Genomic DNA, 123,733 nt, shown 5'->3' on the forward strand with positions numbered 1-123,733 from the left:
CCAAGCCCTGCCCTTGGGGTTCCCAGCCTGAGGAGGCCTCGAGCCCCAGTTGGAAGCCCCATCCAGGTGGTGTGAGATGTTTAACACATGTCCTTTAAAAAATTGCTCTGCCTGTCCCGTTGTAAAGAGTAGTGTTTAAGACGCGAGGCCTTGACGGCCGGGCTGGGTGCTGGGAGATCCAGGCTGCACCACTCAGGACCCCTGACGATGGCCATCACCCCGAAGGCAGGGAAGGGCCACGGAGAATGAATGAAACCAAATCAAGAGACAAGAGCTGAGCCCAACAGGCTCTCCTCCCTGCATGGGTGCACAGGCCCAGCCACAGCCTCCTCTCCTTGTGTCTGGTACTGAGACTTTCACTTGAGTTAGTTCCTGTCACAGCCAAAAGGGTCCTGAGCACCATATTGGCACAACACTGAACTTGTGCATGGACGCATGGATAGGCAGTGTCCCTGCAAGTCCTCTGGCCTGATGTCTCAGCCCAGGACTGCTCTTCCCCACCCTGGTGCCCTAAGGAGTCCATTTCTTTTCTTTTTTTTCTTTTCTGTGGCAGAGACAAAGAAAGGGACAGAGACAGACAGGAAGGGAGAGATGAGAAACATCAATTCTTCGTTGCAGTTCCTTAGTTGTTCATTGATTGATTTCTCATATGTGCCTTGACCAAGAGACAAGGGGGGCTACAGCAGAACGAGTGACCCCTTGCTCGAGCTAGCGACCTTGGGCTCAAGCTGGTGAGCCTTGCTCAAACCCGATAAGCCCGTGCTCAAGCTGGCGACCTCAGGGTCTCGAACCTGGGTCCTCCGCATCCAAGTCCGATGCTCTATCGACTGTGCCACCAATTGGTCAGGCCTAAGGAGTCCATTTCTGCAACTCTCTCAGAGGTACCTTAGGGTCATGGGGAAGCTTGAGGTCCCTTCTGGACCATGATGCCCCACCCAAGTTTCTTGTCATTGATGTTACTGCCTTCTGCCCTCCCCAGGTCGCCCTTACGGGTACTTACTCCTGCCTGCCTCCTCCTCTTTGAAGGGACTGCACCTTCCCTGCTCTCCCGCAGGCCTTCAGGCAGGGAGTGACCTACCCTGATCCCATGAACCCTTGGCTTTCTCCTTCAGTTCTTTTACCCCAACCAGTGTGGCTCCTATTACCTGTCATCTGCCAGTGTCGTTGGCCCCTATTTCTCTGACTTGGTTTTCACTGACCCCATCAGGCAAACCCCAGTCATATACAGTCCTGCCCATCTGTCTCCTCTGGCTCTGCACCACCTACAGTACAGATGGCCATGGTGACAGCATGGCCCCAGCCATGGATGGATGACTCCCACGGCTCAGCCTGCTAATGTCTGGTCAGCTCTCTTCCATTCTGCAGTCTCCTCAAATCTTTACCTTCACCTCCTGTATCTCAGAGATGGCCCCACTGCCTTCCTTCACAGGGAACACAAAAGCCATCTGATGAGAGACAGTTGTATCACCAAACCCCAATCCCACCAAACCTCTCTCAGCCCCCACCACTTTCCACAGCTACCAGAGGCTCTGCTTCTGCCACCTCCTCCCACCTCTTTTTTTTTTTCCTCTTCTTTACCAAGAGAGAGGAAGGAAGATAGAGGGACGGTCTTCTGCATGTGTCCCGACCAGGATCCACCGGCAATCCTCATCTTGGGCCAATGCTCTGCCCATCTGGGGCCATGCTCACAGCCAAGCTATTTTTAGAGCCTGAGGTAGAGGCTCCACAAGCCCTCCTCAGAGCCTGGGGTTGATGCATTTGAACCAATCAAGCCATGGCTGCCAGAGAAGAGAGAGTGAGAAAAGGGGGAGGGGTAGAGAAGCAGATGGTCGCTTCTCCTGTGTGCCCTGACCAGGAATTGAACCCGGGACATCCACACACTGGGCTGACACTCTACCATTGAGCCACCCAGCCAGTGCCTCCTCCCCACCTCTTGCTGTCGCTCCCCATGCCACATTTTCAATCTTTCCTCCTTTAGCGATCCTTGCCATCAGGGTTAAACTCACTCTGTCTCACCTTAAGACACTCCACAAAACTGCCCTCAAAGCTGTTAGCCCAACCAGTTGCCACCCTGGCTTTTCTTGCCCCACATGAATTTTTCTAAAGCACCACTTGCCTGCTATGGCCCAGTTCCCACTCTCCAGGGGAAGTTCCATGGATGAGCAGCTCCCAGCAGCCAGCCCATCACCCCAAGAAACAGCTCCTCCAACTAAGGATGAGGGGAACCTCTGTGTTCCCCCTTGGAGGGCACACAACACTACAGACAAACGCCATGTTGTGCAGGGGCTTTGGGTTCAGAAAGGGGTTTATAATCCAGTCAGCAAAATAAGCAGCCTGAAGCCAGAGGACATACTGTCCATGGGCTTTCAGAGAGATGGGACCTTGGACCCAAGGTGCAACAAGTGTCCTGATGGGAAGAATGCAGTGAACCCCTGACCCACAAATCTTACTGAGACTTACCTACCCCTTGTGGAGACAGAGAATTTTGCTCTGTTTTCCTTCTTTGGTGGGGTGAGTAATATGATCACATATGTGTTTTGGAAGGAAGGTTCTTGCAGCACTGTGGAAGACAGATGGAGGCGAGAAGTAGGGGGCTGCTGATAAGAAGCTACAGACTCATCCTCCCCAGGTCCTCTGCGTCCCCTTACCTACCTGTTCCTTTACAGCTGGCATGCTGCGTTCTGTGCTCTCTATAGGCAATGCTCATGTGCTCTAGCCTCCCAGAGCCTCACCATCTCCAAAACTCCCCAAACTGTGTTTCCCTGTCTGCCTCCTCTTCAGCCCCAGGCCCATGAGGCTGGAGGCCAGCCAGACACCTCTGCCGAGAAGGCCCCAGGCAGCTAACCTACCATTCTCTCCAATGACTCTCTACCCAGCTCAGTTTCTCTCTGACCTATCCATTCTGTCCCCATGGCACCCCTCCCCCAGCACCCCATCCCCATATCTACCTCACTGCTGAACTCTGCCGCTCTAATATAAATGTTACCATATCACTCTCCCTGCTTCCCACACTGGGGGACACCTGCTGATGCTTCCTTACCTTCCTCAGGTGTAAACCAAACTCTCTGATACGGCACACATTCAACACTTGTGGATTTGTTCATCCAATGAATGTTTATTTAGCTCCCATGGTGTGCACGGCAGGAGGGATGGAGAGTGACCAGGTCATGCATGATGAGCCTGACAGAAGGAGGAAGACTGCGGCAGGGTCAGATGGAGGACGAATGAGGAAAGACAGAGGGATGCAGAGATGCTCGATCATCCAAGAAAGGGGCGATGGGCCATTGACCCCCTCTCAGAGTGACAAAGAAGAAAAAAACCACTGACACTAAGTCCATTATGGGTTGGCGGTCAGTTGGCCCAAGCTTAGTGGAAACAATCTGGCACTATTTATACAAACACAGGCTCACCCTCAGCTAGAATTTCCACTTCCAGTGAAATATCTTATAGAGACACATCTGTGAGCTCACAACACAGGGGTTCTTCTTGTGTTGCTCATTAATAAACAGTCGGTTAAGTAAGTCACAGAACACCTACATATTGGAATAGGGCCAACTGTAAGAAAGTTGGGAGGGCTCCATGTTCACACATATTTTCAACTATATGTGCATATGCGTGTATATTACACACACAAGATGCTTAGTGTACAAAAGAAAGTCAGGAATGGGGCATCCACTCAAATGCTGCACAGCAGGTGGCAGTGGTGGTGGGGGGGATGCAGTGTCTCACTTTTTACTTGTTTAAATTTCTTTAAGCCTGACTAGGTGGTGGCACAGTGGATAGAGCATCGGAATGGGACACAGAGGACCCAGGTTTGAAACCACAAGGTTGCTGGCTTGAGCACGGGCTCATCCAGCTTGAGCATGGGCTTGCAGCTTGAGTGAGGGGTTGCTAGCTTGAGCATGGGATCATAGGCATGACCCTATGGTCGCTGGCTTGAGCAAGGGGTCACTCACTCTGCTGTAGCCCCCAGGTCAAGGTACATATGAGAAAGCAATCAATGAACAACTAAGGTGCCACAACCAAAAATTGGTTCTTCTCATTTCTCTCCCTTCCTGTCTGTCTGTCCCTATCTATTCCTCTCTCTGACTCTCTCTCTGTCTCTGTAAAAAAAAAAAAAAGAATTTTTTTTTGTGTGTAACAGAGACAGAGAGAAGGACAGATAGGGACAGACAGACAGGAAGGGAGAGAGATGAGAAGCATCAGTCATCAGTTTTTCGTTGTGACACTTTAGTTGTTCTTTATTGCCTTCTCATATGTGCCTTGACCGTGGGACTACAACTGATGGAGTAACCCCTTGCTCGAGCCAGTGACCTTGGGCTCAAGCTAGTGAGCTTTTTTGCTCAAACCAGATGAGCCCACGCTCAAGCTGGCGACCTCGGGGTCTCAAACCTGGGTCCTTTGCATCCCAGTCCAACGCTCTATCCACTGTTCCACCGCCTGGTCAGGCCAAAAAAAAAATTCTTAAAAAAAACAACCAAAAAACTTTTTCAATTTTATTTACTGACTCAAGAGAGAGAGAGGAAAAGAGAGAGAGAATCTACTTATTTATGCATTCACCAACCCTGACCAGGATCGAACCCACAAACCTGAAGCATGGGCACCACACTCTAATCAACTGAGCTACCTGGCAAGGGCTGTTTAAATTTCTTTAGCATTTCAGTAATGAGGGGGGAAGGATACAGACTTTTAGAAATACAGCTGCTAAGGGATCTTGAGCGGTCTTGACATTGTCTCTGTGAGGAACTGAATATCTAGCCTACTGTGTTCTTCAGCAGAGATGCTGGCCAGACCCCCAGGGTCACTCTTCCTCTGCCCAGACGTTTGGAGGCGGGACAACCCCAGGAGGAGAGGTGGTGGGTGGGAACCAGCTTTGTGGACCGTGCTCCCCCCAACCCCAACACCTGCTCCTTCTGCCTAGGAGGTTCAGTCCCCACCAGGCTCCAGGAAAGTGTTTCCCACCCGAGGGATGGGGTTCCTCTGTCCGCAGCACCGTTGGATTCAGTGCGTCAGGCCAGACCTTGCCTGAGCTCACACTGCCATCCCGCAGGCTCAGCTGGACTGGGGAACTAGAGGGAGAGCTAAATGTCGGCCTGAGGAGGGCGCCCCGCCCAGCCTCGTACCTGGCCCGCCTCCTCCTGAAAAGACTATTTAGTTCTGGAGGTGCGGTCAGCCCCAAGCAGGACTCCTGACACCCACTCACCGCCGGACGCAGGTGCCAGCCTGCCTGCCCACGCAGAGGGCTCCGCAAGGAAGGTGGCTCCAGGCCACGGTGCCCCCCACACCCGCATCTGCCGGCTCGCCGCTCGCCAGCCCCGTAGCCATGGCCTGGCTCCTGCCAGTCACCCTCAGTTGCATCAGCTTCCTCTACCTGCAGCTCCCAGGCACACTGTCCTGCCAAGGTGGGAGCCAGCATCCTGCCCGGCCCAGGTGAGTGAGGCTCAGACCAGCCTGTTTCCTGTCCGAAGGCACACAAACCAGAATGTTTGGGGAGACCCCCCTTTGCTCCCTACCCCTCTCTAGGTTCCCACCCTCGCATTGGGGAAGATTCCCCTGCTCCTTGGGCTTACCACCTAAATCAAGGGCCAGCCCCTATGCCTTCAGCAACCCCTGAGCCGTGCAAGAGTCCCTTCCCTCTTTGCCTCCCCTTTTGGGGGCACTCCTCCTCCTCCATTGGCAGACTAGCCCCCTCAACAGAGAGGTCAGCTAGAACACCAGGAGCTGGAGGGGTCTCAGACCTGCTCAGCTCTCCCCACTCCCCTGGAAGGACTGAGGGGGAGTCCACTGGGCCCTGAGCATAGTGACCCACAGAAGCTAGGTGTGACCTTTGCCCAGAGAGGAACAAATGAGTGGGACATGTAACCTGGGTTACTGAGGTGGCTGAGTCGCCAAGACCCAAGCCCTGAACTTCAAAGGGATTTGGGGTTTCCCCTGGCAGTGCTCTACGAGGAAAGTGGGGGTCCCTTAAAGGCTGGGTCATCAAGTTTTCTTCCTCCACCTCCCCCTACAGAGAGCCTCTAGCCTGGACCCCTTTCAGCAGCCGGCAGTCCCAGTACCCTTCACCCTGGCTTGTGATCTGGAAGCCACGCCATGCCCTCCAGCCACAGAAGAGTGCCAACCTGCCCCCTGCTATGGGTCAGCCTCTCTGGAGTGGTCCCCGCCGACACATGGGCACACCAAGGCCCAGAGCCCAGTTTCTGCGGGTGGGCTGTGTGCTGGGCACCTGCCGAGTACAGAACCTCAGCCACCGCCTATGGCAGCTTGTTGCATCGGCCGGCCCACGGGACTCAGCCCCCATTGACCCCAGCAGTCCCCACAGTTATGGCTAGGGTGGGGTAGGCCATACGCCTGCCCGTCCCAGCCAGATGCGGCACCCCAACCCCAGAACTGCAGCTGAGCCCCAGCTCTGGCCTAGCCCCACCAGGGCTTCTGCAGGAGACCCACCCACACACCCACTAGGTACTGCAGCAAGCAACCTAGATGGCTTTGGACATATAAACCCATGAACACGTATAGCCCCAGGCAAGTCTGCAGGCAGAGTTGATATGCCCAGGAGATCTGTACACACCAGGAGTGCGCACACTCAGGGGCCAGGTATGAAGTAGAGGGGGACGGCAGCAGCACATGCTATAAAGGCTTCTGAGGGAAGCAGTCTGTTCAAGGATGTGGAACAGAAGTCAGTCCTAAACACACAGTGCCACCTGTGGGCAAGCAGGAGATGGGCCGAGTTGGACCACATGAGCCTTTCCCTGCTGGGGCCACTGACAGATGAAACTTGGCTTTAGGCATGCATGATTGGCTGGCCCCAGGTCCTCCTCCTCTTGCCCTTGAGACTAGGAGGGCAGCAGGGAGTACTCCCACTGTGGTTCCCAGGGCTGGGTGAGGGGGACAGCTACGCTGGAAACAGCATCCCTCCAGCTGCCCACTCTGGAGCCTGAGCCCACCATCTCAGAGCACATTCTGCCTGGACCCCTGCCCCCTCATTTGCAGCTCAAGAGGAGGGGTTTAAGAGACACATGGAGTGTTCTGGGGCCATGCAGAGCAGAACACCCCTTCCCGCTCCCCAGGACCAGGCAAGCCAGCTTGCAGACACCAGCTCTTAGCCCAAATGGCTCAATGAAATCCAAACCACCGCCACCTCCAGGGCCTGCAGATGGCCAACCAAGAGTAGGGGCTCCACAGGCAACACAGGCTCCCTAACCTTGCCTCATGTGGGGATGCAGTGGGACCAGATGTGGGATAGCAGGAGGCTGGAGCAGGCGTGTTGGGAAACTGAGGTGGGACTAGTGCACAGCCAGCGTGCATAGAGCTCTTGAGTGTGTTCCTCGTGCGGGGCCCGTAGACGCTATGACTCTGGAGCCTGTAGGTAGTCCCAAAGTCCTGACACTCACGCCCTGGGCATGGCCCAGGGTTCAGAGAGGTGTTTCTTTTATTTAGCAAATACTCATACACTTAATTTGTCAGTATTTGCCTGTGTCACCCTATCACTCACCCTGTAAGAGGGGCACAATCATCATCTCTAGGAGCACAATTGCAGCCACAGAGGTCAGGGAAAAACCTATAGTCAGCGCAGTGCCTACCCACAAAGTCCAACCTCAGGGTCAAGGGCAGGCCTGCCCCCCAACCTTCAAGGGTAGGAGGCTCCTGGAAGCACCTGTCTGGACCCCACCCTGTGTTTGTTTCGCCATCTCAGGTATCATCTGGTCCTCTAAGGCAGTGGTCCCCAAACCCTGGGCCGTGGACTGGTACCGGTCCGTTGGCCATTTGGTACTGGTCTGCAGAGAAAGAATAAATAACTTACATTATTTCCGTTTTATTTATATTTAAGGCTGAACGATGTTTTATTTATTTATTTTTTAATTTTTTAATTTTTTTTCTGAAGCTGGAAACAGGGAGAGACAGTCAGACAGACTCCCGCATGCGTCCGACCGGGATCCACCCGGCACGCCCACCAGGGGCGATGCTCTGCCCACCAGGGGGCGATGCTCTGCCCCTCCGGGTGTCGCTCTGTTGCGACCAGAGCCACTCTAGCGCCTGGGGCAGAGGCCAAGGAGCCATCCCCAGCGCCTGGGCCATCTTTGCTCCAATGGAGCCTTGGCTGCAGGAGGGGAAGAGAGAGACAGAGAGGAAGGAGAGGTGGGGGTGGAGAAGCAAATGGGTGCTTCTATGTGCCCTGGCCGGGAATCGCACCCGGGTCCCCCGCACGCCAGGCAGACGCTCTACCGCTGAGCCAACCGGCCAGGGCCCGATGTTTTATTTTTTTTAAATGACCAGATTCCCTCTGTTACATCCGTCTAAGACTCACTCTTGACGCTTGTCTCATAAGTTCGACAATTATATTTTAAAATACCACAGTTTTTATGCCAGTCGCATAATTTTATTTTGTGCATTTATCCATCCCACCCAAAAGGCCAGTCCGTGAAAATATTTTCTGACATTAAACCGGTCCGTGGCCCAAAAAAGGTTGGGGACCTCCCTCCACCAGGCCCTGTGGGAATAGTTCCGGCTGCTCCCTGGTCTAGTGGAGATCTCTGTGCACAGGGAGACAAACTGAGGACTGCAGGGTCCCCAGGGAAAGGAGCTTAGAGTCCAAGGCCCCACACCCACAGAGATGTTGGTGTGGCTGGGGAAGGTTGCCCAAAGCCAGCAAAGTAAAGCTGAAACTTGCGGACGGGCCTCAGAGCCATGTGCTTTTGGTCACTGAGGGGTGTCAGCAGAGGCAGGCAGACAGGAAGGGCAGTGAGGAGAAGGGACTGGGAAATGAGGAAGAGGGGTCTAGAAGGGCCAAGATGGGGCAAAGTCCTGGGCATGCCTGTGTTCTGGTTCTGCACAAAGGATGTTCCCTCTGCCAGGGACATGGCCCTGGAGTGCACCCTCCTGCTGTAACACAGGCTGCCGGGCCCCTGGGACTGCACCTTGGTACCCTCACCAGGACACTCCCCTAGCCTTGGGCTGCTTTTCTTTGAGGCAGGTTGGACTGTTGACCTTACTGCATTGCTGTGCCATGTCACAAATCACCTGCCAGGAGGTCACTTGCCCTGGTCAAAACATCACACCCTGTGTCCAATGGCCCCTGAGCTCCAGGCCATGCCCAGGCCACCTACCTGATTCCCCCTTGGAGGTCCGAGGGCAGCACACAAGTTCCCCCAGCTCCCACCCCAATGCCTCCTCACAGCACCAGCTTTGGCCAAACCTCTTGTTAACTTAAAAAGAATTAAAGGCCTTTCAAAGTGAGAGACAACAAATATTTATTTGAGATTAAAAAAATAGCTATTCCTGCCTGACCAGGCGGTGGTACAGTGGATGGAGCGTTGGACTGGGATGCAGAGGACCCGGGTTCGAGACCCTGAGGTCGCCAGCTTGAGTGCGGGCTCATCTGGTTTGAGCAAAAAGCTCACCAGCTTGAACTCAAGGTCGCTGACTCCAGCAAGGGGTTGCTTGGTCTGCTGAAAGCCCGCGGTCAAGGCACATGTGAGAGGGCAATCAATGAACAACTAAGGTGTTGCAACACGCAATGAAAGGCTGATGATTGATGCTTCTCATCTCTCTCCGTTCCTGTCTATCCCTCTCTCTGACTCACTCTCTGTCTCTGTAAAAAATAAATAAAAATTAAAAAAAAAAAAAAAGCTATTCCTGAACTACTGGATTTAGGCAGAAGCCCAAACAGTGTTCCAATTAGGTGACAAAGGCAGGGGTATTTATGGGAAGGGGAAGAGGACAGTGACATCCATAGTAGAAGGCATTGCTATCAGTGCAGGTAACATGGCATAGTGATGCTAATTCTAAGCAATGTTTTTAATTTTCAGCCCAGTAATTATCACTTCAGTAGTTAACATATTTATGTTCTTGTTGTCTTTGCAGAGTTTTTTGGGACACAAGGTTGCTTTAGGGCCAGTCCCAGGGTTATTTTGCCAAGTTTTAACATCCAGAGATTTGAGGCATAGGATAGGCAAGGCAGCTCCTCTGGGAGGCATTATTATGTTTTTGTTTACATTGTGCCACTTAAAAAAATTTTTTTTTAATTCATTTAAGAGAGGGGGGGTAGGGACAGGAAGCATCAACTCCCATATGTGCCTCGACTGGGCAAGCCCAGGGTTTCAAACTGGTGACCTCAGTGTTCCAGGTCTATGCTTTATCCATTGCGTCACCACAGGTCAGGCACATTGTTCCCCTTTTGCCCTGGCCGGTTGGCTCAGTGGTAGAGCGTTGGCCTGGCGTGCAGGAGTCCTGGGTTTGATTTCCGGCCAGGGCACACAGGAGAAGCGCCCATCTGCTTCTCCACCCCTCCCCCTCTCCTTCCTCTCTGTCTCTCTCTTCCCCTCCCACGCCAAGGCTCCACTGGAGCAAAAGTTGGCCCGGGCGCTGAGGATAGCTCCATGGCCTCTGCCTCAGGCGCTAGAATGACCCTGGTTGCAACAAAGCAACGTCCCAGATGGGCAGAGCATCGCTCCCTGGTGGGCATGCCGGGTGGATCCCGGTCATGCACATGCGGGAGTCTGTCTGACTGCCTCCCCGTTTCCAACTTCAAAAAAATACAAAAGAGAGAGAGAGAGAGAGAAGAGGGTTTGGGCAGGAAGCATCAACTCCCATATGTGCCTCGACTGGGCAAGCCCAGGGTTTCAAACTGGTGACCTCAGCATTCCAGGTCCATGCTTTATCCATTGCGTTACCACAGGTCAGGCACATTGTTCCCCTTTTAATGAAGGTCTTTCTTTGAAAGCAGCATTGACCACTTATTAAAGTATCACTAGTTCTCCATTGTCAGGTGGCTCATTTTGGGCATGTCACCCCCATGTCTGTCCATCGTCTCCAGGAAGGCTCATTCCCAGCAGCTCATATCCCACATGAAAGGGAACGTGGATTTTCGGGAGTCTTAGGCCACATGTGAGCAACAAGAGCACTAGAACAGAGGAAGGCTTTGCTGTCATGTTTCTTTAAGAGCAAACATCTGTAGTTTCTGGAGGTTCCTCGTGTGAAGTCTCAGAGGCCTCAGTGATCATCTCAAAACTGAGCCACCGTCATCAGAGTGATGTCTTCACAACATCAAACTGTGCAAAACAAAGATTTGTGAACCAAGCGTTTCTATAATAATAAAATGTTAAGTTCAACTAGAAGTCTAGATCTGAGCCAGGGGCAATACCTAAAGGCATGTCGGCTAAGATATTAGAGAAATTTGAGGTGTTAGTGGGCCCTGAATTTAACTATTTGGCCTGTGCCCAGATTATATCTCATTTGATGCTTATTTTACCAGAAGTGTTTTATCAAGTACAACAGGAGGTTTTAATGACAGGGCAATCCTACCTTGCTTAGCTAGGGTATAGTCAAGAGCAAATCCATTCTCTAATAGAAGTTGTGTAAGGGAACTTAGGAATTTTTTTTTTCTGGTTGGCTATTACTGTGGTGGTCATTGCAATACTTGTCTAAAGAAAAGCATCTTTCTGTATCTGGTACCTTCACTGGGGCTGATGTTGCCAAGCATTGAACATCTTTGACCACTTGTATGACCAGTTGCATGTTCTGACCTGGGAAGTAGGCTTAAAGATGATGTCCAATGTTATTTTTCCAGATAGAAATTAAGGGGGAAAAGAAAACAACTATTACAGGAAGCACTTGGTCTTTTTTGTGTGTGTCTGTGAAAAAGGAAGGAATTTCACAAGTAAGGGGGGAAAAAGAAGAAAAGGAAGGTATAGATTACACAGGTCTGGTCTGGAATTTTGGGTCAGCTGTCTACAACAGGTGTTGTCTGCTTCACTTCCTAGTAATTTTAAATTTCATATCCCCTGTTGGTTAAGCAGTTCAGTTAGCTACAAGAGCGTTCTTTAAATTGGAAACATGAATCCAGTAGTCAACACCTTTATATTTGGTCATATGTGGATTAGTGAAGAGTATCTGAAATTCTGGAGGGATCAGATAGGAAGTGAAAGAGAAATGGTTTAATTTTTTTTGAGAGGAAAGGAGAGAGATGAGAAACATCAACTCATAGTTGTGGCACCTTAGTTGTTCATTAATTGCTTCTCATACGTGCCTTGACTGGGGGGCTCAAGCTGGGACAGTGACCCCTTGCTCAAGCCAGCAACTTTGGGCTTCAAGCCAGCAACCATGGGATCATTTCAATGATCCCACGCTTAAGACGAATGAGCCCACTGCTCTGCCAGTAACTTCAGGGTTTCAAACCTGGGACCTCAGAGTCCGAGGTCAATGATCTATGCATGGCACCACCACCAGTCAGGCTAAGGTTTAATTTTTTTTACAAAGGTATAATTAATTTATTAAATGCTGTAGGTCATAGGTAACTGGGGGGGGGGCGGGCAAGGATCAAAATCTAGTAATATTTTATATAAAGAATCACAAAATTGTAATCATCATTATTATTTCATTTAGTCCATGCTATTAATTCTTGTTGATCTTGATCTTTTTTTTGTTAACAGTTTTATGATCCAGATTTTTCTCAGAGTTCTCTAAATCTTTACTCGGGTCAGTGTTACACTTTTATTATTATTATTTTAAGATTTTATTTATTGACTTTTAGAGAGAGGAGAGGAGAAAGAGACAGAGAGAGGAAGGGAGCAAGAAGTATTAACTCATAGTTGTTTCACTTCAGTTGTTCATTGATTGCTCTTCATATGATGGGCAAGCCTGGGGGTTTCAAACGAGCAACAGCAGCAGTGTTCCAAGCTGATGCTCTATCCACTGCACCACCACAGATCAGGCTGTGTTAGGCTTTTATTTATTTATTTATTTATTTTTTTACAGAGACAGAGAGAGAGTCAGAGAGAGGGATAGACAGGGACAGACAGGAACAGAGAGAGATGAGAAGCATCAAACATTAGTTTTTCATTGCGCGTTGCAACACCATAGTTGTTCATTGATAGCTTTCTCACATATGCCTTGACCGTGGGCCTTCAGCAGACTGAGCAACCACTTGCTGGAGCCAGCGACCTTGGGTCCAAGCTGGTGAGCCTTGCTCAAACCAGATGAGCCTGCACTCAAGCTGGTGACCTTGGGGTCTCTCGAACCTGGGTCCTTCCGCATCCCAGGCTAATGCTCTATCCACTGCGCCACCGTCTGGTCAGGCTGTGTTAGGCTTTTAAAGTTATCAGAAACCTAGAGTACTAGTCAGGGTTTTGTTTGTTTTTTATGAATCTCTGAAGATGAAACACATTGGTAAAAACATTTTTGTCACGGTATCAGAGTGAAACAATAACTGTCTGCAAATGAGAAGACTTAAAAATGGCCGTGGTTAGAAATCTGGTGGGCGTTCTCATATATGTATATACATATAAATGAGGTAATTGACTTAGCTATCCATCCCTAACTTAGTTTGACTGTATATAAAATTTTTTTTCTCAAAAAAAAAAAAATCTTCCACAAACTTTCTGCAATTTCCCTAAACCTCCTGCAATATACATATATACCTTTCAGTTTTTGTCCTATTATTTTCTTTCTTATTATGAAATATTTTGGAGAAGGAAAAAAAATTCTTTTTCTTTTTTTACCAGAAAAAAACACCCCATGTCCTTTATATCCAATGAATACATTCTATTTTTCTTCCCACAACAAAATTGCATGTCCACACCTCATATCTTCTACTGAAAACATACATTCTATTTTTCATATACAGTTATGTTGTTTCATCCTTATTAGTCTTTACTAGTTTTTTGTTTTTTTTTAAATCATAGCCCTTTTGCCCTGGCCAGATAGCTCTGTTGGTTAGAGCATCAGTCTGAAGCACAGAGGTTGCTGGTTTGGTCCCTGGTCAGGGCACATGCAGGAACAGATCCATGTTCCACTTTCTCTCTCTCCCTTCCTCTCTGGCTAAAAATCAATCAATAAAATTAAAAAAAATCATAGCCCTTTTACAAATTAATTTTGGCAAGTGAACTTTTACAGAGTCTGCATTTTAAAAAGACCTCATTCTTTAGTCTCTGTGGGTAGTGTTTTGGTTAGTTGCTGGGTGTTTCTATTTCAAAGACATAGTAAGAGTCACCACTTTCAGAGACAAAGGCTAACTTTTTAATATTATACCAGGACATGTTAGAATTTTAGAAATTTTTTATAAGTTTTGGAGCATTTATATTAATAAAATATCTACATAAATGTAATTAAAGGTTTTATATCATTTATTTGATAATGTCTCCCATGCAATTTTTTTCAAATGTTTATTTTATTGATTTGAGAGGGAGAGGAAGTGAGGGGGAGAGAGAGAGAGATTGAGCTGCTCCATATGTGCCCTGACGGGGGCAGGGGGAAGGGGGTCAAACCAGCAACCTCTGCGCTTTGGGAGCTGTCCAGCCAGGGCTCCCATACAATTTAACATACCATGTAAATCTATTTAAATAGTTTAATATTTCTCTCTTATAAAGAGAGAGCATAAATGTTTTGAGGTGTTTAAGGGGCTCTCTGGAATACCTCAAAGTTATTCTTAGGTCAGTAAGACATAATTTAGAATCAGGTATTGGACCGTGGCCAGATGGATAGCTCAGTTGGTTAGAGCAGTGGTCCCCAACCTTTTTTGGGCCATGGACCGGTTTAATGTCAGAAAATATTTTCACAGACCAGTCTTTAGGGTGGGACGGATAAATGTATCACGTGACCAAGACAAGCGTCAAGAGTGAGTCTTAGACGGATGTAATAGAGGAAATCTGGTCATTTTTAAAAAATAAAACATCGTTCAGACTTAAATATAAATAAAATGGAAATAATGTAAGTTATTTATTCTTTTTCTGCGGACCGGTACCAAATGGCCCACGGACTGGTACCAGTCCGCGGCCCGGGGGTTGGGGACCACCGGGTTAGAGCATCGTCTGGAAGTACAGAGGTTGCCAATTCACTCCCAGGTTAGGGCACTTACAGGAACAAATCTATGTTTCTCTCTCTCTTTCTCTCTCTCTATCTCTCTAAAATCAATAAAATAAACAAAAAATGAATCTGGTATTGGGAAGTTTATTAACTATATCAAAATTTTTAAAACATTTGGTCAGATAGAATTATAAATCATTGTGGAACAATACTCAATGAGATAATGTTTAATTTTCTATTCAACCAAATTAAATTAAAAATTTCAAAGGCAAATACACAATGTTACATAGTTGTAAGCAAAATTTTTTAAAAAATTTCTTTTTAATTTTATTTATTAATTTCAAGGAGAGGAGAGAGAGAGAGAGAAAAAGGTGGGGAAAAAAATGTAGTACAGGTATTAAGAAGCCAAAAGTAGGTAAACTTAAATTTACTTAGTAATGAATGTTTCAGTATTTTATCTTATTTGGAAATTACCTATTTAATCATTTTTATTTTTTAATTTAACTTAGTAAAACCTTAAGGTTTCACCTGACCAGGCGGTGGCACAGTGGATAGAGCGTCGGACTGGGATGTGGAGGACCCAGGTTCAAGACTCCGAGGTCGCCAGCTTGAGCACGGGCTCATCTGGTTTGAGCAAAGCTCACCAGCTTGGACCTAAGGTCGCTGGCTCGAGCAAGGGGTTACTTGGTCTGCTGAAGGCCCGCGGTCAAGGCACATATGAGAAAGCAATCAGTGAACAACTAAGGTGTTGCAACGAAAAACTGATGATTGATGCTTCTCATCTCTCTCTATTCCTGTCTGTCTGTTCCTATCTATCCCTCTCTCTGATTCTCTCTCTGTCTCTGTAAAAAAACAACAACAAACCCCTAAGTTTTCAACTTACCAAAAATTTTGAAAAACTATTTTAAGTACACATATAATAAAACAATTCTGAAGAGTTCATCAAAAAAATCTTTTATTTACATCTATTTAACTTATTAATTATTAATATAGGCTGGAACAAAAGTAGGTTTATAGTTGTGAGTATGCAAAACACAGTTTATTCTTCTATCACTATTTATTTATTATTGTATTATTTTCCATACAAACAAAAAAGTAAACCTACTCTTGCCCCACCCTGTAATTATATTGAGATTACTCATGAAAATTTTATGAGACATTACACAGAGCCAATTATTATCCCGAGTATATTCCTGTTGACAAACCCTGCAAAAGAGATAACATGAGGCCCTGGCCGGTTGGCTCAGCGGTAGAGCGTCGGCCTGGCGTGCGGGGGACCCGGCTTCGATTCCCGGCCACGGCACATAGGAGAAGCGCCCATTTGCTTCTCCACCCCCCCCCTCCTTCCTCTCTGTCTCTCTCTTCCCCTCCCGCAGCCAAGGCTCCATTGGAGCAAAGATGGCCCCGGCGCTGGGGATGGCTCCTTGGCCTCTGCCCCAGGCGCTAGAGTGGCTCTGGTCGCGGCAGAGCATCGCCCCTGTTCAGCGTGCCGGGTGGATCCCGGTCGGGCGCATGCGGGAGTCTGTCTGACTGTCTCTCCCCGTTTCCAGGTTCGGAAAAATACAAAAAAAAAAAAAAAAAAAAAGAGATAACATGAACTTATTTTTTGTAAACCCAGATAAAGTAAAAATATATTAAATGTTAATATCTCTGAAGTCACATCTGTTTTATTAAACTAAATTTAAATCAGCTTTAATATTAAATATTTTCCTAGATCATGTTATCCTGAAAAGCATTTTGGTTAGTTTCTGTTATCGTTCTTAATTTATTTAAGCATTTAATATTTTTTTCTTCTTTTTCCAAGTGAGAGAAGGGAAGATAGAAAGACTCCCACATGTACCCCAACCAGGATCCACCCAGCAGTCCCCATCTGGAGTTGATGTTCTGCCCATCTGGGGCTATGTTCACAACTGAGATATTTTTAGCACCTGAGGCATGGGCTCCACGGAGCCATCCTCGGCACCCAGGGCCAACGCACTCAAACAAATTGAGTCATGGCTGCGGGAGTGGAAGGCGGGGGCACAGGGAAGCAAATGGTCGCTTCTCCTGTGTGCCCTGATCAGGAATTGAATCCAGGACATCCACAGGCCAGGCTGAATAAGAGAGAGGCTTGAGCCTGACCTGTGGTGGCGCAGTGGATAAAGCGTCGACCTGGAAATGCTGAGGTTGCTGGTTCGAAACCCTGGGCTTGCCTGGTCAAGGCACATATGGGAGTTGATGCTTCCAGCTCCTCCCCCCTTCTCTCCTCTTTCTCTCTCTCTCTCTCTCTCTCTCTCTCTCTCTCTCTGTCTTTCTCCTCTCTAAAATGAATAAATAAAATAAAAACCGACGTGGTGTCATTGTTAAAAAAAAAAAGAGAGAGAGAGATAGGCTTGAACTTTAGAGGACTTCACAGTCAAGGAGAGGGCAGTCCATGGAAGCAGTGAGCACAACAGAGGCTCTATAGCTACCATGCCTGGTTCAGGGACACCAATCCACGAAAGTGAAGCCACTTTATTTTTTTTAATTGATTGATTTTTAGAGAGACAGAGAAAGAAAGGAAAAGGGAGGGAGGGAGAGAGAGAGAGAGAAACATTCATTTGTTGTTCCACTTAGTTATGCATTCATTGGCTGCTTCCTGATGTGCCCTGACTGGGTATCGAACCCACAACCTTGGAGTTTCGAGGTGATACTCTAACTGATTGAGGGCTGATGAGGCCACTTTAGATCCCACTCCTGACACCAGATATGTTAACCTAAAGTTAAAAGGCCTTCTAAGTGAGAGACAATATGCATTTATTTGAGATCAAAGAATAGCTTTTTGGGAACCACTGATTCAGGCAAACGCTCAAATAATGTTCCAGTTAGGAGACAAAGACAAAGGGTATTTATTTATGAGAAAGGGAAGGGAACAATTATATCAACAGAAGGAAGGCATTGCTGTTGGTGCAGGTAATGTAACAGCAATGCAAATTCTAAACAATGTTTTTAATTTTTAGTCTGGTAGTTGTCGTCCAGTAATCATAATATTTGCTTTCTTACTATCTTTGCAAACAGTCCTTTGGGAAACAAGGTTGCTCAGGCCGGATACTAAGGTTATTTTGCCCAGTGTTAACATCTTAAAGGTTTGAGGCATAAGATGGGCAAGGCAGTTCCTCTGGGATGGCAGCTCCTGTTCTGTTGTAAAGTGGCTCCATTTACGTTATTGTTTACACTCCTCGCGTCCTCTCCTTATCCTACCTCCATCATCCAAATCTCCTAGACCAGCCATTTGCCCCTTCTCCTGACCCAAGTCATCACCTGCTTTTGGGGTGATAGCTCCAACCTCCCCTCTGGATCCCCCTCTCCACTTGTCTGGCAAATGGAGGAAACATAGGAAATAAAACATGCCTTTCTACCCTCTGTGGGGCTGACATTCTAGTGGGAGGGCACAAAGGAAAACAAAACTGAAAGGTGAAACAAGCAAATGATGAAACCACATGTGGGAAGTTCAAGGTGCTGTGGGACAAGACAGCGGCTGTGAGCCCTGAAGGCAAGTTATCCTTTGCCATTTTAAATGGGGGCCCCTAGTGCCCCCACTTATTTTCAGGTTGGGCAGAGGGAGCCCAAGGAAGTAAGAGTACCTTTCACAGGCTGCTTGCTTCATGGTGAAGCCTGGAGGGTGTGCTCCAACCCACCTGCCCACCAGCCCATGAGGTGTGGCCTCTGCGGGTATGAGACAATGATGCATGTTGCTCTGTGCCTGGCTCTTCTTTGGAGAATGCCAGTCCCAGGTAGGTGTGCTTGTCAGTTCAGACCCTGCTGTGTCTACAGTACCCAGACCCAGCTCATACATGGCCAGTGCTGCTTGCTTTCATCTCTGCCCAGACTGGAAATGGAGCCTGACCAAAACCCACCTTGACCAAACTTCAGTCAGGATCCTCAGAGCCCTCTGCTCCTTGTGGCCTCGCCCAGTGTTAGCAGAGTCCCCACCCTTGAGATCTCATCACCCTGTCTTGCCTTCAGCAAGAATCTTGTCAAGTCAGTTTAGCAAGTACCCCTCTACTCTTGATGTCTCCTCTTGGGTCTCTTCCTTCACACTGACTCCCCCTGCCCCCCAAGAGAGATTGTCCCATGACATGACTGCTGCCTGATCCGTGAACGGGACTCAGGCCAGAGCGGGAGAGTGATTACTGCCAACCCCGCATAGAGACTGCTCAGGACTGGTGTTCATTCTGACAGAAGTCAGCACCCCTCCCCTGCCTCCTGCTGTGTGCTCGTTCCTGGAACACGCAGTTGTCTTGACCTGGTCAAGCGTGTAGCGTATAGAGTAATTTCTGTACCTGGGAGCATTCCTGTTCTAGTACCCGTGACTACCCTCTTTGCCCTGTGTAATTCTCTGGCCCCTGCCCAGTGGTGTAGGGATCTGTTTGGTCTTGCAGCACCTACAACATGTTTTCCATGTAAAATTCCCTTAATAAACTCTGTGAATTACCGACTAGAGTGGCAGCCTCTTTCTTTGTTTTTCCCCTGCCTTCCATGTGCAGAGGTAGATTTCCAGTTTGGGACTTTCCCTGAGTCTGCGTGTACCGACACCCTGCCCTCCGCTCCGCTCCAGGCTGTCTGTGCTGTACTCGGGTGGAGCTCAGTCTTCCCCCGCTACAACAGTCTTCAGTAAGGTCTTCCATCCCATTCTAACAAGTGTTAGAGTAACTTTTTCTGAAACAAGCCCCTGCTCAGAACCCCAGGTACCTGAGGGAATGGGGTAGCATATGGGTTCTGCCACCTGTCAGGAGGGGCCTCCGGTGTGGCAGTGTTTAAAACCTGTGGGACAAAGAGGCCGGACAGCTAAGCAGGCCAGTTGTTGCGAAGGGAGTCTGAACTCAGGGAGAAGGGGCTGGGGCTGCTCCTGTGCTGACACATTAACTTGCTGCAACCACGAGGTAGGTAGATGGTGATTCATTACCAAGGCCCAGGTCAAGAGGCTGGGTGGTGTCCGGCCACTTATGTAACCTGTGGGCATATATAGGGGCACATGGCCTGTGGGAGCCTGGCCCACCTGCCAGCTCTGGCCCTCTCAGGATGAAGGTGTCTGTGGTGAGTTTCCCAGACCTTGCACAGACTGGCCCTGCTGACTACTCACCAGTCACTGGCTGTCCTTCATGGAAGGTGGTAGCAGCCCCCTTCCCCACTGGTTCCCACCAGCCTGCTCCTTCCGCCAGCCTGCTGACTGGGCAAAGGTCAGCAACCCAACACCTAGGCTCCCACTACACCCAGGTCTTGGGAAGGTGATGTGTGTAGGGTCTGAGCTCCCTGGAAGCAGGCACCTGGCTGACATTCACTCTGCAGACTAGGATTTACCAAGGCCACCGGCTGGTGCAGGAGCCAGAGGCGGGTGTGCTTCAGAGGGGCTATGCTGCTCTGGAATGAAGAATGGCCTCAGCTGCTGAGCCCCTTAGTCTCGTGCCCTCAGAGGAGTGTTCCCACTTCCTCACAGAGCTGGCATCATGTAAATCAGGGGTAGTCAACCTTTTTATACCTACCGCCCACTTTTGTATCTCTGTTAGTAGTAAAATTTTCTTTCTAACTGCCCACCGGTTCCACAGTAATGGTGATTTATAAAGTAGGGAAGTAACTTTACTTTGTAAAATTTATAAAGCAGAGTTACAGCAAGTTAAAGCATATAATAATAATTACTTACCAAGTACTTTATGTCGAATTTTCGCTAAGTTTGGCAGAATAAATCTTTATAAAACAACTTACTATAGTTAAATCTATCTTTTTATTTATACTTTGGTTGCTCCGCTACCGCCCACCATGAAAGCTGGAACGCCCACTAGTGGGCGGTAAGGACCAGATTGACTACCACTGATGTAAATGGTTCAATCCCCACCCAACCAGGGCCCAGACCCTTCCCTGGTCTACAGGCCTGAGGCGGACCCAGAGGAAGCCAAGGACAACGGTGGATTCCGGAACTATACCGTGAGGACCCTGCCCTGCTCCAACCCACATTCCTTGGCCCCCCTAAGTTCCTCCCACCCCACCCCACCACCCAAATCCTACCCTGGCCCCTGCTGCAACCCACATTCCTGGCCCACCATGTCCACCCTACCTGCCCAAGCTCCACATCTTGCTCTGCCCCACACCACTCAGTCCCTCCCGAGGGAGGGCAACACTATCCTTGGCACAGGTCCAGTGCTGGCCCTTGGGGAAGCCCCCATTGGCACCTGTGAGGTCAGCTCTGGAGAGAGAGGAGGCAGTGGACCGCCTGGGTAGGAAGCACAGGGGTTGTCAGCCACCTGGCTGATCCTCTGGCTTACAGTCCGGCCCCCTCCTGGATCGCGTCTTCGCCACCTACAAGCTCATGCACACTCATCAGACAGTAGACTTCGTCAGGAAGAAGGTACTTGGCTGATTACTTTGTGGCAACTCGGGGGGGGGGGGCTGCATCCCCCAATCTCAAGTGCAGAGTGGATGGAAAGGGACTGGGCCCTGATCCGGCCTGTGGTCCTGCTGACCTTGCCTTTCCTGGCCCAGCACACCCAGTTCAGGGGCTTCTCCTATAAGAAAATGACTGTCTTGGAGGCTGTGGACATGCTGGATGGGCTGGTAGATGAGTCGGACCCAGATGTGGACTTCCCCAACTCCTTTCATGCCTTCCAGACTGCAGAGGGCATACGGAAGGCCCACCCTGACAAGGGTGTGCCCCAACCCTGCCCCCTTCCTGGCTGTGGTGGGAGTGGTGCTGCCTCCAGGGCAGGGATGGGGGGGCAGAAAGGCTGCGCTTTCACAGCAGGCCCTGCCCAGACCCTGCCCAAGCCTGTTCCTCCCCTGCCCTGGCCCCGGCACCCCCCACCAGCCCGACTTGTTCCTCTCCTTCCCAGACTGGTTCCACCTCGTAGGGCTCCTGCACGACCTGGGGAAGATCCTGGCTCTGGCGGGAGAGCCCCAGGTGAGGGCAAGGATGGACAGGTGTTGACAGGGAGGGGCCAGGAGAACCTTAGCTCTGGGCTTGGGGCACCCATCTGATGAAGCAAGCCAGTCACGCTCACCCAGAGCTGCCTGTCCCTCCCCAGTGGGCAGTCGTTGGAGACACCTTTCCAGTTGGCTGCCGTCCCCAGGCCTCTGTGGTTTTCTGTGACTCCACCTTCCAGGACAACCCCGACCTCCAAAATCCTCAGTACAGGTGCCCCTCTACTACTGTTGGTCAGTCCTGTCCCCAGGGTGCTTCTTCACCCCTCACCCTCCATCTCACCCTGCAGCACGGAGCTCGGCATGTACCAGCCACACTGTGGGCTTGAGAACGTCCTCATGTCCTGGGGCCATGATGGTGAGGCTGGTTAGAGGCTGGCAGCAGGGACAGTCGCCCATGGTAGGGGCCACCCCTCTGGGTGCCTGGTGATGATCCCCTGTCTCCCACAGAGTACATGTACCAGATGATGAAGTTCAACAAATTCTCTCTGCCTCCGGAGGTAGGTTTCAGGGAGGAGCCATGCTGGGAGTCAAGCCCAGCCTGGCCCATGCTGGGTGTGGCACCTTCCTGTCCCTAGGCCTTCTACATGATCCGATTTCACTCCTTCTATCCATGGCACACGGGTGGAGACTACCAGCAGCTGTGCAGTGAGCAGGACATGGCCATGCTGCCCTGGGTGCAGGAGTTCAAGTACAGCCATCCCCATGGAGATTGGGAGGGGATGGAGAAGGGGACTGGGGGCTTCTCTATGAGTCATTGTCCCTTCGTTGCTGCAGCAAGTTTGACCTGTACACCAAGTGTCCCGACCTGCCAGACGTGGACAAGCTGCGACCCTACTACCAGGGGCTCATTGACAAGTACTGTCCTGGTGTCCTGAGCTGGTGACCAGACCGGCCTGTCCACTTGGCGTAGGCCTGGATGGGTGCCCCTGAGTGACAGCCACTGTCAGGCACAGTAACAATCCACTCCAGCCTCTCTGGGGGACTCCAAATGCCCACCTGTGGTCCGTGCTCCTCACCCTCATGGCCTTCCGAAGGTGACAATAAAGACCTCGAAGCAGCTCGAGTCTGTCACTGAGCCGCGGCGTGTTGTGGTTGCAGGGCAGTCTATGTGCAGGGAGGCAAGACTATGGCCTTCTGGATGTGTGTCCTGCTGTGCCTGTCGCCATAAACATCTTGCTTATCCTTCCAGCTCTAGCATCAGAAGCTGGGGTCACTCTGGTCACTCCTTTTTCTCAAAATATTCACCAAGTACTCTGGGCTCAGTTTCCTTAAAAAAATAAACAAAAAACAAACAAAACACCCCCCCACCTCATAGCTAAAAGAATGCACCACAGAAATGTACAACAAAGGTCCAGAGTAATTACTGTGAACATGACCCATGAACAGACAGACACCCCAGGTGCAGCTCCCATGTCTTCTCAGCCAATCACCTCCTTTCATGTGGTTTCATCCCTTGCATGTGCCCCCAATGCCATGACTTAGCTGGCTTCCTCTCTAAATCCTAGCAGTTTATTTATTTAAAGAAAGTGGCTTTTTTGTCTCAGAGAATTCCTCCTGTTGGGATTTGCTGATGAAGCCCCATGGTATCTATTAATATTTCCTTGGTATTTTCCGCTAATAAATAAAGTTAGAGATCTGATCAGATTCAGGTATGTCCTGTTGGGGGCAAGAACACTTCAGAGGTGGTGGTGTATTCTTTGTTGGAGGCACAGGCTGTATTCAGTTTCTTCTAAGAACGTCCTTAACCCATTGGAAGGCTGGATAGCAATGTTTGGTTGCATTGTGTCCTCACACATCCTGCAGTATCCAGAAGCTCTTCCTACTGCTAATTGATTACCGTTTGTGTCGGGAAGGCAAGCACATGCTTGCCTTTCTCTTAGTTTACCAGTTTGTACCATCCTTCAATGGCAATCAAGCCATCTGTTTTTCTGTTGAGAACATACAGATTTCAACTGACAAGGGGGTTGCGCAGTGGATAGAGCATTAGCCTGGGAAACTGAGGACCCAGGTTAGAAACCTCATGGTTGCCAGCTTGAGCACAGGGTCACTGGCTTGAGCGTGGGACCATAGACATGACCCCATGGTCGCTGGCTTGAAGCCCAAGGTTGCTGGCTAGGGGTCACTTGGCTCAGCTGGAGCCTCCCAGTCAAGCCACATATGAGAAAGCAATCAATGAACAACTAAGGAGCTGCAACTATGTGTTGATGCTTCTCATGCCCCTCCCTTCCTGTCTGTTTGTCCCTCTCTGTCTAAAAAACAAACAGAGCCCTGGCCGGTTGGCTCAGAGGTAGAGCGTCGGCCTAGCGTGCGGAGGACCCGGGTTCGATTCCCGGCCAGGGCACATAGGAGAAGCGCCCATTTGCTTCTCCACCCCTCCGCCGCGCTTTCCTCTCTGTCTCTCTCTTCCCCTCCCGCAGCCAAGGCTCCATTGGAGCAAAGATGGCCCGGGCGCTGGACATGGCTCTGTGGCCTCTGCCTCAGGCGCTAGAGTGGCTCTGGTCGCAATATGGCGACGCCCAGGATGGGCAGAGCATCGCCCCCTGGGGGGCAGAGCACCGCCCCTGGTGGGCGTGCCGGGTGGATCCCGGTCGGGCGCATGCGGGAGTCTGTCTGACTGTCTCGCCCTGTTTCCAGCTTCAGAAAAAAGAAAAAAAAAAAAAAAAAAAAAAAAAAAAAAAAAAAAAAAAAAAAACAGAAAATCCCTCCACCCCCAAAATACAGATTTCAGCATGTTTATACTTCAGTTCATTGAAGTCTTATCCGTACTGGTGCTCAGACTCATTCTTGCCAGTCCCATGACACAACCGCATTGGCCTCTGGGGATGTCTTGCTGTCTGCTGTGACAAAACATCCAGACTGTTAGTTTCCTGTGTCTGACACAAGTTATCACAAACTTGTTGGCTTGAAACAACTGACATTTATTCTCTCAAGTTCTGAAATCCAGAACTCTGAGATCAAGGTGTTGGCAGGGCCTACTCCCCGCAGAGGTTCCCGGGAGACTCCTTGCTGTTTCCAGCTTCAGGTGGCTGCTGGCATCCCCAGCCCTGGCTGATATCTCTGCTCCACTTCCACATGGCTTCTCTGTGTCTGTCTCCCTCTGTCTCTCTCTTATAAAGCTACTTCTTATAAAGATACTTATTACATTCAGGCCCCCCACCTCCGCAATAATCTAGGATGCTCTCAAGATCTTTAAATTAATCTTATCTGCAATATGCTTTTATCAAATAAGGTCACGCTCACAAATTCCAACGGTTTGATATAGATATGTTTGGTGTATGCGTGTGATTTAGGGGGGGGGGGCAGCATTTATCAGCTTACCACAGAGGCTGCCCCAGACCTGGAATTTCTCTAAGGAGCCCTGGTTTCTTTGAGTGGAAAATGGTATTTCAAATCCACATGTTGGGGGCTGAAGACTCAATCACCTCTCTCTTTCTTTCTCCCTTTCTTTTTTCATAAGAGGAAGTTTATTTAGAAAGTTTCAGAGGTAGTAAAAGTAAGCCAGCTGGGCTGTGTGGACTCAGGAAACAGGTTACAGAAGCAGAAGAAGGGCCCTTGGAGCTTAGGAGAGAGGGGCAAAGGTAATGCATCCGGGGGAAGAAGAGGGAGACAGGAAAGGTGTGGGTGTGCTCCCGAGAGGGAGAGTCTGCCTCAATCACCTCTTGAACGTCCACCTTCTTTCTGATCCCTGGTTGTGGCCATCAAAGGCAGTGCTGATCATTGCCTTCCCTGCCCTGCTCAGGCTGCTGCATGTCCAAGTCCTCCTGTCCTGCCCAAACCCTACCCTGGTCTTCCCTGTGTACCCCAGTGCCTGGCATCGGGAGAGAACGGGCTCAAGTATGTTTTGGAGACTTTGCCCAAGCTTGTCTCGTCTCATATGCTTCCTTTCAGAAAACTCCTACCTGCTCTGGGCTCTTTCACACGGTTGCTGGGCAGCCTCTCCAGGGCTGGGCTGCTGTCCTTCTGGGCCTCCTCCTCCCAGCCTATGAAATTGGGCAGGGAAGGTGCACCAGTGTCAGGGAATACCTCCCTGGAGCTGCTCCATGGGGATTGTAAGGTGCTGGGGAGGCAGAAAGGAGGGATCGGAGCCTCAACTGGACTTGGGCAACGGAGCCATTTAGGGCATGTCTTAGGATAGACGGGCCTCTGCCTTCCTGAGATCAGGGAGAAGGCAGGTCTCAGAGGAGGCTAGGGTGGGGAAGAGAAGAATACGCCCCAGAGTTGCAGGAGGGGAGGGAGAGGGTGCTCCACAGGCTGCCTTTTGGGTCCAAAGTTGCCACCCTGATGCCATCCCTGGGGAACCTCCCCAGTGCAGAGCAAGAGTAGCTGCCTTGGCCCCTGTCCCTGGGCCCCCAGAGCCTCTTTGTGCCCCTTGCAGACCTAAGCTGGCCATCAACAAAAAGGCTCAGGTTGAGGGGGAGGGCAGTGGAGGCCAGGGCCCCATATTTCTGCCCACTCAGGAAACTATCCAGCCTCACTGGGGGCCTGTGGGCACTGGGGCAGCTGAGGAACCCACAGAGGGAGGGCTTGGCTCTCCTTCTAGCATGCGCTGCCATTCTACCTCCCTGAACCCGCTGCCTCCCTGCTCGCGGTCCCTCCTCCAGCTCTTCCTATTCAACTCCGGCAGAAGCCCCTGGGATCCACCTATTCCCACGGCCATACTGTAGCAGAAAAAATGACATCCAAATGGAGGATAACAGACATCCAAACAACTTATTAGAGGAAGAGGATTTATTAGTAGCCGTCAGAGCACATGAGACTAGTAACACTAAAGCAGGAGCTCCCCGAAGTTAGATTTCTTACATCTTACATACCTTTTACAGTGTCTATGCAAGGGGTGCGTGACAAGTGCCTGATTCTTTGACTTCTTTGTCTGCAGACCTACATGACTTTTGTGTCTTTGGGAGGGGAGGGGGTAAGAGGGGAGGGTTGGACTGTCTGTTCTTGCCTATTCACATATCCTATTTTCCTTGCTGGTTCTACAAGTTTATTTCATGGAGCTGATAAAGGGGCTACAGCTGTAGTTTGTTACTTTTCAAACTTAGCCCTTTCCTTTCCTCCCTCAGTTCAAAACCCTGAGGTCACTGGCTTGAGCACAGGATCACAGACATTGCAGACCCTCTTTCCTGCATTCTTCTGGTTTCTCCCCTCTCTATTCAGCACCCTTCTAATCAGTAACATCTCTCTTTAAATGAACCAGTTTACACTGAGAAAGTGGGTTGCAAGTGATAGACTTATAGAAATCTAGAATTTGTTTCCAGGTCTGTTTCAGCTGAAAGTTGGGAACACCCCACTGATAGTGGAAGCCTGGCAGTCCATGCGCTGCAGGAGCAGAACAGCTAATTACGGCCTTTGCCAGCCTGGATGGAAGAGCCTATTGAAGGTGTTAAGATTCATAGCCTGACCAGGCGGTGGCGCAGTGGATAGAGCGTTGTACTGGGATGTTGAAGGACCCAGGTTCGAGACCCGAGGTCACCAGCTTGAGCATGGGCTCATCTGGCTTGAGCAAAAACTCACCAGCTTGGACCCAGTGTCGCTGGCTCCAGCAAGGGGTTACTCAGTCTGCTGAAGGCCCGCAGTCAAGGCACATATGAGAAAGCAATCAATGAACAACTAAGAAGTCGCAACACGCAACGAAAAACTAATGATTGATGCTTCTCATCTGTCTCCATTCCTGTCTGTCTGTCCCTGTCTATCCCTCTGACTCTCTCTCTGTCTCTGTAAAAAAAATAAATAAAAAAAAAAAAAAAAAAAAAAGATTCATAAACAGAAACCTCAGTTAGACGAGTTGGGGGGCCTGTTGGGGAGCCCTTGTGCTCACCCCTCATCTACTCTGAGGCTCCAGCAGAGAGGAGGAAGATCTTCTCCTGCCTGGCCATCACTCAGCCAGTGAAAGACTGTTGCAGCCCAGCCAATGAAAAGCCACGACCCTTCCAACTCCAGGTTTTCTCCAATGGCCCCTCTGTTTTCTTTTTTTTTTTTTAATTTTTATTTATTTATTTTTAGAGAGGAGAGAGAGAGGGAGACAGAGAGGAGAGAGAGACAGGGGGGAGGAGCTGAAAGCATCAACTCCCATATGTGCCTTGACCAGGCAAGCCCAGGGTTTCGAACCGGCGACCTCAGCATTTCCAGGTCGACACTTTATCCACTGAGCCACCACAGGTCAGGCAGCCCCTCTGTTTTCAACAGCTCTTCTGACTTCATCATTTTTCCTTCCTTTGGTCTGGGGACTTTTTCTTGGTTTGCTACTAAGTTGTGTTCCAGAATTGCAATTCTTTGTCCTCCCCACCCTACCTCAAAGAAACTGATTTTTCTGCAGGTCAACAAAAGCCAGGCTGTGGGGACTATGAGCAGGTAATAGAGGAAGGGTGGCTACTTCTAAAGGTATAAATGGCCCAAGAAAATAAAATCCCTAAATTTCAGCCCATGCTTAAGACTGATTGTGCTATAGGCCCTGGCCAGTTGGCTCAGTAGTAGAGTGTCTGCCTGGGTTATGAATGTCCCGTGTTTGATTTCCTGTCAGGGCACACAGGAGAAGTGACCATCTGCTTCTCCACCCCTCCCCCCTCTCTTCTCTCTCTCTCTCTGTCTCTCTCTGTCTCTCTCTTTCTCTCTCGCAGCCATGGCTCAGTTGGAGCAAGTTGGCCCTGGGAACTGGGAATGGCTCCATGGCCTCCTCTCAGGCACTAAAAATGGCTCAGTTGCCAAGCAGTGGAGCAACAGACCCAGATGGGCAGAGCATCCCCTGGTAGTGGGCTTGCTGGGTGTCTCTCTGCCTCCCCCTTCTCACTTAAGGAAAAAAGAAAAGGATTGATTGACTGTGCTAAAATAGCAGATCTTAGAGTCTGCAGCTGCTTAGATGTGTCTGAAATCTTTTCAGGAGTCTGGAAGTCAATGCTATTTTAGTACACTGAGATGTTATTGCTCTTTTCACTGAGTTGACATTCCCAGTGATGACATAAATGCAATAGTGGGTAAAAGGGCTGCCGACCTGCACCAGCGGAGATGGGGACCTGCCACAAACCAGCGCAGCTAGTAATTCCAGGTCCTGAGTGGGAACGGCACAGAATTAAGAAAATAGGCTTGAAGAGAAATAAGACGGACTCAGGAGGACTCTCTGCAATGCAGAAGATAGCTTGCAAAACGGCGAGTCTCCACCCTTCTCTACCGCTTTATTTATAAGGCAAAGTGAAATCATTAGCAAATCAAAGAGGTCATTAAAACAAAGTCACATTTCCAAGGCAACCCAAGAATTCTCCCAAGTGCAGAAAACCCTCCACCCTGCATAATGTCTTAACTTCACAAAACAGAAAATAAAAAGAAAACTGCCTTTAGTTTCTCCAAGGGATGTGGAGGATAAGATGAGTACAAACAATCCAGCATCACAGCTAACACGGAGGTGTGGAGAAAAACTTAGCCTTTAGCAACTTAACCAAGCAAGTGAGGTGGAGGGGTTGGGATGAGTACAAATACTCAGCTTCAATGCCAATATGGAGGAGTAGGGGGGAGAACTTAGCCTTTTGCTAAGCCTCGAACTACGAGAGCTTTGCTACTGGTAATCTCCCACAGGGACCCCAAAGTGCTAGTCCTAACTGTGTCCCTTAAGGCCACACACTCCCACCTGAAAAAAGGTCCATTACTCAAGAATGTCTTTGATGAAGTAGTAAAAAGTTATTGCTAATTCCCCATTCTTAAGGATGGGTCTTTCTAATCTTCTATGTCACACAATGAGAAGAACACTTCTGCTGAGTATTAAACATGACAGTTGCCTTAAGGGAAAGCCCTAGAGTGATTGAGTTTCCAGTTCAATCTGTCAGTTTTACCTGAAAGGACCAACAGACAAACAGTGGTCATTAAGTCTTGGGTGTTTAGCAGGCATTTTCTTAAACATTAACAAAGGGAGACTGTGACTTCCAGGAAAACAATGACAGTATTGTTGCTCACAATAAAATTTAACTTTTGGCCCTGGCCGGTTGGCTCAGCGGTAGAGCGTCGGCCTGGCGTGCGGGGGACCCGGGTTCGATTCCCGGCCAGGGCACATAGGAGAGGCGCCCATTTGCTTCTCCAACACCCCCCTCCTTCCTCTCTGTCTCTCTCTTCCTCTCCAGCAGCCAAGGCTCCATCGGAGCAAAGATGGCCCGGGCGCTGGGGATGGCTCCTTGGCCCCTGCCCCAGGCGCTAGAGTGGCTCTGGTCTCTGCAGAGCGACACCCCGGAGGGGCAGAGCATCGCCCCCTGGTGGGCAGAGCATCGCCCCTGGTGGGCGTGCCAGGTGGATCACGGTCGGGCGCATGCGGGAGTCTGTCTGACTGTCTCTCCCTGTTTCCAGCTTCAGAAAAAATACAAAAAAAAAAAAAAATTTAACTTTTAAGTAAAAATTAGGCTTTGGGAAAACCTGTGTGTAGTGTAAACCCTGATAGTTGGGTTTTATAGTGCAAGGTTAAGATCAGATTGCAGAACCTTCTGTTGTAAACAGGCTTCAGAGGAGGCATCTAAGATAGACACAGTGCCAGCCACAGGACCAGATAAAAAGCAAAGCCAGCCCTGGCTGGTTGGCTCAGCGGTAGAGGACTGGCCCAGCATGTGGAAGTCCTGTGTTCGATTCCCCGCCAGGGCACACAGGAGAAGCACCCATCTGCTTCTCCACCCTTCCCCCTCTCCATTCTCTCTATCGCTCTCTTCTCCTCTGCAGCCAGGGCTCCATTGGAGCAAAGCTGGCCCGGGCGCTGAGGATAGCTCCATGGCTTCCACCTCAGGCTCTAGAATGCCTCCAGTTGCAGTGGAGCAACGCCCCAGATGGGCTGAGCATCGCCCCCTGGTGGGCATGCCGGGTGGATCCCGGTCGGGCGCATGCGGGAGTCTGTCTGCCGTCCTGCACTTCTCACTTTGCAAAAATACAAAAACAAACAAACAAACAAACAAACAAAAAAAAGTAAAGCCAAATCCCCCCAAATGAGGCTCCTTTGTTTTAAGAGATATTGGTCGATTTTTTTTTTTTTGGTTGATTTTGATAACTAACCATTTTAGCTAGCATCACAGCTAACATGGAGGTGTGGAGAAAAACTTAGCCTTGCTAACCTGTGGTTGTTGCAGAAACAGGCACGACCTTGTCTTTTTTTTCTCTTCCTGAACTTTGAATACTCCTCTTATGCTTTAAATTCACCCAAGAGCAAGCCCACGAAACCCTAGGACCAGAGGAGGATTTAACAGCGGGCACACCGGGCACGTTGCCATGGGCCCCGACTTCTGAAGGGCCCTGCAAAACCCTAACTTTGCACTTTTTCTATATTGGTTTCATATGTGAAATTTTAACATTAATAGTACATGCTTTTTATTTATTGAAAAATATGGTTACTATGTATTTTTATTTTCCCTGTCTCTCTTTTTCTTAAGGGGTCCAATATTTTCTTCTGCGCCTGGGGTCTCAACTGACCTTAATCCACCTCTGCCTAGGACCCACCTCAACAGCAGTAAAAGCAGCCCCTAGCCCTGTGTGCTCTCTCTAACCTTGCTGTGTGCCTACCACCTGGCATGCTCTGTACACTGCAGGGTCAGTAAGTAATAAACCTTTTTTATTTCTCTCAAAGTTTCCTGATGGTTATTGATGAAGGGCTGTGATCATAATAGCAACCACAAAGATCCATCAGTGATAACTTTGGTTTGGGAAGGGGAGATGTCCTTACGAAACTCGCATGGCTGGGCCCAACTGAGTGCTCCCCCAGGCGTTTCTGGCTGATGGTGTTACTATTGATAGCCTGAGACCAGCAGGTGTGTTCACTACTCTGAACTTGACAGCTTAGCTTACTCATACTTAAAGATTTTTCTGATAAGACTAAAGTGATTTTTTTGGAGATTGTACAATTGAGGGTGTCAGTGGAGAAAACGCCATGTGTTGCGCCTATAGTACAGCATCTGGGAGCCAACTGGTGCAACATTATTCACCATAGCCAAAAGCCATGAACAACCCAAAGGTTGTCAATGCATAAACAAAATGTGGTATAACATACAATGGAATGTTGCTCAGCCATGCAAAGAAATGAAGTTTTGAGACATGGTACTTTGTGAAAGTATCTTGGAAACACTACGCTAAGTGGAAGAAGCCAGATACAAAAGAGGTAGTTGTGGGATTCCACTTACATAGTGTCCAGAATATGTAACTCTCTATATAGAGAAACTACATTGGTGGTTGCCTAGGGTGTGGGGTGAGGAGGGTTGCATGACGCCAGCGAAGATGAATGGGGTTTCTTGAGGTGATGACTACTCTGTGACTCTACCAAAAGCCACTGAATTGTGCACTGTTAAGTGGGTGAATTATATGGTATGTGAATCATATCACAAGAGAGCCATAACAGAAGAAACAAAAACCCTAGGCCCTGGCCGGTTGGCTCAGTGGTAGAGCGTTGGCCTGGTGTGCAGGAGTCCAGGGTTTGATTCCCAGCTAGGGCACACAGGAGAAGCGCCCATCTGCTTCTCCACCCCTCCCCCTCTCCTTCCTCTCTGTTTCTTTCTTCCCCTCCCGTAGCCAAGGCTCCACTGGAACAAAGTTTGCCCGAGTGCTGAGGTTGGCTCTGTGGCCTCTGCCTCAGGTGCTAGAATGGTTCTGACTGCGCTAGAGTGGCTCTGGTCGCAACAGAGCGACACCCGGAGGGGCAGAGCATCGCCCCCTGGTGGGCAGAGCATCGTCCCTGGTGGGCATGCCGGGTGGATCCCGGTCGGGCGCATGTGGGAGTCTGTGTGACTGTCTCTCCCCGTTTCCAGCTTCAGAAAAATACAAAAAAACAAAACAAAACTAGATAGAAGGTGATGGAGGACAATCTGACTTTAGGTGATGGGTATGCAGTAGAATTGAATGACAAGATAACCTGGACATGTTTTCTTTGAATATATGTACCCTGATTTATTGATGTCACCCTATTAAAATAAAAACTTATTTATAAAAAACCCCAAAAAAACAAAAACCCCAAAGAGAGATTCATAAACTAAGTTTAAAAGCCTAAGAAAAAGAACAAAGATTTTGAATTTTGAGTATATTACAGTCTTAAAGCAAAAGTCAATTTATAGATCATTTAACCCGTGTATCAAAGCACTTCTGAAGCCATCTGAAAGCTCAGGTCACAGGTCCACTTGAGTCATGAGTGGCTGTGGGCACAGGCTGAGCATGGAGCGCCGTTCTTCTGGGTTGGTCAGAGGGGGATCAGTGACATGGAGGAGCTGGGCACATCAGACCTGTCTGCAGTTCTGTGGGTGAGCATGAAGGGTGGGGGGTGAGGGGCAGAGGGAAGGCTAAGCTTCAAGTGCCCACAAAGGGCAATGACCTGATTGACAACGGAACCCCAATGTAAACCTGAACGGTGGTCCCTTCTACCTTGATCCAGGCCCTGGCTCCTCTTTCTCTCCCTGCCCACACACTATCCTGCCCCTTCAGTGGTCTCTCAGGTCTCCCCTCTGCTGAACAGTGTTCCACTGCCACCTGCGGTATCCCTGTCCACCACTCCATCTCTCCTTCACTCCTGGACCAAGCAACGTCCAGTGCTCTGATCCTTTGTTTTTTTCCCTGAGATGAGAAGGTTGGAGCAGGAGAAAAGGAAGAAGCTGGGGTCTGGTGAATTCTCTGGCCTTCACATGGTTCCAGGCCCCATATTCCATGACTGGCCTTGAAGCCTTGATATATCGACCTGACAGGTCCTCCAGGCTCTTCCCGACTGAGGCTCAGGGTCTTGGGCAGTGCCAGGCCAAGCCCTTGTGTCCATTTTATAGGGGAACATTGAGGATGGGAGAGCAAAGACACCCAAGAAGCCATATCAGTGACAGCTGGACAGGACTTGGGCTGTGTCTACTGCCTGAGGCACCATCCTCAGACATCCCCAGTGGGAAGGAAACATCAGGCACATGTCAAGCAAAAAGAAGCCTTTATTGGCTCATGAATCAGAATGACGGGATAGGCTGGCCTGGAGATGACGTGTCAGGGCTCTTTCCTCTTGTGCAGGTGCTGGGGTCATGACATCAGATTCAGGCTCTTACAGCCTTGGACCCTGCACAGTCCTGATTACAACCTCCTGGGAAGGGCCCTGAGCTGGTTCAACACCCGCCTCCTGGGCCACTGTCCAGGCCAAAGGGTGCCCTGGAGAGGGATATGGTTGGCATGGGGGACAAGTGGGCCCTTGAAGCAACAGGGCAGCCAAAGCCTGCCCCCAAGGGCAGCACCCCAACCTGCGTCTGCCAGGATAGTTGACTAAGGCACGGTGGCTGGGCCATGTCCTGCTCCAGAAGGCCAGAGCTGTGCTGGGGACCCTGACCCTCTCCAGACATGTAGCCGAGAGAATGCAGCTACTTTTTCCTCCGGGTGGTCTGGGAGCCGCTGTTGCAACTGTTGGGGGCTGGAGCAGCCTGGTTAGTGGCAGCTCCCAGGTCCTTCTTGGGTGCTAGCCTATGCTTCTCCTCCCTGGGGTGAAGGGAGGACTGGGAGGAACGGGGCCCCAGCAGGGCCTGTATGACCCTAATGGCCCCCACTGCCAGGATGAGTCCCCAAAGCAGGGGAGGGGCCTCCAGGGGAGACAGGTGTTTCCGTACCCAGTGGAGGGCCTGGGCAAGGGTGTTGTTGGAGCTGCGTGCCCGAGGTGGGCTCTTGTCCTGTGAGGGCAGGATTGAGGAGGGTCAATGGAGGTCGCACATGTTGGCAAAGCTTCCCTTTGCCATTTCCCCCAGCCTGGCTAGTGCCCTCCTACCTGAAGACCAAACTGCCTGAGCAGTGTGTCCAGCTTTGGGTCCCCCAAGGACACGGGGGGGAAGAATTCCTCCACCCACTGGCGACGCCACCACTGGCTGCAACAGGACCAGGAGTTCAGTAGGTGCCAAGCTCACAGCCCCCAGCCTCCCTCTTGGTACCTTAGCTTTACCTCTGCTCCCCAGGCTGTGAGAACCAGTACTTGTAGCGCTGGGCCCGCACATAGGTGGGCGGTTGCTTGTGGAAGGGGTACCTGGCCACATCGTTCTGGATGAGACGGATCACTGAAGGAGAGGGGGCTCAGCTCGCTGCTCCCTCAGCCCTGCCCACAAGCCCCACACCTGTGCCCCCCAGCCTCACCTGGCTCCTTGCCCTGCAGCAGACAGAGCACCAGGCTCGTGAACCAAGGGCTGTGCGTGTGCGGTCCTAGAGCTGCAAACCACATCTGCCAATCAAGGCGCGGCTGGTGGGGCACTACGATTGGGGGTGACCGGCTCACATTCCCGGGCTTGTACATGAATTCAATCTCCTGTGTGTAGAACCAATCTGGGTTCTAGTGGGCAGCTAGCCCCAGGTTCTCCCCTTCCTCCCTCTAACCCTAGCCCATGGGTTCTTGCCCACTGTGGAGCCCGTTAAGGGATTTGGTGGGGTCCGAGGAACACTCACCGTCCAGTGGTGCCCATCATAACTGCCCTCCAGCACCACCTCAGGCCGCCCACCCAGACCAGTCATCCGTCTGAAGAGGCCATAGGAGTTGGCCAGCTGTAGGTGCTCCACGGCGCCAAACAGGCGGTGGGCCCCAGTCCAGAGGCGCCCATGGGTGGAAGGCTCCATGTAGGAGTATGGCACCTGGAGGCAGGTGGGCAGAGGCTCAGTGCTGTTCCTCCCAATCCCCTCTCCTGGTCCCCTGTGAAGTGCTACTCACCAGGCTAACCAGAAACATGGCCACAGTGGCAGTGCCAAAGATGGACAGCTGGATTGCGGCACAAAGCTTCCGTAGCCACCCTCGCACTTGGGTCCACCTGAGGGGCAGGGAACCAAGTGCAGTCAGCCCTGCTCTGCACAGCTCTACAGCTCCCCCCCAAAACCTCTGCATATACCTCCAGAGGGCGGCCAGCAGTTCCCAGGTGAGGGATGCACCCCCTAGCCACATGGTGGGCAGAGTCACCATCTCCAGCCACTGGGAGAACTGGTGGAAGGTGAAAGCTGTGGAAGGAAGGGGTTTGAGGAGGGGCGGTCCAGTCCAGTGCCTGACCTCTGGTACCCAGCTGGCACTCACTGGTTCTGGAGTGGATGGTGTGCTTCTCCCAGTCAACCTCCAGGCCAAAATAGTGCACGGTGCCGTAGGCCAACAGCCCGTACACAGTCAGCTCCAGCAACAGAGACAGCAGGGCTAGCAGGGCCTTGGGCCAGGCTACAGGGAAAAATAGTCATGGTAGTCATGGTCATCTGGGAACAGGACTAGAGGGTGGGTAGCCAGGGTGGTGTGGGAATGAGATGCCCTAGCGGCAGCAGCGGTGAGGACAGCTGGCTGTCAGGACAGGTGACACTCACAGGCAGGTATCTTTTTGTGATGGTTATTCCCAGACTCGGCAGCTAGGTGCTTGTCATCCAGAAGGGCGGTGGTGAGCACCAGGGTGAGCAGGTTGAAGAAGTTATAGTTACCAGTGATGATAATCAGGACTTGCAGCAAGACCTGAGGGAGTGCCTGCACTCAGAGCCCTGGACAGCAGCCCCCTGCCTGGGCCCTTCAGAGCCTACACCCCATGCCTAGGTCTCTCCTGCAAGCCTCCTGCCCCCTCTTCAGCATCCTCTGGCCTGTTCTGTCCCTACCCTTCTACCCTCTGCTCATACCTCCCATGGCTCCCCAACACCACCTGGAGAAAACCCAAGCTCGGCACACCTTATGCCCCTGCTGACCTGAGCCTGACATCCTCCAGAGAGGCTGTGCCCTGCACCCCCCCACCCCAGGCACACTTTCACACCTTGAGCTAACCAAACCCTCTGCCCACAAGACCATCTGACTACTGGCAGGAGTTAGCCTGTCCCCAGTGGGATCCACTGAGTAGTAAGGAAGAAGGCCATGTTCTGCCTGTCTCTTGATGGCTGATGCCCCACTCACTTGCGAGTAGAAGGCAGCCAGCCGTAGGCGGCGAGCAGGGGCGAAGAATAGTGGGGGCACTGCGATCTCGATGAGGAAGGTGGCCACCACACTGAGCTTGTGCAGCCAGACAGGCAGGTGGTGGGCAAACCAGGAAGCAGGCGTGGGCAGGCACTGAGTCTCGTAGTGGTAGGTGAGGGCTGCAGGTGACAGTAAGTGGTCAGGACTGGGAAGAGCCCAAAAGACTGCCCCATGTTCAGGCTGGGACCCTTACCAGTGAGGCCCCACCACGCTGGGCAACGGCTGGTCAGCTTGACCACACCCGAGGCGAACATGAGGCGAAACAGCAGCCAGCGCACGAGCCAGAAGGGGAGGCCTTCGTGGGGCAAGGTCCCTGCCAGCCCGCCCTGGGGGGGCTGCTTATGGTGGGGGGGCTGTCTCAGGGGGGCCACCAGCACAGCTAGGAAGCCAGCCTCCAGCAGCAGGGAATCCCTACGGGAGAACGAAGAGCACAAAAGGCCCCCTCCCCATCAAGGCTGCTTCCCTCAGAGGGTCCTCCTGGGAGAGCCAAAAACACCCCACCCTACTCCACCTCACCACCTCCTGAAGCCACACACCCAAAAGTCACTCACCACTGGAAATAAAGAAACACCTGGCCCACCTGCAGGGAGAAGGGCTGTCAGGGAGGAGGGTGTGTATGTCTGGGGAGGTAGAAAAGACAGAGACAGAGGTGGGGTGGAGGGTGGACGGGGCTGAAGTGAGTTAGTGACAAGGCTCCCAGTGCTGGTGGTGGGGCAGCAGGCAGCCCCACTTGCCTGGCAGGCCGATAGGTAGGCGGCCCAGAGCAGCAGGTAAATGAGGAGGTGGCGAAGCTGGCGCAGCAGCAGGGCACCCAGAGCTAGCAGGGTGCCTAGCAGGCTCAGCAGCTCCAAGCACTGAGCTGTGTCCAGCCCAAGTCGTGGCGCCTCCCACAGCAATGTTGGGGTCTCCCACAGCTGCTGCCAGGGCCCCTTGCCCTGTGGCCGCAGTGTCCTCCGTGCAGGTAAGATGCCCTCGGGGCCATACAGGCCTGTGGGAGGGGTAGGTTAGGATCAGGTCCTGGATACTCCCCTGGGAGATGACTACCCGCCCCTGACATCCAGGGCCTGCATACTGCCTCCTCAGGTCAAGACCTGCAGCCCTTCCCTCCCAACCTGGGTCAGGACCCCCACCCACACCCCCAGACTCCCCAGGCCAGGGTCTCCCAGTTCTGGGCCCACCTCTTTCTGAGCTCTGCTCCCCGCCCCAGCTCAGAACCCGAACCCTACGGGAAACGGACTATTGCAAGCCTTCCTACACCTCAAACCCTGCAGCCCGCAGGACACGAACCGCAGCCCCCTACCCCACACATCGAGGCCTGGACCTCACTCCACCCCAAGACAACAGAGTGTCTGGTGGGGAGATGAGAGGGCACCAGGCGCGGGTTAGGGGTGTCCCGCGCTCAGCGCCCTCACCCGGGATCTGTATGTACAGGGAAGCGAAGGCGAACAAGAAGACGGCGGCCACACCCTGGAGGAAGAGCTGCCGCGGCAGCCAGGAGCCCGCCATGTCCGCTACGCGGCCGGCTGGACTGGAGCCCGCGGGGTCTCCCCGGCCCCGCCCCACTGGCGCCAACTGCAAACCCGCCTCAGCCTGTCCCCGCCCCACGCCAACAAGGCCCCGCCTCTGAGCCTGTCCCGCCTCCGGCACGCGTCAGGCACACCGCGCCCGGGTTCCCTTTGGCCGGCCGCGTACGTCATCGATGTGCGTGCGGCGTCGCGCGCTGCGTATTTGCCGGGCGGGAACAGTAAGATGGCGCCAGAGCTGGTGGCGGGCTGAGCACACTGGCCCCCCTCGAAGCCAGCCCCGCGGTTCCCGGGCCGCCCCGGCCCCTCCCGGGCATGGAGGACGTGGAGGCGCGCTTTGCCCACCTCCTGCAGCCCATCCGCGACCTCACCAAGAACTGGGAGGTGGACGTGGCGGCCCAGCTGGGTGAATATCTGGAGGAGGTGAGGGCGGCCCGGGGGAGTGGCGCCGGGCGGGCGGAGTGCTGGGTCGGGGGCTGCTGGGCGTCCTCGCCGTCTCCGGGTCTGTACATCCGGGACTCTGGCCGTGCTAGTCCACGAGCTCGTTTCTTGTTTCCCTGTTACCTCACTCATTGCCTCCCAGAACCCTTTCTTGTTAATTAGTCTGGGCTGTCATTACAGGTCGCTCGCTACCTATTCGCGAGCTGTGAAGTTGGCTTAGTAAGTGGTGATCGCTACTAGTATTTTTTTCTAATGTAATATAGTTTATGTGCATGTTTGGGTGTTTGAGAGACCTGGATCACGATGTAGGGATTTCTTTCTTTAAAAAAAAATTATTGATTTTAAAGGGGGGAGGAGAAGCCCCTCGACTTGGTCCACCCATCCATGCCCTCATTCATTGATTCTTGTATGTGCCCCGATCCGGGATCCAACCCATAACCGTGGCACATCGGGATCAGTCTCCAGTCAACCGAGCTATTCAGCCAGGGCTTGCTCTTTCTTTATTTTTCCTAAATTTATTTTGGATTATAATAAAAAATGTTTATTGTATTGATTTGAGAGAGAGGGGAAGGGAGAGAGGGAGAGAGAGGAACATTGACCTGCTCCTGTATGTGCCCTGACCCAGGATCAAACCAGCAACTTCTGCGTTTGGGGACAATGCTCTAACCAAATGAGCTATCCTTTTTTTTTTTTTGTATTTTTCTGAAGCTGGAAATGGGGAGAGACAGTCAGACAGACTCCCGCATGCGCCCGACCAGGATCCAGCCGGCACGCCCACCAGGGGCGAAGCTCTGCCCACCAGGGGGCGATGCTCTGCCCCTCCGGGGCGTCGCTCTGTTGCGACCAGAGCCACTCTAGCGCCTGGGGCAGAGGCCAAGGAGCCATCCCCAGCGCCCGGGCCATCTTTGCTCCAATGGAGCCTTGGCTGCGGGAAGGGAAGAGAGAGACAGAGAGGAAGGGGGGGGGGGTGGCGAAGCAAATGGGCGCTTCTCCTATGTGCCCTGGCCGGGAATCGAACCCAGGTCCCCCACACGCCAGGCCGACGCTCTACCGCTGAGCCAACCGACCAGGGCCTGAGCTATCCTTTTTTAAAAACAACAACAACAACAACTACAATTGACATACAATATTATATTAGTTAAAGGTGTACAGTTTACGGAGTTGTCTGCTCCATTTCTGTACTTCAGAGACTCTACAGTCATAGGCTGCTCTTACCTTGATTAGTAATGGCCTCCGTCCTATCACATCCAGGGAATACTAGAAGTGTCATCTTATTTAATTCAGCAGCATTTGTTGGGTGGACCACTCCTTTTTGGTGTTCTGATTTCATGGCTTACTTTTTTTTTTCCTATCCAACCTTTCCGTGGCTAGCTCCTTAGGTGGATCCTGAGCCTTCTCCTTTACATATTTCCCCTAAACAGTCTCATTTATTTCCACAGTTTCAAATATCAGCTGTGTAAGGACGGCTCCCAGGTTTATATTTCCATTCCACATATTTCCTCTGAATTTATTTTGTGGAGCTGCTCACTTGACATTTTACTTAGATGTCACAAATCATCTCAGCTTTAATCTACTTAGAGTGGAGATTTTGCCTGACCAATTGGGGGCACAGTGGATAGAGCGTGGGACTGGGACACAGAGGACCCAGATTTGAGGCCTCGAGGTCACTGGCTCACTGGGCTTGAGTGCAGGCTCACCAGTTTGAGCGCAAGGTTGCTGGCTTGAGCGTGGGATCATAGACATGACTCCAACCAAGGTTGCTAGCTTGAACAAGGGGTCATTCGCTCTGCTGTAGCTCCCCAGTCAAGGCACATATGAGAAAGCAATCAATGAACAACTAAGGTGTCGCAACGTGTTTATCTCATTTCTCTTGCCCTTCCTGTCTTTCTGTCCCTCTGTCTCTCTCTCTCTGCCTCTCTCTGTCTCTGTAAAAAATAATAATAATAGTAAAGTGGAGCTCAGTGTTTTCCTGCACAAATCCCAGTCTTCCTAATCTTGGTAATGGCACTGCTGTTTAATCAAAGGTGAAAGCGAGGAGCTGTTCTAGTGAAACCCCACACTCCACATCCAGTCCACACATGAATTGTCAGTTACACCACCAGCATTTCACTTGAATTCATCTATTCTTTTTTTTTTTTTTATGTGGTGCTGGCCACCATCTGGCTCAGATTCATGTAAAACTTCCCTCCTTCCTGGGCTCCCTACTGCTGTTTTTGGCCCCATCCAGTTCATTCTTCTTCCAGTAAAGTGTGACTCTTACAATTTTTTTTTTTTTTTTTTTTTTGTATTTTTCTGAAGCTGGAAACGGGGAGAGACAGTCAGACAGACTCCCGCATGCGCCCGACCGGGATCCACCCTGGTGGGCGAGGCTCTGCCCACCAGGGGGCGATGCTCTGCCTCTCCGGGGCATCGCTCTGCCACGACCAGAGCCACTCCAGTGCCTGGGGCAGCGGCCAAGGAGCCATCCCCAGCGCCCGGGCCATCTTTGCTCCAATGGAGCCTTGGCTGTGGGAGGGGAAGAGAGAGACAGAGAGGAAGGAGGGGGTGGGGGTGGCGAAGCAAATGGGCGCTTCTCCTATGTGCCCTGGCCGGGAATCGAACCCGGGTCCCTCGCATGCCAGGCCTACGCTTTACCGCTGAGCCAACCGGCCAGGGCTGCTCTTACAAATTTAAACCAGGCTGCAGCTCTGCCCTGCCGAAAACCTGTCAGTGGGTTTCCATTGCTCTTAGAATAAAATCCAAACTTCATCCTCTGAGTCTGGTCCTGCTTACTGTTTTTGCTGTCACTGGGCTCTTTACTTGTTTTTTTGAGCCTTTCAACCTATAAGACCCAGGCTAATTCTTTGGCCGAGACTGTTTATATTTTCTGTTTCTACTGAGACATATTCTTCACCCAGTTTTTTCTTTCTTTTTTATGACCAATTACTTCTTATCCTTTATGTCTCAGTTTAAACGTGAGCTATAATAAAATAGTTCTGTCATAGTATGCTAGGTACTTTAGAAAGTTTATCACAAACTATTAACTTGTTTATGGTCTGTTTCTACCCTAGAATGTAAATCCTTTGAGGGCAAGGAATATGTTTACACTCTCTTTTGCTTAACAGAATGTCCAGCTCTTAGTAGGTAAATGTTTTTTAAATGAACACTTGATAGGAAAGCGAACCTATGCTTGGACACATACTCTGCTGAGAAAATGCAGAGAACTGTGCTGGGTGGGGCAACTGTGGGTTTAGGTTTCAAGAACGGTATTTGGGGTTGCCTGGTGAACCTGTTTCCTGCTTCATAGGTGTGCTCTTCCAAACCTTCTCTGCACGTTCAGCCCCCGCCCCTGAAGTCCTGATCTAGGTTTGTCTTTCTTCTTTTCCACACAGTTACCAGAATGTTTTAAACTGATCTTAGCATGTTGCTATTTTCTTTTATCCATTTATTTATTCATTGTTGAGTGTCTGTTGTGTGCTAAGACCCTGTTAAACCTTGAGTAAATAATGGCAAGCAAACAGTAATCCCTGCCTCACTCTTCCTTTTTTTTTCTTTTCTTTTTTTTTGTATTTTTCCAAAGTGAGAAGCGGGGTGGGGGGTTGGGTGGGACAGACAGACTCCCGCATGCACCCGAACTGGATCCACCCGGTATGCCCACCATGGGCGATGCTCGGCCTAACTGGGGCGTTGTTCTGCTGCAACTGGAGCCATTCTAGTGACTGAGGCAGAGGCCATGGAGCCATCCTCAGCGCCTGGGCCCACTTTGCTCCAATGGAGCCTTGGCTGCAGGAGGAGAAGAGAGAGATAGAAAGGAGAAGGGGAAGGGTGGAGAAGCAGGATGGGTGCTTCTCCTGTGTGCCCTGGCCAGGAATCGAAGCCGGGACTTCCATACGTTGGGCCAATGCTCTACTGCTAAGCCAACTGGCCAGGGCCTCACTCTTTTTTTTTTCTTTTAACTTTTTTTTTCTATTGATTTGAGAGAGTGGAAGGAGAGGGAAAGAAGTGGGGAGGGAGAGGGAGAGAAGGGGGGGAGAGAAAAGTATCAACTTGTTCCATTTAGTTGTGCACTCATTGTATGTTTTTTTTTTTTTTAAGATTCTGTTTATTGATTTTTTTTTTACAGAGAGAAGTGGGGGGAGCAAGAAGTATCCACTCATATACAGTAGTTGTTCATTGATTGCCTTAATCAGGCAAGTCCAGGGTTTCACACTGGCAACCTCAGCATTCTAGGTTGATGCTTTATCCACTGTGCCACCACAGGGCAGGCCCTGCTTCACTCTTGTGGGAGATGGATCCTAAGGCAGGAAATACAGGAGTTGTAATAAAGAGCAAGCATTCAGTATAAGCCCTGTTTTGTGTGCTTTATATGTGTAAACTCATTTAATCCTCACAGAAGCCCTATTGATATAGTTATCAGTTATCCAGAAAGGTTAAGTGCACAAAGTCCTAGCTAGTAGGTAGTAGAATAAGCCCACCCTCTTCATCACTGTATGTGTCTGTGCAATCAGACTGATGAAAAAAGGCCAAAGATTCCCCGGAGAGTGTGGGGAACCTCAGTTTGTTCGAGATGAAGTGAGTTGAAGAATGATCTAGGTACAAGAAACTGTTGGTTCAATGGAGGACCTGGAAGTAAGTCTTGTGACTGCTGTGCAGCATGAAGGGAATTGGGGGGCCCTGGGGAAGGAAACTGGTCAGCGTGGAGGGCTCTGTTTAGGATTTTGCATTTTTTCCTAAGTGTGGCTGAAAGTCATTTAGGGTTAAGTACAGTGATATAGTCTAACTTATGTCTTAAGATAAGCACTGGCTGATATGTGAAGAGTAGACTGGAGGGAAGTAAAGGGCTGGAAGAACGGCAGGAGGTGAGGCTGGCAGAGCAAGAGTGGTGGTCACTGTGGGCAGGAACAGACAGGTCAGGTGGAGCATTGAAGTGGGCATGGGTTGAATGGGGAAGATGAGAGAAAGGGCAGGGAGCTAAGATCTTGGATGTCTGGGTGGGTGATTTGGGGAGGGGATCTCTAGAGTTTAATGTGGACCTGTTTTGATGTGAATTTTGAGTAAGCCATCTAAATGGTATTTGAAGAAGGCAATTGGATGTATAGGTTGGGGCTTAGAAGGGAAGTCCAACCTGGGATCATACATTTGGAAGTCATAAGAACAGAGTGTAAGGTCCTGGGAACAGGCGACCAGCCGAGTCTAGGGTGTTACTGGAGACGGGCCACCACTACAGCTCAGGGTCTGGGTGGCCTGGCTGCCCTCTCCTCCTTGTTCCCTTCTTTCAGTCATACGTCAGTTTGCTCTGCACTTTCTGGCTGTCTGTTTGGTCCCATTTCCTCTCCTTTTCCCCCTGACCTGATCAGTTCCCTCTGTTTTTCAGGAACTTGTAGAAGTGACCCCTTAGTGGAGTCCTCCTAGACTCCCCCATTTTAGTGCCACCACAGGGCTTAATATATTGCCTCACTCCCCAGTACACCCTGTGCTGTGAACATGTTTGCATAATGCTCATTTTTTCTAAATAGCTGAATCCTGTTAGCAGGCTGCCTTTGTGTGGTGGTTGCCTTTCCTGAAAAGCCATTCCCTTCATCTGGGAAATTGGACCACAAAAGACATCAGCCTGTCTTTTCAGCTTAGCTCTGATGTCAACACTTTGTTCATCAAACATTTATTGGGCACCAGCGTCAGGCACTGAGCTAAAGGCTGAAATTTCCATGATGCTGCTCACAGTGCACTGAGGGAGAGACTCGTGGCATGACCAGACATCCTAACAGGGTGGCAAGAAGCTTAAGGGCAACTGCAGAAGAGTTCACACTGGGCCCAGCCGGGGTGGATGTTCCAGGCAAAGAGCTTGACAAACACGTAAGGGTTTCAAAGTGCTATTGGCTGAGGACTGCAAGGGAGGGTCCAGGCTGCGGGAAGATCCTCAGTGCAGTATGGAGATGAAAAGTCTAGGAACATTTGGAAGTTTCAACGGAGATACCTAGTGGGCAGGTACAAACACATCCTGTAGCTTAGAAGAGGCACTGGTCTGCATGGGTTTGGGACTTGTTCGCATATGGTCAGGGGACACTGACACTTAAGAGGTGATAGGAGCTGGTGGTGTTCAGGGGTCACAGAGGAAAGAGCAGGACTCACTTGGAAGTGTTTCCTTGGTTTTCTGCTCAAGAGATCTAGACCCCAGCGTTTTGTCTCTGTCCTTCCCCGCTGAGGTCCCCCTTCCTCTCTTAGAGTGCGGGTCTTCCTGCTAGTCTCTCTAGGTTGGCCCTGAAGTGGATGGGCATGGCATGGCGCCCCTTTAGCTGGGGTGTGGCAGGTGGGTGGCAGGTAGGTGAATGGGGGAGAAATGTGCACATGCTCAGCTTCCCACAGACCCTGTCTTGTGTCTTGCAGCTGGAACAGATCTGCATTTCTTTTGATGAAGGAAAAACCACGATGAACTTTGTGGAGGCAGCGCTGCTGATCCAGGGCTCTGCCTGTGTCTACAGTAAGAAGGTCGGTGCACCTGGCCCCTGGCCTAAATGTTTCAGTGTCTGGCAGGACCAGAGTCCTCTGTGCTGCTGGAGCAGGTGGTAGGCTCGTCCTGTCTCTGAGCTGCCTTGCCAGCCTCTTCCATCTCCTTCCTAGATTCCTTGCCACTTTTTTTTTTTAAAAGATTTTATTTTAGAGAGAAGAGAGTAAGAGAGAAAGTGGGGAGGAGTGGGAAAGATAAATTTGTAGTAGTTGCTTCTTGTATGTGCCTTGACCAGGCAAGCCTGGGCCTTTGAACTAGTGACCTCAGCATTTCAGGTTGAAGCCTGTCTGCTGTGCTACCACAGGTCAGCTCCTTGCCCCTATTAAGAAATTATTTATTTTTAGAGAGAAAGGGGCGGAGGAGAGAGAGAGAGAAAAAAAACATTCACTTGTTGTTCCATTTATCTGTGTATTCATTGGTTGATTCTTGAATTTTCTCTGACTAGGGATTGAATCTACAACCTTGGCGTATTGGGTCAGTGCTCTAACCAGCTGAGCTCTTTTTTTTTTCTTTCTTTTTTTAAGAGAGAGGAAGGGAGAGAGATGAGAAGCATCAGCTTGTAGTTGTGGCACCTTAGTTTTTCATTAATTGCTTCTCATACATGCCTTGTTGGGGTCAGGGGGCTCTCCAGCTGAGCCAGTGACCCCTTGCTCAAGGCAGTGTTGTTGGGCTCAAGCTGGATGAGTCTGCAGTCAAACCAAGCGACCTTGGGGTTTTGAACTTGGGACCTCAGTGTTCCAGGTTGACGCTTTATCTACTGCACCACCACCAGTCAAGCCCCTTGCCACTAAAAAAAAATTTTTTTTGGATTGATTTTTGGAGAGATAGAGAGGAAAGAAGGGAAGGAAAGAGAGAGACAGAGAGAGAGAGAGAGAGAGAAGCATTCGTTTGTTCCACTTAGTTGTACATTCATTGGTTGCTTCTTGTATGTGCCCTGACAGGGATCGAACCCACAACCTTGGTGTTATGGGACGGTGCTGTAACTGACTGAACTAACTGGCCAGGGGGCCCCTTGCTACTTTTTAATACTGAACAAAATATTTGGATTTAAAATTGCTGGGCCTGCTTCTGAACATCTGGCAATATATAGGAGAGCCCTGGGCTACAAAGAATTATCCAGCCCACAATGTCTGGTGCCCAAGCTGAGAACCTGTTACACAGTAAGAGAAGAAAGGCAGTAGGGTGGGAGTACTCAGGGAAACCAGTGTTCAGAGAGTGCCCACAAGAAGAAGTCAGAGATAGATAATTGAGAAAATGTCCTGGCAGGGAGGTCAGAGAAGTAGAGAATTTACAGCAGGAGCAAAAAAAGAACCAAAAATGTTGAGCTCAGTGAGTTGGACCCGTTCACTAAAGATTTTCAAGTATCTACTGGGTCTGCAGTTAGGAGGTCACTGGGGATTTAGTGAGAGGCCAGCCAACCATATGTGGTAGGGAATATGGAGGCATGAGAAAAGTGCTCAAGGTAGGGTAGTAAGACACTTTATTGAAGAGAAGAGGAAAGAGACTGGGCAGCAACTGAAGCCGTGGTTCTCAACCCAGGCTACAATGAGGTAGTTACTGGTTCCTGGACCTTACCCAGGCTGACTAAATTGAAACTGGGGGGTGGTAGTATAGTCATCAGGATTTCTTAAAACATCCTCAGTGACTGTGGGGATTGAAGACATGGAGCTAAACGGTAGAAGGGCAGCTGGGACGTGGGGGCAGGGGGAGAAGGGAACAGGGAGGAAAATGGGTGAACAGAATCCCAGAAGAAGTAATGAGTTCTGCATCAGGGATGGCCTGCGCCTCATCCCTGGAGACCTGAGGGAGATGTAAATATTGATGCAGGAAATTGGGTGCAGGGATTTGGGGAGTTAATACATAAGGCCCCAATTTCCGTAACAGAGAAGATAAGTCAGCTACTGAGTGCCAGCTACTGGACAGGACATTTGGAGTGAACTTTGGTGAAAGTTAAGTATTTGCTGAGAGGAATGCAAAATAAAAGGTGAACAAGATGCCTGGCCAGGCGGTGGCGCAGTGGATAGAGCGTTGGACTGGGATGCAGAGGACCCAGGTTCGAGACTCCGAGGTCGCTAGCTTGAGTGCAGGCTCATCTGGCTTGAGCAGAAAAAGAAAAAGCTCACCAGCTTGGACCCAAGGTCGCTGGCTTGAGCAAGGGGTTACACGGTCTGCTGAGGGCCTGCTGTCAAGGCACATATGAGAAAGCAATCAATGAACAATTGAGGTGTCGCAATGAAAAACTGATGATTGATGCTTCTCATATCTCTCCGTTCCTGTCTGCCTGTCCCTCTCTCTGACTCTCTCTGTCCCTGTTTAAAAAAAAAAAAAAAAAAAAAAAAAAGATGAACAGAAAGCACTGGTGGTTTAATGGAGATTAAATACACCTGCTGTTTCAGGGGCACTAGTCCCTGGGGGGGGGTGGGCAAGGGAAGTAGACAACAGCACTGATCCAGAGTTAGCGGTTTAGTGGGTGGGAGGTAGCAGTTGGAAGAACTGGGAGGCGCTCTGTGCTGGGGTCCAAAGCAGACAGAGAAGGGACAGTAATCTGTTTGCAGTTTAGCTGGCATGAGACATGGCAGATGTGTTTCTGGGCACCGCAGGGTGTTAAGGCAGTCTAAGATTTTATTGGTTTTTGTCCCAGGAAATCCCATCAATCAAATTCCTGTGGCCTGTGTTTGTCCTGAGAAGGAATGTCTGCAACTCATTTTGAAAGCACAAAACAAGGTGAAGCGATAGACAGGTAGAAGGGCAGATACGTGATAAGGCAAGTGTGGCAGGAAGTTCAGGGAATGAAGCTGAGCTGTGGGGGCTGCAGGCTCTAGATCAACAGCGCCATGAGGCTCTCTGAGTGCTGGGAATGGTCTGCATCTGTGCTGGCCGATGGGGGAACTGCTGGCTGCATGTGGCTGCATGTGGCTGCAGAGCCCTCAAACTGACTAGTGTGGCTGAGGAATTTTGAATTTTGAGTTTTATTAATTTTTAATTAACTTAAAATTGCTATAGCCACATGTGGCTAGTGGCTGCTGTATTAGGTAGTACAATACTAGGTTCACAGACCCGGGCGCCAGCCCTGGGCCCACCACTGCTTCAGGTTACTATATTTCTGAGTCTGAGTTCATTCTTCTATAAGTTGAGAACAGAAACAGCACCTGATTGACAGATTGAGGTGAGACATGAAGCACAGTCCCATGTGTGTAGCAAACATGTAGAAAAGTTAACGTGTATTATTCCTAATAAGTGAGATCCATGTCATCAGGAGACACCACCATGTCTGGTGTCCCATGCATGAAAGAAAAGGTGGGCTGAGCAGAAAGGGCCGTGTGTGCTCTTGGGTGCTGTTGCCCAGAGGCAGCATGTGTGCACACCTTGCTGGCGAGTGCTTTGTGGTCAGCATCTGCAAAATCCCGACCCTCACTCTTAAGTATGGAGCCCCATGGATTGTGGCTGGAGTGGGGCTGGGTGCCAGAGACTTGGGCTCTGGGAGGTCGGGTGAGGCAGCAATGGGCTAAGGCCAAGGGTGGAAAAGAAGCCATTGAGGGGGGCTGGGTGGGAGCAGTGTAGACTGCACACGGCTGGTGTGCTGGGCTGCCTGAGGCTTGTGATGGGATGCTACAGCCTTGAGAAGGCCACACCTGCTGCTCTGTTCAGTGTGGGGCAGAGGAGGGAGCCTTAGCTGTTAGAGTAATAATGTTCAACCAGAAAAGTACTTTTAGTGGATACATTAGCAGGACTTGTGCTTGAGGTTTGGAGGGAATAGTGTGCATGGATGTCTGGGTTGGAAGGCTCTGGGGTGGGCCCTGGAGCATCACGAGTGGGCTCCTTTCTGCATTCTTACCTCCTGCTTCCGGCCTCCAGGTTGAATACCTCTACTCACTGGTCTACCAGGCCCTTGATTTCATCTCTGGCAAGAGGTGAGTCCTGGAGGTTCAAACCAGGGAGGCGGAGGCCTGTGTGTGCCCTGCATGTGGTGCGGGAAGCCCCTGCAGCCTCTGGACACCTACACATTGATTCTCTCTCAGGCGGGCCAGGCAGCTCTTGGTGCAGGAAGACGGGACCAGTGTGGACACCAGCTCCAGGTCTTCCCGGCAGGTGGAGGATGAGGTGAGGTTTCCTTGGTGCATGGCTATGTCTGCTCTGCTTTCTGGGGACTGCTGCTGAGCCCATGGTCTCCCCACAGTTCCTGTCGCTAGATGACCTGCCCGACACCCGTGCTAATGTGGACCTGAGAAATGAGCAGGTCCCCAGTGTGAGTACCCCTCCCCCATAGGTGGGGGCTAAATGTAGCTGATTGGGGTATTGGATGGTGTGGTCATCCCATATGGCTTCCCACCTGGAGCCCATGGGACCCATGGCTTACTTACTCTTGGCCCCTGTGCAGGAGGTCGTTATCATTCCCCTCCTGCCCATGGCCCTGGTCGCCCTGGATGAGATGGAGAAGAACAGTAACCCCCTGTACAGGTTTGCACCTATGCCTGGGCCTGGTGTGGGGAGGGGGGCTGCTGGGGAGGGTCTCTGTAGCAGCTGTGTTTTTTGTTAGCACAGCTGTCAGGGGGAGGTCCTGGCCAGCCGGAAGGATTTTAGGATGAATACGTGCACCCCTCACCCCAGAGGAGCCTTCATGTTGGAGCCAGTGGGCTTATCCCCCGTGGAGACAGAGACAGAACTGCCGAGGAAGGGTAAGGGCTTGATGAGGGGCCTGATGGTAAGGAAGGGTCTGGGGCTGCTTGTTGGGTAGCCTGTGTTCACCAGCTCTGCTTCCCGGAGCTCCTCCCTCCTTGGTCACCTGCTCCACAGACCAGCCTGCTGGAGATGGTCCTGCTGCCCCATCTCCTGTCTTTGTCCACAGCTGGCTCAGTCCAAGGTTCCTGAGTCCTGTCCCAGGGTTCTGCTCTTCTCAGAATTGGTTCCTCTGGGCCCCAGGGAGGGGCATTCTATGGGAGGGCTGGGGTGACCGGTCTAACCTCCATCTCTGCCAGAGACTGAGAGGGCTGAGGAGCAGCCAAGGGAAGTCTCTGTGAGCAGGAGTCCAGTCCCTGTGCCCAGCATCTCCCAGGAGCCAGGTGAGAAGTGGTCAATCCTGATGGACCTGCAGGTTGGGCTAGGGATGGGACTCTGTGCTCAGCTGACCGAGCCAGCTGGCCCCTTGATGCCTGTGCTGGGGGAGGTGTGAGCAGCAGTGATGCCCTGGATCTGTCCCTGTGTGCCCAGGCCCAGGGCTTTCTCCTCACACTTGGCCTGCTGCCCTGTTTGCTTATTCCCCGGCCTCCTCTGTGGGTAGTTACAGATGGAGCATTTAAAGAGGAAAGTAGCTAAGAAATAAAATGGATGAAGTCAAGACAGGGGATGGCCTCTCAGGCCGAGGGTCAGCCCCCACCTGCTTTCTGGTTTTGGGCTTCTTGGAGCTGATAGGTCTCTTGCTCCTCTGCCTAGGCACCTCTCCAGAAGGCCCGATACCCGCAGGCGAGGGTGAGGATGAGGATGCGGAGGGGGTGGCAGAGCCCCTCGAGGCCATGGCCTGTGAGGTCCCTCTGGAGCCCCAGGAGCCCAGGAGCCTGCAGAAGGTGGGACTCACATTGAGGCCTGCAAAGCTCGAGTATCAGCAGGGCAAGCCCGAGGTTTGGGGCGGCCATGCTTACACAGGGAAGGCAGTCCCATGGTCTATGCTCCCCACCTCTGGTACTTGCCCACGAGGGCAGTGGGTGTGTCCTGTACCCAGTCCTCTGGGGCAGTGGCTTCCATATCCCTTCCCTCTCCCAGTAGAGCAGCTACTGCTCCTCAGAGGAGTGGGCTGGTGTCCAAGAGCCTGAGTCCTGTGGTACCCACAAAACCACCCAGGATGGCAGCTGGTCTCTAAAGCTGACTCTTCTGAGGCCAGGCTGGCAGGAGGCGGTATGCCTTGCAGGCCTTTGCTGCCTCCCTCAACCCTAAAGAGTGTGCTCTGTGCTCCAGCCCTAGAGCTGAGAAAATCTTTATCTTCAGGGTGGGACAAAAGGTTTTACAATTGAAACAGAGTTTATTCTTGTATTACTATTTTTTAAATTATTGTGTTATTTTCCATACAAACACCTGTATACCTCCTTCTGCTTCACTCATTGTTACAAGGCAGTCCTGACACATAATGGAAACAATGTTAGCTGTATAGATACTTTTTGTTTTTTTTGCATTTTTCCGAAGTTGGAAACAGGGAGGCAGTCAGACAGACTCCCGCATGCGCCTGACCAGGATCCACCTGGCATGCCCACCAGGGGGCGATGCTCTGCCCCTCTGGGGCGTCGCTCTGTCTCATCCAGAGCCACTCTAGCGCCTGAGGTAGAGGCCACAGATCCATTCTCAGTGCCCAGGCCATCTTTGCTCCAGTGGAGCCTTGGCTGCAGGAGGGGAAGAGAGAGACAGAGAGGAAGGAGGGGGAAGGGGTGGAGAAGCAGATGGGCGCTTCTCCTGTGTGCCCTGGCTGGGAATTGAACCCGGGACTCCTGCATGCCAGGCCGACGCTCTACCACTGAGCCAACCGGCCAGAGCCTGTATAGATACTTATCAACAACTTAAGTTGTTTTTTTGTTTGTTTGTTTTTTTGTATTTTTCTGAAGCTGGAAACGGGGAGAGACAGTCAGACTCCCGCATGCGCCCGACCGGGATCTACCTGGCACGCCCACCAGGGGGCGACGCTCTGCCCACCAGGGGGCGATGCTCTGCCCCTCCAGGGCGTCGCTCTGTTGCGACCAGAGCCACTCCAGCGCCTGGGGCAGAGGCCAAGGAGCCATCCCCAGCGCCCGGGCCATCCTTGCTCCAATGGAGCCTCGCTGGGGGAGGGGAAGAGAGAGACAGAGAGGAAGGAGAGGGGGAGGGGCGGAGAAGCAGATGGGCGCCTCTCCTGTGTGCCCTGGCCGGGAATCGAACCCGGGACTTCTGCACGCCAGGCCGATGCTCCACCACTGAGCCAACCGGCCAGGGCCTGTTGTTGTTTTTTGTTTTTCCCTATGACCACTAGTTTACTAGTTTGTGTTCTCCTGAAGTTTTTCCTAGTGGTTTTACTCTTTAGCCCTTGAAGTATTTGGCATTGCTGCCCCAAAGAGGGTCCCTGCAGGATATTTGCCCCCAGAGCAGAGAAGGGGGCATCTCTATGGGTTTCTTTGCAGGACACTGCTGAGCCTAGGAGGTTTGAGCTGCAGGAGCGGCTGGAGACCAGGGAGCCTGTGTTGCAGCATAAGGTGAGGTTGTGGGACTCAGACTCCTGACCCCACTGAAAGGGAGAGTGTGTGCCTGATGCTCTTCCACCCACACTTTCACTCCTGTCTGCCCAAGCCCCTTCCATCCTCGGATCCTGGATTGAGTGTGGACAGTCTTTCCCTGGCTATCATTGCACTCATTGTTGGGCTTTGGGGTGGGGGGTGGAGGGTGTGTGTCTCCTACTCTCTTCAACTCTTTTTGTACTTTGTGTTTAGGAGACCCCAGACCCTTGGCAGAGCCTGGACCCTTTCAATTCTCTGGACTCGAAGCCCTTCAAGAAAGGTAATTGGGCCCTGGCCGATTGGCTCAGTGGTAGAGCGTCGGCCTGGCGTGCAGGGGTCCCGGGTTCGATTCCCGGCCAGGGCACACAGGAGAAGCACCCATTTGCTTCTCTACCCCTCCCCCTCTCCTTCCTCTCTGTCTCTCCCTTCCCCTCCCGCAGCCAAGGCTCCATTGGAGCAAAGATGGCCCGGGTGCTGGGGATGGCTCCTTGGCCTCTGCCCCAGGCGCTAGAGTGGCTCTGGTTGCGGCAGAGCATCGCCCCCTGGTGGGCGTGCCGGGTGGATCCTGGTCAGGCGCATGCGAGAGTCTGTCTGACTGTCTCTCCCAGTTTCTAACTTCAGAAAAATACAAAAAAAAAAAAAAAAAAAAAAAAGGTAATTGGGTTGAGGGTTACTTCCATCAGGTGTTCGTAGCTGGGTTTCCTAGGGCACAGGTGGTGGATGGGTTGTGCCCTGTACCCATGGGGAGCTTGGTGGGGGCTGTGCTCCCTTGTGTGATGTCTCCTAGGAGGTGTGGGTGCTATGATATTCTCTGGGGCCCGCAGTGGTGCTCTGAGAGCGAGTCTGTTTGCCTCTAGGTAAACCCTACTCCATTCCTGCCTGCGGCGAGGAGGCTCCAGGACAAAAGCGCAAGAGGAAGGGTGTGGCCAAGCTGCAGGACTTCCACCAGTGGTACCTGGCCACCTGTGAGTGGTGTGGTGGAACTGGGCTGGGCCAGGGAAAGCAGGTCAAGTGGGGCAGGAGGGGTCTCGACCTGGCTCCTGATGATCCGGTTGTCTTGCAGATGCTGACCACACTGACAGCAGGAGGCCCCGGAGAAGGGGCCCGTCCTTTGAAGGTGAGGCTGGCGCCCTGCATGGGCTTCTCTGAGGGATAATGGTGCCATGCTCAGCCCATCTCCCCTCCACTCAACACCCAAGGCCCTGGGTTGAGTAGGCAGGATGTCGGAACCCCCTCATGAAGTGTTTGTGTGCAGACATGGAGGTTTTGTACTGGAAACATGTGAAGGAGCAGCTGGAGACCCTCAGGACACTGCAGAGGAGGCAGGCAAGTACCGGCCACTGGGGACACGCAGGCCCTGGTGGTGGGAGACAGCAGTGGCCTCACAGATTCTCTGCACAGGTGACTAAGCGGTGGCTGCCAAGGGCTGAGGAGGGGCTGTGGCCTGTGGAGGAGGACCGCCTAGAGGACTCCCTGGAGGAACTGGGGGCAGCAGGTGGGTGCCTGCAGGGGGAGTGTGGGGGTAGCTGGGGGGGGGGAATTCATGACAGGCTGCCCCCTGATCTGCCTCTTGTTGGGGCTACCCCATATCCCAGCAGATGACTTTCTAGAGCCGGAAGAGTATGTAGACCCTGAGGGAGCAAAGCCTGGGGAAGCTGCAGCTCTGGGTAGGTCTAGGAATGGCTGTTGGTCTGGGGGCCATTCCCTTGAGGATGGGAGGGAGGAGAGGGTGTGTTCCACAGCTCACAGCTGCCCCTTTTCTAGAGGCAGAGGTCATGCCAGCGTCTCTGAGCTATGAGGAGCTGGTCCGAAGGAATGTGGTAGGCCCTGGTTGACGTGGGTGGGGAGCTGGGTGAGGGGACCGACAGGAAGTAGTAGCCCCTGGTCCTCCCCTAGGAGCTCTTCATCACCACGTCTCAGAAGTTCGTCCAGGAGACAGAGCTGAGCCAGCGCATCAGGGACTGGGAGGATAGCATCCAGCCCCTGCTCCAAGAGCAGGTGAGATGGGCTGGGCCAGCTTGTGCTCAGGGACTGGAGCCTCCCTGCTGCTTGCAGGGTTTGCCTCAGAACTTGACTCTTCCCCATTGCAGGAGCAGCATGTGCCTTTTGACATCCACACTTATGGGGACCAGATGGTCTCTAGGTTCAGCCAGCTCAACCAGTGGTGTCCCTTTGCGAAGCTGGTGGCTGGCCAGCCTGCCTTTGAGGTGTGTCGTGCCATGCTGGCCTCCTTACAACTGGTGAGTGGCCCTGGGGGTGTGGGACGGAAGTGGTCCCTGAGCTCTGTTGACACACTATCCTTACAGGCCAATGACAACACGGTAGAGATCACTCAGCAGCCGGGGCTAGAGACAGCTGTGGACACCATGTCCTTAAGACTGCTCACGCACCAACGGGCGCACAAGCGTTTCCAGACCTATGCCGCCCCCTCTATGGCCCAGCCCTGAGTGACAAGCGCTAGGACTGGGGGTGGGCCTGGGAGCCTCGTTCCTGAAGGATATTAGAGGTACATCTGCTCACTCCACACCTGCTCTCTGGCTGGGCCAGCCTAATAAAGTGGTGTTGCCATCCCACCTATCCCTTATAAAGGTTCCTGCTCTGTGTAGAAAAGACAGCTGCCCATCTTCAGCACCTAGCCAGCTGCCAGGTACTGGGTCCCTTTCTTGCTGTGGTCTCCAAAGGCAGCTGGTACAGCACACACACACACACACAGAGCTCCACCACACCCTTTAATGACTCAGTTCAGTGTAGGACACTGCGGAAGGTAGCCATGTGGTGCCGAATGCTGTTGACAATCTGTTCAGCTGACCTAGTCCGGCCATAGTAGTCTGTGAAGAGGCCATCGGGGCTGAGCAGGTAGATGGCAATGGAGTGGTCCACAATGTAATCTTGGTCTTCATCCTTGGGGCCGGCACTGTAGTACACACGGTAGCTACGGCTAACCTGGGCAACCTGCTCAGCAGAGCCAGTTAGGCCCAGCAGCCGTGGGTGGAAGTCCTGCACGTAGCGGGCCATGGCTGTGACATCATCCCGCTCGGGGTCCACAGTGATGAAGATGGGCTGTACCGGGGGCAGGCCTGGCTCAGCCTCTAGCTGCCGCACTACCTGTACCAGTTTTTCCAGCTCATCAGGGCAGATGTCGGGACAGTGAGTGAAGCCAAAGTACATCAGCACCCACTGGCCCTGGAAGTCAGCTTTGCAGCGAGCCTGTCCATGGTGATCCAGCAGGCTGAAGTCACCCTGGCCCACAGAGGCCTGGCGCAGGGCCTCAGTCCGCTGTTGCTGCTGTCGTTGTTCCTTCTCTGCCCTCATGGCCAGCCAGGCCCCACCCAATGCAGCCCCAAACAATGTCGTGACCAGCAGCCTAGTTCGCAGCCCAGGACCCCGGGGCTGGCCCTGCCTGCCTGTCTCTGCAGGGCCCTGCCTTGACAAGAGGCGGCACTTCACGTGGAGGGCCTCACCTCCAGGGGTCCTAAGGAGATCTGGAAGCTTGAGCTGAGAGAACCTGTGCAAAGCCTTGGGCGTCTGAGCCAGCAGCAGCACAGGCCTGATGATCCTGGAAAAGAGCAAGAGCCAGGAGTCAGAAGGTGCCTTGGCCTCCTAGGGCATCTCCCTTCACTCTGGAGAGACTGCCTGCCATCTGAAGGACCAATCCCACACTTAGGCTCACAGCTGTCCCTAACTGGTTACCCAGTGCTCAGCTGAGCTCTGAATGGGTTCACCTCTGAAGCCTTAACCTTCAGCTTAGGTGTCAAGTGTCGAAGCTTTTTGCTCCTGTCCTTTAGCCAAGAACTTCATTCTATCTCATCCCATCCTAGCCTTACAGCTCCAGATAGCCCAGCACTCACCTGTGTTTCAGCATCTGAGCTGACAATTTCAAGTGCACGGCTTGCCTGGATTCCTGAGCACGCGTATCTGTTTGCAATAAATCCCCATTCAGTAAGGAGGCTGGTGAGTCTGGCGTCAACCTTAAAGACTGACTCCTTTGCCCTTTTTCAGTCCACCAGCCTTGCATTTCAGGGATGACTTCAATCGTGGTCTTGCCCCATTTTCCACCTTCGGCAGAAACTGGGTCACTCGTACCAGTCTGCCCACAGTGCAATTAATTGCCCACCCGTGTCGCACCATCCCTCAGCCCTCCCTCGTGGAACCTTCTTTCCCGTACTCACCCGAGGGGAGATGTAAGGTTTCCACTTGCCACAAACCACACCCTCTTCACATCCCAAGTTTCCTACAGCAGCTCTAGTGGCTCACAATCCACGCCCTGCCGTTGCTTAGTGACTTCCGTGCCGTTCGTTCTACAGGGATTTTTGGAGGTTTGTTAGCAGGATATCCGAGAACCCCCAGTGAAGCGGCTGCCGTCCACCCCTTGTCCCCAGGTTCCTGGGCTTGGGCTCTGGCTGGGTGACCTTGGGCACGTCTCGTAGCCTCTTTGTACCTGCTTTTTATAAGATAAGGTCTAAGCGGCACACGAGATGCGTCTGGCAAGCTAAGGCACGTGTAGATAGATGCCTCTCGGCCCCTCTGGGAGCCCTCCAGGGCAGCCTCTGGAAACGTCGCTGGACACCGCCGCAGACTACGCACCGAACACGACCCAGGAGCCCGGCCGCCCCTCCGTCCCCTGAACCCGGTACCTTACCAGGCTCCCTAGGCCCGTCCTGCACCTGGGGCAGTCCGGTGTTAGGGCCTCGCGTCAGGGAACCCGGACCTCAGGCTCCCAACCCCGCAGCCCGCCAGGACCCCGCTGTAGCGCCGTGCTCGGTGCCAGCGCGCATGCGTCAATGGTGCCGCGCACGCGCGGTGACTACTGGCAGTATGCGCGGAAGGCGATACGGACCCGCCAGAAGTCACGTGCTGGGCGGCGGGGCTTCTCTAACCCCACCCATTCCGTGGGGTGGCGGGGTTATTCCTCACTCCGGGTGGTCCTCTCGCCCACCCTGCCGCCCTTTCGCTCCTTGCCGGTGACGCGCTAGACATGGACACTGCTTTGTGGCCCCTGGGCTTTATTACTGCGTGCCGATCTGCGGCAAGATGAGCTCAGCGAAGGGCGAGGGGGAGATGAAGGGTGCGCGGTCCGAGAGCACAAGCGCCCCCTGCAGGGCGCAGAGCTGTGGGCCGCTGAGCGCGGGCGTGTCCAGATGCACTCGGAGCCAAGGCGTCCCTGTGGGTGACGGAATCCGCGGTTAGCAGGCGGGGCGGCCCCCAAGCGGGGCAATCAGCGGGAGGGAGGGTGAGGGCCGGAATCCACGCTCACCGCGGCTCAGCCTCTGGCCCACGCCGACCAGCAGCTCGGCACCCACCCCCAGGCGAAGCGGCTCCCCGGCGCGATTGCGCCCGGCCCCGAGCTCGTGTAGTACGCGCGCCAGCGGCAATGCCTGGATTTGCTCCACAGTGCCTGCGGAGACAGCGCTGGGTGGGGTGGCAGCGGGCGAGGACGGGGCCCGGGGCTTAGAAAGGGGAGGGACCTGGACGAGGGGCAGGACGCAGGTCTGCGGAAGCTCACCGTCGGCGGGCGCGAGCAATTCCTCTTGCTCTCGTGCGCGGGGCAGCAGCTGCCGACGCTGCGCTGGGGTTCCGGAGCATAGGGCTCGGGCCAAGCCCGGGTCAACACCCTGCATCGCGAGCATTCGCTCGAAGCGGTCCCGAGCCGAGCTGTTGTCCAGGGCCGCGGCTACTCGGGCGATGCCTTCGGCCTGGGCCTCAGCCTGTCCGTTGAGCCAGAGCAGGGTGCCCCCTGCCAGCGGGAGTCCAGGGCTTAGATGCAGCGGGTATGGTTCTGTAGCTCCGGCCCCCAAACCTGTTACTTGTCCACTCACCAAGTCTAGTGACCAGATCCCGCAGGTCCGGTGGCCCTGCGCCGTCCATGCAAAGCAGCGCCTCCTCCACCTCCAGGGTGTGGCCCACGCTGCGGCCCAAGGGGTTGTCCATAGCGGTCAGAGCCGCTGCAACTCGAAGACCCAGGCCTGCGCCTACATCAACCTGCGACGACACGGTTCAGTGTGGTCCCCTCCCTGCGTCCTGTGGGGCCTCTTGTAGCTCGTGTGTTATCAAACTCCAGCTGGAGCTGCACCCTTGGTTGCCAGTTCCCCAGGAGTGAGGGGGTCACAGGCTTTGGGTGATGGTGGTGGTGGGGAGACCTGAAGCAAGCAATATGTCAGACTTAAGAGGTGGGGGTCAGACCTTGTACCTGGCCGGGGGCAGAGAGCCACGGAGGGTTCCCCAGATCTGAGACCAGGTCAGCCTTGTTGTTGGGTAAGGTTACTGAGTAGGGGGGTGAAGGAGGGACTGGAAGCTGGGAAGCCAGATCTTGGCAGAGACCATGGTGAGACAGGGCTGCTGAGTGGATGTGGACTGAGGCAAATGGGGAGCAGATGGCTCAGTTATGAAGGGGTGGTTGTGTCCATCTGTGGAGACCCTCCCCAACAGAGAGGCCAGGACCACAAGGACACCCATTGGGGAGGCCACACAGGCTCCATGGGCACAACTGCTCACCAGTGCTCTTGCCAACTTCTGGGCCTCTGCCTGGCTAGAGAAGACTGCAGCCCCTCCAAACTTCACGTCCACCACCAAAGCAGACAGGCTCTCCACCACCTTCTTACTGAGAATGGAGGCTGTTGGGGGGGGGGGGGTAGTGGAGCGGGCTGGAGGTAAAGGAGAGTCTGGAGCTACCTGGGAGATGCAGGGCATTCTGACAGGTCAGTCATGAGAAGTCAGGGACTCTGAACATTGAGGATGAGGTCCCTTATGATGGGGGTCGAAGGACCTGGACTGTTGTGCATCAACCAGGTCTCCCTCTTGAGTTGGTGGTCAGGCATTCTGTGATGAAGGAACACTAACCCTGGGGTTGGGGAAGTCTCACAGACCCCTTATGCAAGGATCCCTTACTATTCCATTGGAGGTCAGTCATTTTTTTAACATGCAGAAGGTGGACTATGGAATGTTGGGTCAGGTCACCTGTGATAAGTGGCAAGCTGTCAACAGTTGCTGTCACATCTCTGGCTTCATACAGTATTCCATCTGCAGGAACTAGTTTCTTGCTCTGACCCACAATACAGCAGCCCACTCTCTCCAGCAGAACTTGCATCTGGCCAAATCCACAGGACTCCCAGTAAATGTCAGTGACCTCTAATCAATTATCCCATCACTAATTCTGATCGGGACTCACTAGCAACCTTGACAAATGTCTGAAACCATTACCAGAGACTTATGAAACATTCTGATAAGTTCTCATTAATGACTGGGTCAACCCAGGTATTAATCAGAGGTGCTGTTCAATGTCCTAGGGCCTGTTAATCCATCAGAGGCCCATTAGTGATTTTGATCAAGTCCCTATTATTGACTGCAATCAAAGTTCCATTTAACCTGGCCTGTGGTGGCGCAATGGGAATATGCTGAGGTTGCTAGTTCAAAACCCTGGGCTTGCCCAATCAAGGCACATATAACAAGCAAGCAATGAACAAAGTTCCACTGGTAACCTTGATCAAAGTCCAATGATCAATGATCCATGAATAACTGATTAATATCCTAATTAGTAACCCTCATTAATAACCCATCAGTGATCCTTCAGCGATTTTGGTTAATGTTTCCATCAATAACCTAGATCAATGACTACATGTACCTGTTCTGGGCTCTGGATGACAGTGAATCCAGGAATAGACTCGAGTTTATCCAAGGTGCCCCCCGTGTGTCCTAAACCACGTCCACTGATCATGGGTACCTGCTGGACATGGATACTAAGTACACCTGCACAGTCACTCCCTCCACCTCTTCCCTCACCTTCCTTGGTTAGGATTTCAGCTGGAGTTAATTATTAACTAAAGAATTGTAGTGAGTGTCCAGCTGGTGGCAAGGGAAGGGAAAAGAAATTGTCCTGGTCTATCTTTGGGGGCACAAATTTGGGGGACTAAGGGAGGAGTACCCAGCTTCTCCCTTGGGACACCCTTCTCAGGTACTGAAGGGAAAGGGGGTGCTAGATAACTTGGTCCTGTTATAGGGGCTGATGAGAAGGGGGCCCAAGTTCTGTCCTGGGGGGCAAGAAGGCTGTGTCCTGGCTTGGGTGCTGTGGACCAAATTAGAGGTTGGGAGCTGCTGACCTCTTTGAGGTCAGTTTCTGGTCTGGAGAGGAGGGATCTCACCTTGCAGCCACAGGCAGCCAGGGCAGGGGCCAAGACCAGGCTGACCTTGTCACCCACTCCCCCTGTGGAATGCTTGTCCACGAGCTGCCGGTGCCAGGCCTCTGGCCACTCCAGCTGCTGCCCAGAGTTGGCTAAGGCCTGGGTCAGTGCCATAGTCTCCTCCAGATCCATGCCTTGTAGTCGGATGGCCATGAGCATGGCCCCTAAACATAAGGTGCAGTGGTGAAGGCAGCATGAGGGGGCGTTCCCACAGTGATGGGTTATCTTGGGGTCAGTGACAGTGGTAGGGTGCTATGGTGTGTTCAGGGAAGGAAGTCTCTGGGTCGGAGTCAGGAGTGCCCAATCATCCACACACACCTATTTGTGCACCCTGCGCGCTCCCGTCCACCACAGCACGCACGAAGCCCCGAATGTCCCCCTTGCTCAGGCGGCCTCCGTCTCGCTTCAGGCGGATCAGCTCTGGGAGCTGCTTGGGTTCTGGGGGTGAGTCAGTAGAACCCCGGGGCTCTCCCAACGAGAGGTCACACACTGAGGTTGGTGCCTGGAGTCCTGCGGCCGCCATTGCTCCGGGCCTACAAGGTGCGAGGCACACCTGGAACCTGCCGCCGCCCTGCTTCCGTCTGTGCTGCCAGGTGCACTAGTCACCACCCTGTTCCCGTTTCTCGTGTCCCCCCCCCCCCCCTCCGTCCCGTGTCTGTGCTGCACGTGTGCCTGTCTCCGTGTCTGGTCTCATAACTGGACCCCCGTCCATACCTGTCCCAAATCTCGGCCTTCCTACTTCGGGCTCCAGCCCGCTTCCGTCCTACTGCGCCCGTGGCCACAAGCTCAGAACTACATGGACAGGGCGGGCAGATTCGCGATAGTCACAGGAGGGCCAAGGATGGCGGGTAGGCGGGGCCCTCAGACCGGCGGACTCTGGACTAGTCACCGCCTCTAGGAGGCGGGACAACATACTGTGTTGTGGCTTTTTTGTTTTTTGGTTGCTGTTCCGGCAAACTATGAGTGCCTAAGGGGACGTGAGACTTCCAGGACTTGAGGGGCACTCCCTGCTAAGCTCCATCCCCTTTTGGCGCGCCCCTTACTGCCGAGTCCCCGTCGCGCGCACAGAAAAGCGGACGAGAAGCTGGCTCCGGAAGCTTTAAGCAAATGTTTGTGGGACCGCGCCCGCGGCCCATCAGTCATCCACGTCCGTCACAGGCCAGGCCAGATAGTCAGAGTGCCGGATTCCAAAGGTCCAGCCACGAGGCTTCCGGTGCTGTGGACCCAGGAGATGTTTCCGACCTTGCGGAGCTGGTCGGGTGACTCCGCGCCGGGTTCCCATTCCCCAGGGACCCTGATCCCAAACCTTAGACCCTCAGACCCTCGGTCCTGGACCAGGACCCTCATTCCACTGCATCTGAACTTTGTCCCTGGACCCCACCTGGTTCACGTTGTAGGCTGCCGGCCCGGGATTTAGACTGTTGTCCTGGGGGAGCGCATTCCGTGCTAGCATCGAGAACTGGGGGGCCCGAGACTTGTAGATGCCAGGGTTCACCACGTGGTAGGCACAGGGACCCGGGGTCTGCGGGAGGACAGAAAGGGCTCTGGGTTCAGCCTTCAATTCCCGCTGTCCACCGACCCTTCCCCTTGCTCCCTGACCCTCGGCAGTCCGCCCTGTTGACCTCTCACAACGCTGTGGCCGCAGCCTCTCCCCACCTTGCTGAGATCCTCGAAGACGCTGCCCACTTCGCTGCGGCCATAGATGGAGTAAGTTGGGGCCGAGACTTTACCAATGACGCGCGGGCCCAGGAGCGAAGGCACTGTGTAGGTCCCGGGGCCTGGGAAGCAGCCAGCGAGGGGTGGAGTCTGAGGGTGGGTCTTTGCGGATGGCCCGGGTCTCCCCGCCTCTGCGAATGCTGGGTGGTCCCGGCATCTAGTTCGGTGGGAAGAGCCTCAGGGTTGGATCGGAACTTCGTGGTCTCACCTGGGGTTTGCTGCTTTGTGTGGATGCCCCAGTTTCGGGAGGCGATGGTGTGCCGAGGCGCGCTAGGGTACGTGGCGTTACCGGCTCTCTCTGGGAAGTATCTGCCTGTGGGGCGAACCGTGGTTGTGGGTGGAACTGGGCTGAGGTTCTGGGATTAGGGGGACACCGAGCCACGATTTGTTAAAGCCAGTGGGGCTTGCAGTTCTTTGGAGATAAGATATGAAGGCGCCGAATTTGAAGTATTAGGGTATCCATGGATGGGCTCGGGGCTCAGATAGAGGGTTTCCAGGTGGGCTTCCCTGGAGGCGGCTCAGCACTGGGGAGGCCCGGGTCCCAGGGGTTCTGACCAGGTCCAGGAGTGAGGCTGGGCGCTGCTTGGCGCGGACGGCCGTAGATGGAGTAGGCGGGGGTGCAGTCGCGGCCGCGCATGGTCATGTGAGCAGGCACCACCACGTAGCCCGGTCCGGGGCCGCACGAAGTCTGCTGCGTGGGGAGGCGCAGGCCAAAGGTGAAAGCGGGGGCACGGGGCCGAGACGGGTCGTGCAAGTTGTAGCCTGCAGGGCGGCCCAGCATTATCCCGGGCCCAACTGCTCTCGCCCAGGGCACAGCCCCCGTTTCCCCGTAACAGACCTCCCGCTCTCCAGTCCGGGGTATAGCACTACACTCCCGGCATGGACCTCGCTAGCCCCTTTCTCCCCAACCCCATCTCGCGCGTCCCGCGCGCCGCAGGTACCCGTGTTGGGGGGCAGCTTGTATTTGGGCCCCGGACCACTGTAGAGCGCCGCGATGGGGCCGCGGGGCCGGTGCGGCCTCCAAGGACCGACCCAGACGTCCGAGCCCATGGCACGGTGGATGCGCTTACGGCCTGCAGCACCTGTGGACAGAAGTTGGAGGCCCCGACCCCTCCTCCCCAAACGGGCAGGGATGCACTTCCCGGCTCTCCAGTTCGGCCCGACTTCACGGGTGGAGCCCCACCCGTTTCCCAGGTGGCAGGAAAACAAACGGTAGCTTTCCCGTCTCTGTACGGGGCAGGGAGCGAGCTTTGAGCCCAGCTCCCATACCCTACCCCCAAATCTAAGTTCGGTAAAGGGGTGTGTGCTCACCCCAAGTTTGGATTCAACACCCTGAAGAGGGAATTCCCTGGATTCCCGGGTGCCTGGGACATTTTGAGGGCATCGATCGGGTGAAGATTCCACATCCAGGGAGCGGCATTGGAGATCCCCAATGCCCGGAGGGGGACTCGAAGTTTATACACTAACCTGCTCCTGTGGCTCTGGGCTGGGAAGGCAAGTGAGGTGCCTGGATTCCCGCCTCCGCCCAGCCCAGCTCCTAGACCCCATTGTGTCCCCGTCTGCCTCCTGGCAACCGGACTGGCAGCCCCCTGGCTCCGCCCTCTCCCCCCCTCCCCCACCTGTCCGGCCTCTCCTCTATGGAGCTTGGCATTGGCAGGCCTGCTGCAAACTGGGCCACGAATCAGAACGCTGGCCTCATGCTCCCCCAGGCTTCAATATGCCCATTCCAGAAACAGAAAGATCTATAGACAAAAAATAGGTATGAGAATAAAGAACTTGAATAATACAAGCAGCAGTTTCAGTTTATTGTTATGTGCAGAGAGAAGTTTACATTTATTTAAACCCATGGAATATTTGCAAGAAACAATTATGTACAGGGCCACACATATATACATACATACATACAAAAACCATACAAATTGAATAAAGAGACAGACTAGGACACATGATTTGATTGTAATCCAAAACAATTCTTTTTTCCTGTTTTATTTATTTTATTTTTTTGTATTTTTCTGAAGTTGGAAACGGGAAGGCAGTCAGACAGACTCCCGCATGAGCCCAACCGGGATCCACCTGGCACACCCACCAGAGGGCGATGCTCTGCCCATCTGGGGCATTTCTTTGTTGCGACCAGAGCCATTCTAGCGCCTGAGGCAGAGGCCATGGAGCCATCCTCAGCGCCCGGGCCAACTTTTGCTCCAATGGAGCCTCAGCTGCGGGAGGGGAAGAGAGAGACAGAGAGGAAGGAGAGGGGGAAGGGTGGAGAAGCAGATGGGCACTTCTCCTGTGTGCCCTGGCCGGGAATCGAACCCGGGACTCCTGCACACTAGGCCGACGCTCTACCACTGAGCCAACTGGCCAGGGCCCCCCAAAACAATTCTAAGCAAACAAACAAACAGAAGTTAACCAAATGAACTTAAATAGTTTGAAATTAGCAAATTGTCTTTTAAAAACTCCTGGTTCAAAGAGAAACTCAAATATAAAGTTTCAAATTATATATAAGACTCCAAAGGTAGATGCCTTCATACTCAGTTCTATAGGACATAGCCAAAGCTGTGTTTAGTGGAAACAAAGTCTTAAATGATTTATTAATGAAAAAAATTTTAAATAAACTTTAATATTTATTTTACAAATATTAGAAATAAGAACTGTCAAATAAACTGAAAGAATGGGGCTGTTCTGCCTAGCCCAGCACTCACTTTCCTGCTCTTAGAAGACAAAGGGGCAAGAAGGAATGTCCAGTGGTCTGGTGGGAATTCCTGGCCTTTGCCTACTGAGCACTTAGCTCAGTGCACCAGCCAAGGAGTGAGAACCAAGATAGATTGGTGAGGGCCACTCTTCTGAGGCCTCCACGTGGCCTCTGAGGGCTGAAACGGGGAGGTGCATAGGGGTGCATCGTCTGCAGAGAATTTTATAACAGTACTTGGAGTGCTGAATTAATCTACTTCTCATTATCTTTATGAGCTCAGCAATTCTAAAGAAGGTCAGAGGTAGCCTGACCAGGTGGTGGCACAGTGGATAGAGTGTTGGACTGGGACACGGAGGACCCAAGTTCGAAATCTCGAGGTCGCTGGACTGAGTGCCAGCTCACCAGCTTGAGCAAGGGGTCTCTGGCTTGAAAGTAGGATCATACACATGACCCCATCCATGGTCGCTGGCTTGAACCCAAGATTGCTGGTTTGAACAAGGGGTCATTCGCTCTGCTGTAGCCCCCCCATCAAGGCACATATGAGAAAGCAATCAATGAACAACCTAGGAGACTAAGAAGCCCAATGAAGAACTGATACTTCTCATCTATCTCCTTTCCTGCCTGACATTCCCTATCTGTCCCTCTCACTGTCTCTGTCACACACACACATACACACACACACACACACACACACACACACACACAAAAGGTCAGATGTAAGATTCTCCCCCAAATCTTTTGTTGGTCAAGTTTTAAATAATACTGCGGTGACTGTTGAGTTTTAGAATCATATGTAAGTTTTAAATTAGCAATTTTTATTACTTATTCTTTAGTAAACATTGTATTCTGCATGGACTTCCCTTTTATGGTTGACAGGCTTTTCTTAGGTTAAGAACCTCGTGCTTGGGCATCATGAGATTCTGCAGAGCTCAGGGCTGGGCAGTTAGTGTCCTCTTCCTGTGATAACAGATACTTCTCCCTTCAAGCAGTGCATTTGAAATGAGTGATGATACCAGAGTGTTGTAACAAGAAACAGTGAGTTCTCTGAACTCTGTAACGACCATCTAGAGTTTTTATTTGGGTTTAAAATTTAAAATAGTGAAATAGGGCAAGGCGTAGTATTTTTGTTTGGATGGTACAAACTTTATTTCATGTGTGAAATATTTTACTGAATTTGAATATTTAAAATCATTTGTTCAGTCACGGTGGGCTTCAGCTGTCTGAGTAAGAGTCGTGTTGGGGCCCTGGCCGGTTGGCTCAGTGGTAGAGCGTCGGCCTGGAGTGAGGAAGTCCCGGGTTCGATTCCCGGCCAGGGCACACAGGAGAGGCGCCCATCTGCTTCTCCGCCCCTCCCCCTCTCCTTCCTCTCTGTCTCTCTCTTCCCCTCCCGCAGCGGAGGCTCCATTGGAGCAAAAGATGGCCCAGGCGCTGGGGATGGCTCCTTGGCCTCTGCCCCAGGCGCTAGAGTGGCTCTGGTCGTGACAGAGCAACGCCCTGGAGGGGCAGAGCATTGCCCCCTGGTGGGCAGAGCATCGCCCCCTGGTGGGCGTGCCGGGTGGATCCCGGTCGGGCGCATGCGGGAGTCTGTCTGACTACCTCCCTGTTTCCAGCTTCAGAAAAAAAAAAAAAAAAAAGAGTCGTGTTGGGATGTGCAAGAATTCAGAGTAGAGCATGCAGGTGACCAATGTGAGGAAAATACTACAAAAAGATGAGAAACAAATAGCAGACACACCAAAGCCAGAATCCAAGATGGACAGAAACAGGAAACATTTTGAGCAATGACTCTCTTACACACACACACACACACACACACACACACACACACACACACACACACACACACACCAGTTAAGATTAAATTGCTTCAGCAACACCCAGGAGGGAGTGAAGTATTTCAGAGGCTTTATCTTGTTGAGAGGCCTTGACCATCTTGTTTATGACCAATGGTAGAGGCATAAGTGTCTAAAAAGAGCCAGGAAAGGAAAATAAGCAACAGAATAGATGAGCTTAGGAGAGTTTCCAAATTAAAAATCGAGGAAATGAAGAATAGCAAAAATAAAACCTCCAAATCCATCCCCCAAGTGGAGGTGGGAGGAAAAAAAATGTTATAAAATTAGTAATAAAGGACAACAATATAATCAATGAACCCGTACATGAGATGTGAGTGGGCTGCAGGTGCTGCTATGGGACAAAGCGCCCATGAGAAACCGTAAAAAGGAAAGAAAAGAGATTACTTTCCAGTCACATACAAATCACATTTGTGTAATGTGTCTGTGGAAATATATATTTTTCAAGTTATTTGAAATATATGTAAGTAGATTTTGTTTGTCCCTGTGTGCTATGCTTTTCAACTGATATATTTGAAAGATCACGTTAATCATATGAATGCAGACAAAGCAGTGATTGCCCTAATTTCTTTGCTTAAAGATTTTCATGTAAATTTGGTTTCTATTAATCCTTCCTTTCTTTTAGATACTTATAAAAGTTATTTGTTAGTGTGTCAGGCACTCCTATGCCCATTTAGAATTCCTTGGCCTGATATACTCTGGGTCACTTGTCAGCCACCTCCTGTGGTAACTGACCAGCTGCACCTTGCTCCTCCCTTCAGGGCAGTCTGGAAATGCAGGAAATTCATGCTCCATGAAGAATTATTTTGATTGAATTATTCTTCCCTCTTTGTCCGCTGGATGACAATATTGGGGAATGATGAGTTTATTTGACCTCTTGGAGCCTGATCCCATGAGAAGGAGCAGTCAGCATGCTCAGTACCAGCAGTGGCTTGCTCACTACCCCTGCTCCCTGGGTTGCACCCTAATAAAAACAGTGCACACGGGTTTTCACCTCAACTTTGCTGTTCTAGAAATCCAGGCTTAGTCAACTTATTATCTAGTCTTCTTTATTTAATTATAAGGGCATTTAAAAGGTATGGTCGTGGGTTTTCCCCCTAAACACAGTATTACTTATATCTCTAGTTTTTGATACACAGCATTTTTATAGTTATTAATTTTAAAATACTTTGGCTATTAAAAGTGAAACTACTGGCCCTGGCCGGTTGGCTCAGTGGTAGAGCGTCGGCCTGGTGTGCGGGAGTCCCGGGTTCGATTCCCGGCCAGGGCACACAAGAGAAGCGCCCATCTGCTTCTCCACCCCTCCCCCTCTCCTTCCTCTCTGTCTCTCTCTTTTCCTCCCGCAGCCAAGGCTCCATTGGAGCAAAGTTGGCCCGGATGCTGAGAATGGCTCCATGGCCTCTGCCTCAGGCGCTAGAATGGTTCTGGTTGCAACAGAGCAACGCCCCAGATGGGCAGAGCATCGCCCCCTGGTGGGCATGCCGGGTGGATCCTGGTCGGGCTCATGTGGGAGTCTGTCTGACTGCCTTCCCATTTCCAACTTCAGAAAATACCAAAAAAAAAAAAAGTGAAACTACTCTGATCATCTGTGTGCAAGTGTTTTACGTAGACGTTTCATTTCTCTGGGATAAGTGCCCAGGAGCACTATTGCTGGGTGGATGGTAAGTGTATGTTTGTTTGTTTTTTAAGGAGCTGCCAAAGTTTTCAGAATGGCTGAACCATTTTACATTCCCATCATGTGACTTACTTTTTAAAATCGACATTATACTGCCGAGAGTCATCTACATTGTTAATGTAGCTTTAATTAATTCACATTCACTGTTTATAGCAGAAAAGACCAGCCAGTGTGATGAGGCACAGTGGGGTGTCACAAATGAATTACAGATGTGCATTATAATATTAATGCATGTTTTTCACAGATATAAATTATAATCCAGTTTTAAAATAGCTAGTTAAAATTTTATATTGGTTCAGATTACATACATTTGGATACTACTTCTGGAGCCCCCCCTGTAGTCAAGTTGAGGCATTATTTGTATTTTGGAGGGTGGTGTGCATAGCATCGACCACCAGAGGGCGCTCTGTATATGCTGCACCACCTGGCCCCTCCTCCCCTTCCCACTGATAGCACATTTTGTCTAATTGTTAGTTAAGATTTGTTTATTATCGAAGAAATGTTTTGTAATATTTGGCAAGGAAGAGATATAGTTTTTCTTCCGATTACTTTGTTCTTATTTTTCACAAAGTTTAAAATAAATACATATGGTGTGTATGACTTCTGCCTTCAACATTATCAGTATCAGCATCCTCTTCCTCCTCTCTGGTACAAAATACTTCAAAATAAAACACTTGATTTTGTTTTATCAACTGTTACTCTTGATTTGCTTATATATTAAATATTGGTTGTTGATGCTAATGATTAGCCTAGTGATTCTTAATTTCTAGATTGTTGAGACATGACTACCTTCCCTCCTTCCATGGCTCAGCTGAGAACTGACCCATCTGGAGGGAGCCAGTCTGTGGAGAGACAGCGAGGTCTTGACTGAGGTCGCTGTCCTGCTTCAGGACCCTCATATGCGCACCTTACCTCTTGGTGTACACACTCCTGAGGGCTGTTTCTAGGCCTGGAAATAATTTGATGTATTTCTTGTTACTTGGAGGGACTACATATGCCCAGTCCCTTTTGGGGGGAACCTAAAATGTGTGTAATGTGATGAGAACTCCTGATCACCCTCAATGCTGGGAGCTTACATGGTTTATTTACAATGTCTACAACTTGCCTATGATGCAGAATAATGACAGTTTGGGGACTGTGTGATAATATTTATCATTTTAACCACTTGTAAGGTACAATTCGGTGACACTAAATATATTCACAGAGCTGTGTGCCCATCACCCCTGTCTATACCCAAAACTTTTCATCATCACCAAAATATACTCAGTACTCATTAAACAATAACTCCTCTTTCTCTCTTCCCAGCCCCTGGTACCCTCTAATCTACTTCCTGTCTCTATGAAGTTGACTGCTCTAGGTGGCTCATTTAAGTGAAATCATACAATATTGGTTCTTTTGTGTCTGGCTTATGGCACTTAGTATAATGTGTTCAAGGTGAACAGGTGTTGTAACACGTGTCAGGATTTCCTTCCTTTTTATGGCTGATCCAATGTATGCACATACTATAGTTTGTTTATTCATCTGTTGACGGACATTTGGGCTGTTTCTTCCTTTTGGCTATTGTGAATAGAGCTATGGACATGTGTGTACATATACATGTTTAAGTACCTGTTTTTAATTCTTTTAGATATATTTAATTTTTATTAATTCTTTTAGCTTTAAATTGCTGGGTCACATGATAATTCTATGTTTTGTTTTATAAAGACCTGCCAAATTGTTTTACACAGTGGCTGAACCATTTTATATTCCCATGTGCAATATATGAGAATTCAAGTTTCTCCACTGTCTTGTCAACACTTTAAGTTACTCTTTTAAGTTTATAGACATCCTAGTGGATGTGAAATGGTACCTTGTTGTGATTTAGGTTTGCATTTCCATAATGACTAATGATGTCAAGCATCTTTCATATACTTACTGGTCATTTATATATTTTCTTCTGAGAAAAGCCTATTCAAATCCTTTGCCCATCAAAAAGTATGGGTTGTGCCTGACCAGGTGGTGGTGCAGTGGATAGAGCATTGAACTGGGATGCGAAAACCCCGGGTTCGAGACCCCAAGATCGCCAGCTTGAGCCCGGGCTCATCAGTTTTGAGCAAGGATCACCAGCTTGAGCCCAAGGTCGCTGGCTCGAGCAAGGGGTCACTCGGTCTGCTGTAGCCCCCCAGTCAAGGCACATATGAGAAATCAATCAATGAACAACTAAGAAGCCACAACGAGGAATTGATGTTTCTCATCTCTCTCCCTTCCTGTCTTTCTGTTCCTCTCTCTGACTCTCTCTGTCTCTGCCACAAAAAGAAAAGAAAAGAAAAGAAAAGAAAAGAAAAGAAAAAAGTATGGGTTGTGTGTTTTTGTTGTTGAATTGTAAGAGTTCTTATACATTCTGGATTCTAGACCCTTATCAGATATATGATTTGAAAATATTTTCTTCCATTCTGCAAGTTGTCACTTTAAAAAAAAAAAAATCCTGGGATGCACAAAAGTTTTATATTTTGTTGAAGTTTGATTTATGCTTTTTCTTTTGCTGCTCATTTTTAAATTATTTATTTTAGAGAGAGAGAAAGAGACAGAAACACTAATCTGTTTCTGTATATGCCCTGGCCAGGGGATTGAACTGGCAACCCCTGCACACCCAGACAACACTCTAACCAGCTGAGCTATTTGTCCAGGGCAATTTGCTGCTCATTTATTGGTGTCATATCTAAGAATCCATTGCCAAATCCAAAATTATAAAGATTTACTCCTGTGTTTTCTTCTAAGATTTTTATGGTTTTAGCTCTTACATTTAGACTGTTGACCCATTTGAGTTAATTTTTATACCTACTATGAAGTAGGGGTCCAACTTCAGTCTTTTGTGTGTGGATGTTCAACTATACATTTACTGATGAGATTATTACTTTCCATTGAATGGTCTTGGCACACTTGTCAAAAATCAACTGACTGTAGACACAGGGGTTTATTTCTGGACTTTCAATTCTATTGGTCTGTATGTCCATCCATATGCCAGTACCACAATGCTTTGAATACTGTAGTTTTGTAGTAAGTTCTGAAATTAAGAAGTGTGTCTTCCAACTTTGTTCCTTTTCAGGATTGCTTGGCCATTCATGGACTCTTTCAATTACATATAAATTTGAGGGTGGGATTTGCCATTTCTGAAAAAACAGCCATTGGAATGGTGAAAGAGGTTGCATTAATTCTGTAGATCACCGTGGACAGTCTTGACATCTTAACAATACTGTCTTCCAGCCCATGAACACAGGATGTCTTTCCATTTCTTTAGGTCTTTAATTTCTTTCAGCAATGTTTTGTAGTTTTCAACATACAAGTCTTTTGCTTCTTTCATTAGATTTGTCTCCAAGTATTTAAATCTTTTAAATAGTATTGTATTAGGAGGACCAAATTCCTACAATGTAGGGAAGGAACATGTCCCAATAGTTTCTCCGTGGAGGGCACAGTTTTGCCCTGGATCTGGATTTGATAAAGGGAGATGTTTTCTTTCCACAGAGTATGTGACTAGGCCCTTTCTTGGTCACCTGTATGTCTCTAGGACCCACCAGGGTTCTTAGCACATTGTGATGTTGGTTGGGACAGTTTCCTGGGCTCAGTTCCTCCCCACCACAGTGTCTGAAGGTGTCACTTGGTGGACACTTCTGTTCTCTGAAGCATCCTGGAGCTTATACTAATGACAGGGGTCTTCAGAAGCTGGGTCGAGATACCTGATGGGGTACTGCATGCCCTACAGGGGGTGCACATGGGCATGTCATCTTCATGCTCTCCAGGTCTTTGGGTCTCAAAGTGAACCAAGAGGCAGAGCCTGGAAATGAGACAGAGAAAAAGCAGCAGTGTCCAGAAAGCCCGCCCCCAACTTGAGGTCTGCCTTAAGGCATGGGCCCACCTTCTTGTCATCTAATATGCTCGGGAGAGCTAGGAGGCAGCCCGATGGGTGAGATACCTGAGGCTCAGCAGAGCCCAGGCTGGGTGCCAGGGCCGCTCCTTGGCCATCTCCTTGCTGCCTGAGTCAGGGAGAAGTCCTGTGTCCCAGAAGAAGGAACAAATACACGTTGTGGGGGACCCAGCTTTGTACCAGGGGCTTCAGTCTCTTTTTCATGTCTGGGCTCCATCTGGCACCTGTCCCAAGACTTACTCCTGAGATCAGCTTAAGTGAGATGCATATGGAAGAGACAAAGCTCTTCGCCTGAGAAACCAGGCTCAGGGGATAGGCCAGCTGCCTGCCCAGCAGAAGCCTCCACATACCATTCCGTGAGGGCCTCAGTCCCAGTGTGGAGGCTGGGAGTAGAGTGACTAGGCTAGGATGAGGGAGGTTTGAGGATTGAGATGGGGCACCCAGAGGTCAGGCTGATAGAGCGCCCAGGGCCAGAGGAAGGATTCTGGAGGGTCCTGGGGGCTGGCTGACAGGAGTAGATAATGAGAGTCGCATCAGGCTGGACTTGGGGCTCTCCAGGGGGGGGGTGAGGGCAGCATCTGGGCAGTCAGGACCCTCCAGAGGGTGCAGTGAGAGGCCTTGGGGGCTCTAGAAGGGCCAGGTGGGCTGTAATAAGCCAGGCCAATAAAGGAGGAAATACAACTTTTGAATTTTCTTCATTTTTTTCTCTTGACAACTTAGAAAATTACTTTTGAAAACTCTATTCCATGTCTGCTGAACTCAGGTAAGAGAAAGTGCAGAGGCAGGTGGAGGAGAAGGTGTGGGGGCAGACTTGCCCCCCCAGGTACCCTGATATCTCCTGGGAGAGCATAGTGCAAGCCTCCTCTGCACCCGGTGAAGTGGGTGGTCGGAGGCCGTACTCTCCAGCAGCCCATCTCTGTGCTGGGCAGTGCTTAGTGTCAGGACCTACACCCTCCACCGTCTCCCTCCTTAGTCTGAGACCAGCCTGCGAACTTGGCACCGGGGCTGTGTCCCCACCCCCACCCCTCTCCTGCTGGCCCACAGTGGAATCGTCTTCTCGAGTTTCTGGTAATTTTATCAGGGCTGCATCATGTTGCTAAAGATAACATCTCCCTATGGGTAACTCTTCCCTGTCAGAGCCCCCTGAGCTGTCCCCAGGCTCAGAGGAGGGACACTGGGGTGTGGGATGAGTTTGGGGGCGTGAGGGTCTGTTAGGCAGAAGCAGGTCGGCTGGGATGCTGAAGCAGTGTGAGGCGCACTGCCATTTGCCATGGAGCCTATGGAGTGGAGAGCAGGATCTGGGCGGGGGCCTGGAGAGGCCCTGGGACTCCTGGAGCGGTTGTAGATTGTCTCCTGATATCTCCAGCAAGACCTAGTGAGAAACCCCCAAGACTGGAATGCAGGCACAGAGAGCCACCCCTCCCAGGCCAGGTAGAGTGATGGCCCCGGGCACAGGTCCACCTTCACTGGGCAGCCCTCTGGGCGGGGCACCTCGCTGATGCCATCTGCACAGACACCCCAGCCTGAGTCAAGACAGGCTGCACGCGGCGCACACAGCTTCCAGCCTGCTGCCCTGACTTCCAACGCTGGGTTCGTGACCCAGCACCATGATCCAGGGTGCCTCAGAGCCTGATGGCCCCGGCTGGGGCTGGGACGGGGATGGGGACGATGACTGGGACAACGCTGTGCTCACGCTACTGGCGCTGGCTGTGGTGGCTGCCACGGCGCTGGCCTTGCACTGGTTTGGCTCTGGGCAGGACCAGGAGGCTGCAGGACCAGCATCCACAGGCCTCCAAGCTCAGCCTTCTCGGGCAGGAGGAGCTGGGCCAGTCCTGCCCCCAAAGTCCAAGGTCAGTGGTGGCATTGAGGGACAGAGCTCAGAGCAGGGGAAACCAGACCCTCCAGGACTCGGCCAGGGGAGTCCGGCTACAGCAGGTGTCCAGGATCACCAGCCCCCAGGAAGTGGAGATCTGACCGCCACAGCTGCACCTGCACTCAAGACACCTGTCAAGGTGGCCAGTGGAGGGGCCTTGGGACAGCAGTGGGGTAATTCCACTCCAGAAGTCCTCCGAGGTAAAGAAAAGGAGCACCTCAGGCCAGGTGCTGCCCTGCTGGGTAGGAGCAAAGTAGGGGGGATACCTGCCCCTCTCCTGATACACTTCACTCCACGGAGTCCGGACACAGAAGTGGAGATGCAGGCGGACACAGGAGCTGTTCGAGCCAAGTCATCAGCTCACCAGGCCGCGGTCCACACAGGGGAACAGGACACCAGCTCCTGGAAACAAGGAGTGGGGCCACCTGGCTCATTGGGGAGGAGTTCAGGCAGCCTGCGGTGGCAGGTGAATGACAGCTCAGGAGCTAGAACCTGCCGCCCCCCAAGGCTGGACCCCCTACGCCTGGGTGCTGTGGTGAGTGTGTGGGACGCTGTAGATGCAGCCGGCGGCCTCTCTACAGCTGCCCAGAGGTCCTCTAACCCCCAGGAATCGCTCCCACCAGACTCTGTGCATACTGGACGCCTGACAGACGGCTCAGAGAGGGGGTGTGGGAAAAGCAGCCCCCAGTCAGCCCCAGTTTTAGCTCTGGATTCAGGGACCAAAGTTGATGAGAGCAGGGAAATTGGGTCCTGGGCCCCCAGAGAATCTCAGGGGTCCCCAGCCTCTCTGGAAGGCTGGCCCTGGGCAAAGAGGGAGGTCCTTGTTACTAGGAGCTTCAGCCAGGCCCCAGGCTCCATGGGTCCATGGTCAGAGGGGCAGCAGTGGGGATGCCCACCCTTGTCCCAAGGGCAGGGGACCACAGTGGTGGACACTGTGGGAAAGGCTGGGGCTAATGGCTCTGGAGACCACTCTTTCCTCAGTTTGGGGCCAGGTAGGACAGAAAAGCAAGGGACCCACGATGTTGGAAAAGGGAGAGGACCCTGGCAAGGCCAGGGGGAGCTCAGCAGTGGGCAGGTGGCTGGCAGTCTGGACAAAAGGAAGCCAGCCACAGAGAGTCTCAGTTTTGCCCCATCCCCATGTCCCTCAGCCACACCCCCCCTAAGCACCCCTAAACCCCTCTCACCCTTAGCTTCTCCAACTGAAGCACATCTTCAACAAGGCCTCTTACCTGCAGCTCCAACTCTTCCAACCTCATCTCCCTTACATTCTTTGCCCCTCAGAGTTGACCAGGGTCCTGCTAAGAATGAAAATCTCAGAGCAGTGCCAGCCCCAGTCTCAGCTGCAGCCCCTACCCCTACCCTAGCTTCAGTTCCATCCCCAACCCCAGCCCCTGCTCCAGTGGCAGCTCTAGCGCCAAGCCCAGCTGCATCTGCATCTCCAGCTCCAGCCCAAGTTGCATCTCCAGCTCCAGCCCGAGCTGCATCCACAGCCCAAGCTGTAGCCCCAACCCCAGCCCCAACTCCAGCCCCAACCCCAGCCCCAGCTGCAGCCCCAGCCCCAGCCCCAGCCGCAGCCCCAGCTAAAGCCCCAATCCCAGCCTCAGCCCCAGCCACAGCCACAGCCCCAGCCGCAGCCCCAGCTAAAGCCCCAATCGCAGCCTCAGCCCCAGCCACAGCCCCAGCCCCAGCCGCAGCCCCAGCTAAAGCCCCAATCCCAGCCTCAGCCCCAGCCCCAGCCCCAGCCACAGCCACAGCCGCAGCCCCAGCTAAAGCCCCAATCCCAGCCTCAGCCCCAGCCCCAGCCCCAGCCGCAGCCCCAGCTAAAGCCCCAACCCCAGCCTCAGCCCCAGCTAAAGCCCCAACCCCAGCCCCAGCTGCAGCCCCAGCCACAGCCCCAGCTAAAGCTGCAGCCCCAACCCCAACCCCAGCCCCAGCTGCAGCTGCAGCCTCAGCCCCAGCCATAGCCCCAACCCCAGCCCCAGCTGCAGCCCCAACCCCAGCCCCAGCCTCAGCCCCAGCTGCAGCCCCAGCCCCAGCCCCAGCCTCAGCCCCAGCTGCAGCCCCAGCCCCAGCCTCAGCCCCAGCTGCAGCCCCAGCCCCAGCCCCAGCCGCAGCTGCAGCCTCAGCCTCAGCCCCAGCCACAGCCCCAACCCCAGCCCCAGCTGCAGCCCCAGCCCCAGCCCCAGCCACAGCCCCAACCCCAGCCCCAGCTGCAGCCCCAACCCCAGCTGCAGCCCCAACCCCAATCCCAACCCCAGCAACAGCCCCAGCTAAAGCCGCAGCCCCAGCTAAAGCCGCAGCTCCAGCTCCAGCCCCAGCCCCAGCTCCAGCTCCAGCCGCAGCCCCAGCCGCAGCCCCAGCCCCAGCTCCAGCCCCAGCTCCAGCCCCAGCCCCAGCCACAGCCCCTACTCCCACTAGTAAGTCAAGGCCCGAATGTCAGGAGCCTACTGTAGCGGCCCGCAAGGGCAACCAGGAAGGGCAGGTCTCAACTAGCTGGGGAAATCTTATTTCAATGGTTCTTAGGAGTCACCCCTTCCCCAGGCAAGAGAGACCCCAAGGGACAGCCATAAAGGCAGCTCCAGAAAGCTCTAGAGAGCCCAGCACTTGCACAGCCTCAGAGAACAGGGAGTCCGGTTCTCCCCCTGAAGGGGCCGTCCCCAGTCTTAAGGACAGGAACAGCTCCCCAGCTGGGCTGGTCACAGGAGCAGAAATAGGGGCCCTGGCTGAGGCTGGATCTCAACTACAGCAGAGGTCTGAGATGAATGAGGTTGCAGTGCCCAGGGCCCCATCTAGGCTGTCTGAGCAGAGAAAGCCTGGCTCTGCACCATCCTCGGCTGTAAGTCGGGACCCACAGCCTGTTCCCAGGCCACGGAAACGCAGCATGTGCGAAATAGAAATAGCAGAGACCTCTGCAAGGAAGGTAAGCCAGGTGGCCCCAGGAGAGGCGCCAGAGAGGAAGTCCAGCCCTGTAGGCAGCAGAGGGGTCCTCACAGAGAAGCAGAAAGAGGCCCGCAAACTCATGGTGTTTCTGCAGAAGCCTGGGAGCTGGGGGGTGGTGGAGGGTCCCCGGAAGCCCAGCTCCCGGGTCCAGGAACCGGCCTTGGTAGCAGCTCCGCAGCGGCGGCTGGACCTAGGCAGCTGCCTGGATGTACTGGCCTTTGCCCAGCAGCACGGGAACCTTGGCCTGGCCCAGGAGACCTATGCCTTGATGAGCGACAACCTACTGCATGTGCTGGGGGACCCGAACCTATACCGGCAGCTGAGTGGGGCTGACCGGGAGCGCATCCTGAGCCTTCGAACTGGCAGGGGCCAGGCCATGCTGGGGGTCCTCGTGCTGCCCAGCCTCTACCAGGTGAGCCGCTCAGGGCTCACAAGGGGCTCCCATGTGGAGGAGTCTCCTGCCACGGGTCCTGTGTCCCTGCCTCCTCCATCACACCTGCACGTGTTCAACCCCCAAGAGAACACATGGAAGCTCCTGACCCAGGTGCCGGAGGAAGCTCCCCTCAGGGGCTGTGGTCTCTGCATCATGCACAACTACCTGTTTTTGGCGGGGGGCATCCGTGGCTCTGGAGCCAAGGCTGTCTGTTCCAATGAGGTCTTCTGCTACAACCCTCTGACCAACATCTGGAGCCAGGTGCGGCCCATGCAGCAGGCCCGTGCCCAGCTCAAACTGGTGGCACTGGATGGGCTGCTCTATGCCATCGGGGGTGAGTGCCTGTACAGCATGGAGCGCTATGACCCCCGCACAGACAACTGGAGCTCACGTGCGCCCCTTCCCGCGGGCACCTTCCCTGTGGCACACGAGGCTGTGGCCTGCCGTGGGGATATCTACGTCACCGGGGGCCACCTCTTCTACCGCTTGCTCAGGTACAGCCCCGTGAAGGATGCCTGGGACGAGTGCCCCTACAGTGCCAGCCACCGGCGTTCCAGCGACATGGTGGCTCTGGGGGGCTTTCTGTACCGCTTTGACTTGCTGCGCGGTGTGGGAGCCGCAGTGATGCGCTACAACACTGTGACAGGTTCCTGGAGCCGAGCCGCTCCCCTTCCCCTGCCGGACCCTGTCCCCCTGCGCTGCACGGTGCTGGGCAACACTATCTACTGCCTCAACCACCAGGTCACTGCCACCTTCACGGTCTCCGAGGGGACTGCCCAGTTCCAGGCCAAGGAACTGCAGCCCTTTCCCCTGGGGAGTAAAGGGGTCCTCTGTCCATTCATCCTGACTCTGCCCCCCGCAGACCCGCTGCAGACTGCCCTCTGAACTGCTCTGCACCAGGACTGCAGCTGCTGCTCTCCGGGCAGATCCTGGGCTGGGCTGTGAGTCCAGGCAGAGCACAGGGAGGTGGCTGCTCTTCTTTTTAGGACACCTTTCCCTTTGTTATAATAAAGCCTCGTGTTTCCCCCTCCTCCTTTTCCCCTCCTGTGAGAGAGCAGAGGCTCCCTGCACCTGTGAGCTGGTTGCTGGGCTTCCCCAGCACACCCCTAAGCCTCCTGCCTGTATGATCGAGTCCTTGTCCCAGCATCTAAGCTGGCTCCCAGAAACCCTCCTAGGGGCAGCGGGCTCCCATGGACCAGGTTCCCCTGTCACAGCACCAACTACACTGCCTGGAAATAATCTGCCAGGGCCCCATTCATCCCTAAGGACCTGGACTTGGCTGGCTGAGCAGTTGGGAACTACTGAGCGAGATTGGGTCGGAAGAGGGAACAGGGAACAAAGAAGTCCCTAGGAAAACATCCTCCCCTCTGGGATTTTCTGCCCATCCTGAGGCCTTGGGGAACCTGGCTTCACTTTCCCCAGAAACAACTCAGCTCACCTTCGTCTGGTTGGTCCTCAAGTGCCCGGAACCCTTGCCTGTGACATTGCTCTGCTGTCTAGCCCTTGCCCATAACCCTAGCCTAGACCTCAACAGGACCATTGGGACTCATGCTCCTCTGCAGCGTTACGAGGTCTCTCCCACCTGCTCAGCCCCTCTGCTTCCTGCCCCACTTCCCACCAACCTCCTTCTTAAATGAGACCTGGGCTGTGCTCTAGCTCTGTCCCTTATTAGCTGTGTGGACTTGGGTGAGACATCTAACTTTGCTTTCTCACCTGTGAAATGGGGATAATGGATATGTCACTCAGGAGAATTGTGAGAACATAGGTTACGTATATGAGCACCTGACACAGCCCAAGATACATGACTGAATAATGTCCTCCTTTACCCGCTTTGGAGCCCTCCAAAGGAAGGTAAATAAATCTGAATACAGCTGCCCATATTGCTTTTGACTTGACACTAAATATGCTTAATTCAGTGACAGCACCTGCATCTTGCACTTCCCGTGTATTTTTTTAGCGTGACAGACAGACGGACAGACAGGAAGAAAGAGAGATGAGAAGCATTGACTTGTAGTTGTGACACCTTAGTTGTTTATCAATTGTCTTCTCATACGTGCCTTGACCAGGGGGCTCCAGCTGAGCCCATGACCCCTTGCTCAAGCCAGAGACTTTTGGGCTCAAGTCAGTGACCATGGAGTCATGACTATGATCCCATGCTCAAGCCAGCGGCCCCGCGCTCAAGTTGGATGAGCCCGCGCTCAAGCCTGCGACCTCGGGGTTTCGAATCTGGGTCCTCAGCATTTCAGGTTGATGCTCTATCCACTGCACCACCATGGGAAGTCAGGCACTTCCCATGTTTTGTTTACAGGGTTTCATATGCAGCTGGGGGGCTAGAAAGGAGTCGAATCCTCAGGTTGTGCTGAAAAATAAGTTTATTGAGAAACAAGTGCTATGCATGCAGCTGTATATTTGGGCTGCCATTTCTCTGGCAGGCAGAGAAGGCTCCACCCCCCAGTGGCTCTGCACACACGCAGACTCATGGTGTAGAGGTATGAGGGGTCTACTGTGTGCCCTTGGTCTTGCTGAGCATCTCTTGCCAGTTCTTCTCCATCTCTTCCTTGCAGTTGAGGAAGGCGTCCTCCAGCCGGCGCATGGACTCCACTAGTGTTGGGTTGGTGCGTATTACCACCATGTCGTAGGCCATCCATGTGGCCTGCACTGCAACAACCAGAGAGGCTCCAGTTAGGCCACAGGGTGGGCTATGGCTCTGGGGAAACCCAGGGATCACACCCAGCTGAATCACCCAATTATTCTAAGGAGAGAAAGCTGGTCAGCTATTTGTTACAGGGCTCACAAAACCCCCTATTAGAATTCCTCCCTACACAGAGCAGTAATGAAACTTCCCTAATCTCACACAAGTCGTAAATTCTGGATACATCAGCCCATGACACTAAAAAGCTGGAGGCCAGTCTGATAAGAAATGCTAGGAAAAATTAAAGCAAATAGAGACCCTTACTTGTCCTCAGTTAGGGATTGTAGAGTGACCCTCAAGGAGTCATCACACCCACCAAGCTCACACTCAGGTAGGGCTGACTACTCCCACTCCTGCAAGGCCCTGAACCTCATGTTGCCTTGTGTGCAGTGGCCTGGCATGCCTATCCACCTTCACCTGGGCAACTCTGAACTTTAATTAAGGCCAGTCCAGGGGCTCCTCCTTCTGGGAAGGTTTGCTGTATCCCATGTTAGCTGTCCTTTGGTGCTCACCACTTGCTCATTCCCTTTGAGAGCGACTTGAGGGCAGCATCCCCTGGGCCTATAGGTGAACATGTGGTGCTTGTACAGAAACCCTACCTCTATACCCTTCTCTCTGTAGCACTCCCCCCCACCCCCACTGGTGTGGCTCTACTCTCTAGAACTACAAAGAACTAGGGTCCTAGCCCTTCTGTGTGACAGGGAGAAGTTATTAGAAAAGGTATAGAAGGCATATGACTGTACAACAAGGGCAGACATTCTTGAGCTTTTGGAGGCATGGGAGTCACTTGGGATGTCTGGTAAGATGTAGACTGCTGGCCCCTCCTATAACTCAAAGGTTCCTGTCTAGCAGGTTTGGAATAACTCCCAGGAACCTGCATCTTAACTAGCATCTGGAAAATTCTGGTGTGAGGAGAGGGCTGCCGACCGACCACCCTTTCAGACCAGCTGGACAGCAGGTAGAGCATGTACCTGGGGGTCAGAGTTTTCTTCCAGCTCTCTACTTGCTGGCTGAGTGACCTGGAACAAGTGACTTAAACTTGCTCACTTCAGCCTTCTCATCTGTAAGGGACAGAGAGTGTCCCAATCTCATTGCTCCTCGTGAAGATTAAATGAATGATAGTAAACTGCTTAGCACATATCAGGTACTCAAGAAAGACGAAACTTACTATAAAATAAATAATTGAGGTATTTAGGGAAAAGAGTTAAGGTAGGTAAGAAATTAAAATGCAGGGGGTGGGGGAGGAAGAGCTCACAGAAATGACTCATGTAACCCTACAGAGCAGCTGGAATGCCAGTTCTGAGTTTCCTAAGGTCAGAGCAGAAAAAGAAGCACGCTCAGTTACAAGACTCAGTGACCATAACATAAAAACAAATTCAATGTTTAAGACACTTTTATCTTAAGGAAACATTGTCCTATAGGTATAAATATATTTTATGAGAAGTGTAATATAGTTAACGATGCCTTTGATGACATCCCTACCTTAAACACACGGTAGTTCTTCTGTGTCTGTAGGTGTTATCAAGGGTGAAAGACCACTGGTGGCACAGCACCAAAACACAGTTCAGAAAATGCAGTTTAATGAGACACCAAAATACTATAGCAAGTGCATCACCCTCTTCTGATTTGATCCAGGAAAAATATTTAGAACACATAGAACAGGAAGGACTCATAATCACCAGAACATCCTCCAACAATAAATGTCTCTTGAGCTTTTCATTCATTATTTATTGAGCACTCCTTTTGTGCTGGCATTTTACTAAGACAGCCCTGGTGACACAGCAGTAGATACTTCCCTACCCTCATGAAGTATCTATACTAGTTGCAGAGGGAGGAGACAGAGAAACATACAAGACAATTACACATTGTGAAAAGTGCTGTGAAGGAAATAAGCAATATGTGTTCTGACAGAGAAATGGAGTAGGAGGAGTCTTACTATAGGCCAGGTGGTAAGGGCAGGCCCCCTACATGGATTTCTGGTAAGGCCTGTGCAGTAGCAAAGCCAAGGTCATAATCTTGGAGGAGCCTGAACAGTAGATATTCTGAGAAGCTAATCAGGGCTCACCCTGTACATTTCGATAATCTGCTAGGTAGGGCCAAGGTCCTTACATGGAAATTAAGAAAAAATGGTCAAGATGTGTGCTGTGAACCCTGAGAACTAAGAAGGGCTCCTGGTGGCTACCTAGGCTCAAAAAACCAAACCAAACCAGACCAGACCAGACCAAAACAACAACAAAATAAAGCGTAGAAGCCATTTCTGGGCAAAGACTTCTCACATCAAGGAGAAGCCTACTGGTTCAGGGCTGCTTAGCTAACCACCTGCACTGTGTCCCTGACATCTTAGGCAGCTACTACAAAGGAGCTCCTGGAGTTCTGTCAACCAATAAGACTGAAGCTCTTCCCATCCAATGGGAGCTCCACAACTCTGACCAATTGGAGCAGCTCTATTCTGACTACTCAAGGACCGGGGGCCAGGACTTCTGTCTACCTAAGCCAGTTTCTCCTTTATTTGGCAGCTGCCTTTACCCTGGAAACTGTATTTCTGTGAATGCGGCTGGGGCTGGGGGCAGGCCGGGTCCAGGGAGCAGACCACGGTGGAGCAGACCCTCCCAGAGCGGAGCAGCCTCGCTGAAGAGAGGCCTGGCCCTGGGGCCGGATCACATGCCTACCACAGCCCTGTTCTTCTCACAGCTGCGCGTAGTGCTATCAAGCCATTCCACAGTAGTGCTGTTCTCACAACCGTGCTGTTTACTGTTCAGCTGTTGGCACTAAATAAGTAAAGTTTACTTCTTCACTGCACCCCAAATTGGGCAATCCTGTTGATATTTGAATAGGCACCAATGACCATCGGTGGACAGCACCTAGATGCAGAAATTTAGTAAAAAATGAGGATAAAGTATTCTGAAAGTCTGTTTAGGAGAGGGGAGAACTAACTAGCGATGTAGTAAGTGGACTTGCTTTGAGGGCCTGGAAAGTAGATGTGGAATATAAGGAGCATAGGGAATGAGACAAGAGGGCAGCTGACCTGTCAGCAGAAGATAATGCTGGGCTTGGATGTCATAGGCTACAAGCTAATTCACACCATTGGCAAAACATACTGAGCAACATTTTACAGTGTGAATGATGAAGTTCTACCTCCCCAACCTCAGGCCCCAGGAAGACTTACAGATGAGTTCTACCAAATTTTGAAAGAACAGTTAATGCTTATCTAATACAAGTGATTTCAGAAATTAGGAAAAGAGGAAAAACTAATAATCTCACTATATGGGGTATTGTAACTTTTTTTTTTTTCTTTACAGAGAGACGAGAAAGGGGTAGGGGAAAGGAGCAGGAAACATCAACTCGTCCTAGTTACTTCTCATATGTGCCTTGACCAGGCAAGCATGGGGTTTTGAACTGGTGACCTCAGCATTCCAGGTCAACGCTATCTACTGCGCCACCACTGGTCAGGCTGGGCTGGTGTAACTTTTTAAGAAAAGCATTTTAGGCCCTGGCCGGTTGGCTCAGCGGTAGAGTGTTGGCCTGGCGTGAGGGGGACCCGGGTTCGATTCCCGGCCAGGGCACATAGGAGAAGCGCCCATTTGCTTCTCCACCCCCTCCCCCTCCTTCCTCTCTGTCTCTCTCTTCCCCTCCTGCAGCCAAGGCTACATTGGAGCAAAGATGGCCCGGGCGCTGGGGATGGCTCCTTGGCCTCTGCCCCAGGCGCTAGAGTGGCTCTGGTCGCGGCAGAGCGACGCCCTGCAGGGGCAGAGCATCGCCCCCTGGTGGGCAGAGCATCGTCCCTGGTGGGCGTGCCGGGTGGATCCCGGTCGGGCGCATGTGGGAGTCTGTCTGACTGTCTCTCCCCGTTTCCAGCTTCAGAAAAATACAAAAAAAAAAAAAAAGCATTTTAGTCTGACCAGTCAGTGGCACAGTGGATAGAGCGAGGGACTGGGACACAGAGGATCCAGGTTTGAAACCCCAAGGTTGCAGGCTTGAGCGTGTTCTCACCAGCTTGAGCATTAGTTCGCTGGCTTGAGTGTGGGACCACAGACATGACCCCATGTTGCTGGATTAAAGCCCAAGGTCGCTGGCTTGAGCAAGGGGTCACTGACTCTGCTGGAGCCCCCCCCCCCCATCAAGGCACATATGAGAAACATTCAGTGAACAGCTAAGGTGGTACAATGAAGAATTAATTGATGGGGGGGGGCCCTTCATGTCTGTCTGTCCCTCTCTCTGACTGTCTCTGTCAAAAAAAGAAAAAAAGAAAAGCATTTTATAGAAGCATTCCATTTATATTGCAGAAAAGTTGAGAATAGAGCTAAGCAAAAATAAAAACAATTTTCTCTAAGCTGGTTTATTCTAAAACCAAAATATAAAAATTATTATAGGTCTATCTCACATGAATATTGATGTTAAATCCTAAATATAACATGAGCTAACCAAATCTAATAGTGTGCTAAGAAAATATGCTATGATTTAGCAGAGTTTAGAAAAGAAATTCAAGGATTGTTGAACATCAGAAAATCAATCACTATAATAAACCACATTAATAAAAAGAGGGACATTATAGAAACATCTCACTTAATACAAAAAAAGCAGGTAATAAAATTTAAAACCTATTTGTGATTTTAAACAATTGAATCTCTAACAAATTATGAATAGAAGGAGACATTTTGAACTTATTAAAGGTGATATACCAAAAACTTACAGCAAACATTATACATAATGGAGAAACTGGATACACTCCCTATAAGATTTGTATCAAACAAAGATTCTTCTAATAATGTTTGTTTTCTAGTATTGGAGATGCTAGTAAATGGAATAAAAAAAAAAGAAATTAGGATTGGAAGGTAAGAGATAAAACTATCAGTATTTGTAAATTATAAAAACGTATATGAAAGAAAAAGGTCAAATAACTAAGTCAATTTTAAGAAATAAAAGTTAAAAGAGAGAAAAAACCCTATTAGATATGAAGACAATTTCTAAATTTCTATTTTAAAAATAATGTGGTACAGACAAATAAACCAATGGAAAAAAAGTAGTAAGTTCAGAGATAGACTTAAGTATATATGGGAATTTAGTATATATGATGAAAAAGCATAATGAAATGAAAAAAAGACAATGTACTCCAGGCCCTGGCCAGGTAGCCCAGCTGGTTAGAGCATTATCTCAATATACCAAGTTTGTGGGTTTGATTTCTGGTCAGGGCACTACAAGTATCAACAAATGGCCTGACCTCTGGTGGCACAGTGAATAAACTGCTGACCTGGAATGCTGAGGTCACTGGTTTGAAACCTTGGGCTTGCCTAGTCAAAGCACATATGAGAAACAACTATTATAAGTTGATGCTTCCCACTCCTCTCCCCCTTTTCTCTCTCTCTATTCTCTTTCTAAAATCAATAAATAAAATCTTTTTTAAAAATTAAGTGAGAGGCAGGGAAGCAGAGAAACAGACTCCCGTATGTGCTCTGACCAGGATCCACCCGGTAAGCCCCCTACTGGGCAATACTCTGCCCATCTGAGGCCACTGCTCTTTTGCTTAGCAACCGAGCCATTTTTAGCACCTGAGGTGAGGCCATGGTGCCATCCTCTGTGCCTAGGGCCAACTTGTTCGAACCATTCAAGCCATGTCTGTGGGAGATGAAGAGCAGTGAGAGACAGACAGACAGAAGGAAGGGGAAGGGATGAAGAAGCAAATGGGTGCCTCTCTTGTGTGCCCATTTGAGTCAGGTAATCAAGCATCAGTATCCATGTTTTTAAGAATTTATGGTACACTACTTCTTAAATTCTGGAAGAGGCAGCCCAAAAGACTAACCAGACCAGGAATCAAACCTGGGACTTCCACATATCAGGCCAATGCTGTACTGCTGAGCCAACTGGCCAGGGCCAATAAAATATTTTAAAAAAAAATCAACCAATGAATGCATAAATAAGTGGAACAAGAAATCGATGTTTCTCTACTCCTTCCTCTCTCTCTAAAATAAATCTATTTTTTTAAGAAACAGTGTACTGCAGATGTGATAAAGATATAAATATAAAGGATAAAATAACATTTATAGATAAAAATTTAGCAGATACAAGGACTTCTTAAAAACCACAATCATAAGGAAATATTTGGTGAATTTATATTTATAATTAAAAAAATAAGGACAACATGGACAAAGTTTTCATACAAATGGTAGAATAAAAGAAATTTCAATGCCTAAAACTGATAATGGATTAATATTTTTTTTAAGTTTTTTTTAAGACTTTATTCAATTTTCAGAGAGGAGGGAAAGAGAGAGAGAGGGAAGAGAGAGGGAAAGAGGAAGAAAATGAGAGAGAGAGACAGAGAGAGAGAGAGAGAAAAGGGGGAGGGGCAGGGGCAGGAAGCATCAACTCCCATATGTGCCTTGACCAGGCAAGCCCAGGGTTTCGAACTGGCAACCTCAGTGTTCCAGGTCAACGCTCTATCCCACTGCGCCACCACAGGTTAGGCTAATATTGATAATATATAAGAAACTACTTCAAATTATTAAAAATAATACAGGAAATCCACTAATTTTTTTTTTTTTTTTGTATTTTTCTGAAGCTGGAAACGGGGAGAGACAGACTCCCGCATGCGCCCGACCAGGATCCACCCGGAACGCCCACCAGGGGGCGACGCTCTGCCCCTCCGGGGCATCGCTCTGTCGCGACCAGAGCCACTCTAGCGCCTGGGGCAGAGGCCAAGGAGCCATCCCCAGCGCCCGGGGCCATCTTTGCTCCAATGGAACCTCGCTGTGGGAGGGGAAGAGAGAGACAGAAAGGAAGGAGAGGGGGAGGGGTGGAGAAGCAGATGGGCGCTTCTCCTGTGTGCCCTGGCCGGGAATCGAACCAGGGACCCCTGCACGCCAGGCCGACGCTCTACCACTGAGCCAACAGGCCAGGGCCCACTAATATTTTTTAAAATCTGGAAAATAAGTGTTGGCATGGATGTGGAGAAACATTGTACATTGCTAGTGGGATTATGAAATGGTGCACCATTGTGTAAAACAGTTTGATATTTCTTAGAAAGCTAAACATAGAATTACCATATGAACTAGCAATTCCAGTCCTAGGTAATATCCTAAACGATCAAAAACGGGTACTCAAATACTTGTACACACAGGTTCACATTAGCTCTATTCACAATAGCTAAAGGTGGCCACAATTCAAATATCTGTCAATGGATGAATGGATAATTAAAATGGGATATATTCATAAGGTGAGATATTATTCTGCCATGTAAAGGAATAAAGTACTAATGTATGCTACAATATACATGAACCTTGAAAATATTATGCTAAGTCAAAGAAGCCAGAAACCAAATGTCACAGATGATACGAATCATTTATATGAAATATCCAGAATAGGTAAATCGACAGAAATTAAAATTAGACTGATAGTTGCCAGGGGCTGGGAATAGAGCAGTTTGGGAGTGACTGCTTAACAGGTATGGAGTGTCTTGTTTGGGTGATGAAAATGTTTTGGAACTAGACAGGGTTGGTGGCTGCATAATATTGTGAATATATTAAATGCCACCAAATATAAATGGTTAATTTAAACTTTCACATTAATAAAAGAATCTATTTAAATTTAAGATTGTAAGCCCTGGCTGGGTGGCTCAGTGGATAAAGTATAATCCTAGCACACTGAGGTCGTGGGTTCGATCCCTGGTCAGGGTATGTATGAAAAGCAATCAATGAGCACATAGCTAAAAAAAAAAAATGGAACAAGTAAGCGAAACAGCGAGTTCATGCTTCTCTTTCTCTCACTTTCTCTCTGTCTTTCTCCCTCTCTCTCAAATCAAAGGAAACATTAAATTTAAGATGTAGAAACTATAATTATCTTCATTTTCCAGAGTGGAAACAGAGGGACACAGAGGTTAAGTAGCTTGCCAGATTACACAGCTAAAAGTGGCACAGGCAGGATTTGAGTCAGGTAATCAAGCATCAGCGTCCATGTTTTTAAGTAATTATGGCAGACTACTTCTTATATTCCATAAGAGGCATCCCAAAAGACTAACAAGCAGCCTGGCCTGTGGTGGCGCTGTGGATAGAGTGTCAACCTGGAATGCTAAGGTTGCAGGTTTAAAACCCTGGGCTTGTCCAGTCAAAGCACATGCAACAAGCAAGCAATGAACAATTATGGATTGATACTTTTTGCTCCCCAGTCTGTCTCATCTCTCTGTAAAATCAATAAATAAAATATTTTTAAAAAAGATTACCAAGCATATGAAAAGGGTCTGGAACTCACCATAAAAATAAAAATGAAAATACCCAGCTATGACTTATACTTGTTATACTGGCAAAATTAGAAAGCTGGATAATATCAAGTCTGTGAGCTTGTGGGATCTAAGAACCCCCAGGACTGCTGGTGGAAGTTCATTCTGATTCCGCCATTATGTGAGGTAATCTGGTAGTAGCCTCTTAGAGTGTTACACAGATTCATGAGCATAGATGTATGAAGATGTTCACTGCAGCATTGTTTTTGATGATGAAGAATTGTAGGCAATCTAGGTGTTCATTCTTGAGAAGAATGGAGAAGCAAAAAGTAGTGGCTCCATAGTGCAGTTAAAAGTATTAAATAAGATGGATACTCAACTAGGTCTTTATAACACAGTTCTGAATTTAAAAAGTAAGATACAAGACATTGGGTGAACTAATCAAAGAGAGACCATGGCTACAACAATCACTCCACCATAAGGTTTTAATTTTGAATTTTTCTTCATGGCAAGGATGAGGCCACTGCCTGGGCTCCATATAATCCTTGGGCTCTTAGACTAAAATCATGCCCAAATTCAAATAATAAAAAAGAAACCTAAATTTAAAAGCCAAGGCAGCCCTGGCCAGTTGGCTCAGCGGTAGAGCGTCGGCCTGGCGTGCAGGAGTCCCGGGTTCGATTCCCGGCCAGGGCACACAGAAGAAGCGCCCATCTGCTTCTCCACCCCTCCCCCTCTCCTTCCTCTCTGTCTCTCTCTTCCCCTCCCGCAGCCAAGGCTCCATTGGAGCAAAGATGGCCCGGGCGCTGGGGATGGCTCTGTGGCCTCTGCCTCAGGCGCCAGAATGGCTCTGGATGCAACAGAGCGATGCCCCAGAGGGGCAGAACATCGCCCCCCTGGTGGGCAGGCCGGGTGGATCCCAGTCGGGCACATGCGGGAGTCTGTCTGACTGCCTCCCCGTTTCCAACTTCAGAAAAATAAAAAAAAAAAAAAAAAAAAAAAAAAAGCCAAAGCGAAAGATTATTAAAAAAAAAAGAAACCTTTCACTCTCAGTCCAAGCTTTAATTACACTTTCCCCCCACCCTACCCCACCCCCCTCATCTGAAAGAGTGGTTATTCTCTTAACAGGTACACACACCCTTTCACAGAAGCTTGTTAAGATCATCCTAGAACTTCAAATTTTCCAACATCAAAGATGCAGTAAAACTTTGGATTCTTAGATTATGGTCTATATGCAACTGGTGCCAAAACTGCATAGCCCAGAGATTAGAAGTATTGAAAGATACTGTCTTTCCATTCTGTTTCTGCCACGAAGAATTTCATAGTCTAAAACAATAGTTTTTCATTTTGGAAAGTGAATTAGGCACTGAAGACTGTTTCAGAAAATTCTTCTTGTCCAAGCTATGGTCAAACATGCTATGTGAGTGGTAAACTTACAGATGTGCCCGCCTGTATCCTAAACACCCCTGGAGAATCCTGAGCTGTACTTCCTCCCAGGCCACCACAGCCAGCCAACTGTCTTCCTTCTCCTCCACCTTCTCCACCTCTTTCTCTGCCTCCATCTCCACCACCAAGATTATCTTTGCTACTCAGGAAATCCAATCTCACTAAAGCAGTTCAGGCTGGACCATTTGAAAAGATGAACCCATGAAGGTAATAGTTAAAGATCTATTGAGTGTGAAATTAAAGAAGACAGAATTTTGATGAAAGGGCAAATCTTGCACCATCACCAAAGCCACGGGATCCAGTAGTTACTGTCTCTGACCCTGAAGCCCAGATCCAAAGTGTTATCAACTCGAGTTACAAATGTCTTAGTTACTCCTGGTAAGTCTAATTGATCTGTGGAACTATTTAGAAGAGTTGATATAGAGAGGAGCCTATACTAATCATATTAATACATAATTCCATTTCAAGCATTAAAGTATGTATGGAGCCTATACATACTGCGGTATAAAGTGGGTATTTGGATATTCCCTAATTTGTATGATCAATAAGAGAACGGGATGAAAAATTCAGTGCTCAAAATGATGTTTATCTTGGAATTACCCAATTTGTGGTGATGAACTGCTTTAGCTTTTTCTCATCTTTCCTTCAATTCTAAACGATAGCCTTGTTGGGCAAAGTAATCTTGGTTGTAGGGTCTTTGCTTTTCATCACCTTGAATATTTATTTCATGCCAATCTCTTCTGGCCTAAAATGTTTCTGCTGAGAAATCAGTTGACAATCTTATGGGAGCTCCCTTATAGATAACTGTTTTTTTCTTGCTGCTTTTAATATTCTCCCTTTGTCTTCAACCTTCGACATTTTAATTATGATATGACTTGGTGTGGGCCTTTTGGGTTCATTTGTTTGGGACTCTGTGCTGCCTGGATTTATATGTCTATTTCTTTCACCAGGGTAGGGAAGTTTTCAATCATTTAGACTTACTGAGGTCAATACAGTTCCTCTTCCTATATTTTATTTTATTTTTTATTTTATTTTATTTTTTTACAGAGACAGAGAGAGAGTCAGAGTGAGGGGTAGACAGGGACAGACAGACAGGAATGGAGAGATGAGAAGCATCAATCATTAGTTTTTTCGTTGTACATTGCAACACCTTAGTTGTTCATTGATTGCTTTCTCATATGTGCCTTGACCACGGGCCTTCAGCAGACTGAGTAACCCCTTGCTGGAGCCAGCAATCTTGGGTCCAAGCTGGTGAATTTTTGCTCAAACCAGATGAGCCCACGCTCAAGCTGGCAATCTCAGGGTCTCGAACCTGGGTCTTCCGCATCCCAGTCTGACGCTCTATCCACTGCGCCACCGCCTGGTCAGGCCTTCCTATATTTTAAAGACTTCCTTTTTTGGCAAATATTCCAATAATAATTAAGGTCATAGTTAAGTGAATTAATACTGCTAAGATAATATTACTAAGCAATAGTGTTACTAAACAATGTTCTCTCACCTTAAAAACAAGGTTGACAGGTGTTTTAGTAAAACAAGTCACACAGAACAGTGGTCCCCAATCTTTTTTGGGCCACGGACCAGTTTAATGTCAGAAAATATTTTCACGAACCGGCCTTTAGGGTGGGATGGATAAATGTATTACATGACCGAGACAAGCGTCAAGAGTGAGTCTTTTTTTTTTTTTTAATATTTTATTTATTGATTTTTTAGAGAGAGAGGAGTGAGAGAGAGAGACAGAGAGAGAGAGAGAGAAGGGGGAGGAGCAGGAAGCATCAACTCCCATATGTGCCTTGACCAGGCAAGCCCAAGGTTTCGTACTGGCGACCTCAGTGTTCCAGGTCGACGCTTTATCCCACTGCGCCACCACAGGTCAGGCCAAGAGTGAGTCTTAGACGGATGTAACAGAGGGCATCTGGTCATTTTTTAAAAATAAAACATCACTCAGACTTAAATATAAATAAAACAGAAATAATGTAAGTTATTTATTCTTTCTCTGCGGACCGGTACCAAATGGCCCACGGACTGGTGCCAGTCCGCGGCCCGGGGGTTGGGGACCACTGACATAGAAGGCTCAATTTTGACAATTTCATTTTTTCTGAAGTGAGAAGTGGGGAGGCAGTCAGACAGACTCCTGCATGCACCTGACCGGGATCCACCCAGCATGCCCACAAGGGGGCAATACTCTGCACCTCTGGGGCATTGCTTTGTTGCAACCAGAGCCATCCTAGCGCCTGAGGCAGAGGCCATGGAGCCATCCTCAGCCCCTAGGGCCAATTTTGCTCCAATAGAACCTTGGCTGCAGGAGCGGGGGGGGGGGGGGGGGGGGGGGGAGGGGAGAAAGAGAGAGGGGGAAAGGTGGAGAAGCAGATGGGTGCTTCTCCTGTGTGCCCTGGCCAGGAATTGAACCTGGGACATCCACACACCGGACCAACACTCTACCACTGAGCCAACTGACCAGGGTCTTGACAATTTTTTTTTTTTGCCTTGACAACTTTTTTTTTTGAAGATACTTTTTATTTTTTATTTATTCATTTTGAGAGGAGAGAGAGAGAGAGAGAGAGGGAAAGGGGGGAGGAGCAGGAAGCATCAACTCCCATATGTGCCTTAGACCAGGCAAGTGCAGGGTATTGAACCAGTGACCTCAACATTCCAGGTCGATGCTTTATCCACTGCGCCACCACAGGTCAGGCTGCCTTGACAATTTTTAAAATTTATTTTTTAAACTTTTCTAAGTAAACTAAAAGTCAGCCACTGTCTGTGCCCACCCCAGGGCCACCTGGTAGGGGCTACAAAGTGATCTGCAGTAGTAACTAACTGCCTCTGCTGGGCTTGAAGGCATCTAGGAGAGGCTATGCTGTGAACCAAGGCTGCCTGCCATTACTGCCAGACTTGGAGCAGCTTAGCAAGAAGTACAGGACCTACCAAGGCTGGCCGCAGCTTGTTTGCAGTTTGTGGACCTTTGAGAGATTTTAGTAAAGTCACCCACAGACTGAGGCCAGCTGCTTGTGTGAAACAGCTGCTGAAACAGGGTTAGGACCATGTGCTAGTTAGGTAGGGTGGGGTCTCACAGCCGTGAGAGTGATGTCAGCGAGGTTAATGGAGACTCACACTGGTGCCCACCTGCACCTGCAGGCTGGGTAGGGAGAGGGATCAACAAAGTGAGACTCCCCTCTGGCACTTGCCTGAGCAATTCAGTTCCTCCCCGTATGTCCCTGGAATTTTTCAAGCTGCTGTCGATTTTAATAAAAGTGTATCTTTCAAAAAAAAAAAATCTCTCTATGAACCCATCATTCTACTTTTGCATAGGCAAAGAGTTGGAATAGTGTTCACCACTGTAATCAATATTTAATTCTGGCTGATTGGATTTTGTTGATTTTAAACTTTTCTTATAACTTTCTATCTTAATTGAGTTTTTAAAACAATGAAAATGCAACATTTCTTTTCTTTTCTTTTTTTTAGTGAGAAAGACAGAGAAAGGGACAGACAGGAAAGGAGAGGGATGAGAAGCATCAATTCTTCATTACAGCACCTTAGTTTTTCATTGATTGCTTTCTCATATGTGCCTTGATGGGGCGGGGGGGCTACAGCAGAGCGAGTAACCACTTGTTCAAGCTAGTGACCTTGGACTCAAGCCAGCAACCTTGGGCTTCAAGCCAGCAATCTTAGGGCTCAAGCCAGAGACCATGGGGTCATGTCTATGATCCCACGCTCAAGCCAGCGACCCCACGCTCAAGCTGGATGAGCCCACGATCAAGCCGGCAACCTCAGGGTTTCAAACCTAGGTCCTCTATGTCTCAGTCTGAAGCTCTATCCACTGTGCCACCACCTGGTCAGGCCATGCAACATTTCTTGAAAAAAATCATTTAATGATTATCAACATAATACTTATTTATATTTACTAAATATAAATAATTATTTAATACCAATTATTTATTTTAAAATGTTAATAATCACACCTGAAAATCCCAGTTTATATATTAGTGTGTTAATAAATTATAAAATGGATGATTGGGAATAAATACCCAAATTGGCACAATTTTAAAACAATAACCAAAGAAGAAATTGAAAGTCATCAGAAATTATCTCTAAAAATTTAGCCATTAAAGCTTTAGAAATAGTCAATAAACAGTTGTTTCCAAATACACATATAATTTCAGAATATAGAAAAAAATAGAAGAATCTAGGGGTTGAGTAGACTTGGATATTTTTATAGTTTAATCAAGTACCTTTGAACAAGTACTTAAACTCTCTAAGCTCTAGTTACCACTCAAATGGAGATCATAATAGTGCGTATCCCCCATAAATTTGTTATGAAGATTAAATGAGATAATGTGTGTAAAGCATATAATAAACTTGGTAAAAATAAACATAAACTATTATCATTTTTATAATAATTAGCAAATTAGAATACTACCTACATAGCAAGAATTTCTAGCTTCCCTGTACACTAGTATTATTTAGCAAATAAAATAGAAAAACATCACAACAGAAGGAAATGTATTTAAAGACCTGGAGAATGCCCACTTTGGCAGCATATATATTAAAATTAGAGCAATATAGAAAAGATTAACATGAACCCTGCTCAAGGATGACACACAAATTTGTGAAACATTCTATATTTTTATGTAATGAACAGTATGATGACTATAGTTAAGCATACTGCCTGGTATATTTAAAAGCTGCTAAGAGAGTAGGTCTTAAATGTTCTCATTAGAAGGGAAAAAGAAACTTGTAGCTATGTAAGGTAATGGCTATTATCTAAACTTATTGTGGTAGTCATTTCACAAAATATACATATATCAAATCATTACCTTGTACAACCTAAACTTATACAGTATTATATGTCAGCTACATCTCAATAAACTGGAAATAATGAAATTGAAAGCAAAAATAATCTAGAGAAAAATTCTGAAAATCCTTTTTGCAACATATTAAAGAACATCTGAAAAATTAGATAGATCATATTGCTACATGAGAACACTTACTGTTAAAAAAGATGTTATTCTTTCTATATCAATGTACAGGTTTAATACAATTACCAACAAAATATTAAATTAATCTATCATTTTTTTCTGGAAGAATAAACATGTGAGAACAGCAAAAAAAAAAAAAAAAAAAAAAAAAAGAAAAAAAAAGAAAGAAAAAGTGGTAATGGATAATTTACTGATAAATGATAATGAAACTAGTGTGATGAGCCATAAACCCTGACATAATGAAATAGTAGCTATCTCTACTCTACTGTAGATAAGAATTTCATGAATAATAAAGAAATAATTTTTAAACTAATAGAATAGAATGGGATGGATATTTTTTTAAAAAGCAACTTAAAATCTCTTTGTATCTGAGAAATTTTATGTTCCTAAGGTTCACTCCCAAAGGCATACTATGGCTAACCTTGTATTGGGAAAATTGTGCTAGGCTTGCTTTGACTTAAGTTAAAAAAGATGGAAAGAAAATTTTAAGCCTCAGAATCAAGATAATTTTGCTTTTGCCTGACCCAGTGGTGGTGCAGTGGATAGAGAGAGCGTTGGCCTGGGATGCTGAGGGCCCAGGTTTGACACCCCGAGGTTGCCAGCTTGAGTGCGGGCTCATCCAGCTTGAGTATGGTCTCACCAGCTTTAGCATGGGATCATAGACATGACCCCATGGTCATTGGCTTAAGCCCAAAGGTCATTGGCTTGAAGCCCAAGTTTGCTGGCTTAAATCCAAGGTTGCTGGCTTGAGCAAGGGGTAACTGGCTTGGCTGTAGCTCCCAGGTCAAGGCACATATGAGAAAGCAATCAATGAACAACTAAGGTGCTGCAGCTATGTGTTGATGCTTCTTATCTCTCTCCTTCCTGTCTGTCTGTCCCTATCTGTCCCTCCCTCTGTGGAGAAGTGGATAGAGCATTGACCTGCAATGCTGAGGCTGTCAGTTCAAAAAAACCCAGGTTTGCCAGGTCAAGGCACATACGAGAAGCCTTTGAGTTGATGCTTCCCATTCCCCCCTCCCCTTTCTCTCTCTCGTTCTCTTATCCTCCTGCAGCCATGGCTCTATTGGAGCAAATTGGCCCTGGGCACTGAGGATGGCTCCATGGCCTCTGCCTCAGGTTCTAAGAAGAGCTCAGTTGCTGAGCAACAGAGTAATACCTGAGATGGGCAGAGCATTGCCCCCTAGTGGGCTTGCCAGGTGGATCCTGGTTGGGGCACATGCAGGAGTCTGTCTCTGCTTCCTCTCCTCTCACTGAATAAAAAAGGAAATAACTTCTATTACCTCACAAACTAGACAACTATGCAGAGTACTTATATAAAAATAGAATTGTAAAGAGGAAAATATGTAAAACAAAAACAAAGGAAATAATCAGCTAAGGGGAAATAATGGACTTTACACCAATTCATGGAACGTAATGTGGAAGAGACTAAGGGGAAGGATGTGGAATTGTGCACGGCAAAGCCTCATAGGTGCAGGCTACATTCGTTTTAATCCTGTGAGAAAGAAAGTGCACAAGCTTCCAAGAAGTGTAGCTGCTCAAATACAATAGTTGTGTGTGTTTAGACAACCTTCAGTTTTACTTAGAAAGCTTAAACAAATTTTAAAAGTTGTTAAAACTGAGCCTTTAATGTGACTTGTTTCACTAAAACACCATCAACCTGGTCTCTAAGATGAGAGAGCATTTTTTAGTAACATTATTGCTTCGTAATATTACTTTAGCAATATTAATTCACTTAATTATTACTTTAATTATTATTGGAATATTTGTCAAATAGAGAGTCTCTAGTGGATCTAAATAAAAATGCAGTACACAGCCTGTTTCCTTTGGCACACCAGATGGTTTAGAATTAAATGTTAAAAAGGAACATAAAGAAAAATAGGAAAACATATAAGTAAATATTTCCCTGATCTCTGATTAAAAAAAGATTTTCTAGGCATCAAAGCAATGGCAGTAAATCAGAAAGAAAAATATCAATAGGTTTTTACTACATTAGACTTCTGTTTATCAAATCTTCATACACAAAATTAACAGAGCTTGACCAGGTGGTGGCACAGTGGACAGAGCATTGACCTGGGACGCTCAGGACCCAGGTACTAAACCCTGAGGTCGTCCACTTGAGTGCTGTGTTGCCAGCTTGAGCATGGGATCATAGACATGATCTCACAGTCTGTGGCTTGAGCTCAAGATTGCTGGCTTGAGCAAGGGATCACTGGGTTGGCTGGAACCCCTCCTTCCCCATTAAGGCACATATAAAAAGCAATCAATGAATTAAAGTGCCGCAACTATGAGTTGATGCTTCTCAATTCTCTTCCTTTCTGTCTTCTCCCTCTCTCTCTTGTGCAAAAAAACAAAAACAAAAAAGGTTTGTTTCATTTGAGTAGAGTATGCATGCTTTCTAAAATTTGTTTTACATTATGATTTTCTCTAGAAAAACTTAGGATAATAAATATAAGAATTATACATATTCTGAATTAGTAAAGAGAAAATTAAATACATTATAATGGTATTACTACCCCTGCTGGTTAACACTTAGTGGAAACACATTGAACAAAATAACAAACTAATATTCTTCTCCAAAAATAAAGAAATTTGTTCAACTCTATTGCTGTTTTATTCTACTGAGCTATACCTCTCATCAGCACCTTATTTTAGCACTGTTACTCTGAACTCTTTTTATTTAAATGATTCACAAAAAGAATGTTCCAATTCTGTACACAGGTATTATGTTAATATCATTTGTCATTTGCTGAGTATTTGATCTTGGGTCTGGCACTGTGCCCAGTTACCATTTCTGCCCCCAAGAAGATAATAGTCCAGTTACAGAAATGGTATGCAAACACACATAACAATTAGAAAACAATTCAAGACACTATTCAGTGGTAAGTGTCAAACTCTGTGGTATAACAGTTGCGCAGTATAGAAGCTGAGAGGTGGTCAACGAAGGCCTTGAGGCCCTCGCTGGTTAGCTGAGCTGGTTAGAGTGTTGTCCCAAAACACCAAGGTGGTGGGTTCGTTCCCCAGTCAAGGCACAGATGAGAAGCAAACAATGAATACACAACTAAGTGGAACAACAAATGAATGCTTCACTTTTTTTCTCCCTTCCTTTCTCTAAAAGCAATCAAAAAAATAAAAATAAAAAGGAAGACACTTAATGAACTCAGAAGTATAGGGAGAATTTGAGCTATTGGAAAGAAGGGGTAAGGCACCCTGCCTGGGAAAACAGCCTACCTGAAATTTTCTCCATTTCTTCCAATATCTTTTCCAAGTCTTTATTCAGGTCTGACAGTATTTTCAGCATGTTGTCATAGGTTCTTTCCCCAGGGTCAGAATCAGCCATCTAGGCAGTGCACAGAAAGAAAATGCAGTGAGATAGACCACTTTTCAATTCCAGCTCCTCTACCTACATCTGGGTTAACCCAATCTGGAAAACTGAGGTCATCTTTAATTCCTCCTTCTCTTATCTTCCTGACCTAAGGGGTTACTGCAACTTACCAATTTTATTTGTTCATGGAATAAATATTTAATCATCTATGAGTCAGGAAGGGCCAGTGCTTGGAGCCACCAGTGAACTGAATCCTGATCTTGTGGAGCTCGTAGACCAGCTCAACTCTTTAAAGTCTCCCTATCAGTCTCTTCCTCACTCTCTCCAAGGTTGCTGTGTTTGCTCAGGTCCATTCTGTTACCTGCCATCGGTCATAGATTTACTAAGCATCTACAAAGTGGTGCCACACACCACTACTTTGGCTGTATGGATACTGCAGTGTGTCTGTGGATCCAGACAGACAGAATCCATGCTTAAAGATTCATAAAGATACTTTCAGTTTGTTATCACTGCTACAAAGAAAATAAAAGAGGGTGATGTAATAAAGAGGATCTTTCATGCGGAGGGGTGTTTAGCCTGTAAAGTTACAGAAGGCCTAATACAGTGCCATTTGAATTAATACTTGACTAACAAAGAGGAGTTGACATGTGAAGATCTGGGGGTGAGTTCTAGACAGAGGGAATGAATGGCTAAAGAAAAGGTAGGAGTGGCCTGGTGTATTTTGAGGAATGGAAAGAAACTGTAGAATGGGGCTGAGAAGAGTGGTATCAGATGAGTTCAGCTAAAAAGGCAAGAACTTTGGTTTTGAGTGTGAAGAAAAAGCCACTGGAGGTTGAGAGCAAGGGATTATGTGATTGTTTTAAGATAATGATTTCAGCCTGGCCTGTGGCGACACAGTAGATAAAGTGTCATCCTGGAATGCTGAGGTTGCTGGTTTGAAACCCTGGGCTTACAGTCAAGGCACATAACAACAAGCAATCAATAAAGAACTAAAGTGAAGCAACTATGAGTTGATATTTCTTATCGCTCTCTCTTTCTCCTCTCTCTGTAAGATACATTTTTTAAAAAGAATGATTTCAGCTGTTTTTTGGAAAATGAAATATTGCAGAAGTTTGAGAGGAGGCAGGAGTAGGAAGACAGGTTAGTCAGAAGAGCACTAGAGTGGTCTAGAGATGACAGTGTCTTAAAACAGGGTGGTAATGATATCAATGGCAAGAAGTGGAAGGGTTCAGACTATATTTTAGAAGATGAGCCAACAGAATTTTGCAGAAGATTTGATGTGTCTAGGTTTACACAGACAAATGATGGGATGAGAGAAGTGAAGATGACTCCTAATACTTTTTAGTACAACTTGATAGATGGTGGAGTTATTAATTGAAATGGGGAAGACTAGGGAAGGAGCAGATTAGAAGGGAAACTGAGTACTCTATTTTGAACATATTAATATGAGGTGCCTATTAGGGCTCTAAGTGGAAGTTCAAATAGGCAGTTGAGTATACAGGTCTAGAGTTCAAGAGAAAGGCTGGAGCTGAAAATATAAAGTTTGGAACTAATAGTGTAAGTTGTCTTCACCTTTTGCTTAGAATATTATCATGGACTTTAACTGGTCTTCCTGCTTGTAGTTTCATCCTGTCCAATCCACTTTCTTTCTTTCTTTTTTTAAGATTTTTTCAGTTACTCGGGTAACATTTATTAATTTTTTATTTATTGACTTTTGGAGAGAATGAGAGAGAGAGATAGAGAGAGAGAATACTGACTTGTTATGTCATTTATGCATTCATTGGTTGATTGTTCTATGTGCCTTGATAGGGAATTGAACCCATAACCTCAGTGTATCAGGATGATGCTCTAACCAAATGAGCTACTCTGCCAGGGCAATCTATTTTCTAGTCACCTCCAGAAGGAGCTTTCTTAGCATGCAGATCTGACAATGTCACTCTGCTTGAAATCCTTCAATAGCTTCCTATTTCTTCCAGGATAAAATACATTTTTATTGTAGACATAAAACCCTTCATAATCTGTCTCTTGACTGCTCCCATTCTCATCCAGTTCTGAATTGTAACCAAATAATTGAAGAAAGCCTTGAGATATCCAGAATTGAATTTAATGAGATATTATTTATATAAGAGTTGTGTCTTTCTAAGAGATGTGATTGAAAAAAGATCTATGAAAATAACACTGGCCCTGGCTGATTGGCTCAGCCATAGAATGTCAGCCCAGTGTGTGGAAGTCCTGGGTTTGATTCCTGGTCAGGGCTCATAGGAGAAGTGACCACTTGCTTCCCCCCTGCCCCCATCTCTCTTTCTCTCTTTCTCTCTTGCAGCCATGGCTCAAATGGTTTGAGCAAAGTTGGCCCAGGTGCTGAGGATAGCTGCATGGCCTTGCCTCAGGCACTAAAAATAGCTTGGTTGCCAAGCAATGGAACACTGGCCCAGACGGGCAGAACATCACATGGTTGGGGGCTTTTTTCTTTCTTTTTTTTTTGTATTTTTCTGAAGCCAGAAACGGGGAGGCAGTCAGACAGACTCCCTCATGCGCCTGACCGGGATCCACCCAGCATGCCCACCAGGGGGCGATGCTCTGCCCATCCGAGGAATTGCTGTGTTGCAACCAGAGCCACTCTGGCGCCTGAGGCAGAGGCCACAGAACCATCCTCAGCACCTGGGCCAACTTTGCTCCAATGGAACCTCGGCTGTGGGAGGGGAAGAGAGAGACAGAGAGGAAGGAGAGGGGGAGGGGTAGAGAAGCAGATGGGCACTTCTCCTGTGTGCCCGGGCCGGGAATCGAACCCAGGACTCCTGCACGCCAGGCCGACGCTCTACCACTGAGCCAACCGGCCAGGGCCAGTACGGGGCTTTTGCTAGGTGGATCCCAGTCCGGGTGCATGTGGAAATCTGTCTTACTGTCTCTTCTCCTCTTACTTAAACAAATAAAAAAATAAATAAGTGCTAGAGAGGAATATAGCAGGATAAGAAAGGCTACAGAATAATGGAGTGGTAAGAGTCACTCTATATATGAACTATGGAAATCCTCTCTGAGAGGTGAATCTGGAAATAGACTTGAAGAAAATGAGCATGTGAGCCCTATGGTATCTTGGGGAAGAGTTCTGTGTAGAGGGAACAGAAAAATAATAAAAGGCCTTTAGCATAGGTGTGTTTCGGTGTGATTGAGGAAGAGCAAGAAGGCTAGTAATGCTGGAGTGGATGTTAGGAGATGAGGCAGAGAGGCTGGGAGGATATTACAGTTTGGCTTGAGAAGCTGAGATATTAAGAAATCTGACAGAGATGGCATGATTTGAATTATGATTTAAAACAATCACTCTGGCTGCAATGCTGAGAATAGACTGGGTACAGAGGGTGAAGCAGAGAGGAGGCTACTGCAAAGCTCCAGGATGATGGGGCTTGGACCAGAGTGTTAGAAGAGGATGTAGTGGAAAGTGACCAGGTTCTGGATATGTTGTGAAAACGGAGCCAACAGTATGTACTCACATCCAAGTGGAAACAGGAATGTGGAGTGTGGTGAAAATTTTGGCTAAACATCTGTATTTGGGAGTCATTGGGGTACAGATAACCTTTAAAGCCATGGGACTAGTTGTGATTACCTAGAAAGTGGAGGTAGATGGAATAGTGAGCTGAGCTCTCCAGTGTTTAGATTTGGGAAGATGAAGAGGAACCAGCAAAGAGGACGGAAAAGCAGCAGCCAGTGTGGTAGAACAGATGGAGGTCTTAGAAGCCAAATGAAGGAAGTAAATAAAGAGTGATCAATTGTCCCTCACATCACGTAGCATAAGGAATATTGGACTTGACAATCTGGAGGTCATGGATCATCTTGACAGGAGCTGTTTTCATGGAGTGTCAGGGACAAAAGCTTGACTGAAGTGTATTTACAGAATTAGGAAGAGAAGAAGTAGAAACTTGTGTGAGGTTTGGTTCAAAGAGAAGCAGAGAAATGAGCCATTAGCCTGGAATGTATTGTGGAGTCACAGGAGTGTTTTAAGTTGGGAGATGTTACACCAAAGTCAAATCCTGCATAAGGGCTCCGTGAATTCATTTGATTTGGGCTTTATTGGTCATCTCAGTGAGATGTGTTTCAGGAGACCAGTAAAAGGAGCAACAAGGTTTCCATAAATAATTCATGGGTCATTAGACAAAATAGATAGGGCATGCAGATTTAGCTGAGGAGGGTAGGACACTTAGGAGACAGGAAGGTGACAGAGGGAAGGTTTTTGTTTTGGAAATGCAACGGCAGAGACTGCCTGTCCTTAGGCTGTGTGGAGAAGGCTAGCTCAACAGAGAAGGCTGAAGAATCAGGAGAAAGGCTAAGGGAAGGTGAGAGGGTAGGGTGGCATTAGGTAGGCGAGGCTGCAGGTAGTCCAGGTTCAGGCCTAAGGTCTCTAGCTCGCTCATGAATGTCAGTGGAAAGGCTTCCCTTTTAAGAATGGCCATTCTTGGTCAGAGGAGAATGATACGGGCTTGGCAAAGCATTTGGTTCCCTAGAGGCATTTAGACATGCAGCAGAGAAGCAGTGGTGGAGATGCCACCTGGCCGCACAGAATCCTCAGGGCCCTAGGGTGGTGCAGAGGAAACGGAGGGTAAGTGACCCCGAGTCTGCAGTGTGTGGCGAACAGATGAGGTGAGGCCACAAGTAAGAGAGAGAGTGGGTCAAAGCCAAGGCAGAGAGCAACTGTTGAGGGGCAGTACACTGGGGACGGAGGTTTTGCTCAGAGTGAGGCTGGGTCTCAGAGGTGGGAGTCGGAAGCGCAAGTCTGGGCAAAGCATGAGCTGAGGTCAGGGTCCGAGTCCATGCACTCCTCCCTGAGGTGCTTAGAACGCCAGCGGACCCAGATGGAGAGGGACCGGGCCCGCGCAGGCCGAGGGAAGGAGGGAGACTGCAGACTGCGGCTGGGGTAGAGGAACGGTGCGAGAGGCCTGTCGGGTCGCTCTGGGTGTGCAGGGCAGTCTCCGGCACTGAGCAGTCAGACGTGTGCACAACGGCTGCGGTCTGAGGGCTCATCTGGCTCGAAGGGTGTAATGGCGCCTGGGATCCGGCCGAGAATGACATGTGACAGGGCGAGCGTGCGGCTCAGAGGCTGTGTGCGAGGGTGTGCAGATCCAGGACCCGGATGTGCAGGGCGAGGGGTGAAGAGATTGGGGTGAGGAGACGTGGGTGAGGAGTCCGGGGTGAGCAGTGAGGAGATCGGGGTGAGGGGATCGGGGTGAGGAGACGGTGGGGAGGTGAGGGATGAAGGGTCTAGCGTGAGGCAGTGAGCACAGCTGGGGTCAGGGCACAGTGGCCTAGGCGCAGGGAGGGTCGGGAACCCCCAGGCTGGCAGGCCCCCCTTGCTCACCTCCTGCTCCACCAGCGATCTGCTCTGGCAGCCCCTCTGCCCTCCCTAGTCCAGGGCCTCCTCGGAAAGATGACCCGCCCCTTTCCGTTACCAGACCCGCCCACCAGCTGGCTTCTTGTCCTCATTGACTGGTATTCCGAAGCGGAAGGGGCGGGGCTCCAAGCACGTGGCTGCGCCTGTCCCAGGTTGGCCCCAAGGCCCAGCCTCGAGGTCTCATTGGCTGGTCTCCAGAGCGGAAGAGGTGGGGCCATCCAGGCTGGTCCCACTCACCTCCTTCAGTCTCAGGTGAGCCTTGTGGAGGAGGTTCTGAGGTTGAGGGAGGGTAGAGCTGAGGTGAAGGGGCACTCCATACCTTGATAGTTGTGTTGCTTCTTTTGGTTCTTTGAGGGTGAGCCATGCACATAGGCCTCTGTCTTTCTGGTTGACCACTGCGTCACCAGTGTCCAGGACAGCATTTGGCATAGCAGGTGCATTTGTTGAATGAATATCTTGGATGCCTGAATATTTATAGTCTTCACAGCTACCATTCCTTTTGGTCACTGTTGTATCTGTCTTAACAGAGGTGGAAGCTGAGGCTCAGGGAGATAGGGCAGGCAGGGGCCCAGGTACATGCAGCTGGGAAGTGCAAGCTTTTTTTTCCAACTCAGGTATGGCAGGCGCTGCTGGCCTCCAGGCAGGAGAAGCACAAATCATCAAGCTGGGACAGGGGAGAGAGTTGCTCAATGCTTAGAGAAGCTGTACATAAAGCTGTGGTCGGGAGGAGGTTGGAGAGACCACTTGGGCCCCTTTAAGCCAGTGCGAGGTGCTCAGTCTCTATTTAGACAGGGATGGAGACCTTGGGAGGGTGGCAAGCAGAGTAGGGACATGGTGAGGAGGCCTCTCTAGATGCTGGAGGGAGGATAGAGATGGAGCCAGCTGTCACTGTTGTTCAGATGAATAGTGACGGATGTATAGACAGGGGAGGTGGTGGTCATGGTGGAGGGAGGTAAAAGCCACTTAGGAGGTAGACTTGACAGGGCTGATAATGTGGCAAGTGAAGGAGAAAGAAGGAATGGGTTAGTGACTGGAGGGTGATGCCACTGGCTGAGATGGGGAAGGGGGAGAGGCGCCAGTTTGGAAGGTTGTTAATTTCATATGTAAAGACCTTGTGTTTCAAATTCCTGACAAATCAGGGACCCACTGAATTTTCTCTCAGGGATTCAAATCCTTAGCTGATTGATTGCAGAATGGAAAAAACAGCTAGAGTGAAGCTAAACCGTTCCGCTGCCTGGGCCACTACCCCACCCCCGCCCCCAAGCTGCCAGGTTCCAGCCCCTTTCTGAACTTGGTTCTCTGGCTGTCCCTTCCCACATGTATGCCACCCTGAATACTTCTTCTTCCAAAAAAGATTTTATTTATTGATTTTCAGAGAGAGGAGAGAGAGAGTGGGGAGAGAGAAATATCAACTCAGTTACTTCACTTTAGTTGTTCATTGATTACTTGTCATATCTGCTTTGACCAGGCAAGCCCAGGGTTTTGAATCAGTGACCTCAGCATTCCAGGTCAACTATTTATCCACTGTGCCACCACAGGCCAGGCTTACCCTGCATACTTGTATTTACTCTGCCATTTGCTTAGACTTCCCAGAAAAACATGAATCAGGAATAGCTCTAATGGGTAATGAAAGTAGCTTCAGAGAATAGTAGTTTACCAGACTGAGGAAGGGCACAGGATTTCAGGCAGAAGGTCCAGTGAAGGAAAAGGCAAGAGTGTGGATGAATCTGCCAACTTTAGGGAATCAAGGGTATGGTTGGGGCTCAGGGTTCTTGGGAGCGGCAGAGGAGATGCAAAGAAAAGTTGGACTGGAATGTGAGGGTCCTGGAATACCCTTCCCAGCAGATGGAGGTAGGCTATCTCAACCACTCTTTCAAGCCCAGAGATGTCAGTCTGGTCTGCCCATGCCCTTGTGCTTCTGAAACCACTTAACTGTTCACCAAATGTTTCCTTTACATCCTGGGCACACAGATAGACTACATTTCCCAGCCTCTTTTGCAATGAGTCCTGGTCAATGGGATGTAGAAGGAAGTACTCTGTGATACCATCAGGCTATGTCCATAAAAACCTCCTCATGAGTGATCCTCTTTCTTTCTCCATGTACCTGCTGGGTGTTGATGTCCAAGGCAACTTGGGAGCTAACTGAGGAACTCAGGGATATGTCAGCATGTCTTTAAATAATGTTCAGAGAAGAGTCTATCTCAGCCAACTGAGCAGGAATTAAACTTCTACTGAGATTTCATGGTTTATCTGTTGTGACTGCTAGCTTTAATTGCAGATCTGTGAATCCATGGGACACGAATTGTTTATTTGGGTCTGGTGGATTGTCACTGGATGCCTATACTTTGGTTGTGCACAGTGGTTTCTCTTATTTTAACCAAGAACAGATCAGATAACTTTGGCTGAATTTCAACATTAGTTAAAAGCCAGCTGTTGAAAACTCTACCCATTGCTCTCCCAGGGCTGGGCAAACTGATGTGCCCGGAAGCCCACCAAAACAGACACTTTCCCAGGGTAGGTTACACAGGCACCTGAGAGGCAAAGGTCTATAAAAATACTCTCATAAGCCCAAGAAGGCTCTAATGTGAAATGCAACATTTTGTGAGCATAAATGTATTTTTATAAGCTTCTCACAGAGACTCAGAAAAGGTTAGGAGTCTCTGCTCCGGGGTCCTTCCATGTGCTTTCAGGGTTTTAACTACCTTCAAAGCTGTTATAGCCTAAATCTCCTTAGCTTTTCATCTACATTTTCAAGAAGCTATGAATATTTCTTATAAACACATCACATCAGATTCAACATTTAAAACCTCAATCACCCAATTATCCAAAAATAGAAAATGTGAATTTCTTCCATGCCTCCCTATCAGGTTTGTCAGTCCTATCTTCCCGATTCTCAGTTCTGTAGTTTAAGTCCTGTTATTTCTCCCAACTCTGGCATCACCATGAACAACACCCTCTGACAGGTCTTGCTTCTCTCTCTCTCTCTCTCTCTTTTAGTGAGAGAGAGAGACAGACAGATAGACAGGAAGGGAGAGAGATGAGGAGCATCAATTCTTCATTGTGACACTTTAGTTGTTCATTGATTGCTTTCTCATAGGTGCCTTCACCAGGGGGCTCCAGCAGAGTGAGTGACCTCTTGTTCAAACCAGCGACCTTGGGCTTCAAACCAGTGACCATAGACTCATGTCTATAATCCCTCGCCCAGTTGGTGAGCCCACACTGAAGCTGGATCAGCCCGTGCTGAAACTGGCTACTTCAGGGTTTTGAATCTAGGTCAGCTGTGTTTCAGGCTGATGTTCTACCCATTGTGCCACCGCCTGGTCAGGGGTTTCTCATTCTGACTGCACCCTACTTTGTTCTAACATATCCCAGTTAGCCAGAGTAATCCTATTAAAATTTAGGACAGATTATGTCAACTCTACTCAAACCCCAGCGGCTTCCTCCATCATTCAGAGAAGACAGAGTCCAGCCTATCAGCCCCTGGCCACCCCACTCCACCACCCCCTCCTGCTTTTTCCTTCCGTGACTCCACACCAGTCATGGGCCTCCAGTACTGTCCTTCCATTGCAGCAGGCTCCACTCACCTGGGAGCTCTGGCTCTTGCTGTCCCCTCAGCCAGGAATCTTTGCCCTCAGGTACCTACATAGCTTGTGCCCTCATCTCCCTGCCTTCGGCACCCTGTCTAAAATTGGCCCCCATTGTTCCCTTCCTTTACTTACTTTTCTCTTTAGCACTTACTCTCTGACTTGCTATGTAATGTATTCTTCTTGGTGATTGCCTGTCTCCTCACTAGATTCTAAACTCCACAGGGAGGGAAACTTTCTGCCAGTTTTTCTCACTGCTGTATCTCAGTGCCTAGCATACTGAGTAGTTAGCACTTGCTGAATGGATAATTCCAAAAGCTTCCTGGTTTCCCTGCTGGCCACTCCATCCTGATTCACACCTACCTCACCTAGTAGTGAATTATTCCACATAAGTAGGTAGTGCCTTGTTCACCACTGAACCCCCAGCTCAGAGCCAAGTAGATGGCAGGTGTTCCATAGACACTGGTTCTTCTTTTTTTAAATTTAAGTGAGGGGGGAAGATAGACTCCCACATGCGCCCTGACCAAGATCCACCTGATGACCCCTGTCTGGGGCCAATGCTCTGCCCATCTAGGGCCGATGCTTGCAACCAAGCTATTTTTAGCTCTTGAGGCGGAGGCTCCAACGCTCTTGAATCAATAGAGCCATGGCTTTGGGAAAGGAAAAGAGAGAGAGGAGAGGGGGAGGAGGCAGAAGGAGATAGTCACTTCTCCTGTGTACCCTGACTGGGAATCGGACCCGGGACTTCCACACACCAGGTTGACACTCTACCACTGAACTAACCAGCCAGGGCCAACACTGATTCTTAGAATCTACACAGTGCTGACATCTAGGGTCACTCAAGCATGCAGCAATACTAATGGAATGCCTACTTGTACTTTTTATAAAAATTATTTTTCCTTACTTTTAATGTTATTTTAATAGAGAAGTCGACCTGAGAGAAGCAGCATATGTTGCTCCAGACTATCCTGTGTGCCCTTCGTGGACATGACCACCCGACACTGGACCTCAGGCCTGGGTGCAGCACCAGGAAGAGGCCAAGATTCCACAGGGCTGTGCTCGAATAGAGGGGTGAAGAGGGCACGTCTGTGCACAGAAGAAGCAGGTGGCCCCACTCCCCAGCAGACAGACAGAAATGACCCCAGGGAACAGGGGAAGGTTCTGAAGCAAGAATTTATTCCAAGTGCACATAGTGGGTGAGGAGAGTGACCTCAGCAGAGACACACGTTTCAAAGCAGGTCACAGCCTTCCAGTCTCCCAGCCCCAGCCCCTCCCTTGCCAGCTCTCTGGCCTGAGCTGAGGTTGGAGAACTGCCTCCTAGTTCCCAAACATAGGAACCTAAGGACTAAGAGAGAATTACACAGCCTTACTTTTATTAGTATCTAGCAAGAAAAGAATCAAAATTCCTTCCCTGTTTCAACCCCACCTCCACCAGATGGGTCTCGAGAGCAGCATCTGCCTAAGGAGCGTCTGGAGCCAGAGCTGTCCTTGCAGCCTTGGCACTTGTGCATGGCCACCCCTTGTGCCTGTAAGCTGACCACACGTGGGGACGAAAGGGCAGCTGGCATTTCTCCAGCCCTCAGCTGTCAGCCTTGGAAATTTGGAAAAGATCAGCGATGTCCAGCAGAGCTTGACGGATGTGGTTCCCAAAGCGCTGGGCATTCTGTGGGAGTCAAGAGCTCAGACCAACCTTCAGGTGAACCCCTACCCCTTTGTCCCCACAAACAAGGACTCTTCCCTAGCCAGACAGGGCCCAGGGTGATGCTTCTCCTCAGGTCTGAGCAGGAGCAGGAGAGACTCACCGTCTCTGAGCTTGAGAACTTGCTGGAGATGTGGAAGAAGATGGTGTTCTCGCCCGCAATCATGTAGGAAACCCCATAGCCATCATCCGCCACCTGAGGGAGCACGAGGGGTGAAGAAGGGAAAAGCCAAACCTTGAAGATCTGAAGCTGAACTGATGCTACCCTGGGAATCCCCACAAGATTTCCACCCCCAGATGCTGCATTTTTCCTGAGGTCAGGACCATACCCAGGAAACAGTGTGGAAACCAAAGAGCTTTGCAACCTCCCAGGTGAACCAGGACCTCAGGTTTCCCTCCGGAGGCTCAAGATCAGCACCTCACTCCAGAGGTGTCTCTGGAACCCTGACAAACTAGTCCAGGAGAGCGTCCCAGTGGGAGAGCTGCACATTGCAGAGTGGAAGCCAGACCTGGGCATGGATATGCTCCAGCTGGGGATGCTGGCACAGGGGAGGTCTCAGGCACCTGTTTCCATGCAGGGAAGGTCCAGGACTGAGCTCCTGCCTCTGGTTTGACCTCCCTGAGACCCTGCACTCTCCACTGAAACCCTTAGCCCCCATTCTACCCACACATCCCTCTTCAAGGGCACTTACAGGGCCAAAGCCACCGCCAGCGCCCAGGTGATTGGGGTACTTGTTAGGGTCAAACATACGGATCTGGAATTGAGCGCTCTGGCTGGTAGAGAGACGCCAGGGTTCCGAGAGCACCTGCAACAGAAAGGCCGCGGCATCAAACGCCATGCAGTCAGTGCACACCTGCTGAGAGGTGGTGCCTGAGCACCTGCATGAACCAGGCATTGTCCTGGCTAAGGATACAGAAGAAACGCAGTGCAGACCTTTCCTGACTGCGGCCCCGGTCTGCTGGTCTGTTCTCACCATCATAGCACTTGCACTACACAAAACCCTCATTCTTGTCTGGAGGCCAGTTCACCTGCCAACCCATCTGCCCTCCTCTCCTCCACCCTGTCCCTACATCTGCTCTGCCCCTCCCCTCCTGCTGTTTGGGCACTGGAGGTCCCCTCCACCAGAAAATGCTGCCAGCCAGATTGTGCTTAGCCTCTTCATTTTTCTCAGGAGTGCTGTCACCACCTGACATGTCACATGATTGTCCAGCCCCCTCATGAGAACACCAACTCTATGCTCTGTGCAAGGACCCCAGGCCTGGGTGGAGTGTGGAGTGGGAAGCCTGCCCCAGCTTTTGAGGACAACATTAGGAGAGCTAGTCAGACAGAAAACAGGCCGAGACCCATCAGGTGAAGCCATGGGGACAGAGGACACACCCATCCACAACACTGACCTTAGCGAGGAAAGGGGAGCTGACCCCCAGGTACTTGGAGACCACATAAAGGCAGAAGAGGTGCCTGTCGATGCCAGCCCCAGTCATGGCTAGGCGGTACATATGCTGGTGCTTCTCAGAGGCTTTTCGGAAGAGATTTTGGAGGTCTGCTTTCTGGGGGGGGGGGCAGGAGTGAAGCAGTGAGGAGTAGCCCTGACCCTTAAGGTGGCAGGAGGCAAAGGGGTCACGTCCCTGTGTGGCCATGGGGGCACTCACCTTTTGGGACCCCTGCACCATGGCCTTGACAAAGGCTGTGGACTCGTTGGTGCAGGAACGTACGGTCTCAGTCCGTCCTTCCCGGAACATTCTAGTCATCGAGGCTTCATAGGTCAGGCAGAACCTGCCCCTGTCCTGAGGAAGACAGAGGGGTGAACCTGGCAGGTGGACCCCAGTGTTACCCTGTGCACTCGGCAGCCCGGTGGGGCTCCTACCCGGAAGTGAGCCAGCTGCAGGGCGATCTGCACAAAGGCGTCAGGGCTGGTCCGGCACTTCTTGATGAGGCCTTTGCCGAAAGGCAGGAACTGGAAGCAGTATAGCTCCACATCGTCTGCCAGTGCCTTGGCCACCTGGTAGGAGCTCTCAATGACTGCCCGGCACTGCAGAGACACGAGAAGGGTCAGGGGCTGGGCTGGGTGGCCTCAGATTCTTTGACACCTTCAGGGGGAGGGAAGTACTCACACGTGCCCCATGGACAGGAGACTCGCACCTCACAGCTTCTCTAACCACACTTCCTGGCCCCAGATGTCTGTTCACCCTGTGGCCAGTCTGGACCTGATAATCTCCTACGACTCCCCATGAGTAGGGAGGGCTATCATGGAGGGGAGGAGGCAGCAGAACTTCCAGGTTCTCATCACTCTTGCATGTCCCTCCCTTTCCCTTCTCAGCCTGCATACCCGCTCAGGAATGTCCCACTGCAGCCTCTGAGGAGGTGCCAGCATAGGGTTCGGCTCGCCCAAGCAGTGCCCAGTGTCTGAGTAACGCAGGTGGAAGATGTCAGTGCCCAGGACAAACTGTAGGGAGAAGGTCAGGCTGAGAAGCCATCCTTGTCCCCCAAGCTGTCTGTCCCCCTGAGCCTGCCCTGCAGGACCCCTCTCTGGGCCTGTTACCTCCCAGAGGTGCCCTATGATAGGGGCATCTGCCCACGAGTGTTCTGTGTTGAGGCCCATCTGGCCATTCTTGAAGGCGACGAGAGTGAAAGACTTGTCAAACCACCTGTGGGAGCGGGAGATGCTGTGAAGCTGGAAGGCAGGTAGAGGAGCGCAAGCCCTGCAGTGAGCAGGGCTGTACCTGTTGTAGCAGTTGCCGTGCAGCAGGGCCTTGCCATAGAGGCTGAGGCTGGCCTCGTCGTCAGGGTCATAGCAGTGAGATTCTTCGTCCAGGACCACAAAGAAAGCGGCGCGCTCAATGGCATCGAGCGAAACCTTGTTCTTGCCAGAGCTGAAGAAGGTCTGGCGTGCCTGTGCCCACTCCACTCTGGGGTGTGAGGGCAGTGTAAGCACAGGGCCACTTGGGCCGCAGAGGGCCTGGAGCTGGGCAGTGTGCCAGGCTGTCCTGGAAGGTGTCCCTCCCTCCATGCAACCCCACCCCTGGCTGCCACAGTTAGAGGTTATGGCAGCCACTCCACTGCCATTGCCACCAGTGCCCCTCACATGGTGGGTCCCAGTTTGGACAGAGGATGCTGTGCCTGGCATGCCCCTCCCTTGGTCATGCCTCCAGCCCCAAGTCCTGAGGTGGCAGGCAGGGCCAGGCCCCTCTCCTCAGAGGCCTGGAGCCTCAGCCAGGACTGCCCCTGCCTAAAGAGATACCTTCCACCTGCAGTGAGGGCTGCCAGCTTCTCCTCCCCAGGCTGTGGTGGGGAAGGGTCATCCAGAATCCTCTGGAACTGTAGCTCCAGGTCCCGGGGCTTGAGCAGCTGGGAGCCGTCATAGAGCCACACCTTGAAGAAGCGGCCCTTGTGGTAGACGGCCACGTGTCTGCTCTCTGAGAGGTGCTGCACCACATCTGTGATAGAGGCCAGTGTGTGGGCTGAGGCAGGACAGTGCAGGGCAGGGAGCACTCCCCTTTCCAACGCCAACCTGGACTGGGCCCACCAACCATGTGCTCACTCAATGGCCCATGTGGCCCCTGCTTAGTCAGGCCTCCACCTGGGCCTCCTTCCTAGGGGCAGGATTGCCCACACAAAGCCAGGCCCTGTGCTGGGTGCTTTCATACCTCTTGTTTATGCCAAAAACAGTCCTAGGAAGTATTTCATAGAAGAAGAAGCCAAAGCTCGAGGAAATGACACAAACTCCCAGTGTTAGAAACTCAGGTGGTGGCACTGGCTTGTTGGCTCAGTGGAAGCACATTGGCCCAGCGCGTGGAAGTCCCGGGTTTGATTCCCAGTCAGGGCACACAGGAGAAGCGCCCATCTGCTTCTTCTCCCCACCCACTCCCCTTTCTCTTCTCCTTCTGCAGTCATGGCTTGATTAATTCCAGCGTATTGGCCCTGGGTGCTGAGGATGGCTCCATGGAGCCTCCACCTCAGGCACTAAAAAAATAACTTGGTTACGAGCATTGACCTCAGAAGAGGGTTGCTGGGTGGATCCCGGCCAGGGCGCAATGGGGAGTCTGTTGCTCTATCTCCCGTCCTCCCACTTAAATTTTAAAAAAAGGAAGAAATGCAGATGGCTGTTCCTAACCCTGCCAGACCCCAGAGAGCCTGCCCTCCTCTATAAAGGGCAGCAGCACTCCTCCAGGTGTTTGTTCCTAATTCAGGGGATGTGTCTGCTGCATGTGAGCCCCTATAGCTAGGACTCAGGCCCCAGCACTAGCACTGTTTCTGTAAATAGCAGGTGTCTAGTATTGGTCAGAAACTCGCTATCTTTGACAGTTACACACCCTTGAGACAGCAAGGACACTTGGTGACTATTAGTAGAGTACCTAGCCATGGCAGGCCCACAGCTGTGAGGGAGGGGACTCTGTCCTGATGGCCACACCATGGGCACCCACTGTGGTCATACCTGTCTCTTTGCCCGGGATCCGAGTGGTATTGAACATCCTCTCCATCTGGTAGGAGCACATGGGCACGATGCCCAGTGCCATCACCTGGGAGGGAATCACAGCATGGCTAAGACAGGACCTGCTCTTCCTTTAGCCCTCAACCCCAACACAATTCACAAGCTTGATGTCCATCCCTCAACCCCAACACAGCTCACAGGCTTGATGTCCTCACGGTCCAGTTTACGGCGGTATGTGATCATAGCGTGAACAAAGTTTCCCAGGCGGGCAGCCTGCATGTTCGCGTTCTTAAGGAGCACAAAGTCCTATGAGAGAGAGCAGAGCCTGCAGGGAAGCTGTGACAAGTGCAGGGTGTCACCTGTCTCCCTGCCCATGGACTGAGGATCTTGTCCCTTTTCCCTAGTCTGTTCCAAATTCACTGTCAGCTGAACTGCCGAAAATGAAACGCCCAACTGACTACATCACTTCTTGGCCCCAGCTCCGAACTGAATTGCTTTTCCATAACTTACTTGTTCATATTTTATTTTACTTTGAGAAAAGGGTTCCCACCACTAAAAAAAAAACAGCTTAAAACCTCAGGTACAGAAGAATCATGTGTGAGTTTGTGGGAGGATAGGTTTAGGGAAGAAGGGAACCCAGCATGTGACTTCGAATGTGCTCTGGGCAGCAGAAGAGCACTGAGGTGCACTGCATGGTCGGTGGCTGTGTGCAGGCCTAGGCTGGGGCAAGAGGAAAGCCAGTCACATGATGTAGGGGCCAACAGTGACCTCCCAAGTGCTAAGAGAAGCAGCTCTGGGTCAGTAGACTGACAAAGGAAGTCCTAAGGAAATGCCCTGGTAATTCCATCAGGATGGCTAAGAACCATGGACAGGAGACCACTGAGGGAACCAAGGAAGGATGTGGTGGAGCCTAGGCTGGCAGCAAAGTAAGCCCAAGGGACCCTGAGAACAACAGTGTCAGGCTGTGGGGCTACTGGATTCTCTGGACCCTCAGTGTCCCCATCGCTTGTAAGCTGCTTCCTGACTATTTTTCCAGCATCTTTCCCATGCACTCCTTCCCTCAGGCTTCACTCCACAATTTCCCCTTGCCTGTGCAAACTTCTATCAGGGCTCTGGACTGTCTTCCACGTCCTTTGCCCTGAGACCCAGAGCTTGGGACAGAGCTGAGCACACGGGATCACATGGCTCTGCCTCTTACCATGACATAATAGTTGCTATTCACCATGAGAGGGGTTCTGCCTCGAAGGTAGATGTACTCTTCCCACCAGTCACTCACCTGTGGGTGGGTAGGAGGTTAGGGCTGGGGCAGAGAACCGGGTGTGGGCAACCGGGACATAAAGTGGGTGAGGGTGAGCCCAGGAGAGAACTCACATAGTTCGTTGCCCACCACGACTTGAGTATCAGGTACTTCTGCAGCCTGGGGGCAAGTTTCTCCTGGAATTCCTTGGCCAATGTCTCCATGCGGTGATACTCCATGTCATCCAACAATGGCCGCACAGATTCCAAGTACTGTCCAGCCAAGTTACCATCAGTGAGGGGGCCAGACAGTAATGGCTGCCTCCGTCCCGACCCTGTTCTGAACCCAGCCCTACTGCTCTCAAACCCATTCTTTAAATAAGTCCTGAGTTCGGCCTACCCTTCCCACAAGGATGCCTGACTAAGGCACTCACCCGTTGAATTGTGGCCTTCACGCTGGGCACGGGAAGCTTGGGCAGGGATGTCTGGAAGCTGTAGAGCATGGGCCGCCCGCTGGACAGGAGGCGGACACAGAACTGGGGGTGCAGAGCAGAAAATGTTGGGCTTGGAACCAGGGAATAGAATGGGAACAAACTAGCAAACATTTAAGGATCTGGGCCCCAAGCTCTCAGAACCAGACCCCTGTGCCAGGCACCAATGCCATCAGCTCAGGACCCCAAATGAGGTCTCAAACCAGTTGCCTTAACCCCGCCACCAGCTTCTGCTCACAGCCCAGACTCTGGTGAAGCGGCTGGTCCGGCCATGCATCTCAAACATCCAACCATGGTAGGAAAGAAGCAGTTTCAGGGTTTGGCGGAAGAAGAAGATGCCCATCATCCAGACCCCAGTGGAAAAGATGGCTATGCTGAGAAGTGCCCGTGTCTGTGGAGTCTGGTAGGGGCCATGTCTGTCAGAGAAGGGGAGAGGGCTGTAGAGGGTGCACTGGAGACCAGCCTCAGGGAAATTCTAATTCTGCTGTCTCCATAGTTGTAAACCATCTTTGGGGAGGCATTAAAGGAAAAGAATCTCCCTGGGCACACTCACAACTAAGTGCAACGCACAAGCATTTATGGACGTGAGACTGAGATGATGGTGGCCCCGGGGGAGGGGCCTGCCCCTACAACCTTTAATGGCTATTGTCCTGTGTTTGCCCAGCTCAGAAACCCTGGTTTTGGAGCCCACCCTTTTGCTGCCCCATTTCTCACCCCTCAGGGAGGTGTCTCTGGATATAACAGATCAGCCCCATGGAGATGTCCACATTGCAGTAGCAGGAACCCACTGTTGCCATGACGACGACCAGCCAGCTGGTAGGGCTGCCGGGATACACACCCCTAAGGATGCCATTCTGTGGGGCAGAAACAGGCACACTTACCAGCCTCAAGCAAACACCTGTGAGGTCCTGGTGTTTGCCCAGAAGGCTTTCTCCTTTGGTCACTTGCTGTGTTTTTCTTCCTTCAGGTCTAGTCTTCCCCTCCTCCACACTCCCACGCATGCAGCACTCAGTCAGTGCCCACTGCCACTTCTTGCATACCCATCACCCCTCCACACCTTAAGCACCCCTCTGATTTCTGTACTGCTAGAGCCTGTTCCCCAGCAGAACTGCCAAAGTGGTGGAGGAGGACCTAAAAATGGTGCAGCAGCCTGACACCTGGCCTCTGCCTCTAGAAGGCTTTATTCTGCACCTGATGGCAGGAAGAGGCCAGGAGAACTACCTGCGCCCACCTTAATGCGAATCAGGCGTTTCTTCCAGGAGTTGATCCCAGACAGGTAGATGTGTTTCAGGGCCTCCCGACTGAGCCGGAAGTCGACCCCATCCGGGGTCACCGTGAACTGGAAGGCCACAGCCTGGTGAGCTTCCGCCATTCTGGAGGTTGGCCCGCACCTGGGAAGGGGCAGGAGGGATCAGGCCTGCCCCGCCCCCGGCCTGCCCGTGCCCTGCCCCTGCCCTCATCCTACTAACTCCCGCCCCGCTAGCGACCCCAGCCCGCCTGCCGCCCGGCCTCCCAGCCTGGCCGAGGGCCGCTGAACCCTCTCACGCCTGCGTTCAGGGCAGGCTCCGCCGCAGTGGTCCAAGGATCAGGAATGGGGTCAAGGCCTTGAAAACTTCATGATCCCCGAGGACAGTGAAGGGCGGCCTCGGGGTAGGGGCGAGAAGCGCCCCAGCAAGCGTTGTCGTCCGGAGGCGGAGTTCGGTGCCCACAGCCCGGACCGCGTGGGGCCTGCGCGTCCGGGCCCCCACACCGCGCTCTGAGCCTGGCGGGCGGCCCTGTGTTGTCCCCAACTCCACTTACAGCTCGGGCTCACTCCTGTCTGCGTGTGGGGCTAGTCACTCTGGCCCGTGTCCCCACGTCCTTCAGGCCGGCCACCCCCGCCCCGCCCTCACTGGGAACCTGACACCTTCTCCCAAATTTGGGTTGAGAAAACACATGCGGGGCGGCAACCAGAATCCCCTCCCCTTCGTGATGGAAATCAGGAGTGGGAAGGCCAGGTTTCTGCGAGATGAAGATTGCTCAAAGGTCTGGAAATCTGGGGGTGGGGGTGGGGCAAAGGCTCTCACGTGAGGATGGTGGCAAGAGCTAAAAATAGAATGTAGGGAAAAGGTCATTTGTGTCAGCTGTACTGGCTGTCCAGATCTCTAGTGCAGGGCTGGGCAGCCCCACCCAGGGCACTCTTTGAACCCCCCTGACTCCAGTCCCCCACCCAGTTCCTCCAAGTATTTATTACTTCTAAGCTGGACTCAAGGAGGGTATAGAGGAGGGGCCTCCAATTGGCAGAATGGCCACTTAACCACTTTCAAGCACAGAGCACTGAACAGCCTGTTTTTCAAGAGGGTAAACTGAGGCTCAGAGTAGTGATCACTTTTGTTAGTCTGTGTGCATCTTGGTTGGTACTTTTTGCTGGACTGAGCAGGGCCAGGGACAGGGTGTGAAGAAAACTTTATTGTTTCAAGGTACACAGCCCAGAGGTTCCATCTGGGGACCTGCTCAAACTGGAGGAGAGGTTAGCCACCTCAACCGTTTCACTGGAGGCTCAGCCTCTTGCTCTTTGCCCCTTCCTCCAAGGTCCTGCCCTGGAGGTTCTGGAATCATCCAAGGAGCTGGGAGGTGGAGCAAGTCAGGGTGAGGGGTGGAAGCTGGTCAGCTGCTCCTTCTGCTTGAAGTACAACTGGAACCGAGACTTGGCATACTCCTGGGGAGGAAACCACCCCACACACTGGTGAGCAGACCTGGAGCAAGCACCCCCAGTCCCCCAGTCTGCCCACAGCCTCCCAGCACTACCCAGAGTTCCTGAAGGTCCAGAGGTCCTGGATGCTCCTTATCTCTCACCTAACTCACCATGTGGGTAACTCACCAAGTAACCAAATTCTATGGTCGACATGGATGCCTGGAGGATGGACCAGAGACCCCAAAAGAAATGGGACGCCAGAGCATACCTGAGAGGGGTAGGGAAAGCAGGGGGATTCACAGCACATTTAGCATTGCCTGGATCTCACAGCTCTAGCTGCCCCACTGCCCCAGCTCTTAGCCTGTCCCACCCTCGCCCCTCCCCCACTTGGCACTGGCACCTGTCTGCCTCTTCCTCGAATGCCTGCTCTACCCTGCCCAAGCCACTTTTCCTCACCGATTAACCTCTACCAGCAAATCTTCTTCCAGTTTCCTGTGCTCATTTTGGGAGATGGTCTCACTTTTCTTTACCTCAGCCAGGTAATGGCGAATAAAATGGAGCTGAGATGAACAGACCAGAGTCAGGAAATGGGGAGACTGGAACACTTTCAAGTTAGCACCTTTTCTCACCACGCCATCCAGGCTTCACCCTCCTCCTCGCTCCCAGGCCAGGTCCTACTCCTCAGCCTCTGGCCCACATACCTGCTGGTCCCGAGTGGGGTAGTCTGCAGGCTGTGCTTTGTAGAAAGGCCACTCCTCATGAGTATAATCATAAACCCACTCACAAAAATGGTTCCCAATGTCGAAGCCCCTGGGGAATAAGGTGGACACTCAGTCCCCAAATCCCATAGGTAGCAGGGAGGCAGAGATGAAGGCCTGGTCTGTTTTCCAGGGCACTGTGGGAACGGACCCATGGTCCATGAGTCTCACCTATAGTTATAACTGCTATACTCAAAGTCGACCAACATGAGGCTGTCAGCATTTTCTGGTTCTGAGAGCAACAAGATGTTCCCTGGAGGAATATAGTGGGGTTCTGGTCACTCCAGAGTCCTGTGGTCCCATCCCCTTAGGTTGGAAGACTCAAATGACTTCTCCTACCTTCCTGGATATCATTGTGACAAAAGACCACTGGAGATGGAGTAGAGTCTAGCAACTTCCTGCATGAAAAAGGGGCATGTGTCTGAGCAGGTGTGACTAGAGGGTCAGAGCCACCCTCGTGGGCCCTCAGAAAATCCTGAAGAGGATGCCACAGGTTCCTGGCGGCACCTCCTGTGCTCTTCTGCCCCTGCCCCTCCTGTCCTGCCTGCTCTTACCTGAGGTTGCCCATCTCTTCCTTCAGGCTGTACATCTCCAGCAAGTTCATCTGGGGGACACCGGTGGGAGGCAGGTCCAGGATCTGCTTTAGGTACCTGAAGTCCAAGTAGGATACAATTGCTCCCCTATCCTTCCCCACCCCCTCTCTTCTCTACTTCAAGCCAGGCTGTCCTAGCAGTTTTCCTGTCACTGTATGACTTGTCTGGCAAATGTTAGGAAGCCTGTGCTGTGCAAGACCATGCTAGACCCTGGGACACTTGATCCACTCAACTGGCTGACTGGACAGAGTCATGAATGCATTGCCACAGCCCAGGTGTGCAGGAGCCCTGCAGAGGCCCCTGACTCACCGTTCCATGGTCCCGAACAGCCAGTGGGGCTCCTTAGTGAAGGGCATCTCCATGCCGTGGAACCGGGCCATCTTCGTGGCAATGGCTGCTGACAACACGGGCTCCCGAAGGTCTCGCGTTTTCAGTGGCCGGCTCTGCACCCAGGAACTTCTCAGGGTGGTGAGGGGGCTGGGGCAGGAGGGGGTAGGGCTGGGGCAGTGGGGGGAGGGCGGGTCGCCGGGACAGGGAAGTGAGGGCAGATACTGGGAAGGGGACGGGCTGGGGAAGAGGTGCTTCGTACTGGGATGTACTGTTCCAGCCGGCCCTCTGGAAAGACTCCGTAGAGCTGGGGCCCTAAGGACCGCTCCGCAAGGATGGCGAACATCACACTTTCAAGGACCAAGGAGTCCACGCCCTGAAGTAAGATGGATAGCAAAGGAGCAGGAGTCGCGGGGCCAGCGGCAAAGCAGCGCAGACGCACGGAGGGTCTGCGTTCTGCTCTCTGGGACTCATTCTGTTGCCCGGAGCCTCCAAACAGTAGGTTTTAGCCGATAATGGGCACGTTCCTCAGCCCCCGCGCCTCGGCGGGTCAGTACTACCTGTCAAACTTCGGTGGGAAGCCCTCGCTCCGTCCTCACCTGCAGGATGGCCCCATACAGCCGCAGAAGCACCTCCCGGGGCTCCTCGCCAACGCTGGGCAGGTGGTCCGGCAGCGCGCAGCGGAAGAGCAGGTTGCTGAGGCCTCCGCTGCGGACCACACCGGGGCATCAGCCCGCCGGCTGCCCCGCGCTCTCAGGGCTGCATAACCGCGGAGCGCCCTCCGAGCCCGAGCCTGCCCCCCAACCCATCCCGCGCACCCAGGGCCTGCCCCCTGACCTCCCACCTCACTGGGTCAACCCTGAGCTCCTCCGGCCGCACTCGGCGCCAGGCCCCGCCCAAGTACTCCCGGCACCACTGGTAGGCTCGGCGCTCGGCGTCACGAGACTTTGTCGAGCCGCGCCGCTGGGTCCGGGCTGCGTCCGGGCACTTGGACTGCCGCAAGCTTTCCTTGGCCAGGTGGCTGCCGACAGCCCCGCCTCCGGCCACAACAGTGCCCTCGGCCGCCATGGCGCGGGCTCCTCCGGGCCCAACGCCCAGCGCGCTCAGCCCTCTTCGGACGGGTTCGGCTGCACTCGGTTCTGCTTCCGGCCCGCCAGAGCTTCTTTGGTCGTACTCGGGTCTCTCCGGCTATGTTCGGCTCTTTGCGGCGCCACTCGGCTCTCTCCGTGACCCCGGTCCGGAGCCCTTTTTGAGGGCCTAATTCTGCGCGTCTCCGCCGTGCCCCACCCCTGCTCGCTCGCTCTCTGGGCGGGGCCGCTGGAATGACAGGAAGCGGCGTGCACCAATCAGAAGCGTCGTGAGCGGCGGGCTCGCCGTCAGCGACGGGTCACGCGGGCCAATCATGTACGTGGGGGGCTGTGTTCCAGGAGCGCGCGGACTGGCCTGTCTGCCCGAGGACCGCGGTGGTAGTGCTTAAGAGCAGGTGCACCCAGGATGGCAAGACAGGCCTTCACCTAGGTCGGGAGCGGATAGGGCGGCAGCGCCTCGCTGGAACAGTCGGCAAGGAAGAGAGCTATCGTGTGAGTGTGGCCCGGTCGGAGTGTGGGTCACACCGAAAGGAGGCTCAGAGTGCGTGGCACGTGGTAGGTGCCGAATAAACACTGGATGTGAATGAAAGATGAGACCCTTGGGACAATTCCTAATTCATCACTGAGACCCCTTGTCCAGTTGAAGCGCCCTTGTCATGCTTGAAACGAGTGTCCCCATGCCTCACCCCACTACCTCTCTTGTGTCTCTTGTGTCCAGACGCAGAACCAATGAACAAAACCAAACCCAAGAGGAAAAGGCTCGCACCTTGGAGCAGACACCTGGGGCTGCCTCGCGGCCCCTTGGCTCCCTTGGCCTATATCCACACTAATGGGCCCCACCTTAAGTCCATACCTCCTGCATTTCTGCTTCTGTCCCCCAGCTGCAGGGGCTACCATGATGACTTCACCCACAGGGACCTGTGACAGGCCTCTTTGACCGAGGTGTTTGGGGGGATAAAATAGATAAACAGCAGGTGAGTTGTTTGGTTTAAATAACCAGGAAGGAATTGAATCAGTGATCAGAGAGTGAATGTCAGTTGCTACAGTAGAAAAATCATGATTCCACCTGACTAGGGAGTGGCTCAGTGGATAGAGCATTGGACTGGGACGCAGAAGACCCAGGTTTGAAACCACGAGATCACCAGCTTGAGATGGGGAGCCAGGGGAGGCGGGGGTGGGTGGGTGGTCGCTGGCTTGAGCGTGGTATCATAGACATGGCCCCAGGTCACTGGCTTGAAGCCCAAGGTCGCTGACTTGAGCACAAGGGGTCACTCGCTCTGCTCTAGCCCCCCAGTCAAGGCACATATGAGAAAGCAATCAATGAACAACTAAGGTGCTGCAAGGAGGAATTGATGCTTCTCATCTCTCTACCTTCCTGTCTGTCTGTCCCCTATTTGTCCCTCTCTCTGCCTCTCTCTCTCTCTATGTCTCAAGAAAGAAAGAAAATCATGATTCTTCCCTCTGTTAAAAATCTTAGCCAGTGCTGAGACCTGGAGCTCACTGGTTAACAGGGAGGCTTGGTCCCTTCTAGGAAGCATCCTACAATGTTATCATAGTATAAAAATATTGTTTACCATAATATACAAAAATATTCCTCAATTCTTCCTCAAAGAGACCTAGAGCCACTTAACAAAGTAACTGATTTACTTTGGAGAAGGGACTATCCAGACCATTCAGGGGCTGGTAGATACAGGATCTGAGCTGACATTGAGCAGGTTACCTGAAGCATCATGAGCCACTGGTTACAATAGTGGCTCTGGGAGTCAGGTGATAAGTGGAATCCTGATCCAAGCCCTATGATTGGTCCCAGTGCACACTTGGGGCGATTGTACCTTACTCTGGGCAGAACCTGCACATAGATCCCTAGCCTGTGTAATGGGAATCGAGGTAACGAGCAAAGGGAAGCCCCTGAAACTCCCCACTCCACTCACTGCCTCCAGGAGAGTAAATCAGAAACAATGCTTGCATTCAAAGTGGGATTGCAGAAGTTGTGTCACTGTCAAAGACAAAGTGGTGGTCCCCAGTACGTCCGTTGGTTCACCTGGATTACCTCTACAAAATCCAGGTGGATTCAAGTAAAGGAAGGTGGCCTACCTGATCTGACACCTCATCTGTGTCAGATGGTGTCTTGACTAGTGCCAATTAATGTACCTCTGGCTTTGATCATGCACTTATTGCTCTGGTGAACATTCTTTTCAGTTTCCAGTAGCCTGGCTTCATGGCTGTTTTAACTTTCCCATTCTCTGTCACAATCTAATCCATTGAAACCTTGAATGTCTAGACATTCTATATAACATGGTGACATGCTAATCAGACATGGTGCAGAAGGAATGCCCACCAAAATGGGTATGCCCATCAAAATGGGCTATTCTCTTATCAAGGCTTATCTAATTATGTCTGCTGCTGAACTTCTGACCTGTTAGCAGCCAAGCTCAGTGCTGAGCTCCTGATATGGTACTATCCTGAGATGACTCAGTGACCGGTAGGTTACAGCACATCCTTTCCAACAGGAATTGACACCTCTGGATGTGGGTTTGCCTTCCTATCCCACAGTGTCTCAGAGTAGTATCACATTGCAGGAGCTTAGGGAATATGTGATTTGTCCTGGCTAGGTAGCTCAGGTGGTTAGAGCATCATTCCAACATGCCAAAGTTGTGGGTTCAATCCCTGGTCAAAGCACCTCAAAAAAAACAACCAATGAATGCATAAATAAGTGGAACACAAATAGATTGTTCCTCTTCCTTCCTCTCGCTCTCTCAAATCAACATATATATAAATTTATAATCAATTTATATATCTATATATATATAGATATAAAAGACAATGCACAAATTACCAACATGCAATTGTATGTAACATTACCTCGGGCCAAGAACCTCATTTTACTGTGAGAGGTGTGCAGATTGCCATGGGATTCAGTGCTTCTCTAACCTCCAGTGTTGTCTACAAGCAGCCACTTTGATAGGAAGATGGAGTCATGCTTGAAAGAAATAGTTAAGGTGCCAGCTCTCAGTGTCCTGAGGAGCAGGGGTTATACACTGAATCAAAGCCCAGTGTGCGGATCTGTGCTCCCAGTAGATATAATATGTGGATATGGGGATCCAGAAACAAAGACACATCCAAGTAGTAAGGGCTGGGATGAGCTATCTCTCACCATCATTCTCAGTGTCCCACTTGTAGAATTTGTACATTCTGTCCCTGTAACAGCAGCTCTCCTGGGTCCCAGGTAGGGAACATTCCATGAGAGCAGTTCCCCTGGTTCCAGGGAACGGCACCAA

The 123,733-nt window shown here is 50.7% G+C and overlaps 11 protein-coding genes, 1 non-coding gene and 1 pseudogene across 30 annotated transcripts; 6 read left to right on the forward strand and 7 right to left on the reverse strand.

Annotated features, from left to right (window-relative positions):
• Positions 1–5,193: 5,193 nt before the first annotated feature.
• On the forward strand, positions 5,194–7,850 carry ADM2 (adrenomedullin 2). Its single transcript, XM_066361303.1, has 2 exons — positions 5,194–5,430; positions 6,011–7,850. The coding sequence occupies exons 1-2, from the start codon at positions 5,324–5,326 to the stop codon at positions 6,327–6,329; spliced, it is 426 nt and encodes a 141-aa protein (XP_066217400.1). The 5' UTR covers positions 5,194–5,323; the 3' UTR covers positions 6,330–7,850.
• Positions 7,851–19,780: 11,930 nt separating this feature from the next.
• On the forward strand, positions 19,781–22,790 carry MIOX (myo-inositol oxygenase). 6 transcript variants are annotated; one of them, XM_066361310.1, is made up of 11 exons: positions 19,800–19,854; positions 20,035–20,148; positions 20,659–20,739; positions 21,080–21,160; positions 21,295–21,457; positions 21,642–21,709; positions 21,816–21,943; positions 22,020–22,087; positions 22,180–22,229; positions 22,308–22,420; positions 22,507–22,790. In XM_066361310.1, the coding sequence occupies exons 4-11, from the start codon at positions 21,122–21,124 to the stop codon at positions 22,613–22,615; spliced, it is 738 nt and encodes a 245-aa protein (XP_066217407.1). In that variant the 5' UTR covers positions 19,800–19,854; positions 20,035–20,148; positions 20,659–20,739; positions 21,080–21,121; the 3' UTR covers positions 22,616–22,790. The 6 variants fall into 6 exon arrangements, with proteins under 6 accessions (XP_066217405.1, XP_066217401.1, XP_066217407.1 ...); XM_066361306.1 differs by lacking the exon at positions 19,800–19,854 and adding an exon at positions 19,905–19,997 and having other exon boundaries at positions 20,107–20,148; XM_066361308.1 differs by lacking the exon at positions 20,035–20,148 and having other exon boundaries at positions 19,781–19,854.
• Positions 22,791–33,620: 10,830 nt separating this feature from the next.
• LMF2 (lipase maturation factor 2) lies at positions 33,621–38,234 on the reverse strand. The gene is made up of 14 exons (XM_066358775.1): positions 38,047–38,234; positions 37,369–37,622; positions 37,186–37,214; positions 36,828–37,045; positions 36,575–36,753; positions 36,007–36,148; positions 35,732–35,866; positions 35,553–35,658; positions 35,378–35,474; positions 35,119–35,301; positions 34,813–34,981; positions 34,625–34,736; positions 34,454–34,550; positions 33,621–34,358 (listed from the first exon to the last, which is right to left on the reverse strand). Exons 1-14 carry the CDS (start codon positions 38,138–38,140, stop codon positions 34,056–34,058), a joined length of 2,118 nt encoding a protein of 705 aa, XP_066214872.1. The 5' UTR covers positions 38,141–38,234; the 3' UTR covers positions 33,621–34,055.
• Positions 38,235–38,345: 111 nt separating this feature from the next.
• Positions 38,346–54,884, forward strand: NCAPH2 (non-SMC condensin II complex subunit H2). 4 transcript variants are annotated; one of them, XM_066358778.1, is made up of 20 exons: positions 38,347–38,580; positions 44,962–45,063; positions 48,938–48,993; positions 49,102–49,183; positions 49,260–49,328; positions 49,461–49,540; positions 49,625–49,758; positions 50,059–50,142; positions 50,513–50,643; positions 52,219–52,290; positions 52,525–52,591; positions 53,169–53,276; positions 53,375–53,428; positions 53,567–53,637; positions 53,713–53,806; positions 53,907–53,978; positions 54,076–54,131; positions 54,208–54,309; positions 54,402–54,551; positions 54,618–54,884. In XM_066358778.1, the coding sequence occupies exons 1-20, from the start codon at positions 38,473–38,475 to the stop codon at positions 54,756–54,758; spliced, it is 1,833 nt and encodes a 610-aa protein (XP_066214875.1). In that variant the 5' UTR covers positions 38,347–38,472; the 3' UTR covers positions 54,759–54,884. The 4 variants fall into 4 exon arrangements, with proteins under 4 accessions (XP_066214873.1, XP_066214874.1, XP_066214875.1 ...); XM_066358779.1 differs by having other exon boundaries at positions 53,910–53,978; XM_066358776.1 differs by having other exon boundaries at positions 38,346–38,580; positions 53,567–53,806.
• A 143-nt stretch (positions 54,885–55,027) lies between these two features.
• Positions 55,028–57,158, reverse strand: SCO2 (synthesis of cytochrome C oxidase 2). 5 transcript variants are annotated; one of them, XM_066358787.1, is made up of 4 exons: positions 56,951–57,158; positions 56,566–56,609; positions 56,160–56,226; positions 55,028–55,867 (listed from the first exon to the last, which is right to left on the reverse strand). In XM_066358787.1, exons 3-4 carry the CDS (start codon positions 56,171–56,173, stop codon positions 55,054–55,056), a joined length of 828 nt encoding a protein of 275 aa, XP_066214884.1. In that variant the 5' UTR covers positions 56,174–56,226; positions 56,566–56,609; positions 56,951–57,158; the 3' UTR covers positions 55,028–55,053. The 5 variants fall into 5 exon arrangements, with proteins under 5 accessions (XP_066214884.1, XP_066214886.1, XP_066214883.1 ...); XM_066358789.1 differs by lacking the exon at positions 56,566–56,609 and having other exon boundaries at positions 56,976–57,158; XM_066358786.1 differs by lacking the exon at positions 56,566–56,609 and having other exon boundaries at positions 56,946–57,158.
• Positions 57,159–57,297: 139 nt separating this feature from the next.
• Positions 57,298–61,540, reverse strand: TYMP (thymidine phosphorylase). 4 transcript variants are annotated; one of them, XM_066358781.1, is made up of 10 exons: positions 61,200–61,426; positions 60,804–61,018; positions 60,447–60,649; positions 59,930–60,028; positions 59,266–59,395; positions 58,804–58,922; positions 58,128–58,290; positions 57,815–58,045; positions 57,566–57,706; positions 57,298–57,472 (listed from the first exon to the last, which is right to left on the reverse strand). In XM_066358781.1, exons 2-10 carry the CDS (start codon positions 61,006–61,008, stop codon positions 57,318–57,320), a joined length of 1,446 nt encoding a protein of 481 aa, XP_066214878.1. In that variant the 5' UTR covers positions 61,009–61,018; positions 61,200–61,426; the 3' UTR covers positions 57,298–57,317. The 4 variants fall into 4 exon arrangements, with proteins under 4 accessions (XP_066214878.1, XP_066214877.1, XP_066214879.1 ...); XM_066358780.1 differs by having other exon boundaries at positions 59,930–60,031; XM_066358782.1 differs by lacking the exon at positions 57,566–57,706 and having other exon boundaries at positions 59,930–60,031; positions 61,200–61,540.
• A 34-nt stretch (positions 61,541–61,574) lies between these two features.
• CIMAP1B (ciliary microtubule associated protein 1B) lies at positions 61,575–63,798 on the reverse strand. Of its 2 annotated transcripts, none has more exons than XM_066358791.1 (7): positions 63,513–63,798; positions 63,143–63,283; positions 62,757–62,963; positions 62,410–62,514; positions 62,142–62,263; positions 61,867–62,007; positions 61,575–61,701 (listed from the first exon to the last, which is right to left on the reverse strand). In XM_066358791.1, the coding sequence occupies exons 2-7, from the start codon at positions 63,249–63,251 to the stop codon at positions 61,621–61,623; spliced, it is 765 nt and encodes a 254-aa protein (XP_066214888.1). In that variant the 5' UTR covers positions 63,252–63,283; positions 63,513–63,798; the 3' UTR covers positions 61,575–61,620. The 2 variants fall into 2 exon arrangements, with proteins under 2 accessions (XP_066214888.1, XP_066214887.1); XM_066358790.1 differs by having other exon boundaries at positions 63,669–63,790.
• Positions 63,799–73,920: 10,122 nt separating this feature from the next.
• Positions 73,921–78,444, forward strand: KLHDC7B (kelch domain containing 7B). The gene is made up of 4 exons (XM_066360280.1): positions 73,921–75,053; positions 75,168–75,178; positions 75,377–76,092; positions 76,192–78,444. Exons 1-4 carry the CDS (start codon positions 73,921–73,923, stop codon positions 78,442–78,444), a joined length of 4,113 nt encoding a protein of 1,370 aa, XP_066216377.1.
• A 1,568-nt stretch (positions 78,445–80,012) lies between these two features.
• On the reverse strand, positions 80,013–98,210 carry SYCE3 (synaptonemal complex central element protein 3). The gene is made up of 2 exons (XM_066361311.1): positions 98,102–98,210; positions 80,013–80,217 (listed from the first exon to the last, which is right to left on the reverse strand). The coding sequence occupies exons 1-2, from the start codon at positions 98,208–98,210 to the stop codon at positions 80,060–80,062; spliced, it is 267 nt and encodes an 88-aa protein (XP_066217408.1). The 3' UTR covers positions 80,013–80,059.
• On the forward strand, positions 89,442–90,340 carry LOC136384911 (proline-rich protein 11 pseudogene; annotated as a pseudogene).
• LOC136390256 (U6 spliceosomal RNA) lies at positions 94,417–94,523 on the forward strand. Its single transcript, XR_010748684.1, has one exon. It is a non-coding gene; the product is annotated as a U6 spliceosomal RNA (small nuclear RNA).
• Positions 98,211–108,314: 10,104 nt separating the features above from the next.
• Positions 108,315–116,986, reverse strand: CPT1B (carnitine palmitoyltransferase 1B). Of its 3 annotated transcripts, none has more exons than XM_066358794.1 (19): positions 116,816–116,986; positions 116,247–116,406; positions 115,730–115,869; positions 115,254–115,431; positions 114,959–115,060; positions 114,660–114,797; positions 114,487–114,564; positions 113,487–113,594; positions 113,292–113,376; positions 112,098–112,293; positions 111,580–111,765; positions 111,399–111,504; positions 111,186–111,302; positions 110,724–110,888; positions 110,509–110,643; positions 110,254–110,406; positions 109,551–109,664; positions 108,962–109,054; positions 108,315–108,822 (listed from the first exon to the last, which is right to left on the reverse strand). In XM_066358794.1, the coding sequence occupies exons 2-19, from the start codon at positions 116,385–116,387 to the stop codon at positions 108,739–108,741; spliced, it is 2,319 nt and encodes a 772-aa protein (XP_066214891.1). In that variant the 5' UTR covers positions 116,388–116,406; positions 116,816–116,986; the 3' UTR covers positions 108,315–108,738. The 3 variants fall into 3 exon arrangements, with proteins under 3 accessions (XP_066214891.1, XP_066214893.1, XP_066214892.1); XM_066358796.1 differs by lacking the exon at positions 116,816–116,986 and adding an exon at positions 116,567–116,783; XM_066358795.1 differs by lacking the exon at positions 116,816–116,986 and adding an exon at positions 116,561–116,783.
• Positions 116,987–117,443: 457 nt separating this feature from the next.
• Positions 117,444–120,697, reverse strand: CHKB (choline kinase beta). The gene is made up of 11 exons (XM_066358798.1): positions 120,212–120,697; positions 119,967–120,075; positions 119,630–119,743; positions 119,350–119,483; positions 119,002–119,097; positions 118,787–118,845; positions 118,619–118,700; positions 118,391–118,499; positions 118,146–118,249; positions 117,876–117,957; positions 117,444–117,713 (listed from the first exon to the last, which is right to left on the reverse strand). The coding sequence occupies exons 1-11, from the start codon at positions 120,433–120,435 to the stop codon at positions 117,639–117,641; spliced, it is 1,188 nt and encodes a 395-aa protein (XP_066214895.1). The 5' UTR covers positions 120,436–120,697; the 3' UTR covers positions 117,444–117,638.
• Between the last annotated feature and the right edge of the window lie 3,036 nt (positions 120,698–123,733).

Source organism: Saccopteryx leptura, chromosome 1, assembly GCF_036850995.1.
Source record: "Saccopteryx leptura isolate mSacLep1 chromosome 1, mSacLep1_pri_phased_curated, whole genome shotgun sequence".
In the NCBI taxonomy this organism is placed as follows: Eukaryota; Metazoa; Chordata; class Mammalia; order Chiroptera; family Emballonuridae; genus Saccopteryx; species Saccopteryx leptura.

What these genes read in the sequence shown, in the direction of transcription:
- SYCE3 (XM_066361311.1), bottom strand. Translation starts at nt 98,210, where the DNA reads ATGGCTGATTCTGACCCTGGGGAAAGAACCTATGACAACATGCTGAAA. An exon ending in AGAAATGGAGAAAATTTCAG is followed by an intron (nt 80,218 to 98,101) that starts GTAGGCTGTTTT and finishes TGGTTGTTGCAG; the next exon opens with TGCAGGCCACATGGATGGCC.
- SCO2 (XM_066358785.1), bottom strand. Translation starts at nt 56,326, where the DNA reads ATGCAAGGCTGGTGGACTGAAAAAGGGCAAAGGAGTCAGTCTTTAAGG. An exon ending in GCTCAGATGCTGAAACACAG is followed by an intron (nt 55,868 to 56,159) that starts GTGAGTGCTGGG and finishes GCTCTTTTCCAG; the next exon opens with GATCATCAGGCCTGTGCTGC.
- ADM2 (XM_066361303.1), top strand. Translation starts at nt 5,324, where the DNA reads ATGGCCTGGCTCCTGCCAGTCACCCTCAGTTGCATCAGCTTCCTCTAC. An exon ending in CAGCATCCTGCCCGGCCCAG is followed by an intron (nt 5,431 to 6,010) that starts GTGAGTGAGGCT and finishes CTCCCCCTACAG; the next exon opens with AGAGCCTCTAGCCTGGACCC.
- CHKB (XM_066358798.1), bottom strand. Translation starts at nt 120,435, where the DNA reads ATGGCGGCCGAGGGCACTGTTGTGGCCGGAGGCGGGGCTGTCGGCAGC. An exon ending in TGTATGGGGCCATCCTGCAG is followed by an intron (nt 119,744 to 119,966) that starts GTGAGGACGGAG and finishes ATCTTACTTCAG; the next exon opens with GGCGTGGACTCCTTGGTCCT. An exon ending in TCACAATGATATCCAGGAAG is followed by an intron (nt 118,701 to 118,786) that starts GTAGGAGAAGTC and finishes ATATTCCTCCAG; the next exon opens with GGAACATCTTGTTGCTCTCA.
- LMF2 (XM_066358775.1), bottom strand. Translation starts at nt 38,140, where the DNA reads ATGGCGGGCTCCTGGCTGCCGCGGCAGCTCTTCCTCCAGGGTGTGGCC. An exon ending in CCTGTACATACAGATCCCGG is followed by an intron (nt 37,623 to 38,046) that starts GTGAGGGCGCTG and finishes CCCCTCCCACAG; the next exon opens with GCCTGTATGGCCCCGAGGGC. An exon ending in TCACAAAAAGATACCTGCCT is followed by an intron (nt 35,867 to 36,006) that starts GTGAGTGTCACC and finishes TTTTCCCTGTAG; the next exon opens with CCTGGCCCAAGGCCCTGCTA.
- KLHDC7B (XM_066360280.1), top strand. Translation starts at nt 73,921, where the DNA reads ATGATCCAGGGTGCCTCAGAGCCTGATGGCCCCGGCTGGGGCTGGGAC. An exon ending in CCACAGCCCCAGCTAAAGCT is followed by an intron (nt 76,093 to 76,191) that starts GCAGCCCCAACC and finishes ACCCCAGCCCCA; the next exon opens with GCCTCAGCCCCAGCTGCAGC.
- NCAPH2 (XM_066358776.1), top strand. Translation starts at nt 38,473, where the DNA reads ATGGAGGACGTGGAGGCGCGCTTTGCCCACCTCCTGCAGCCCATCCGC. An exon ending in AGCCCAGGAGCCTGCAGAAG is followed by an intron (nt 50,644 to 52,218) that starts GTGGGACTCACA and finishes GTTTCTTTGCAG; the next exon opens with GACACTGCTGAGCCTAGGAG. An exon ending in TGCTGGCCTCCTTACAACTG is followed by an intron (nt 54,552 to 54,617) that starts GTGAGTGGCCCT and finishes CTATCCTTACAG; the next exon opens with GCCAATGACAACACGGTAGA.
- CPT1B (XM_066358794.1), bottom strand. Translation starts at nt 116,387, where the DNA reads ATGGCGGAAGCTCACCAGGCTGTGGCCTTCCAGTTCACGGTGACCCCG. An exon ending in GCTCCCCTTTCCTCGCTAAG is followed by an intron (nt 109,665 to 110,253) that starts GTCAGTGTTGTG and finishes TTTCTGTTGCAG; the next exon opens with GTGCTCTCGGAACCCTGGCG. An exon ending in CTGGCGGTGGCTTTGGCCCT is followed by an intron (nt 109,055 to 109,550) that starts GTAAGTGCCCTT and finishes GTGCTCCCTCAG; the next exon opens with GTGGCGGATGATGGCTATGG.
- TYMP (XM_066358780.1), bottom strand. Translation starts at nt 61,008, where the DNA reads ATGGCGGCCGCAGGACTCCAGGCACCAACCTCAGTGTGTGACCTCTCG. An exon ending in ATTGCTCGCGCCCGCCGACG is followed by an intron (nt 57,707 to 57,814) that starts GTGAGCTTCCGC and finishes CTGTCTCCGCAG; the next exon opens with GCACTGTGGAGCAAATCCAG. An exon ending in GGGCCAGAGGCTGAGCCGCG is followed by an intron (nt 57,473 to 57,565) that starts GTGAGCGTGGAT and finishes CGTCACCCACAG; the next exon opens with GGACGCCTTGGCTCCGAGTG.
- CIMAP1B (XM_066358791.1), bottom strand. Translation starts at nt 63,251, where the DNA reads ATGGGCTCGGACGTCTGGGTCGGTCCTTGGAGGCCGCACCGGCCCCGC. An exon ending in CACAAAGCAGCAAACCCCAG is followed by an intron (nt 62,264 to 62,409) that starts GTGAGACCACGA and finishes GCTGCTTCCCAG; the next exon opens with GCCCCGGGACCTACACAGTG. An exon ending in TCTTCGAGGATCTCAGCAAG is followed by an intron (nt 62,008 to 62,141) that starts GTGGGGAGAGGC and finishes GTCCTCCCGCAG; the next exon opens with ACCCCGGGTCCCTGTGCCTA.
- MIOX (XM_066361306.1), top strand. Translation starts at nt 19,920, where the DNA reads ATGGAAGGTGGTAGCAGCCCCCTTCCCCACTGGTTCCCACCAGCCTGC. An exon ending in AGCCTGCTGACTGGGCAAAG is followed by an intron (nt 19,998 to 20,106) that starts GTCAGCAACCCA and finishes TTCACTCTGCAG; the next exon opens with ACTAGGATTTACCAAGGCCA. An exon ending in TAGACTTCGTCAGGAAGAAG is followed by an intron (nt 21,161 to 21,294) that starts GTACTTGGCTGA and finishes TTCCTGGCCCAG; the next exon opens with CACACCCAGTTCAGGGGCTT.